Raw genomic sequence first — 128,782 nt, forward strand, 5'->3', positions numbered from 1 at the left:
AAGTGATGTCATACCTCGCTCAAGCGATCCAGTATACCTAAGCTGTGATCGGTTAAGCGATAGACCACGTCGCTTAAGCAATCAGAGCTAATTTCCTTTATACTTAATAATCATTCTAAATTCAGGATCGCTTAAGCGATGTGGGCTCTCACTTAAGCGATCTTGTATACATAAGTTGTGATCGCTTAAGCGATAACCCACGTCGCTTAAGCGATCAAGACAAATTCCCTTTTGTACTCTACATTAATTCATTATCAAATAAAGGATCGCTTAAGCGATTTAAGATCTCGCTTAAGCGACCCAATATACATAAACCGTGATCGCTTAAGTGATATCCTGCGTCGCTTAAGCGATCAGGGCTAATTTCTTTTTGTACTCTACATTAATTCATTCTCAAATATAGGATCACTTAAGCAATGTCATACCTTGCTGAAGCGATCCTATATACATAAGCCGTGATCGCTTAAGCGACAACCTATGTCGCTTAAGCGATCAAGGCAAATTTCCTTTTGTACTTGGAATAATTCATGCTCAAATACAGGATCGCTTAAGCAATGTCTTGTCTTGCTGAAGTGATATCTCACGTCGCTTAAGTGATCATGGCTAATTTCCTTTATATTTAATAATCATTCTAAATTATGGATCACTTAAACGATGTGGCTCTCGCTTAGGTGATTCAGTGTACATAAGCTGTGATCGCTTAAGCGATAACATACGTCGCCTAAGCGATCAAGGTAAATTTTCTTTTGTAGTTGGAATAATTCATTCTCAACTACAGGATTGCTTAAGCGATTTCAGATCTCGCTTAAGCGATCCAGTATGCATAAGCCATGATCGCTTAAGTGATAACCCACGTCGCTTAAGCGATCAAAGCAAATTTCCCTTTGTACTTGGAAAATTCATTCTCAAATACAGGATCGCTTAAGCGATGTCTTGTCTTGCTTAAGCGATCTAGTATACATAAGTCTTGATCGCTTAAGCGATATCCCACGTTGCTTAAGTGATCATGGCTAATTTCCTTTATACTTAATAATCATTCTAAATTAAGGATCACTTAAGCGATGTGGGCTCTCGCTTGAGCGATCTAGTATACATAAGCCGTGATCGCTTAAGCGATCAAGGAAAATTTCCTTTTGTACTTATAATAATTCATTCTCAAACACAGGATCGCTTAAGCGATGTCTTATCTCGCTTAAGCGATCCAATATATATAAGTCATGATCGCTTAAGCGATATCCCGCATTGCTTAAGCGATTAAGGCTTATTTCCTTTGTACTCTACAATAATCATTCTCAAATTCAAGGGTAGAGATTTGGGTAGAAGAAAACTAGATAACCATGCAAACTTAGTGAACATATCTTCTTCTTCTTTCTTCGAAACATGAAGATGTTAAGAGTTCGAGCAAGAAAATGGCTTCAGAGTTGAGATATGGATGAAGAAGAAGACTGTAACGCCCCACTTGAGGTACGTAGTTATTGTTCCTTCGTTTGCTCTTTTTGAGAGGGCGTCGTGGTAATATTGTTTGTTGACATTAGTATGAGTGTTGTGTTGAATAATTGCCTTGAAAGTGGTTAAAAATAGAAGAAGTGTAGTATGCCAAGCTTCGCCGGGGCGAAGAAGAATCTTCGCCGCGGCGAAGAGGTGTTGAAGCCACGGGAAACTTTCTGGACAGTTTCGCCGCGGCGACAGAAGTTTCCTCGCCGCGGCGACGGTNCACCAATCGGTGCACAAGGCGCTCCGGTGATCTCAAGTCTAAGGATCACATGCACCACCATTCGTTAGAGGATTTGTTCCATAGACACTGAGGTTGCCATCCATATGGAATCCTCTGGTGGGTCAGTCCAGTGAACTTGCTGTGGTGTAATTGCCTACAGCAAGCACCCATGTGTTGCACCAGGTTGTCACCAAACAACCTTGACAAGTGAGATCAGTCACTGCCTTTCGACAGGGTCATTCAACACTATGATAGCCTTACCGTATTATCTGTGTCCTTACTTCAGAATAATACTGGGGCTACGGACGTTTCTAGAATGGCCACCACATGTGCTCATAGGGTTCTCACTATCAAGATTTGAAACACTTGATACCCTCATCATGGTTCTACTATTCTAAGGACATATATCAATACATATTGCAATAATAATTATTTACGCAATATAGAATAAAATGTCTTTTATTGATTAATGAACATTATTACAAAGAGTCAATTCTACAATAATTGATTGGCTCTAGGGCATCTACTCTAACACGAAAAGCAAAGTGTTGCATGTAATTTAGTATGCTAGCAAAATACTCACTGATGCACAATTGAATTACATCACCACTGAAAAAGAATTGTTGGATGTGGTTTTTGCTTTTGACAAATTTCATTCGTATTTGTTAGGTGCAAAGGTGATCGTCTACATGGACCATTCAGCACTCAAGCACCTATTGGCAAAGCAAGAAGCAAAACCTTGGCTGATAAGATGGATCCTATTGCTTTAGGAGTTTGAGTTGGAAATTCGAGATAAGAAGGGGTCAGAAAATGTTGTGGCAGATCACTTATCAAGGATTGAAAGACCAATCCAGGGAACTGAGGAGGAAGTCCTAATTAGAGAAACATTTCTGGATGAGACATTGATGAGAGTGGATGAAGCACCATGGTATGCAGATTTTGCAAATTATTTGTCATCAAGGGTGCTCCCAAGTGGTGTGACGTTCCAACAAAAGAGAAAATTCTTCTCAGATTTGAAGTACTACTTTTGGGAAGAGCCATTTCTTTATAGACACTGTGCTGATCAAATGATATAGAGATGTGTCCCAAATGAGGAGATGGAAAACATTCTACGACATTGTCACGAGAGGGAAGTAGGTGGCCATTTTGGAGGAGCTAGGATAGCAGCCAAGGTTCTACAATCGGGGTTTTATTGGCCAACCCTCTTTAAGGATTCTTTTCGGATGATTCAGGAGTGTGACCAATGTTAACGGATGGGTAATATTTCAAAAAGAGATGAGATGCCGTTGAACAACATCTTGGTGGATGAGCTTTTTGATGTGTGGGGGATTGATTTCATGGGTCCATTCCCAAATTCTTTTGAGAACACATATATCTTGGTAGAGGTAGATTACATGTCGAAAACTTCCTAGCATCTGCTAGCTGCAGCTACAAAATCTCTAACCAAATTAAGCTGAATTTCAAGTTAAAAGCTTCATGTGTACAAAATCCATGCAGTGGTCCTGATCTGCCACTACTACATGTATGCTATGGTGTCAATTTTCCAAATCCTTTTAACATACTGTATTAGACCAATACGAATGTTTGATTATTTTCTTTTATGTTATTATCGTGATTAGTAGGGCTATTAAATGATGTGACTTCCTTATATAGTCAATTAAAGATTACATTACTTATCGATTTACATTTGAAAACTTCATTATCAGGGAAGCCCTTGGATCCAAGTAAGGTTTTAGGATACTATCAATTAGCCTACAGCAAAAAGTAGCTCTCAAAAATAAATATCAAATAAACAAGGAGGCAAGAATGCCAATCAAATTAAGAATTGATCCATTGTTGTTTTGCTTGTGCTCGAGCAAAAAAATCTGAGGCTTTCTTGTGAATTTATCACACATATGACTGTGTTTTCTAGAATGATTAACTTCTTATTAATATATCACATTTGAGTGCTCATATGATGTGTTTTAAAATGATTTGTAACATGACATTTCTAGGCTCAATTTTGAAATCATTGACAGGAAAAGAACCTGGTTGTACTTGTCGAAGGTGCCGAAATTGCTTGCAAAGGTCTTTGTAGAGCTTGAAAAAAAATCTCAAAAGATTAAAGAGTGTTGTGTGTTGTTATCTAACTAGTATTTGTATCCACTCGCTTCCATCTGCATCTGATTGGCATCCAACTTGCTATTTTGTTTTAGCTTAGTACGTGTTGTTGCGTCGTCGTCATTGTTTGAAGTCCTCTAGAGCTTCGACGAATGCTTTGTTTTTCTAAATTTTGCTTCACTCAATTACTATACTACATTATGTAGACCTAAAAATCTACTTTTACGGAAGAAGGGACTGATCCCATGAGGTTGAGGCCACTAGTGATCTGTTGCACCTGCACACGTAAGGAAACAAATGTGAAGTGACAGAAAACACTAGGGTGGTGTTTGTCATAAGCACTCCGATGTTCAAGTCAGCAAGGCTGAAAGAGGCTAATTTAGTGAGGGCTAGAGAGAAGTAAGGTTACCAGAAGTCTAGTCAAGGACTGTGACTACGGTTGTAATGCGAAGTTCTCAAGCGGGAACTCCGGGGTCTGAAGGTGTAATGTGATCTCCTTTGTGAGAGGGCTGGCCTCTATTTAAATTGTGACTGTATGGTTTCCAATTCCTGGTGGGATTGGGAGTCCTCATAGTAGTCGTTCCTCCCAAGGGTGTATCCTTTGGCCCCCTTATTCTGGCATGAAAGGGAGTCCGAGCATGACTCGGATATGGACCTTGGAGGAATTAGAGTAGTAGTGGACTGTCTTATCAGAGTTCAAGTAGGAGTGTGATCCGTAGGTGATTGTAGGCTCCGAATTTGACCAGCTCAGAAGGTGTGCTGGGATCAAGAGGCCCGGGTCCAGATGGTATGGACCAACTGTACTTCATACCAAATGGGCCTCATTTGGGGAATTCTAGCTTAGGCCGCATCGGGACTAGTCCTAGGTTTTCCTCTTTGTCAGAAGTGTTCCCCTATTTGGGCCAATGACATATTTTGGCCCTAACAGTTTTCCCCTCACTCTCTGAGTTAAGGGATGCTTAACTTAGAGAGTAGGAATCGCTTGTGGAATCTTTAGTCGGCCTTTGTGGTTGACCGATTACTGGCATGTTCATGCTCGCAGTTGGTGAGGTCTTTGGTGCGACTGACCGGTCAGATGGAGGTGACCGATTGCTTTTGCACCGTTTGTTCGTTGCTTTATTTTCTTTTCCCTTTTTCTTTTGTGTGCATTGAGTTCCGGTAGATTTGGAGTTGGATTCGATGGTGTTTTTCTTTTTGAAAGATTTTGAAAATTCTAGAGAAGAGGTTTTGCTCTAGAGAAGTTTAAAATTTTGGTTGAACGGAGCTTGAAATTCTGATTGAACGGAAAAAGGTCTTGTCAATTCATGATGGTTTGGGGGGAGCACCAATCAGGAAATGGTTGATTCTAAGAAAGCAAGTCGGTCGGTCGTTCAAGGCGAACAGTGATCAATAAGTACTAGGTTTCCAAGGGAGTAGGTCAGCCTAGGTGAGTGGTGATAGGTTTGGACGGCGTTGGTCCATCGGGGTGAGCGGTTATAGGTTTGAATAGAGTCGGTTGGTTAGTGGTGAGGGGCGAGTGGTGATTAAGCAATTGAGTTTGAAGCAGGGGAGTCGGTGAGTCGGTCGGTCGCTCAAGGCGTGTGGTGATAAAGCAGTAAGGTTTTGACGAATTAGGTCGATCGGTCGAGCAGAGTGAATAGATTTAGAGATGTTTGAGTCGGGGTCAAGTGGTTTGAGTAGGGCTGAGCCAAATGTCGGGAATGAGTACGAGGGTGCCCTGACCGTGGTGATGATGATGCCCGAAGGTGGGGTCATTCTGGTCTGTATACTGACTAGTGTGAGCGTTGCCGCCCCAGGACAAGTGGTGCTAACCCGAATGGTTTGGACAAGCAAGAGGGGAGTGGGGAAGACTCCAAAGAGTTGGTAGTCCATCCTCATCTGGTAGTGGCTCCAAGGATGAGCCGAGTCAGCCCAGCAGTGCGATTCTAAGCCGAGATTATCCGTCTGTACTTAAGGATAATGACGTGTGGCGGATTTGGACGATGTATTACATTTTGGATTCAATCGAGATCAGGGCTCCATGGTCATACGAGCGGGTCGACTGGGAGGCAAAAGGTTGGGTGAGTGTGTACGAGAAATGGTTTCACAATGGGCTGAGGTTTCTTATTGTTCGCCTTCTCTGGGAGGTGCTGAACTATTTCATGATTGCCACGTCCTAGATTATGCCGAACGGTTGGAGGTTGTTGATGGCACTAGAGGACCTTCGCGTGCGGAACCAGGTGATGTTTGGGCTACATGAACTGCTGTATTCGTATTTCCTGAAGGAAAACAATGAGGAGAAAGGTCAATATCTGATCAACCTCAGGCATGATCGGTCTCACCTAGTAACCGACCTTCGGTCGAGTGACAAGAACTGGAAGGATCAGTACTTTTTCATGAAGGGTGAGGCAGTCTTCGGAGAGAAAGGCCAGGGTGAGATTCCGAGCACTTGGCGAGCCATTGATAAGAAACTTTGTCTTTGTCTTTGTCTTGTACTTTGATTACTAAATCTTATTGTGTTTCTTCTTTGCAGAGCTTGAATTCAATCAGGCTGGGCAGAGTGGGGACGGCTTGGACGTGCAAACATAGAAGGTTCTAGTCGTTCCCAAAGTGCAGAGGGACTAACGAGTGGTTTTGGAGGAAGCTAACCTTAGGACGAGCCATCTTTGGGCTGGAGTAGGAGCGATTTAGCGAGGTATCCCTTTCCCTTCATTGAAGCAAACTTGGAATGTGCTTCTAACTCGCTACTACAATCATACCACTTACGGTAAGTCGAGGCTAAACCTATTAACCGTTGGAGAGTTTGTGATTGCAAAAAGATTAATGAAGAAGTTGACCATCCCTAGTGTGAGCGAGTCTATCGCTAGGCGTCGAGAAAAGCAAAAGAGGGAATCCTTGGCTAGAGATGAGAGAAGAGCGAAAGATATGGTGGCGTCTCCATGAAGTCGTCAGCCTGCCGTCGGAGCCTGATCATCCGAGACTGCGGTCTTGGATGAGGATACTAAGATGATTACCTTCAAGATTTTGGCTTCCGCATTGACCTATTCTGATGTAGCTTCCATGACCTAGTTAGCTGACTCGTTCTTGTTCCTGGCGGATGAGACTAGTTTGAACCAGATGGGTGCGATCACGGCCACTGATTAGGGGGTATCCTGTGCTTTTCAGGTATGGGCAAGAGTTTTTGCTTTATTGTGTTTATCGTGGTCGTATACTGATCAAATTGTTTTGTTATGCAGGTATTCACGAGTAGCCTGCATCTGAGGAAGTCCATCATGGCGTAGGAGAAGAGGATACAGGATGTGTCCAAAGCGAATACTAGTTTGTGCCAGAGAGAGGCGGCAACCCAGAAGGCCAAACAGGAGAGCCTGCAGCGTCTGAGGGAGGCCGAGGGTGAGCTCGAGTAGCTAAGGAGGGAGCTAGCCAAAAAGACTGTAGAGGTCGAGTCCCTAAAGGAGTAGTGTCTGAAAATTACCAATGATGCTATCATTAGGGCCAGGGGAGAGCTCATGCTTGAGTACAAGGCTGGGAACACCTCTCACAAGAATCCAGATGAAGACACCCAACTCATGCAAGAGATGATAGGGGAGGAGGGTGCCGCTAGGCATACGGAGGAGCAGATTGATGAGCATGTACTCGAGTTTTCTAGCCAGTCGGGGCCATCGACTATTGAGGATGTGAGCAACCAGGCTATAAGGGCGAGTGCGGGGGCTGGTAATAGGGTGATCGAGTCGGAGATGGGTGAGACGACTCGCACCAATGAGACTTTGCTTTTTTTTTTTTTTTGCTCATGTATTTTTTGGGCCTACAATGCCCTTTCCTAGCGTGTGTGCCTCACATTGTACTTGGAACTCAGCCGCTTAAGGCTTTTTCTAAATTATACTTGTGATTCTGTTTTTGATGCTTTCCTTATGGATGAATAAGTTGATTGCTTGTTTGTTCATAGATGCATTAGGAGTTGAACCGCATGCTTGTGTTATTATTTTGGTGCGGCCGAGTGGCTGAGTTTTGTGGACTCTTTATTGGGTTATGTCGATGACTTGTCGATTTTGAGGTGCAAGAACCCTTCAATCGGTCTAGGCCGACTGAATGTGTAGCTTTATGAATCAGGCAAGGCCGATCAAAGGTGTGAAAACTTATGAATCGGGCAGAGCCGATTGAAGGTGCAAACTCGTGAATCAAGCAAGGTCGATTCGAAGGTGTAAATTCGTGAATCGGGCAGGGCTGATTCGAATGTGTAAACTCATGAATCAGGTAGGGCCGATTCGAAGGTGTAAATTCATGAATTAGGCAGGGCCGATTCCAAGGTATAAATTCATGAATCGGGCAGGGTCAATTCCAAGGTGTAAACTCGTGAATCAGATAGGGCTGATCAAAAGTGTAAACTCGTGAATCGGGCAAGGTTGATTCGAAGGTGTAAACTCATGAATCGAGTAAGGCCGATTTGAAGGTGTAAACTCGTGGATCGGGAAGGGCCGATTGAAGGTATAAAAACTCATGAATCAGGTAGGGTCGACCGAAGGTGTAAATTACTGAATAATACTTCATTGAATTTGGGCCATGAGGCCGACTGTCTATGAAGGAGGTGGATAGGCCCACTCATCCCTTTTTTTAAATAAAAACAAAAAGAAAACAAACATGTAGACGAATGAGTTCACCTAAAAGTAGTAGCATTTGAGGTGGATTGCATTCCAACTATTGCTGATGTCTTTACCTTCGGGAGTTTGGAGTCAGTAGGTGCCCTTCCATACTTCTTTGGTGATTTTGTAAGGACCCTCCCAGGTAGGGTCGAGCTTGCCCGAGTTGATCTTGCTAGTGTTTTGAAAGACCTTGCAGAGGACCCAGTCGCCTGTTTTGAAAGTTCTAATCCTGATGTTGCGGTTATAGTGTTGGGCGGCCTGTAGTTGATAGGCTGCATTGCAAATGTTCGTCTGTTTGCGTAGCTCGTGGACGGTGTCTAGGTTCTAGCAAAGGTTCTAGTTGTTGATTTCTTTGTCTGGCCGAAGGAACCGATACTTCGGCTGGAATGACTGCCTCAGATCCATTTGCGAGGGAGAAAGGAGTTTTGCCTGTTGATGAGCGGGTTGTAGTTCGGTAAGACCAAATGACTCTAGGTAGTTCATCTGCCCATGCACCCTTGGCTTTCTACAAACGCTTTTTGAAAGCCTGCATGATGGTTTCATTTGATGATTCGGCCTGGCCATTGGACTGGGGGTTGCAGGGGGTAGAGAAGTTTAGCTTAATCCCCCATATGTTGCAGAAATCCCTGAAGCCTGAACTGATAAATTAGGATCCATTGTCGGTGATGATTTCCTTCGGTATCCCAAACCTGCTTTCCAGATGAAAGCTTTTACCTCTCAGACTTTGACTTGTGCGAATGCTTCGGCTTCGATCCACTTGGTAAAGTAATCAGTCACAGCCAACATGAAGACTCGTTGCCCAGGCGTGGTCGGGAGCTTTCCCACTATATCCATTCCCCAGTTCATGAATGGCCAAGGTGTGAGAGTGGAGTGAAGTCGCTCGGGTGGGAGGTGTGAGACATGTGCGAACCTCTAACAGCTATCACATCTTTTCATATAAGCTGATGAATCAGTGCATATGATTGGCCAATAGTATTCAGTGATGATCACTCGGTGTGCGAGGCTGCGTCCTCCTGCATGGTTTCCACATTCGCCTTTATGGAGTTCGGCAAGAACCCGTTTGGCCTCTTCTGGGGTTATGCTCTTGAGGTAGGGACCAGAGAATGACTTCCTAAGGAGTTGGCCCTCATACATGGTGAACCTAACGACTCTTGTTTTTAGGCAGTGTGCTTCGTTCTTGTCGGCTGGGAGCTCATTGTGTTCCAAGTATTTCACTATCGAGGTCATCCAAGAGTCAGCTAGTTCGATGTCCATTGCTTCTTTGGGCGCCTTGCTTGTTAGTTGTTCCTTCTAGTTGGCTGGCCATTGTAGGAATAAAAATGGGATGGATGGCTGGGAAGAACATTGAAAGGCTAAACCGAGGTCAGTAAGGGTGTCAGCATGAGTATTCTCCACTCTTGGGACTTGGGCGATGGAGAATTCTTAGAATTCGGTCTGCAATTCTTTGACTAGGTTCAAGTAGATTGTCATCTTCGAGTCACGTGCTTGGTAAGTGCCTTGCAGTTGGTTGACCACAAGTTGGGAGTCAGATTTTACCTCCAGCCTCCTTACTCCGATTTCCTTGGCTAGGGAGAGTCCAACGATGAGAGCCTCGTATTCGGCTTCGTTGATGGTACACTTGAATCCACATCGTATGGCCCGCTGAATAACGTCTCCCTCTAGTGTAGTTAATACTAACCCCAGCCTACTTCCATTCACATTGCTTGAGCCATCCACTAAGAGAGTCCACTTTGAAGGTGACCCACTGTTCAAACATAATAACTCTCTTTCTGCTTGGATGATGGTGTTCGAGGTGAAATCAATTATGAAGTCTGCCAGTGCTTGGGACTTGACGGCAGTACGTGGCTAGAAAGATATGTTGAACTCATTAAGCTCTACCATCCATTGCGTGAGTCGGCCTGATAACTCTGGCTTGTATAGTATCTTCTTGAGTGGAAAAAAGGTGAGTACGATTATAGAGTGGCACTGAAAGTATGGCCTGAGCTTCCTGGATGCATGGACGAGGACGAGGACGAGGGCGAGGGCCAGTTTCTCCAGCTGACTGCATCGTGTTTCAGCGTCCAGGAGTGACTTACTTACATAGTAAACCGGCAGCTGCTTCGTATTATCTTCCCAAACTAACACTGCTAAGATTACTGTCTCTGAGATTGCCAGGTAGGTGTAAAGCTTCTCCCCATCTACAGGCTTAGAAAGGAGCGGATGGGAGGTCAAGTATCTCTTCAATTGTTGCAAGGCTTCCTCGCAGGGAGGGCCCATTCAAACTTTTTAGATTTCTTGAGTGTGTGGAAGAAGTGGTGGCACTTGTCAGCGGATTTGGAGATGAAGCGGCTTAAAGTGGCCACTCGTCCTGTAACGCGCTGGACATCTTTGATTCAAGTTAGTGATGGTATATTAAGGATCGCTCTGATCTGGTTGGGGTTGACTTCTATCCCCTACTGAGTTACCATGTATCCCAAGAATTTACCTGACAAGACACCAAACGAGCATTTGGCTAGATTCAGCTTCATGTTATACTTCCTTAGGATGGCGAACGCCTAATTGAGATGGTTAAGGTGTTGCTCGGTCGTTAAGGACTTGATGAGCATGTCGTCGATGTAAACCTCCATGGTGTCCCCGAGGTGTTCGGCAAACATTCTATTGACTAGTTGCTGATAGGTAGCCCTGACGTTCTTGAGACCGAATGGCATCACCTTGTAGTAGGAGGTTCCCCTCTCTGTGATGAAGGCTGTCTTCTCCTGGTCATCGAGGTACATCAAAATCTAGTTGTACCCTGAGAAGTATCCATGAAACTTAGGAGCTCGTGGCCTGCGATCGCATTGACCATCATGTCGATATGTGGGAGCAGGAAGGAGTCCTTAGGGCATGCAGACCCTCCACTTTCCGTTGTTTTTCTTTACAACCATGATGTTTGCCAGCCATTCGGGGTAGTGGACCTCTCTGATCAGATCATTACTTAGTAACTTTTCAATCTCTTCATTAACAATCTGGTTGCACTCTGGTACGAACTTCCTTCGCCTTGCTTGGCGAGTGATCTGGATCTACTTTGAGGTGGTGGACCATTGCCCTTGGGCTGACTCCTATCAAGTTAGCGTGGGACCAGGTGAAGCAGTCCTAGTTTTGTCTAAAGAATTCTATGAGTTTCTCTCTTGTTTCAGGCCTAAGGCGAGAACCTATATGGGTCTTTCTTTTAGGGTCTTCCGAGTGTATCTGCACTTCATCCAACTCTTCGATAGATGGTTGATCTGGCTCGGTCGGAGGGATTGGAGTAGTTGCTATGAAGCATTACCTTTGCTTTTGAAGGCATTCTTGTAACAAACTCTGGAAGCCTTAGAGTTGCCCTTGATTTCCCTTACTCCCCATTTTGTAGGAAACCTGATCGTTTGGTGGAAGGTGGATGGAACAGTTCGCGTGTCGTGGATCCAAGGTCGGTCCAAGATGATGTTGTGTGGTAACGGATAGTCAATCACTTAAAAAACAGTTTGCTTATTTACTTTGCTGGCGTAAACAGGAAGGACGATCCCTCCGATGGTGTATTTTTGCTCGGAGCTGAACCTGACCAATATGGTTGGTCGTTTATTGATGTTTGTTTCTTCCAAACGCATGGCCTTTACTGCTTCAAGGAAAAGAATGTTTGCCGAGGACCCCCTATCTATGAATACTCTCTTGACTAGGATGTTGGCGATCTGGAGGGAGATGATTAGAGAATCGTGATGAGGGGCAGCCAAGGTGACTGGCCCATCATCTTTGAGCTGGATTACCTGGTGGGTGTGTGACCAAGAGGACGGATGGATGGATTGGATTTGATGGTTATTTTTGGCTCTAGCATAGCGTTTGGCTGAGGAATAACTGACCCCACTGATCTCTGACCCTCCTGAGATGATTCAGCAGAATCCTTTTGTCGTAGGTTCCCATAGAGGTGGAGATGTTTCTTTCGTGCTTTCTAGCTAATGGTATTCTTCCCTTTATCTATCAACAGATCTCGGAGATGTCTCCTCTTCAGTAGTGCGACGACCTCCAACTGCAGGGCAATGCAGTCCGCGGTGTTATGTTCATGGTCGCCCTGGAACTTGCACCACTTGGTCATGTCTCTCCTTGCTTCGGCATTGAGCTTTCCTAGCCACTTAATGCTAGACCCCATTCCTTTCATGATTGCCACAACCTAGGCCGGTTTGAGTTGAGGTTGTACTTTGGGATTTTGTATCGGCTCGATCCAGTTGGTCTATTGTTAGTTCTAAGTAGCTGTCGGTCATATGGTTTTCTAACTTCGTTCAAATTGCGTGGAGGGGGTTGGTGACGGGGTTCAATCGATCTGAGCTCTAGCCTCTTATCATTCTGCCTTGGGTCATACCTGGCATGACTTGCCCGATTCATCTCATCTTCCTCCCACCTTATTTGAATCATCGCTCTGGCCAAGGCGTCTTTCATCGTGGTGCAACCAAGCTTCGTCAATTCTTTGTATAATTCACCATCTAGGAGGAGACCCTTCCTGAAGGCGTCTATGGTCGACTTGGGGTTATAGGAAAAGATGGAGATTTTTTCTTTGTTGAATCTACTGACATATTCTCTTAGCGGCTCCCCCATTTTCTGGTATACTTTGTACAGGTTGGTCGATAGTTTCTCAAGTTTCTTGCTGCTGGTGAATTGCTCCACAAAGGTGTTGATAAGCTGTGCAAATGAGTTGATTGAACCGTTTGGGAGGTTAGTGTACCACTGAAGAGCTGGACCAGATAGGCCTGAACCAAAACTCTTACACATGCAAGATTCCCTTAGCGTTTGGGGTATCGAGACAGTGAACATTCGCTGCTTGTACGAGGCTATGTGATCATCTAGGTTGGTTGCACCATCATAGGGTTTCATGCTAGGGATAGTGAATTTGTGGGGCATGTCAGCTGGTGCGATCGCATCCACGAAAGGAGAATCAGCATAGCAGTGAGGCTTGCTTTTTTTGGTGGGGATTGGCATTCCTGGTATGCACCTCATCACTACCTCTACGTCGGCTAGTCTCTTGGCAAATATCTATTCCATGGGAGAGGCAGATACCACTAGGTCATCCTAATTGACTTGGTTGGCTAGAGGATTCGCACTCGGTGCATTTTGTTGGGTTAACCCACATGTTGTAGCCTGGTGGATCATTCATTCGTGTATCGTTTGGTAGCTTGGATCCCCGTTCATTCCCTCCAGTTGGGTGACTCCCATTATAACTGATTGAGTGTTTCATCCTACATGAATGGTTAGGGAGGTTATTTGATACTCGCTTTGTCCGTTGGTATGGATAGACTCAAGTGGGATGGTTTAAAGTGGGTCACCGCTCAACCCGCGAGGATGAACGGAGTCGAATGGGGTTTATGTAGGGATGGTTGACCGAAGGTGAGGTGGGATGGCGAGGATGGGCGGTTTTTGTTGTAGCGGGCTTTCTATCACTTGGACGCCTTGATCTTGGGCCTGAGGCAGATCAACCGAGAGGGGTTCCATTGGCAGATCCCTTTGTCCATGAATCAAGGCTGAATCATCGACCAATGACGAACATAGTTGATGCGACCTTTTATTTGAGGTTGTGGGTCTATGCTCTGGAGTCTGGAGAGGTTGCATAGACGGAACTGAGGCGCGGAACCGATTTGGTGGTACTTGACAAGGTAGAAGCTCAAGATCATAAAACTAACTTACCTTCTCTTTCAGAGACTAGCTTTTGGCCCCGATGGAGCATTTTCGGTCCGGATGGCAATGTTCTCAGCTTCCAGTGCGGCCACCTTGTCTAAGTTCTGTTGCATAAAGGCGGTCAGAGCCTCCAATTTGGCCTCGAGGCCAGGGTTAGTGTTGTCAAAATTGTTAGCCATGGAAAGTTTCTTCACGTAGCAAGGTTCGTTGAGACGAATGATTGCTAGAGGCCCCACAGTGGGCACCAAACTGTAGAAATAAAATCTACTTGTACGGAATGAGCGACTGATCCTGTGAGGTTAAGGCCACTAGCGATCTGCTGCACCTACATGCGTAAGGAAACAAACAAGAAGCGACAGAAAACACTAGGGTCATGTTTTCTACAGGCACTCCAACCCTCAAGTCAGCAAGGCTGAAAGAGGCTAATTTGGTGAGGGCTAGGGAGAAGAAAGGTTACCAGAAGTCTAGTCAGGGACTGTGACTATGGCTGTAATGCGAAGTTCTCAAGCGGGAACTCCAGGGTCTGAAGGTGTAATGTGATCTCCTTTGTGAGAGGGTTGGCCATTGTTTAAATAGTAACTATATGGTTTCCCAATCCTAGTGGGATTGGGAGTCCTCGTAGTAGTCGTTCCTCCTAGGGGTGTATCCTTTGGCCCCCTTATCCTGGCGTGAAAGGGAGTCCGAGCATGACTCGGATATAGACCTTGGAGGAATTAGGGTAGTAGTGGACTGCCTTATCAAAGTTCAAGTAGGAGTGTGATCCGTAGGTGACTGTGAGCTCCGAATTTGACCATAAGCCCAAAAGGTGTGCTGGGATCAGGAGGCCCAGTCCAGATGGTATGGACCGACTGTACTTCATACCGAATGGGCCTCATTTGGGAAATTCTAGCTTGGGGTGCATCGGAACTGGGCCTAGGCTTTCCTCTTTGTCAGAAGTGTTCCCGTATTTGGGCCAAGGACATTTTTTGGCCCTAACACATTATTTTCTTGCATACACAAAACATGCTTGCTAAAAATTGCCAAATTGTTTTTGACATACTACATTATCATATTGGTGAATTTGTGATACGTATGACCTGTTTTCTAAAATATTTCACTTCATAGGCATCTTTCGCAACCATATCTTCTTAGATAACTCAAAAGTTGAGTAGCAACATTCTACTTTATGGAAAAAAATCATTGCATGTTGTTGTTCTATATATAAATTTATATTTTTTTTTTTATGTTTTTTCACTGTCTTGTGTTCGAGATTATTTGTAAAGTTATTTATTATTTTTTTTTTTATCCATCTTAAATTTGTTATGAAATTTCAATTTAATTATCAAAAATTATATTTTAGGAATAGCGATGGTAGGGGTATATAGTATAAGGTAATGAAATGTTAACTCTTTTAATATATCGAAAATGGAAAGAATGGCATTTATGAAATTTATAGGGTGTCATAAATAAAAGTAATTTTAAATTTTGAAATGATGTGTCTAAGAAATGGAGATTATTTATCAATTAATAGGATGCAATTGCTCCACTCTTGTAGAATAATTTCAATATTACCATTGTAATGCCCATATCAAAACAAAATGTTGTAAGTCTTATTCTAACTTGATGCAAAGTACATTCACCCATGTGTTGTATCGGCTCAACATGCTTTACCCTTTTATTTCAGTTTCATACAGAATTAGGTGAGTTTGGAGTTGTAATTTCTCTAATAGCACTTATTTAATAAGCTATGACTCAAATGTCTTTGCTATCTACATTTTAAAATTGATTATAAGAGAAGTTATTATTGAATATTCTATTTCATGAAATGATTCTAGAGGAGATTTTTGTAGCTTTTGAATTTAAAAGTTGCTTTTGAAAAGTCTATTTAAAAAAAAAAAAAAAAAAAAAAAAAACCTTCATATATGTACAAAAAATTAAATAATATTTAATAATTTATTCATAAATTTAAAATTATCGATGGTAGTAGGTTGACAATCAACGGTGGTCAACGTCAATCAACAATACCTGTTAATATATCTTAATAATAACAAAACATATTTTGCTCTTTTTACAGTCAAAGGGAGTTACTCGTAAGATAAAAGTAAGCGGTTGGCGCAAAGAGATTCAGCTGTTACAGTGAATGGTCGTAACATTCTAGTAAAAAGTCTCTAAAGCAGCAAAGTGATTCTTTTACCGGAGCGGGTTTGATTTTAAGAAGGAGTATCCCTCATGGTGTTTTGTGGCTGGAAAGTGAGCCTCATGCTTGGCTGTGGTTGTTGCTTTTGTGGGTTGGCTGGGTGGTTATTTTGGGTGTTGGCTAGAAAGGTGCAAGCAGTAGGGGTTGAGGGTTGCTCTGAGATGGGGTAATTGGTAGCTGTCGAATGCTCCAAATTAATAACCTTACTAACCTAACTACTAAATTGCTAGGGTGAGCAAGGGTCAATCCATAGGGAATGATTCGATTAAATCCTATTCTGACCAATAACCACACGAAAACAATAGAAAATAAAACAAATAAAATCCTAAACAGTAAACATGAAACAAAATAATGAAAGGGGTTGTAGACAATGCAATCTAAAGTGAAACGAATAAATCTCCAATCAGAATTAAAAACAGCCAGTTCTCGGTTCAAGATCCACCTAAACATGCATTGACATGATAACCGTACATTATTCTATCTCGTTTTATGAATTATTGACCCTAGAACAACAGCTCTGTTACCCGAATTTTCTCTTAATTGTCACTACTGAAAGCTCTTCAATTAGATCCTAACCCTGAACAACCTAGAATAACTCTCTAAGTTTAATTCAATGGCAGCCTTAAAAATTAGGAAAATAGATCAATTCAAGCAACAATCACACAAAACAAATTTTCCTAATATTAAGGACAAACCGTTCACATAACCCTCTATGTTTACAATAGGGAACGTATGAAGATCGTGAAAGAGAAAAAGAAAGGGGAGGAATAGAAGTCAGGAGAGAAAATTTGAGGAAGAAAATAAGAAACTTATGAAGATCATGGAATAGAAAAAGCAAGGGGAGGAATTAGAGAAGTGAGAAGAGAAAATTTGAATGGGGAAGTTTTCTTTATTCTCAATAATCAATCAGAGCTAAGGCTAGATAGCAAAAGTGCAAAACAACTAAGACCCTTATATATGGTGGCTATTATCATTGTCAATCAGCTTGTCTCTTTCCATTTAAACCAGATATCTTCAATGTCAGAGAATGCTGGTATAAATCTAGATTCTCTTACTTAATTCCTGCTTTAAATAGAACAAAATGGTTCGTTTTGACTATTTACCATAACCAATCCTCCACAACATTTTCCATTTTCTCAAATACCTCATTTTAATATGGATGAACTAGAACTTGGAAGCCCCTAAATACCAAGCCAACCTTCTCAGCTAGGAAGCTGATGTAGACCATATAGGATGCAAAGGGATATTTAGTTCTTATCTTTCCATATTTTAGGATTGAGTGTCTTAGTTATTTCAGTCTTTTATTTTATTGTTTAATTAGGATTAGAATATTCCATAGTTCATTGCCGTATTAGGATTAGAATCATTAGAATTGGATTTGGTTTCTTTAGCCTATAAATAAGTCTTATTTTTGTTGGAATATAAGAGAGTTGATGATTAATAATAAGATTGATAATTGAGTATTGTTTCCTGGAATCTCTTGATAGTTCTTCTTCTAAATATCTAATTCCTCTCTATCTCATTAATTCTTATATATCTATCTTGTTATTTTTTCTTCTTCCCTTATCAGAAGCTTAATTCCTTTTGCTGGGTCGCATGAATGATTCAATCTCTGTAGTAGTACTTCAATCTACCCTTACGATAAGCTCCTGCCTATTTTCTTTATTTTTTTTGGAAGCATTGATTGATTTGCTTCAGGATTCACGTGCATCCCTTGTTCCCACCTGCATTTGTTGTTTTTAGTTAAACTTTCAAAGCACTTTAATGGGGTTATTAACTGTATAATTGCAAATTTGCAGGTACAAAAAGCAAATATCCAGTGTAGATTTGACCAAAGATTTTTTCTTTAGCTATACATATCCCATCATGCAAAGTTTGCAAAAGAATGTGTTGTCAATGGGTGAGGAAGGTATGCCTTATGATAACATATTTGTGTGGAATGCATATCTAACGCAAGCCATTAGATCAAGGTGCAATAACACTATTTGGACGATAGCATTAGTTCATGGGCATTTTAAGCAGGTATGTAGTTCTTTCAAATGGTTATATTTCTATTGATGTAATTTTAATTTTTCACTTTAGATGATAAAGAAGAAAGTAGATTTATTAGAATTAAAATGAAATTACAAATATAGTGAACCAACAGTCCACTAGATATCTACAATATTTAGAAACTGAATAAAGGACTTCAAATTATTTTCAAGACAGGGTCTCAATCTCTAAGAATAAATAAAAAAAATATATCCTTAAATTGTTTAGACACCAAAGCCCATAAATATCTAAGAATATAATTTTCTCACAAAAAAGGGTTAATGACAATCACACCCATTGTAAATTGAAAAACTGACACTTTCCATGCCATACCCATAACTACAGAAACTACCAAGAGCACCCTCTGTCGTTAAATCTTTCTGTTAAATATGAGAGTTGACTGATTTTGACCGACACAATTTTTCTATTTCTTATTTGTCCATTTTATCCTTAATGAAATTTCTTTTAATTTCTATAAATTTAAAAGTAAAAGAAATAATGCAAAAAATTCAGGAAAAATCCTATAAAATTTATGGATAACCTTAGAAAAAAATGATTAGTTTTACCAAGAATATATATTAACTAATATATTTAAAATTAGATGAAGAATCCAAAAAAAATTTAAAATATTGCAAGAAATTTAAAAACCTTTCAAAACTATTTATCTATTCCAAAAAATATTTAAGTATACTGAAGTTATACAGAAAAATTAACGCCATATGAAATTAGCCTCTTCTTCATTGTTTTAGAGGCAAACATCATTAATCATCCTAGAAGTTTTGGAATGGTCAAGCCAATGGTAAGTTTGCAGTTTTTAATCAATCTGTCTCCCAAAAGTTTCAAAAAATTATTCAGAAACACTCCTTACGAATAGATTCAGTTAATTTAGCATTAGTTGACCTTTAACAAAGCTTAAAATTTCTATTTTACCCTTACTCTTACCTTAGCAAAATAATGAAAAAATAGTAATGTATGACTAAAATACCATATCAACAAGAGATAAATTATAAGAAAGATATTTATGGCACTTAATCTAAAATCATATAACATTTAATCTAAAATCATATAATATATTATTATAATTATTTATTTCAAGTTTTTTTGTGCTATACAAAAAATTATTTAATCAAAAATTTTCTCCAACGTGCTTTCTATCTTTTGTATTGTTGTATCATTTTAAATATATATGCACAATGCAGTTGGCTTCTTGTATTTCTGCTTATGTACTTCCTGTATATGCTTGTTGATTGGTTCAAAGTGTGATAGAATATAGATTGATGATGGCAGACTAGGCTATCCATCTTTGGAAGGGATTTCAGCGTTTCTCTGATTTCTAGACGCTCGCGGCATTTTGCGGGAACACGGTACTCTTTGGTTTGAACTCATGTTCATTTATTCATGAAATTGTGATTGTCATTCACACTATTGGGCTATGTGAAACAAGTCTTCTGATATTGTATGCATGGTACGGAGTTGCTTTAAATTTTCCTGAATTATCTCTGGGAAGCATCACTTTGGAAGAACTTTTAGTAGTAAATCCCGTTCATGATGGCTTAGGATTATTTTAAGTGGTTTAAAAAGGTGACTTCCGACTTTTTTTTGATGCATAATTGTAGGTCGTTCTTTCATGGATTCCAATCGTCATCTAAAAGTGTTTGTTTTCATTTGTATTTTGCCTTACCTAGTACAATTTGAATTTTATGAAAGTTTTTAAGTTACCTAAATATGAAGCCACATGTGTATGGTTGAATGTAATTTCTCTCCTCAACTGAATAAGTAGGCAAGAAAATTTTGGTTATTTCCATTGCCTGAATTGTTCTCTTCATTCTTTATCAAAATTTTCCATCTTCAAAACTTTGAGAAATTAATATATCAATCCTCTTTGTACTTTATTTTAATTTTTTCCCTCGCTGTGCGTCAACAAGTTTTTAGTTGGAGCTTGACTGTGCATCAGCAAAATTCTCTATCAATCCTCTGATAGAGGAGTGTAAGGAATATAGAGAGAATAAGCAAATGATAGAGAGGACAGAAGTCAGGGGCTATGTTTATTTTTTGTTTTTCTCATTTTTCTGTTACTGATAACAACTAGTGATCTGATAACAAAGGATTTTTTTTTCTTATTTATTTCATGAAATCTATCAAATCAACTGTAGGAAATGCTTCAAAGACCATAAAGGCTTCACTTAATAATAAAATTCAGGGAATATTTCCATTTTGGAAATGTTGTATTCATTACATCTTTTATGGTTTTTCATATTTAAAAGTTATTATTGTCTGTAGTTACTTGAAAAGGGGAGTAAATGACCGAGGAAGAGTTGCGAATGATGTTGAAACAGAGCAAATTGTCCTCGATGAGGAAGCTGGGTCATGTAAGGGAAAAATGAGTTCTGTGGTGCAGATGCGTGGTTCAATTCCCCTTTTCTGGTCCCAAGAAGCTTCCAGGTTCAGTCCTAAGCCTGATATTATCTGTAAGAACATTGTTTAATACCTTTATTATTATTATTTTTTTTTGGTTTAAGTATTTTATAAAAACCCTTTCGATGTTTCCTCTTCTTTTTCCTTCTTATTTCAGTACAGAGGTTTGACCCTACATATCAGGCAACTAAACTGCATTTTGAAGACCTGGCAAAGAGATATGGAAATCCAATAATTGTTTTAAATTTAATCAAGGTTACTTTCAGTTACGTTTTGTGCAACTTGCTTTCTTATACTCTTTATATTCTCATTGTACTTGCATGTTTGCTAACAGAATATTTGTTGGTGAATTAATATTTTTCATTTTTGTATTGACCAAAATTTAAGCAACAGTGATGATTGTTTTCTGCCAAACGTTGCGCAAAACTTATAAATTTAATCACATTGCTGAGATTAGTTACTTAAGTCTTTAAATATGCTATTTTCGACCAGATTTCCTTTGTCAATGGATCTTGTAAACAACATGGGTATTTCTGGATTCAATATTATTTTGTCATTGTAATGGTAGATGAGTAATACATGAGGGCTAGTATGCATGAATTGAGTGCGTTTGATGGAACTAAATATAAGGCTGAAAACAGAAAATGACAAAACTGTATAGTATCAAGGTAAATTATCTAGTTCTCTAAGAAACCTGAATGATAGTTTTAGAATCCCATATTGGAAGGGAAAAGGGTGGGCATGTTGGTTATAAAGGGCTTGAGCACCTTCCCTTGGCAAGTTGGTTTTCTAAGGAGAGCTCTACCCAAGCCCATAAAAGACCCACCGCCCAGCCCAATTCCTATCAAAAGCCCAATATCCAGCCAATGCATATCAATTTGGGAGTGGGTTCCTATCAGATAGAGAAGTAGATAATTTATCTTCTTTTTTTTCATCAGTTTTTTTAAAAATTTTTTATTTCAATCAATCAAATGAGGCAGATGGAAGAATATGGAATACGTTTTTTCAGGTGTTCTCTTAGCAAGTTTTTCTTTAAGTGCTTGCGGATTGGTTCTTTGCTTTCTTTTTTTTTTTTTACTTTTTTGTATGACGGTGTGTTGACTAGGGAATCGTGTTGTTACTGTGTATGTAATTATTGACTGTAAAAATCATCAGTGCAATTGTGCATTGTGTGATTTCTTTCCTAAATTAGGTATATAATGATCGGAAAGAAATAGAACTTAGTGATGCTTGAAATCTGGATTTTAACAAGATAAGGTGCCCTTTCTTTGTTGTTGTAGGTTTCAGTTTTCAAAGATATAAACGAAATCTTAGCAAGAAACCTTGACTTATCTCATTAATCCAAGCATCGTGATAAAATCTTTTTATTTCTTTCCAATTAAATATTGGAGAACTTCCAATACACACAATTCTATAATATCACCAGAAACCTTCATATGGAGGTCTTTGTTGAAAAGAATAAAAAAAACTACTTTACAATTGGGCCAAACCTTAGGAAAAGTAAGTGAAAGCTTGACATATATTCTTCATAATTATATTATGTATTCATTTTTGTTTGTTCCAGTTCTCATTTATATCAGTAACTGCAACTTGGCTATGAGGGTTCTCCCCCCATGCGAATATTTGTTTTTAAGAGCACATATAAATGTAGAAAGACATTGTGACATAACATTTTCTCTTTTGTCTTTGTTGGCCTTTATATTTTAGTTACTTATTAAATCATTTCTCCACATTTAAATACGTTTTTGGAGCTCATTTACATATTAAATTGCAGACTGTTGAGAAAAGGCCGCGAGAAATGATGCTAAGGCGTGAGTTTGCAGATGCAGTTGGGTATCTTAACACAATTATCCCAGAAGAAAACCAAGTTCGATTTATACATTGGGACTTCCATAAGTTTGCAAAGAGGTAATTATGTATTTTATCTCACAAAGTAATCATCATCCAATCTAACACAAGAAAGAAGCTGCATTTCATGTCAGTTAACCTTTTTTTCTTTTCTTTGTTTTTCTTTGCTGATTTCTAGCAAGTCAGCCAATGTTTTAGCTGTTTTGGGTGGCGTGGCAAGTGAAGCACTTGACTTGACTGGTTTTTTCTATAGTGGTAAACCAAGCATCGTTAAGAGGAAAACCAACCAACCTAGTCGAACTGGAAGGTATTAAATTGTGCTCTAGTTTTTAGATACTATTGATAAATAGTTTGAACATATGTAGTCTTCTTTGAGAGTATTGGTATATGAATCTTTCCCCATTACCTATTATTTCCTGCAAAACCTTCTATCCTCAAGCAATTTTCCACAAAAAATCCTTTCCATGCATGTAAGCAGAATATATGATTTCAAAGGTAGAATAAACATAGTCCTGACTTCTTGGATAGTAAAGGCAACTCTTTTCTTTATTTGGCACCAAATGAAAGGCAAAAACATAGAAAAACCCACATTCATAGCACTTGTATAAACACCCAAATCAAAATCTGACCCACAAAAATAATTCAAAAAAAAAAAAATTGAAAGGAGGAGATGGTAGTTGTCTGAAATGTGGGCAATGGTGGTGGTTGGGGTGTGCATGAAGTATTGTGGTAGTTGTATACGGTGGTTGTCTTGTTGGAAAGAAGCACCACCTTGTGTTGCTGCTTAAGGTCGTGATGCGGCCCAAGTTGGTTGTAGCTTAAGGTCGTCACATGGTCATCACCAGTAGTTACTTGAGGCTGTGACGAGGCCATTGCAGGCAACAACATGAGGCCATGATGCAACCATATTGGGCGCCGCATAAGGTTGTGCGGCGGTCACACTGAACTACAAATTCGGCCACCATTGGCATGGACACCGTTGGCCTCGTCACCATTTGTGTCGTTTGGAAGGATTTAGGGATTTGAAAAATAGAATTTTTTTTTTGGATATTATGAAAGACACCACAAAGTTTGTGACATTATTAGTAGGGTGTTTTTGGGATTTTTATCTAATTGTTTTTAAGTAAGATATAAAAATAAGGGTATAAGTGATATTTCATAGTTTGTTAATGGTAGACTAAAAGATTCTGTCAATAGGGGTGGTTTTTGAATAATTTTCAAACTTTAAGGGTGATTTTGTATAATACTCCTAAAGTTAGTGTCTAGCTTTCAGTTTGTGAAACTTTAGGTTGGTTGTTTCATTTAATCCATTGTAGGCCACTAATTCTTGTTTCAATTGCCTAATAGACTGAAAGAAAGAAGTGCTAAGCCTCCACTCCACAATGAGCCTTTGCCAAGGGCACACAAATATTTTTATGTTGCGTTGGTGGCCAATGAAGTTGAGTAATGTAGGAAAGAAAAAGCTAGATGGGATGGTGGTTAAATAGATCTTGAAAAGGTTTCTTAGCATTTAGATTGGGGTTCGATGGACTTTGTTCTCTGTGAGGGGGAGCTGGGGAGGTTGGATTATGGCTTTTCTATATCTATAAATGGGAGGCAAGGGGGGAATAAGAGAGTAGATGGCTTTTCTCATTTGTTTTCACATTAGTTGTAGATGGACTGACTACAACTGGGGATGTTGGATTGTGGCTTTTGTATATATATAAATGGGAGACAAAGGGGGAATAATGGGAGGAGATGGCTTTTCTCATTTCTTTTCACATTAGTTGTAGATGGACTGACTACAACCATGGAGAAAACAATTCTAAGTAGCAAGTTTCTAAGTAATATGGGTTGGCAAGGGCAAAATTTTCTTAAAGAAGCTGTATTCTCAAAATCTTGGGAGAAGCAACTTAGCACTCTTGAAGTTTTGATTGAGTACTTCCTCTTGAGAATATATTAAATTCTTTTATGGAAGCCACAAAATTAATTTTATTTCTTTCCTCACAAAATTTTACAAATTCTATATTCACATTCCTTTTTTCTTTCACTTCTACTAGATAATATTGACATGTTGATTAAGTGTAGGTATCGTATGCAGATGACATATTCATTTTCTGCTATTGGCACTCTACTCTTTAAATAACATGATGGCTATATATACTCTTGGAATTCTTTTTTTTTTTTTTTTTTTTAATTCAAAACCGGAGTTAAATATATGGAGACACTATGTTGATTGTTACAGGTGCTTAAATATATGAACATTTTTATTTTCTGTTATTGGCACTCTATTCTGGAGACACTGTGTAGACTGTTACAGGTGCATAAATACATGGTTTTTGGAAGCCCATTCTTTGAGGTTGTGTTTGGTTTTCTATCTCAGCATAAAACTTTATTAGGTGCCAAGACAAGACACGTATTATGATTTTCAAATTTCTAACTGAACAGGGAACGTTGTTTTTCTTTTTGTGTTTGTTTCTTATAGAGATGCTTCTCTTAGAGAGTTGCGTGCCAGTTCAGGGGACCTTGCAAGGCTTGCAAGTAGTGGTGAGAATTTAAGTTCTATAATTAATCGAGAGAGAGATACGGATTTTGGCCAACAAAATAAAAAAGACAACCATGGTGGTGTAGCACCATGTTTTCAAAGTGGAGTTCTGCGCACTAACTGCATTGACTGCTTAGATCGTACTAATGTTGCCCAGTATGCTTATGGGCTTGCTGCTTTGGGCCGCCAACTTCATGCAATGGGTTTGACAGACATGCCAAAAGTTGACCCTAATAGCAGCATAGCTGCAGCTCTTATGGATATGTATCAGAGCATGGGGGATGCTCTTGCACAACAATATGGTGGCTCTGCTGCTCACAATTCTGTATGATTATCTCTGACATGCTATATTTTAGTATGCATTTATTGGTTATTGAATTTGCACTTCTAGTTGTGTGCCTTCTTTTTTGGAGTACCAATACATCCTTCTTCTCAGGTGTTTCCAGAGAGGCAGGGAAGGTGGAAAGCTACTACCCAATCTAGAGAATTTCTTAAGTCTATCAAGCGATACTATAGTAATGCCTACACCGATGGTGAAAAGCAAGATGCAATAAATTTGTACTTATTTCTGCCTGTCATATTTTATTTTTAATTTTACATGTATAAATTGCTTTTTCCTTATCCTTAAAAGTTTTATTCCATAAAGGCTTAATAATATCTCTGAAAAGATAGTGATACAATGCTCTGGCTGTAAATTAAATTGGTTTTAAAGTTTACATCAGCTTGTTTATGTTCTGAAACTAGTATGTTTTGTTGGTTTTACCAGATTTTTGGGTTATTTTAAACCACAGGAAGGGAAACCTGCTCTATGGGAATTGGATTCTGATTATTATCTTCATGTTTCCGGGATTGGTGATGACGTATTCCCTGATAAATGGTAGGTATTTTATCTCTGCTTTGTAAAAGCTATAAGCTTAATTAAATCTTCTTACTCACACACAGAAGCAGATATGTTATCCTATTAGAATTTAGTTTTTTTTTTTCTCTTTCAATTGTCCACTATGCAGTTTGGAAGCTACTGTTAAAGCTGTAGGACAAGGAATGATTCTTGCCCCTGTTCCAGCATGCAGAGAAGATTTTTCTCGGCTGAAATTGACTTCCTTTGAAAAATTGATATCGAAAACATGTAGCTCAATAAAAAATGTTAGACTTTGCAGTGAACCAGATCAAAGACCAGGTGGTGGTGCTGGAAATTCGGGTGTGGCACCTGATGCAGCGTAAATCTTCCTCCCTTTCTCATTCTGCATTTGTGCACAATTTCTATCTCATTTCTTAAAAGATTTTGATTTGTTTACTCTCTTAGTTTTTCTGGTCATGTTTATGACTTCCTCCATCTCTTCTGTTCTGCTGTTGAGGACATACTTTCTCTCTAAGCTTGTGATTTCAGGTTTTTCTACCTTTTTAATACAGCTTCAGATCCTCTTTTAGTCAACTATCTAGGGTCCTATATAGTCTTATTTGTTATATGTATTGTTGTGTAGCTGTGTGGATCACCTTAGATCAAGAGGCTTGCCTGTCCACCAAGTTCATAAGCATGTTTAGTTTCTTCATTTGGTTACTAGTTTTAGAGTACTTGTTTGAACTTATAACTTGCAGAATAAGCTCCTTTTGTTTACCTTGTTTTATGTCCACATTTTTATTTCATCACTCTTAGTTATTTGCATGAAGTATTTTCATTATCTGATTTTTAGTTTGTTTAACACTTTGATCTTGTCAGTGCAAATATGAGAATTTGTGCGGCAATTTATTTTATATTTTTTAACTTGGGCAAGTTTCTTATGCAGTGAAATACAGTTGAAGAGTCCAAATTGGCTCTTTGGCCAGAGAAAGCTTGAAGGAAGTGTGTCTGCTCCCAAAGTTACATCACATGAAATTGTAAATCGGGAAGTTCATAATGAAATCAGAGCCAACAGTTTCTGTGACCTTAATTGGCTTTCTTCGGTTGATGACATAAACGAAGAAGATGTCTTCCAGAGGTAATTTTCTCTGTAAAGCATTCCCATTTTGCATAGGAGGACACTTCAATGCTGTTTCTCAGTGTTATAGCTTAGTTAACCCAACTCAGTTTGTCACTAGCTAGGCTGGCCCTCAAGTTGCTTGTTTTGAGCCAAAGCTTGAACTCCATAATAGCCTTTAAGAACCAAAAGGTGACAATGCATGTATTTTCTACTCTGTTCATGGGCCATGCAGCCATTGGTATGATTTAGGTGAAACCTGGCTAGATTATACGTTATGTAGCAAATATGCATGCTTGGAGTATCCTTTGACATGATTCTATACGCAACTATCAGTTTATTTGTGAAGTTGGAATAGGATTTTGACTTTAATTTGTTCAATTGACGTTGAGGGTTTTAGAAATTNCCTTATCCTTAAAAGTTTTATTCCATAAAGGCTTAGTAATTATCTCTGAAAAGATAGTGATACAATGCTCTGGCTGTAAATTAAATTGGTTTTAAAGTTTACATCAGCTTGTTTATGTTCTGAAACTAGTATGTTTTGTTGGTTTTACCAGATTTTTGGGTTATTTTAAACCACAGGAAGGGAAACCTGCTCTATGGGAATTGGATTCTGATTATTATCTTCATGTTTCCGGGATTGGTGATGACCTATGCCCTGATAAATGGTAGGTATCTTATCTTTGCTTTGGACAAGCTATAAGCTTAATTGACTCTTCTTACTCACACACAGTAGCAGATACGTTATCCTATTAGAATTTAGTTTTTTTTTTTCTCTTTCAATTGTCCACTATGCAGTTTGGAAGCTACTGTTAAAGCTGTAGGACAAGGAATGATTCTTGCCCCTGTTCCAGCATGCAGAGAAGATTTTTCTCGGCTGAAATTGACTTCCTTTGAAAAATTGATATCGAAAACATGTAGCTCAATAAAAAATGTTAGACTTTGCAGTGAACCAGATCAAAGACCAGGTGGTGGTGCTGGAAATTCGGGTGTGGCACCTGATGCAGCGTAAATCTTCCTCCCTTTCTCATTCTGCATTTGTGCACAATTTCTATCTCATTTCTTAAAAGATTTTGATTTGTTTACTCTCTTAGTTTTTCTGGTCATGTTTATGACTTCCTCCATCTCTTCTGTTCTGCTGTTGAGGACATACTTTCTCTCTAAGCTTGTGATTTCAGGTTTTTCTACCTTTTTAATACAGCTTCAGATCCTCTTTTAGTCAACTATCTAGGGTCCTATATAGTCTTATTTGTTATATGTATTGTTGTGTAGCTGTGTGGATCACCTTAGATCAAGAGGCTTGCCTGTCCACCAAGTTCATAAGCATGTTTAGTTTCTTCATTTGGTTACTAGTTTTAGAGTACTTGTTTGAACTTATAACTTGCAGAATAAGCTCCTTTTGTTTACCTTGTTTTATGTCCACATTTTTATTTCATCACTCTTAGTTATTTGCATGAAGTATTTTCATTATCTGATTTTTAGTTTGTTTAACACTTTGATCTTGTCAGTGCAAATATGAGAATTTGTGCGGCAATTTATTTTATATTTTTTAACTTGGGCAAGTTTCTTATGCAGTGAAATACAGTTGAAGAGTCCAAATTGGCTCTTTGGCCAGAGAAAGCTTGAAGGAAGTGTGTCTGCTCCCAAAGTTACATCACATGAAATTGTAAATCGGGAAGTTCATAATGAAATCAGAGCCAACAGTTTCTGTGACCTTAATTGGCTTTCTTCGGTTGATGACATAAACGAAGAAGATGTCTTCCAGAGGTAATTTTCTCTGTAAAGCATTCCCATTTTGCATAGGAGGACACTTCAATGCTGTTTCTCAGTGTTATAGCTTAGTTAACCCAACTCAGTTTGTCACTAGCTAGGCTGGCCCTCAAGTTGCTTGTTTTGAGCCAAAGCTTGAACTCCATAATAGCCTTTAAGAACCAAAAGGTGACAATGCATGTATTTTCTACTCTGTTCATGGGCCATGCAGCCATTGGTATGATTTAGGTGAAACCTGGCTAGATTATACGTTATGTAGCAAATATGCATGCTTGGAGTATCCTTTGACATGATTCTATACGCAACTATCAGTTTATTTGTGAAGTTGGAATAGGATTTTGACTTTAATTTGTTCAATTGACGTTGAGGGTTTTAGAAATTTTCATCCTTTTTAGATATGTAGGTAGCCTTAGATTTATTGATTAGTGTTGTAGTATGTTGATTCAGACACAGCTGTTATGTTTTAATTCAAACACAATCTGTTGGAGATGACCACCATTAAAATCTTTGATACAAGAACATGTTATACATGTGTAGGTTATCTGGATTTATAATCTTAAACACATTAAAATGTTTCTTAAAAGTTTCACTCTAGAATTCACTCATCATCTGTTATCAATTGTCTAGGAAAGTATAATAACTCTAAACCCATGTCATTCCCTTAAAATACAAATAACCCCCGCCTTTTTTTTAAAGGCAAAAAAAAAAAAAAAAAAAATAATAATAATAATAATAATAATAATAAAAAATTTAATCCAATGCTAATGAAATTTCCGTTACAGTTGAGCAGTTGTAGGCTAAAATGGTAATTGATGATGCAAAAGATCAGATAAAATAAAATAAAAAAATAGATAACTTTAAACTCCATGAGATATATTTAAAATACGGATAACACTTGCTTATGTTATGTTTTTCAAAATTATTTTTCAGTGTAAAAATACGTTAGTAAACTTTTTTTTATCATATGTTCTTAGAATATGTCAGAACAAACCTTGAAAGAATTCATAAAAGTTTAATTTATTTCATCCCATGCACCTAAATTAATATAATTTTGATGGAATAGATAAAATATTGTATTAAAGGTAAATTCGAGTTGAAGGGTCAGATTGATTTTTTTCTAGACAAAGTCATTCATGCTGAATTACTATGTTTTCTTAAAAGATAAAAAAAAATTGATTAATTCTTTGAAACTTTGAATCATATAGAAATTACAAATGAGCTTTTCTCAATTATAAATGGATAGGTTGCTAGGTTTCACCTAGTTGCACGTATACACAAGTTATTTTTCAATTTTTCTTCACTCATACCGCCACATTGCCTGGCCTAGCTACGGAGTTTAATTTATAAGTGGTCCCTCTTTTTTGTAAAATTAATTATTACATTTGGATAATGTCACCAAAAAAGTATAGGGTTATTTGTATTGAGGAAATGACAGGGGGTCTCAAGTGTTTGGCCGTTTAATGAAAGCTTTTAAAAATTAGAAGAAAATCCGGGATTTCACTGGTCTGTGTGTGTCAGGTGTCTGTCATGGATAATTAGATTTATGTCAGGGGTTTGTTATTATTTTTGAAAAACTAAAGGGTTATTTGTTCTTTTGAGAAATCACCGAAGGTTTAGAGTTTTTACTCCAATACCAAATTCAGAATGGCGATGGCACTTTAAAATAGGAATGTTTAGTGTTCATTTCTGTGACTGATTTTCTCATCTCTCTTCATTTCTGTTTATAACTTAATTTATTGTCTCGTGGTTATCTAGGTATCTCACAATGACCTCTGCTGATGAAGCCAATGGTTGGTATGGTGGAACACTGCTCGGTGATCAAGATGAAGGCAGTGAGATATATAAACATTATACTGAACTATGCCAGGTAATGTGTTCATGTACTTTGAAGGAAAATGAAATATAGCTGGCTCTAATCATTTTCATAATTGATGCATATGGGCATGTAATAACAATTAATTGGCACTGGAAACGAGCTCTTATGGTCAACTTTTGGAATTGCAGGGCCCAGCAATGGAACCCTTCCAAAATGATCATCAGAGGGAGATGCACTATTCTCATGTTCTAGAAATGAATAGACTTGATGTGGTAGACAAAGATGTGGTCGAAGCAGAGATGGAAGCAGTCCTCAGGGAGTATGATCAAATTGGTGCTGATCTTCGGATCATCCCGACATCATGTAAATTGTTTGCTGAAGATCCGAGTAGGTTGTCGAGATGGATCATTGGGGAGGAGAAGTTGCAGAAAGTGTGAAACCAGTTTGCAGCTGTGTTTCCTGGCACTGTATATGTAACGTCATTGTTATCTTTCTGTAATGTAAATTATTTTGGTTAGTGATTTCGAAGAGTTATGTAAAGTATGCTGAATGGTACACTAATTTCTTGGAGTCAATCACCACAACATGAGTTTTAATATTTCAATGGTTTATTTTTCTGCTTGTCCATAGCCTCGCTTCAGAGAAAGAATAGCTGCTGTCTCTTTTACTGTCCTCAGAATCCATTAGTCTTAAAATTAAGGCCAAAATACCTACAAGGTCAACACGATTACTTCATTTTGCTTTAGTCAAGACAATCTACAGATATATAGTAAAAAATTGTCTTAATTAAGTTTGGATAACCCCATGTCCAACCCAAATAGAGTGGGTCAAGATTGGTGCACCCGTTTTCTAATTGGGTTGGGTTTGAATTGAGGCACTCTAAATACTGATTGAAATTCATAAATAGGGTGTACCCTTTTAGCTCTTGTGAATCATTTATTCCCTAATCTCCATACCCATTTCAATATTATAGCAAACTTTCATTTTCTTCGTTAGTACAATGCCCTGTCACAATAAATAAGCAAAAGTTCTAGAACAATTACAGGCAACCTCCAATCTTCACTAATCTAACATTTTCAGAATTTCGGTGAGAAAACTTCACTCTTTTGAGGAGGTTTACTATAATGGGTGATTGGGTGGAGGTTTACACCTCCCTCTTCTTTATCATTTTACCCTTATATAGAAAATGGAGGTGATAAAGAGTAATACTTCCCGTCCCAAAATTTACATTACAAATGATATGCCATCTTATTTAGTATGGTTATGTTATTTCATTAAATAACCATAGATAATATATCATTTTTTGGGATGAGAATTTTGTGATAATCTTTAGAGTGTTTAGGATTATGATTTTAAGTTATGTATGGATTATGATTTTAATTATACATAACTTAAAATAATAATCATCTCTATTCAATATTTAAAGTTAATGAGATAGTGATACTAATGCTATTCCAGTGTAAAAGAATGTCAGCTCCTCAAATTTAGTGAAATCAACGACTTGGACTCCAATTATTAAGGAAGATGTTTGGACACGTGTTACTGAGTGAGGGTAACGACTACGCTAATGACTGAGCTAGCACAACTGAAAAGATTTAAATGTAAAAGACGTGGTATGAATTTAGTTATCATAATTTTTTATATAAAGTTTAGAAGTACAAGCGTATGACAGACTTAGGAGTGGGCGGGTCTAGGTACCCTTCTAGTTTCAAAGGAATCGAAACCGGAACCATCGGTTCTTATTTCTTAATTCCTGGAATTGGAGCATTCTAGTTTTGGTTCTGGTTTCGAATACTGAAAATATTCGTAACCCCCTTACTAATTAAAAAAATGAGAAACATACCTGTAAAAATTGTAATGCATTCCCAAAATTAAAGTTACATATAATTGTTCTCTCTCTCCTCCCTCGTTCTCCTCATGAGCTCTTCTCTCACTTGGAGTCGCAAGTTTGATTTTGGTTGGATGCAATCTGAAGCTGCAAATTAATGGAGCTCTCAAGTGGAGTGTGGAGAGAATGAGAACAATACTAGTCTTATAGAAAAACCTCAAAAGTAGATTAGAAGGAGCTAGCCATTAACTAAAGGAAAAGTGTCTTCCAAATAGATGATACTTATAATCGTGGGGCTCACTAGCAGCTAGCAAAACAAAGCGAAACACATACTCCTCCTCGAGTCAATACTCAATAGTAACTGCAGCCATTTACTGAGCAAAAGCAAGAATTACAACTCAATACTAACTGCAGCCATTTACTGAGCAAAAGCAACAATTACAACATGTGATTAATGACTGGAGGTGAAGCTATCAACCCAATCTCTTTTTAAGTGTAAGTACTTAATTGGTTGGTAAAAGATAAGGGTTATCTAAAAATCTGCTACAAATGAAGTTGTTGTAGATAATAGACATGGAGGCACAGTCAAACCGGTTGTTTTTCAAAATTGACCAAAATTTTATTTTTCTTGACTATTAATTAGCGTTCATATTTTATTTTTGAATGAAAAAATAGCTTTAGCTCACCACCACCACCGTCTCAAATACCTCCAACGCTTCCTCCTCATTCTCTGTCTCCTTAAACACCTAGATCAGCCGGCTCCCTCTCTCTTCACTTTGCCTTTTCTCCAAAATTAAAATTACATATAATACTCTTTTTTCTCAGGTTGTATGGTTGATTTTGCTGGTTTGGATTTATTTGGGTGCATATGTTTGCAAGTTGATTTTGCTGCTTTGAATGTATTTGGGTGTATTTCTCTGCCGGTTGTATGCTTGATTTGATTTTTTCTCTTTTTGAGTTGGTTTGTGATTAAGAGATTGGATTTTTGGTACTGTCAGTGTGATTTGGTTTGCGATGTTTGATTTCATTTTCAGTCATTCTTTCATGCTTGGTCCCGGTGGCGCTTTCTTTTCTGTTTCTTCTTCTTCTCTTTGTTCCGGTTCTCGGTTCCTACAGGGATGGAACCGGAACCGCAACCGCACAGTTTCGGTTTCAGGTTTTCGGAACCGACCCTGTGGCAGCCGGTTCCGGGTAGGAACCGGAACTGAAACCCGGGTACCCGTCGGTTCCCGTTCTCCCCTATTTTTTTGTTCACCCCTAATTCTTGACAATGAAAAAGCTGTTATTGGTCTAGTTGGAGCTGCTTTGGCCCTCACGGTGGTGGGAGTGGGACCTGCCTCAGCTGCTGAATTGCCGTTGTTGGCCTCATCTTTGCAACTGAGTGAACCATCCAATGCCTTGTCCTTGCCCACCTGGGCCGTGCATGTCTCCAGTGTTGTTGAATGGTGAGGGTTTTCTTCTCTCACAATTGTGGCTATTATAATAACTGTGTTTTATTTATTCTCATTAATGCTAAGTTTGATGAGTGAAATTTTGATAGAAAGCAGGTATCTCCTAGGCATGTTTGTGTGTGTTGTCTCTATGTTTTACTTGGAAAATGAAATGCTAACCACAACTTAGCTAAAAAGATTCATTATTATAATTTTGTTGTATTGTACAGTTGTATGAATTTTCTCTTTATACCGATAATTAACATTCAGTATATTTTGGGGTTTGACTTTTGAGTTCTTCAACCATTTCAACCGAAAAAAGAACAAGTATAATTGACTCTAAATTTTCTGTTCAAAAGGATTACCGCAATGGCTTTAGTGTGGCAATATGGAGAGAAATCTGGTTATAAAGCATGGAAAGGTCTTTCATGGGGAATGGTGAGTTCCTTTTCTCAATCTTTGCTAGTTACATTAAATTCCTTGTATGACTAACCTAAAATTTCGGAATGCGTTATTAATTGGTGTATGCTTGGTAAACATGTTTCGTAGATGAATTTTGTGTTTATTCAAAATTCTAAAGACCTATGAAATATTTTGTTCAATTACTTCGCTAAATTAGAAGCATTAGTAATCAAACTAGGACTGTTCTAGTTTGCTTTAATATGATTTTAAAGGATAAGTTTACTATTTATAATTAAGTCAATACATTGTGAAACGTAGTCACCCCTACAAATTTGGTTTATAGCCTAAACTTACACATTCTAAGTACTAAACTCCACACAACACAAGTCTAAATAGACTTGACCTAGTTATAAGGATTGTAAAACTCGTTCCAACTTCAATGAGAAAATAAATGGACCAAAGCAACTGATACACAAACCATAATAGGATGATTATGACTGCATAAGAACTGTTGCCCCTTTATGTTGCAGTCTTCTTGGAAATAGTTGGAATGATACTGATTCTAGTTTCCTTCTTACTTTAATGGGGACAGTACTTGTCTTTGAATGTCTTATATCTTTTAGGTATTAGCCTTTCAGATTGGCTTGTAGGTTCTGATTTATTTACACAATAAGTGCTGACTCATTTAGATTTACAACTTTCCATAGAGCATACTTTGTTGGTTCGCAATCTTCTAAATGACATTGTTTCTTCGTAAACTCTTCCTTCTTCTCCATTATTGTTTAGGTACCCCTGCTTGGTGGAGCATTTTGTGCATGCACATGGCATTTCTTTTATAATTCTGAGTCTCTTGAGGTGGGCTTTATCCTTTCTAAAGTTATTTATTTACTATACATTTGTTTTGAGTAATAGTATGAATTTATTGAAATGGAGAAGCTGTTGTTAACTGGTTTTAATCAAACGGTTCATTTACCTTACTTTGATGCTTTACACTGTATTCAACTATTAGTTATGGTACTAAGTTAAGTTGGACATGTTTTGTACATTGTTAGTCAAATATTTGTAATTTTCTTCCTGATTTTTGTTCCCATGGAACTGCAATGCCTGTCATTGCTGTGATGTTTCATTCTTCACCCATTACCAAGTGATTGATATTGAAGTAACTAAAGACTTAGAGGTGGAAACACTATTACCTCTTTTGCCATCTTTATATGTTAACAACCCAATAATCAGATGTGTGCCATTTTCCGATAAATGAAAAGCATAATCACAATTATGGAGAACTTGTAAGGATTAGGAGAAAACCCAAGGGAGGTTGTGAGATATTTATTAGAAAAAGAAGGACAATTATTCTACAAGTATATGTGCAACATGGGAGTTATAAAAAAACTGGCATTGTCAGGAATTAATTTGGTTACTCTCTGATAGGCTTGACTGATATAAAAAGAACAAGTGAAATTAGTTAAGCAAATTGAATAAATGCAGGAAATTACTGATTTAACACAATCATTGCTATGTATTTATCCCTGAATAAGGAGTTTAGCAGATGTTACAACTATAGAGTAAAAAATTATGTGCTCCCTGAATTTTGTTATAAAGTTACAAATGTGCTTGAGTAATGATAGGAAATGAAACTGCGTATGATGTTATAGTGTTATTCTTCTGAGATAAAATATCTCGAATGACATGCTTGTTAATCTATGATCTTTAGGTATTGGTGGCTCTTCAAGCTATGCTTACAGTGATAGGTAATGCTACAATGTGTTATGCTGCATTTCGAATATACAAATCGTCAGAGGAACGGTCGTAGAATCTGTAAAATTCCTGTATCATGATATAATCATGTGCTTGAATGCATATCCTTCTTGTTTATCAGACATATCCATAATGAAGGTAAGCAGCTCACCAGCTCTCCGATAGAATGATGAAAAGAAAAAAAAACCACTAGTTTTTTTCCTATGGATTATAGTTGTTTAGCTTTTGCAGGAAAAAAGGAAATGGGATGTTGGAAATGTCCTTGATTGATGACAGCCGATTTTCGTGGGGCTAAAATCTCAAAATTGGAGGTAATTCTTTGCAAAAAAAGTAGTGGATTGTGATCAAGTAGTTGTTGAGGAGGGATTGATGGAGTCAAATGCCATAATGTGTTAAGCAGTATCCGAATGAAGAATTATTTTTTCTCTTTTTGAATAGCTGTAACTTGTCAAGAAACAACTTTACAGTTGAATGGTGTTGATATATAACTATAAGAGACTCTTGTATATTTATGGTCTTATACAGGGTAACATGGTTCCATAATGTTTTTGGTACGTGCAAGCAGAGGGATGGACCCAGAATTTTTCTTCTATGGGATTTAACCACATAATATGATAAATTTAAGAAAAAAAAAAGTTTACAAAAATAATATATATATAAAATTAAAAGATATAATCATATTATTTTTTGCCGCATAAATTTATAATTATTTCATATATTACATAAAGGTTTTAAGTTTCAAAATTAAATTGAATATAATATAATTGTTATTATCTTTGTTTGTTTATCTATTAATCTCTTATCTAATTTCAATTTATTAATAATAAATCAATAAAATCAATAAATATAGACGTATTGGTTATGTAAAGTTTAAAATATTCACACTAAATGAAATTTCTGATTCTTAATTGAAACTTTAATTGTAGTTTTTCTCCATCTATACTATTATTAAAATATTAAATTGATTTTTAATTTTGAATTTGTCTACAGCAGAAACAAACATATCATTTGCACTGTTATGGATTCCTAATTTATAAACATCTGTACTATTCTAAACAATACAAGTTCCACCACTACAAATTATAGCATATTTAATATATAATTTTCTACCAAATAGTACTAAAAAAAAAATTAAAAAAAATAAGATGATATCTAATGATTCTACTATTGCTCCAATATTCATACATCATGATTAGGTTTTGTTGATGCAAAAAATGGCATCAACTAGAATTACACATGATTTTTTATGAATCTGCGCAAGAATCCGTTTGAGATTCGCGAATTTGATGTCGGATTGATAAAAGAACAATAACCGAACACAGTCACATAGATCAATTTTTTTTTTTTTTTTTTTTTTTAAGTGGTTTGGATGTTTATTATGCAAATCTTATATTCACTGTTATGGTATCGAGTGTTTATGAGAACAAAGAGCCAAGTTACAAATAGTTATCTCAAAGAATCCCTTAAGTTGTCTCTCCCCTCAGCCCTTTGCGAATAAATTTCTCTCTATGTGTGTGTTAGGCTTAGTGATTCTTGTGTCCTCTCCCTAAACAAGCTAGGGTTTGGGTATTGTACCCATTATAATAAGTTTGAGTTTAATACAAAATCAATGAAATAGGAAATTAACTTGATCTTCACCCCTTAATTTGCGGAGTCTAATATCTTCTTTGAGAATTATCCTTTCCTAACTTCCTACGCTAGAAGCGAAACCAAACTTTGATAGATTAGGAAAGCGATGTGATCTTTGACATTGATTTTGGAAGGATATCTTTGTGCTAAATTGGGATGTATGCTCTTCGGATTTTCTGCACAACACTAAATGACTTGACACGTGGCAGAAATCTATGCTTCACGATTTGACACACAACAAGTTTCAATATTTTTATTTCGTAATATTACTTAAATGATTATTAGAGATAAAATAGTAGGGTCGAAGGGCCATAAATGAAGAGCTCATAAGAACATTTAAGGTACGTTTGATTCAGGGAATATTGGATTACTGAAAAAATTAGATTATTGAGAATTTTTAGGAAAATGTGTTTGGTTAGTTGGAATAAATTGGTAGATATATTTTATTAATATGTGTGGTTAAGAGGAATAAATTGGTGGGTATGTTATTTAAATTACTAAATTGCCCTCTTTTTAAATATTAATATAATATTATTTGTATTAATTATTTTTTAACATTTTTTTAACCCCCAACATTTCAAAGTTAGCTAAAACATCCCCACTTATATCAAACTTTAAATTATAACAAAATCACCCCCACCACCCCAAGCCACTGCCATTAGTCGCCGTGAGTCGTCGAAAGAAGCTGGAAAATGCACCATTTAGATTGAGCAACCTTGGGCTCTTCGTCAATGGGGGAGATGAGATCAAAGACGAGATCTACGTAAAGGAGACATGATAGAGCGATAACGGAGATGTTGGAAACCAGAATAGATTTGGCCGTTAATGGCCAAATCCATGGCCCTTAATGGCCATATCTCATTCAGATGTGGCCGATAAAGGCCATGGATCAGGCCGTTAACAGCCAGATCCTCGATCTGGCCATAATTAACTAGAATAGATTTGATCATTTCTGGCCAAATCTGCTCTGATATAGCCTTTTCGGCCATCAATATGGCCAAAAAAGGCCATATCGGAGCCTTCCAATGTCTCTCGGCTATTTAAGGCGATTCCAGACGATCTCCGGTGACTTCATGTGGCAGTCGACGGTGGTTTGGTTGGCGGCAGGTGGGTGGGGGTGGTGGCTTGGGTAAGCTGAAATTTGTTTTTATTTCAAGGGTAACTTTGTCCAAAAATTTAATTAATTGGGGTGAAATGGTAAAAGCAAGATTCATGTAAATAAGATGACAACCAAATGTAGTAATCAAGTAATATAAGATAACATAACCTCAGTAATCTTATATCACCCCCAACCAAACGCCTCCTAAGAGTTTTATCTAAGAAATAAAAAAAAAATCAGTCAAAGTTGCTTAAATGAGCCCTACAAGCCCAAATATGGAATCCGAGGCCAAATACTTGGGTAAGGGTTGCACATAAGCTACAACTCCAAATGATAACCTAGTAGCCCAAATATAGGTGGTTCAAGAAATAAGAGGATAATGCTCAAAGAACTTTGATTGCCTACTTGTTTTTGGTTAATTTCAAGTTCAAATTTTATCTCTGAAGACATCCTAAATATTGTCCAATTTCGTGTTCATCATGAGTTGATCATAACTTAGGTTTCCATTTAATATTATGACATGGGGTTTACAATCTCAAACAAGGTTAAACTTAGTATTTATTTTTTTATCATTGATAATGGTCAATTATAAATCTCCCTAATAAAGTAGTGGTGCTCCTTAGGTTTTTATTTATTTATTTTTAACTTATATATCTTCTCTAGAGGCCATTAAATATCTGTTTGATTGATGCTATGATTGGACTCAGTGAGAGGGACGGGTGGGGATGTTATGATTTAAGTTTAATTGATAGGCCGAACGACTTACGCATACCCAAGGTTTGTAGAAACGATAAGTTCGTATCCAAAAAGTTTTGAAACAACAAATAGGTACCTTCCGTTATGTTCTGTTAATGATTTTCGTTTAATAATAGTAAAAAGACTAAAATACCCTTGAAAGTTTAATATTTTAGTTTTTTATAAATTTAAAAATTTCTAAAAAACCCACTAGGTTTGCTAATTTGACTAAATACCCCAATATATAAAAATTTTATAAAATAACAAAAACACCCCCACCACCCGCAGTGCCAGATTCCGGCCACCACCGCCAAAATCTGACCGAGAAATTGCGTTATGACACAAACCCATCAGATCTATGTCGTAACGCATAGATCTGGAATTTTTCGGTAAGATCCGTGGCTGATTTGGCCGGAAAAGGCCACATCTACCGCCAGATCTGGCCGTCGAGGCTGGAATCTTACCGAAAAATTGTGTTACGACACAGACCCGTTGGATCTGTGTCGTAACAGGCAGTCGAGGCCGAAAAAGGCTAGATCGATGCGTTACGACACATATCCGACGGGTCTATGTCATAACATAATTTTTCGGCCAGATTCCGACAGTGGTGGCCGGAATCTGGCACTGCGGGTGTTAGGGGGTTTTTTTGTTATTTTATAAAATTTTTATATATTGGTGTATTTAGTCAAATTAGCAACCCTAGGGGGTTTTTTAGAAATTTTTGAATTTATAAAAAATAAAATATTAAACTTTCAAGGACATTTTAGTCTTTTCACTATTATCAAATGAAAATCACTAACAGAACATGACGGAAGGTATCTATTTGTCGTTTTAAAATCTTTTAGGTATCAACTATCGTTTTGATATACCTTGAGTATGTGTAAGTCGTTTTTCAAAAAAATGTTCAAGAAAGCTCAGAGACTGACTGTCACACGCTTCTAATTCAAACTTTATATAAAAAATTATGGTAACTAAATTCATACGACGTCCTCTACATATAAATCTTTTGAGCTATGCTAGATCAGTCACTAGCGTAGTCGATACCCTCACTCGTTGACATGTGTCCAAACATCTTCCTTAATAATTGGAGTCCAAGTCGTTGTTTTCGCTAAAATTGAGGGGCTAACATTCTTTTAAACTGGAATAGCATTAATGTCACTATCTTATTAACTTTAAAAGTGTGTTTAGTTTAAGTAATATTAGATTATTAGAAATATTATATTACTGGAAAGTTAGATTACCTTGAAGATTCTTAAAACTTTTTAGGAAAATGTATTTGACTAGTTGGAATAAATTGATTATATTAATATGTTTGGTTGGGAGGAATAAATTTGTGGGTATATTATTTAAATTTTTAATTTGCTTTTTTTTTTTTAAATATTAATATAATATTATTTTTATTATTAATTTTTGAATAATTCTTTTAACATCCAACATTTCAGATTTAGCTAAAACACCCCCGTTTATATAAAACTTTTATTTATAACAAAATCAACCCCACCACCCCAAGCCACTACCCGCCACCACCATCCGTAGCCGGAAGTTGCTTGGAGTCGTCCTAAGTAGCCGAGAGACATCGAGAGGTTTCGATATGGCCGTTTTCCGAAAATATCATATCGGAGTAGATTTGGACCAGATCTATGGCCTTTGACGGTCAGATCTATTTCAACCAAAATAGATTTGCTATTAACGGCCATATCTCATTCATATATGACAGATAAAGGCCATGGATCTGGCTGGAAATGGTCAGAATATATATAGCCATTTCTGGCTATATCTACTCCGACATGGCCGTTTTCGGCCATCAATATGACTAGAAACGACCATATCAAAGCCTTTCGATGACGGTGAGCTACTCATGATTATTTCTAGCTTCTTTCGACGTGGGTGAGCGTGGTGGCTTCGTGGGTTGCTATTTGTATTGAATTCAAGGGTAATTTTGTCCAAAAAGTTAATTAATTGGGTTTGAAATAGTAAAAGTCAAATTCATGTAAATTAATTTTAAAATAAGGGTATTATTGTCCTAACATTTTTGTTAATAAGAGATAGAATTGCAACAAAAATAAGATTACCTTGGTAATCTTACAATACTTAAGAAAATGAAGATTACCAGATTACCTCAAATATTACCAACAATAACTACTATTAATATTGGAAGATTATCGGAATCTCATATTACTTGACAACCAAACATGGTAATCAAGTAATATAAGATGACATAACCTCAGTAATCTCACATAAGCCCCAACCAAACGCCCCCTATGAGTAATGCTCAGTTGTGTGATTTGTATGACTTACTTGTAAGCAAAACATTATTGTAACTTTAAATATTGGATAAAGATGATTATTATCTTAAGTTATAGGGTGTTTGGATTATATAATATTTTATTATAGGAGTATATTATATTAACGGAAAGAAATATCACCTTAAAGATTACAGCGAATGTTTAGAAAATGTGTTTGGTTGGTTCAAATAAAGAATAATGTTATGTACATTAACCAAAACCATACTAATCCAAGTACTAACTGACGTGGTAGACCTCTCTTATTGCCACGTCAATTCCCCCCAAAAACTAAAAAAAAAAATTTCAAAATTTCAATTGTTAGTACTTGGATTAGTATAATTTGGTTAGTGTACATAACATTACTTTCGAATAAATTGGTGAATAATATATTTGGTTGGGAGGATAAATAGGTGGGTATGTTATATGAATTACTAAATTGCCCTCCTTTTTAGATATTAATATAATAGTATTTTTTATTATTATTTTTTGAATCATTTCTTTTAACCCCCTATATTTGAAATTTTTCCAAAACGCCCAAACCATATAAAGCTTTAATTTGTAGCAAAATCACCCTCACCCACCCCAAGCCACTGCCGGCAGTCAGCCACCACCACCGACCGCCATCGACAATTGACGAAATGGTACATGACTAGCCGTATATGGCCGGCCATTCGCCGACAAAGCCAAAAGTGGACATGGATCACAAATCCGTGGTAAAAAAAGGCCAGATCTATGGCCATTTCGCGGCCAAAGATCTGGCCGTGAAACGACCATAGAAACGCAGATCTGGTCATGAAACAGCCATAGATCTGTGATTCATGGCTAGAAAAGGCCTTACCAATGTGCGACTAGCCAAATCCTATCGGTTGTGCATCATTATGATGACTGACGCTGGTGGTCGACGACTGTGAGTCACGGTCGGCGGTGGTCTTGGGTGGTTGGGGGTATTTTGTTAACTTTTAAGCTTTTTTGTGGCTGAGGTGTTTTAGGTAATTTCTCAAATATAGGGGGGCTGGGTAATTGTTATTTGATAGATATTTGAGGGCAATTGTGTCAGAAATAGTTTTTAATTAAGGGCAAAATGGGTAGAAAAATCATATTACCCTGCTAATGTTTTAATAACAGCCCTTAACAAGGTAATAAGATTACCCTCCACATTACCAACAGTAACCACTATTTGCAATAAAAGATTACCGTAATATTTTATTACTTGCAAACTAAACACAGAAATCTTGCAAAATAAAAAAAAATTACCCGCGTTATCTTTTATACTCCCAATCCAAACAACCCTATAATTAGAATCATAATCCTAAATACTCTAAGGGGGCGTTTGGTTGGGGTTAATGTGGGATTACTAGAGTTATGTCATCTTATATTATTTGATTACTATGTATAGTTGTCAAGTAATATAAGATTCCGATAATCTTCAAATACCAATAGTAGTTATTGTTAGTAATATTGGAGGTAATCTGATTACCTCAATTTTCTTAGGTATTCTAAGATTATCAGGATAATCTTTTTTTGGGTACAATTCTATCCCTTATTAATAAATTTTTAGGACAATAATGCCCTTATTTTTAAATTTATTTACATAAATATGGTTTTTACTATTTCACCCCAATTAATTAACCTTTTGGACAAAATTACCCTTGAATTCAAGACAAATTGCAGCCCACTCAAGCCACCAACCCCACTCACCTGCCGTCGCCGCCATTGGAATGATGCACAGAAGGTCGAAAATGGCCGTCGTGCTCTGATCTGGCCATTTTCGGCTAGATCTCTGGCCGAAAATGGCCATACGGTGCACGGAGGCCATTTCCTGCCTTCTGTGCACTGTTAGGTTGCTGCCGCAGGCTGCTGACAGTCAGCAGTGCTGGGTTAGTGGGGGTGCTTTGTTGATTTTTCAAACTTTGATTATGAGGTTGTTTTTGCTAAGTTTTTAAATACAGAGGCTTAAAAGAATCCAAATTAAAATCAATATTAAAAAATAATATAATAATAATATTTAACTAGAGGACAATTAAATAATTTAAATAATATGCCTATCAATTTATTTTTCTCAACTAAACATATTAATATAACATATCCACCAACCCACTAAATATATTTTTCAGTAATCTTTAAACTAATCTAACTTTTCAGTAATCTAACATTTCCTAAATCAAATGCACAAAGATTATCACAAAATTCTCATCGCAAATAATGTTGCATCATCTGTGGTGATTTTGTGAAATAACGTGACAATGCTAAATAAAATGACACATCATCTGTGCTGCTTTAGTGAAATAACATCATCTGTGTTGGTTTAGTGAAATAACATTACAAATTAGTAGTTCTAATCAGAATTGAAAATCTTTTCCAAGGTGGTTGAACTTTTATGGCCTTTTCTAGGTAATCTGAGAGTAGTTCATTTCTTTATTGTTGGGAAAGTAGAAACAACATAGATTATTTTGTGAAGGTACTGCTTCCTTGTTGAAATTTCTATTACTCCATTGTCAGTGATCCCCTATGCTTTTGATTACCGTGGCCAATCTTATTCTGATTTATTTATTCACTTGCCCTTTACAGGAAAGGTTTTCTTGGTGTAGCTCTGGTTGCTAGTGTGACTGGGTTAACGAGTGCTTTCTCCCCAAATTATATAACATTAGTGACTCTCCGTGGTTTGGTTGGTTTCGGACTAGGCGGTGGGTCTGTATTTGTATCCTGTTTTCTAGAGTTTGTTCCTGCTTCCAATAGAGGCATGTGGATGATTGTCATGGAACTTTCTTGGACACTTGGAACAATATTTGAGGCTTGACTTGCATGGGTTTGTTCCTTTATCCTTCATCAGTTCTTTTTCTTTTTCAATCTGAGAGCAGCTATTGCTCTAGACATATATAAGTTTTTCCAAAATAGGTTTAGCTTTGTTATCATCAACTCTTGTTGTTTCTTGATTAAAATAGGTTTTTGTTCATCTTCATTAATGATCAGATTGCTTTCAAGTTTGGAAAGTTGGTATATGGACTCTCTGTTTTTCTAGGAGTGACTGTTTCTTTTTATTTTCTTTTTATTTCGAATAGAAACTCTTGATTAATGTGAATTTAATTTTGTCCTGAAGTTGTGTTTTGAAGATGCCATTATGTTCCTTGTTACTTTGAAGCAATTACTTGTGAAGTTATGTACTAATGTGATCTATTTGATATTATTTTTGTTAATTCTTGATCAGTTGCATAGAATCTGATAAATACATTAAGATGTTAATAAAAGATTTTCTTCTTTATGTGGCAAGCATAGGGGTAAACTAGAAAGGAAAATTGCTGCCAAGATGCCTATTAATCATAATGAACTCCTTGTTAATTTAACTAATGTACTGTAAAGAAAATGAATGCTCTTACAATTTTAATATGTGTATAATCTTTCAGTTTGAATTTCGTTTTTCAGAATATGGAACTTCTCTTTCATGTATTGTGGAATTAGTTGAAGTGATATGGCAGTGACAAAGACTGGAATGACTGAGCATAGAACTTCAATTTTTTATTTGTTCTTAATTGCAGATTGTCATGCCAAGATTGAATTGGAGGTGGCCACTGGCCTTGTCCTCCCTGCCATCATTTGCTGCGCTTCTGTTGCATGGTCTTGTTCCACAGTCTCCAAGATATTTATGTATGGCTGGTCAAACTGCTGATGCTCATCGTGCTCTGGAGAAAGTAGCTCCGAAGAATGGGAAAAAACTTCCTTCTGGAATGCTCTTACCTGATAACATTGCTAGACTAGATAATGAATTTTCTGTTCCGGAACATAACCCTCTGCTCTCTTCATCTGCAAACAAAACAACACAATTCAAATCTGGATTCTCTCCAATTTATAGCCTTTTTTCATCAAGATTAATTAGAACTACCTTTCTGCCATGGGTACTATTCTTTGAAGAGACATTCCTATATTATGGGGTTATATTATTGACATCAGAGCTATGTGTCGAGCAAAGTGCATGTGGCTCAGCACTCTCATTGCAAAATGCAAGGGATGCAGGTCTATACATTGAAGTATTTATCACTAGCTTGGCCGGCAATGCATGTGTTATATCCGCTTCTTGTGTAAGTTCCTTGCAGTCAATGACTGGTGGTTTGTTAACAACTAACATTTGACAAAAATTTATTTTCTAGAGCTTCCTGGACTTCTTATATCTGCAGTAATATTGGACAGAGTTGGTCGCAAGATGTCCATGACAATTTTGTCTGTTTGACTTTCATATTCCTTATACCACTGGTTATCCACCAGGAGGTCACTTTAACGACAGGATTATTATTTGGAGCTCGAATGTTTGTCAATGGTTCTTCCACAGTTGCCTGCATCTACGCCCTAGAGGTTTTCCCTTGGTTTCCTTAAACTCTTTATGTGATCCGATCTTTAATTTTCCTACGCTTTAGAGCATCGTTGCACATGTTTAACTATTGACTTCAAATAGAAAGGTTTTCTTCTAGACATCAAAAATGTAACTTGTATAGAAAATGCAAGATTAAAGTAGCAAGCTTTCATGTACATGCACTAATACGATGTTTGAACATATTTATTATTTCGCTTTGTTAATCCTCAGATAAGATTGTTTGAATAGCTTTGCTGTTCCTTTTCTGTTGGGTTTTTATTTTTGTAGGTATATCTAGGGGTGAGCACGGGTAGCGGGTAGAACCGGAACCGGGGGTAAGAACCGGAATCGGAACCGGAACCTACCCAGAACCTGCACTGTACGGGTAGGTTCCGGTTCCAATTTTTTGGAACCGCTACTGTGCGGTTCCGGTTCCGGTTCTTCCCCCCGGAGGAACCGGAACCGGAACCGGAACCTGTAAAAAGGGTACCCTGTTTGGAACCTGTAGGGGGTACCCAGTTTGGAACCTGTTTTGGAACCTATTTGGAACCTGTTTGGGAACCTATTTGGAACCTGCTTTGGAGCCTGTTTTGGAACCTGGTTTTGGAACCTGTTTAGAACCTATTTTGGAACCTAGACTATAATGAAATATTTGTAAAATGTAAATAATGGAGGAGTTTCTATTATTTTACATATAAAAAAATTTAAAATAGAAAAAGTTAAAATTTTAGAATAACCTAATTAAATAAACATACAATTACAATTATACTTATTACATATAAATTACACCATATTAAAAGCTTTAATATATTATAATACATTAATATTAAAGTTTTGATCAATTAAGTGAATAATTGGAATTATGATCTAATTAAAAGTATTTTACATTTTTAATGTTATTAAAAGAATTATTTTTGAATAAAATAGTATATTTGATTGAGTGATAATATATTTAGTTATTTACTTCAATTATCAAGTTCTAAGTATATCTATAATAAATTAGTAATTAATTAATTATATATGATAAATTGATAAACATTAATAAATTTAATTACTAGTTAAATATCATACTTAATCAATTATAACATTACATTATAGTTAAATGATTACTTAATTAATTATAATTTTATAACATTACTTAATTGATTTATAGTATAATTAATTATAGCATTACATTAATTGATTACTACTTAATTAATTGACTTATAAGTTTATAACATAATTAAATAGTTAATTAATTGACTTATAATTAGAAATTTAATTAATTATAGCATTACGTTATAGATTTAAGTATATACTTAATCAGTTATAACATTTTATTATAACATTAGTACAAACTTAATTAAATGATTAAAAATTTAATTAATTATAATATATAAATTTATAGTATGATTACTTAATAGTTAATTCCCTATAACATTACTATTGTATGATTATATAATTAATTATAACATACATAATAAATAATTACTTAATTGACTATGTCATTATATTTAAATATTAGTAATTACTAATTTACTACATAAACTTAGCATAATACTAATTAAATGATAAAAATTATTTTAATTATAATATTGCCTATAAATATTTTATATAAACATTATTAAGCATTACATTATAGTTAATAATTACTCAATTAAATTATAAATTATTATATTACATTATATATTATGATCACTTCTTAATTATAACATTACATAGTTAAATGATTACATAATTACATAATTAGTTATGATTTATAACATTACATTAAAAACATTAATTTACTAATTTACTATATTATTACATACTTAATTAACGATTAAAAATTTAATTAATTATAACATTACCTTATATATTTATAATAATTACTTAATCAATTATAACATTCCATTATAACATTAGTATATTAATCAAATGATTTGAAATTTAATTAATTATAATATTAAATTATAGATTTATAGTATGATTACTTAATTCATTATAACTTACATTATACTATAAAGTATGATCATAATTAATAAACATTACATAATTAAATGATTACTTAATTGATTATGAGTTATGATATTATGTTTTAAACATTAGTAATTCCTAATTTATTACAAAAACAATAGCACAATACTTAATTAAATGATAAGAAATTTAATTATTATAACTTACCTTACATTTAATTATAAACATTATTAAACATTATTATAGTTATATTACTCAAATAAATTATAATTTATATATTATTATATATTATGATCACTTACTTAATTATAGCATTACATAGTTAAATTACATAATTACATAATTAGTTATGATTTATAACATTACATTATAAACATTAGTAATTTACTAATTTACTATATTATTACATTCTTAATTAAACGATTAAAAATTTAATTAATTACATTACCTTATATATTATAATATGATTATTTAATCAATTATAACATTCCATTATAACATTAGTATATTAATCAAATGACTTGAAATTTAATTAATTAAATATTAAATTATAGATTTAGTATGTTACTTAATTCATCATAACATTACATTTACTATTATAGTATGATCATATATTAATATAGCATTACATTTAAATGATTACTTAATGATTATGAGTTATATATTATGTTTTAAACATTAGTAATTACTAATTTATACAAAAACAATGCACAATACTAATTAAAATGAAGAAATTTAATTAATTATAACATTACCTTATAAACATTTCATTATAACATTAATTAAGCATTAAATTATAGTTATAATTACTCAATTAAATTTAATATTATATATTCCATTATTTATGATCCTTACTTAATTATGCATTATATTTAAATGATCACATAATTCCTTAATCAGTTATGAATTTATAATATTATTAAACATTAGTAATTTACTATACTATTACATTACTTAATTAAACGTTAAAATTTAATTAATTATAACATTACCTTATATATTATAATATGTACTTAATCAATTATAACATTCCATTATAAACATTATATATTAATCAAATAATTTGGAATTTATTAATTTAATATTAATTATAGATTTATAGTATGATTATTTAATTCATTATAACATTACATTATACTATTGCAGTATGATCTATAATTAATATAACATTACATAATTAAATGATTACTTAATTGTTATAAGTTATGTTTATGTTTTAAACATTAGTAATTACTAATTTACTACATAAACATTAACACAATACTTAATTAAATGATAAGAAATTTAATTATTATAACATTACCTTATAAACATTTCATTATAAACATTAATTAAGCATTACATTATAGTTAAATAATTACTCAATAAATTTTATTTATATTCTTAATATTATGATCACTTACTTAATTAGCATTACTAGTTAAATGATTACATAATTACATAATTAGTTATGATTTTACATTACATTATAAACATTAGTAATTTACTAATTATTATATTATCACATTACTTAATTAAACGATTAAAAATTTAATTAATTACCATTACCTTACATATTTATAATATGATTACTTATCAATTATAACTCCCATTATAACATTATTATATTAATCAAATGATTTGGATTAATTATTATAATATTAAATTAAGAATTTATTATGATTACTTATTCATTATAATTACATTATACTATTACAGTATGATCATATATTAATATAACATTACATATTAAATGATTACTTAATTGTTATAAGTTATGATATTATGTTTTAAACATTAGTAATTAGTAATTTACTACATAAACATTAGCACAATACTTAATTAAATGATAAGAAATTTAATTAATTATAACATTACCTTATAAACATTTCATTATAAACATTAATTAAGCATTATTATAGTTAAATAATTACTCAATTAAATTATAATATATTATATTACATTATATTATAATCACTTACTATATAGGATTATATAGTTAAATGATCACATATTACTTATAGTTTGAATTTATAACATTACATTATAAACTTAGTAATTTACTATACTATTACATTACTTAATTAAACGATTAAAAATTTAATTAATTATAACTTACTTTATATTTTATAATATGATTACTTAATAATTTAACATTCCATTATAACATTGGTATATTAATTAAATGTTTGAAATTTAATTAATTATAATATTAAATTATAGATTTATAGTATGATTACTTAATTCATTATAACATTACTTTATACTATTATAGTAATTATAAATTATATAACATTACAATTAAATGATTACTTATTGATTATGACATTATATTATAACATTATAATTTACTAATTTACACAATACTTAATCAAATTATTATAATTTTATTAATTATAACATTATATTATAAATTTATGGTATGATTATTTAATTAATTATAACATTCTATTATAAACAATATTACAATACTTAATTAAATGATTAACAATTTAATTAATTATAATATTACATTATAATTAAATAGTATATTACTTAATTAATTATAATATTACAATTTACATTGTAGTATGATCACTTAATTAATTATAATATTACAATTTACATTGTAGTATGATCACTTATTTAATTATAACATTACTAGTTTCTAATATTAAATTTACTAAATTATAGTAACTATATCCAACTTCTGTGAGGGCGACTGGTAGTGGCATTGCTAATGGAGTGGGAATAGTTGGTGGTATGATATGCCCTCTCGTGGCAGTGGCGTTGGTGACTGGTTGCCATCAAACAGCTGCTGTAATTCTCTTGGAGGTTTTAACCGTTCTTTTGATTGTATGTGTACTACTGTTACCATTTGAAACGAAGGGACGCGAATTGGCTGATACTGTGTAACACAGCTTTGATTTGTTGTCATCTCATTTATGTAAGTTTTTACGATTATGTTCATCAATATCTTAGCTGATATTTGCAATTCAAGCTTCATGAAGATTTAATTAGCATATGGGGATATAATCTATAAATTGTCATCTAAAATGAACACGAGAAAGTGGTCGGGTCCTAGGTTGACCGGCGGGTCAAACCGGTGTCTAAAGGTTTGAAATCCGACAAAAACACCCCTAAAAATTGCATGTTATTTTTCAATTTTTCTTCACTCATACTGCCACATTGCCTGGCCTAGCTACGGAGTTTAATTTATAAGTGGTCACTCTTTTTTGTAAAATAAATTATTACATTTGGATAATGTCACCAAAAAAGTATAGGGTTATTTGTTTTGAGGAAATGACTGGGGGTCTCGAGCTTTTGGCTGTTTAATGAAAGCTTTTTAAAATCATAAGAAAATACGGGATTTCACTAGTTTGTGTGTGTCAGGTGTCCGTCATGGATAATTAGACTTATGTCAGGGGTTTGTTATTATTTTGAAAAACTAAAGAGTTATTTGTTCTTTTGAGAAATCACTGAAGGTTTAGAGTTTTTACCAATACCAAATTCAGAATGGCGATGGCACTTTAAAATGGGAATGTTTAGTGTTCATTTCTGTTTATAACTTAATTTATTGTCTCGTGGTTATATAGGTATCTCACAATGACCTCTGCTGATGAAGCCAATGGTTGGTATGGTGGAACACTGCTCGGTGATCAAGATGAAGGCAGTGAGATATATAAACATTATACTGAACTATGCCAGGTAATGTGTTCATGTTCTTTGAAGGAAAATGAAATATAGCTAGCTCTAATCATTTTCATAATTGATGCATATGGGCATGTAATAACAATTAATTGGCACTGGAAACAAGCTCTTATAGTCAACTTTTGGAATTGCAGGGCCCAGAAATGGAACCCTTCCAAAATGATCATCAGAGGGAGATGCACTATTCTCATGTTCTAGAAATGAATAGACTTGATGTGGTAGACAAAGATGTTGTCGAAGCAGAGATGGAAGCAGTCCTCAGGGAGTATGATCAAATTGGTGCTGATCTTTGGATCATCCCGACATCATGTAAATTGTTTGCTGAAGATCCGAGTAGGTTGTCGAGATGGATCATTGGGGAGGAGAAGTTGCAGCAAGCGTGAAACCAGTTTGCAGCTGTGTTTCCTGGCACTGTATATATGATGTCATTGTTATTTTTCTGTAATGTAAATTATTTTGGTTAGTGATTTCGAAGAGTTATGTAAAGTTTGCTGAATGGTACACTAATTTCTGGAAGTCAATCACCACAACATGAGTTTTAATATTTCAATGGTTTATTTTTCTGCTTGTCCATAGCCTCGCTTCAGAGAAACAGTAGCTGCTGTCTCTTTTCCTGTCCTGAGAATCCATTTGTCTTAAAATTAAGGCCAAAATACCTACAAGTTCAACAGGATTACTTCATTTTGGTTTAGTCAAGATAATCTACAGATATATAGTAAAAAATTGTCTTCAATTTATATTTTATAAAATATTTTATTAATTAAGTTTGGATGACCCCATATACCCAAATAGAGTGGGTTAAGATTGGTGCACCCTATTTCCAATTGGGTTGGGTTTTAAGCACTCCTAATAGATTGAAATTCATAAATAGGGTGTACCTTTTTTATCTCTTGTCAATCATTCCTTTCCTAATCTCTCCATACCCATTTCAATATTATAGCAAACTTTCATTTTCTTTGTTAGTACAATGCCCTGTCACAATAAATAAGCAAAAGTTCTAGAACAATTACAGGCAACCTTCAATCTAACATAATATTTTTAGAATTTCGGTGAAAAAACTTCACTGTTTGAGGAGGTTTACTATAATGGGTGATTGGGTGTAATGTGATTGTTTTGAGGTTTACAACTTCCTTTTCTTTATCATTTTACCCTTATATAGAGAATGGAGGTCATAAAGAGTAATACTTCCCATCTTAAAGTATATCCCAAAATTTACATTACAAATTATGTGTTATCTTATTTAGCATTGTCATGTTATTTCACTAAATCACCACATATGATACAACATCATTTGGAATGAGAATTTCGTGATAATTTTTGGAGTGTTTAGGATTATTAATTGATAAAAATGTCCATTGAAATAGCACTTTGCATAATTATAACTGAGAAATCCACTCACATGATATATAATTTGTAAAATTGAATAGAAATCTGTTATTCCTCTTACAGTAAGAGGAAACCCATTGGAAGGCACAAACATTTTACAAGGCCCAAAGTTTTTTCTTTGTAGGGATCAAAATAATTACTTCATGACTACGCTAGTGACAAGTGACTGAGCTAGCACAGCTCAAAAGATTTGTATGTAAAGGACGTGGGCATGAGTTTAGTTACGATAATTTTGGATATAAAGTTTAGAAGTAGAAGCGCGTGACAGTCAGTCTCTAAGCTTTCTTGAACACGATAACATCAATAAAACTTGAACTATAAGTCTATAACAATCCAATCTGTCCCTTTCAATGGGTCCACTCATAGCATCAATCAAACAGATATATAGTATATAGTATATACCACACGAGACGTTTTGTGGTTGGCCTCCTCAGATGTATTGTTAATAATACACTCATAGTGGCGTATTACCCACTATGTATTGTTCTTTTATTTAAACAACATCACAATGATTAAGACTTTTAGCGTAGTGTAGTTTTAGTTAAGTGTTTTAGGTGAAGGAAGGTGGTCTGCTTCTGAAAGGTATATCTGTTCTCTCTTGTTTAACATTCTTGAATGGTTTATTTTGAGATATTAATTGTTAGATAGTGATTGTTGTTACTGTCAGATTATGAGCAATTCTTGTGAAGCTAATTCAAAACTGCTTTCTTTTATTTGGGTATGAGTATTGAAGTGCACTTGTTGTGAATTTAGTTGCCTTACCTGCGTGAAATATAAAATTTTACTCAATTTCCCACAAGGGTTTTGCAAAGATAGAAAAGGGAAGTTACTTTCAAGTGTTCTGAATAGGTTTTGATTTGTTATTGATGAAGAATTTGTTTTCATCCATAGTTACTGTCTCCTGAAACCAAATTCGTCTTCAGGTGGATTGTCTAACTTGTGAAATTGAAATATATCATTTGCTTAAACATATCGAAATGGTTTGTATTTTAAAAAGTATTAATTCTAAAATTCAACATTAACTTCAAATATTCTCTGTCACTTAGATCATATATTAATTTTTGTTTCTAGAGGTATATGATTTTGTTTGAGGTAAGGGACACTCTCATCAAATTAAGTAGAAAAAATAGTTTCTCTGATAACATTTGTAAGAAATATAGCTCTGCCTGCGCATAAAGAGAGAAGTTTCTATTTTTAGAAAGTAAAGCATGGAAGAAGAATTGTTCATCAAAAGTACTTGAATTGATTCGCCATTTATGAAAGTGAAAATCATGTTTGAATTTTTTATGAACATTCTTCAATTCTAAGATAGAACATCTTATTTTGTTTCAATCTGGTTGACAAGATGGAAGATGGAAGGCCTGTGTACACGCTGGATGAGGCGCTTTCTGCTATGAGGTTTGGGAAGTTCCAAGGTCTTGTGCTAGCATATGCTGGACTAGGGTGGGTTTCAGAAGCAATGGAGATTATGATTCTCTCTTTTGTCGGACCAGCAGTCAAGTTGAAGTGGGGACTCTCTTCGAGCGAAGAGAGCTTGTTAACAACTGTTGTTTTTGCTGGTATGCTACTTGGAGCCTATTCTTGGGGCCTAATATCTGATAATTATGGAAGGAGGTAGGCTAGTTTACCCTTTTCTTTTTCCTTATACATAATTTCATTTGCTTCTTTTACATGTAAGTTAGGCATCCTATATATTTGCTTGGATGTGCTCATGTCCTTAATTATGTTCAATGATGTAATTGGAAGTTTAAATTCTCATACCTAGATTTTCATATTCTCTGATGGAGGTCAGTGTTGACATGATTTGATTCTACTTATCTACTTCTGAAAATTAATAAAACGTGCATAATTTCTTGGAAACTTCATCACTTTTTCACTCTAAAATTTGGATGTATGCTTCTGTGCATTTATATTGATCATTTGAACTTAGACATATGTTCTGTTCATATAGGTATCAAAGACTTTTTATCTTTGATTGTATTTTTAAAATGTAAGCTATCAGCATTAATATGTATCCACCCGAAGACAGTTGCACTAACAAAGTAATCTAATTTGCATATTAATAACACCAGGGCCTTAATGTTCCCTGAAAATGTCCATGAATACACAAGGCACGTATGTATGTTCGGTTTTCCAAAACATTTATATAGCCTTTATGTTCTGTCACAGTAAGTATGATTAGAATCTAGAAGGAATACTTTATCCATTGTGAATCTCTCCCTTCAACCGTTTTAATTTGGTTCCTGCCATCTAATGTAGTATTTATATTATATTGTTCTGGTTCTCCTCTGGTTTTATGCATCATGGATTATATTGGTGCTCAGTACAGCAGGATTACTCTGTATCACATAATAGAATAAACAGTTTCTCACACACACATATTAATTATATATATATATATATATGTTTCAATCAAGTTTACCTCTATTTTTTTTTTTCTTGATGTATTTTTAAGTGTATCTGGAAGTTGGTCTTATTATCAAGTCCGAGTGCTTCCTAATTGATGATGATTTTATTTCATATTATACTGTTTAATTACTTGCTTCTGTCTTCTATTTTCAGGAAGTGTTTTCTCAGCATAGCAACTGTAACTAGTGGAGCTGGACTGTTAAGTGCTTTCTCTCCAAATTATTTGTTATTGGTGATATCTCGTTGCCTGGTTGGCTTTGGTTTGGGTGGGGGACCTGTTTTCTTAGCCTATTTTCTAGAGTTCGTCCCTATTTCATATAGAGGCACATGGATGGTAGTCTTTTCTGCTTTTTGGACTGCTGGAACAATTTTTGAAGCTTCACTTGCCTGGGTATGTTTCATTTCCTAACCTCCAGGTATTATCCTAATCACTCTTAGTCCATAGTGCGACTTTTGGAAACTGGATGTTTCGATGATAGTTTCTGATATAGCTCGTAGCTATAAGGTCATTAAATGGTTATTTCTGCATATTGAGCTTTTCTCAAAGCTTGAATTTTTAAAGTCGTAATATAAGAAGCTTAGGAGTCTTTCATAAATAGAATCAAAAACTGATATGGTGGTGAATGAGAACTTGGGGATTGTATAATGTTTCAACATTTTTGTCAATGTGCAGATTGTCATGCCAAAATTGAATTGGAGGTGGCTATTAGCATTGTCTTCTATACCGTCCTTTGCTCTGCTTCTCTTTTATGGTCTTGTACCTGAGTCACCAAGATATTTATGTATGAGAGGTAGAACAACTGATGCACATCAAATTCTTGAGAAGATAGCTCGCTTCAACCGCGCAAAACTCCCTCCAGGCATGCTTATTTCTGATAAAAGTACCCGGCAGAATGAACAATCTGCTTCATCAGTAGATACCCCCCCGCTCTCAACAAGAAGAAAAATGACCAGGAAATTTAAGTCCGGCTTTTCATCATTTTTTATGCTTTTCTCATCAAATATAATTCGGACAACTCTTCTCCTATGGGTGCTATTCTTTTCAACTGCATTCTCATATTATGGTATGGTGTTGTTGACTTCAAAGCTAAGTAGTAGGCAAAGTAAATGTGGCGGCTCAACCATCCTGCATTCGGATAATAGCCTCTATTTGAACGTGTTTATCACTAGTTTGGCAGGTAAGCATGCCCTCCGTGGACTCGCTTGTACTCAAATTGAAAATATTGTTATGCTCTTTTGAATAGAAGCGAGGTTTAACATCTTTCTGGCATTTATCTTACAGAGCTTCCTGGGCTTATCTTGTCAGCAATACTAGTGGACAAAATTGGGCGCAAGTTCTCGATGGCTACTATGTTTCTCTTAGCTTGCATTTTTCTTCTGCCACTGGTCTCCAATCAGTCTGCTATTTTAACGACAGTATTATTATTTGGAGCACGCATGAGTGCCACTGGAACCATAACTGTTGCCAGCATTTATGCCCCTGAGGTAATCGTATACGACTTCATGATTCTAATTTCCAATTATCTTACGCTTTCAAGCCTCACCAAGATTAATGAATTGAAAAATGTTATTTTCCTCTCTCGGTGACTGCTTTCATAGATCGATTACCAATTTATCTGTCACAGCCTAACTTGATTCAATGCACAAAGGATGTCCAAAAAATACTGAAATGCTCTCCTGCATTCCCTCGTCAACCTTGGTAACATATTAGTTGCATATAATTTGATGGGGTTGTACTATATGTAAAATTTTATTCTCTGCAGATATATCCTACTGCGATGAGATCAACTAGCTATGGAGTTGCAAGCGCCGTGGGAAGAGTTGGTGGCATGGTATGCCCGCTTGTAGCGGTCGGACTTGTCACCGGGTGTCACCAAACGGTAGCCGTGATTCTGTTTGAGGTAGTAATAGTTGTTGCAATAGCCTCTGCTCTGCTTTTTCCATTTGAAACCAAGGGAAGGGAATTGAGAGACAGTGTAGATATACCGGATTCGTAATAGGAAATCGCAGGATAGTTTGTAGTGCTGCTACTCTTTGCCATTGTAAAAAGAAAGTAAGGCTTCACCATGCATGAATTTTTACTAATTCATAGATATTACTTATGCACATGATCATGATCTATGTGCTAGTGTAAAAACATGAAACTGTAGATATGTTCTACAACTCTTGTTTTTAATAATATACTTGATTTGGATTTTCCTATATTATGTTAATATTATTTATGTTTAAACAAAATTTTCAAAAAAAAAAAATTGTAAACAATATTCTATTGAGGCACATAGTGGCTTGTGGGTTCAATTGAACTCATTGAACTTTTCAAAAAAGTATTAATAGTTTATAAATTTTACAATTTTAATTTCACTTAACTTCATGTTGAACTCATAAAATAAATTATTAATTAATATTTTTTAAACTTTTTTCTTTTCTTTATTTCCTCTATTTTGCTCTTATATTATATTTTTTCTTTGGTTGGATACTCAAGAAATGCTACTCTTTTTTATTACAAGGTAAGATGATACTAATTTTATTTTTATTTTTTGACTTAAAATTAATTCTTTTCTTTTAGCTCCCTTAATTGATGAAAGATTATGAGTTATGAGTTTTTGTTGAGTTTAATAAATGAGTTTGAAATAATTCCTAAATTTTGATATGAGTTTTGATTTAATCTAGTTTATGTTGAGGTATGAGTTAATTAATTGTTGTTTTAAGTTGGGTTTGATAAATTGTGGCTAGTTATTGAGTTAATTTTGAATATGATTTAAAGAATTGATGAAACCCTAAGTTGTAGAGATTTGGGGATTTTGTGTAATTTCGATATATTGGTTAGTTGCTTGATATTTAGAGTTAGATTTGATGAGTTTTTATGGGTTTATGAGTTAAATTTTATTGGGTTAGTAGAAATCCCTTGAAAAACCTAAGTTATGATTTGAATTTTGATAAATTTGTGTTGTTTTTTTAATTGTAATTGTAATTGCAAATAAATTATATTTCTGATAATAAAAATTCTTTTCTTTTTTTTAGTTATGGACAAGTTTTTTATCAAAAGAAAGTTTTCTAATGAGGACCCATCAATTGAACAAAACATAAGGTATCACAATAGTGTTCACAATGAGCATATGAAATCTAGTTTAAGACAAACATATGTTAAGCTTAACTTGAGTAGTCTTCCAGTAGATCCTGGATTGAGGATTAAAATTTTAGAATATCATCATAATGATAGAGACAAAGTGAGAAAGACATATTTGTAAAAAGGACCTTGCTAACCACACAATCATAATTTTAAAAAGCGAGCAATTGAGAATTTAATGCGTCATTTTAATCCTATTTGGTTTAGAGAATATACAAATTGGTTAGAGTCTAGTGTAGAAAATGAGGCTATTTTTATTTGTGTTGTTATCTTTTTAGACATGAAATTAGTATTGATATTACCTGTTGCAACTGCAAGTATTGAAATAACATTTTCTGCAATGAAGATTGTGAAAAATCGACTATGGAATCGAATGGGAGATTAATTGTTAAATGATTATCTTATTACATATATTGAGAGAGAGATATTTGATGGAACTGTCAATGAAACAATTGTGCAATATTTTCAGAATATGAAAAATTGTCGAGAACAATTATAGAATTGATAATTTCGTATATATAACTTTTAAAAGTACATTTTTTATACTTATTAATTCAGTATATATTTTATTATAAATTTATCAACTTTGATATTTTAAACCCATTGACTCAGAATCCTAGCTACGTCCCTGATTCTATTCCATGATTTTTAATTATTTCTATGTTTTGTAAATTAAGTCAGTTTTAATATATGTTAAAACTAGTACAGTATGGAGTTTGAAAAAATTTATTTAATTAAAAGATATGAATTATACGAATTGTTATGATTTTTATGTAAAACTGTATATTTAGTTTTTCTATAAACCAACCAACTTGCGGAAAATATTTAAATATCTTAGAATATGTATTTTATTTTGAACCTTTTACTGAATGACATGTTTATTTTCTATTAAAAAAATAAAAATAATAATTGTGTATTTTCAATGAGTATAAACTTTATTACGAATTTTTGAAGGCAGTGAGTTCAGTTCTAGGAATTTTCTACAAAACTTAAAACCAAAAAAAAAAAAAAAAAAATATATATATATATATAATTTTTAAAATTGAGGTAATTAAAGTTTTACATGATTTACATTTGTTTTATTTTATATTGTAATGAACTGAAGCTGTAATAAATAGAGAAGAAATTAAATGTCTTTTGTGTTTTCTTAAGACAGTCTTTCATCTAAAGTAGTTTCCACTTTCCAACCTATTTGGGACTTAAAAACATGAAAAATTATTAATTAAATAATACATTTATAATTCTAAAAATGTTTCATGTTCTGAAAAATGGAAATTATTTTTATGACAAAAGATTTATTGTTAAATAATTTTATTAAATGTCCTTTTATCCAAAATTTCTCAAACTAGTTTTCAGTCATCTTATTTAGTGGGAAAAAAAAAAAAAAAAAAAAAAAAAAACAAAAAAAAAAAAAACAAAAAAAAAAAAAAAAAAAAAAAAAAAAAAAAAAAAAAAAAAAAAAAAAAAAAAAAAAAAGACTTGTACAAAGGTGTAACGATTTAGAAAATGTTTTAGCTCAAGTCTATAGTTAATAATAATGAGTAATACGATATGTTATGTGTTGATGCATAATTTTGACACCAACTAAAAGCACATGTGAAATGTTGAGTTGGCCACAAAAGACACACGTGAAAGGTTTTTTAGAAGAAAATGAAAGTAAATGCAGTGAAAAAAGAATTTTAAAGTGGTTCGGATGCTAAGGAAGCAATCCTACGTCCACTGATATTTTTATTTATGATGATAGTCAGGTCGCTTTAGACGACTGACTTTACACTGATGATACAAGGTATCGAGGACTGTCTTTTCTAAAGAGTGAGTTCTTATGAAGAGAAAAATGTGCGAATCCCCTTTAATGAGAGAGGAATTCCCATTTTATAGTGGGATGCCTTGAGGCAATCATCACTGAATCTGAAAGTTGGTGGGATGATCCGTGCAAATCCTTCGTTTGGAGTAATTCATGTGATTTGCTGCAGGGGTTGGACACGCGGGATTATCACAACTCCTTGCTGACCTGACGTGCACCCATTACTCTTAAGAAAGCAAGCTGTGGGTGCCACCGCGATTACACGAAGCAGCTGCGTCAGGATGGCAGTAGGCTCTTCCCGAGGTTTGACCTTGCGCACTTAACAGGACGCCACGTCAGCCCTAAGTTCCCAGGCATATCATTATGAACTGAATGACCGAATTACCCAGGTCAATTAAGGTAACAAATGATTGTCGAACTAAATAATGTGCACACTGTGAAATGGTATGATACGAGGATCTTACCTAGGTTCAAGGCAACATATAAAATGATTGTAAATGGCCACTTGCAGGTGCAATATGGTATTGTTTAATTTCAATTTACTTTACAATTATAATGAAGAATTATATTTTTTTTATGATATTTAAATAAGATAAATGAATTTTAAACCCATTTTTAAAAAAATAATTTTATTTATATCCTTGTTTTAATATGATTAAAATTAATAAAAAGTGAGGAATTTATTTTTTTTCAATTTTCAAATTTTTTATTTAAAGTTTATATTATTTATTAATTTTTTTAAAACTATTTCAATAATCTAATTTTTATTTAAATGATTATTTATACGTTATAGTCCGTCGTCACACCACACATCCAACAGTATATTTCCTATCCAAAGCACTTAAATTCCCTCCAACACAGTATGAAATAATCAATTCAGTCCATTACGGTGTGCTAAACACAATGTTTTAAAGCCTTCAAAGAAACAATTGTCTTGTGTACTCCATTTGGGCATCAATTTTGTTTGTAATTTTATACTTTAAGAAATATTTTCTTTAAACTTTAATTGATGGACATTTTTGTCTATTAAAATTAAGAATGATTATTGGTTTTTTTTTTTTTTAAAATTGTCAATTAATCAATAATATCTCCTATATATCGTCAAAGTTAGTTCAACAATACCTGTTTGAATTTATATTTTGGGTTTCTAAATAAACTAACAAAGTCTTGAGGGTTTTCTTTGAATGTCAATTTTAAAGATTGTTATATATATTGCCAAAGTTGAAAGAAAAGATCTCTCCATTTATTAAATTATTTATTTTACTTGTTCGGTATATTTTCTCCATTGATAGAATTTTAGATAGATCTGACTCCTCACCGAATAAGGCCTTGTTGAATGAGAGGATTACTCATTTTTATAAACCAATAGGCTTGAGCGTGCCTAGTCGGTGTGAGACTTCAACACTCCCTCTCACGGTGTTATTGAAGACAGTTGTCGGCTCTAACTTCTTCCCTCACGGTGTTATTGGAGATAGTTGTTGACTCTAACTTCTCACCTATTGGTCAAACACTCAGCTCAACTGAACCTGACTCTGATACCACGATAGAATTTGAGGTGAGTCTGACACCTCACCCAATAAGACTTTGTTAAATGGGAGGATTACACACTCTTATAAACTAATAGACTTAAGCGTGTCTAGTCGTGTGAGACTTTAAATTATTTATTTTACTTGTTTGGTATACTAATAGACCCCCATCAGTTTGCTTCCTAATTGTTCAAGAATGTATTATATTGTATTAAATTGGATATTACTGGTTTTTATGTATAATTATAATGGCATTAATTTATGATTAAACTAAACTCAAGAAATTTAATTAAATATTTTAAACATTGATTTATTTTTAATTAATTTTTAGAGTTAAAGACAAAAGGGTGAAACAAGAAAGATAAAATCTAATTGGGGCCACCGGCAGTCACGCTATTTAAATTTACTTCTGTCTCCCAAGACCATTATTATTTTATTTTAGTGTTTAAACAAGTTATAACTATTTTTTTATAGAATTTATTTAGTCATTTACTTCAAATATATTTCAACTAAGGGGGCGTTTGGTTCGCGGTAATATCAGATTATTGGGATAATGTCATCTTATATTACTTGATTACCACGTTTCGTTGTCAAGTAATATAAGATTTCGGTAATCTTCAAATACTAATAGTAGTTACTATTGGTAATATTGGAGGTAATCTAATTACCTCCATTTTCTTAGGTATTATGAGATTACCAGCGTTATCCTTTTTTGTTACAATTTTATCCCTTATTAATGAAAATTTTGGACAATAATACCCTCATTTTAAAATAAATTTACGTTAATATCCTATTTCAATTTTACCCTTGTTAAACTAAAATTTTGGACAATAATGTCCTTGTATTTAAAACAATTTATAGACCACTGCCACTCAGCCACCACCACCACTGCCACCCAGCCACCATCGCCTACAGCGGCCAACCACCATGGACCGCCTCGGAAAACTCGCCGGAGTCCCTAAAAAAGAACGAGTTTCGGTGGGAGGCTCCGGGAGTCATCGATATGGTCGTTTTCGACCATATTGATGGCCGAAAACGGCCAGATCTATTTCGGCTAAAATAGATCTGGCCAGAAATGGCCAGAATTCTGGCCAGATCTGGCCGTTTTCGGCCATCAATATGGCCGGAAACGGCCATATTGAAGCCTCTTAGTCACGTTGAGTTGCTGATGGCGGCGGCAGGAGGAGGGGGTGATTTCATAATAAATTAAAGTTTTAGATAAGTAGGGGTGTTTTAACTAAATCTGAAATATTGGGGGTTAAAAAAATTATTCAAAAATTAATAATAAAAATAATATTATATTAATATTTGTAAAGGGGACAATTTGATAATTTAAATAACATACCCACCAATTTATTCCCTACAACCAACCATATTAATATAACATACCCACTAACTAACCAAACACATTTTCTTAAAGATTCCCAGTAATCTTTCAAGGTAATCTATCTTTTCAGTAATCCAATATTCCAAGTAATCTAACATTCCTGAACCAAATGCCCCCTAAGGGTTAAGATTTGATTAATGATTATAACTTCATTTTTATTTAAATAATTTAAGACAACCACATAATTTAAATTTTATAAATAATTAAAAAATATGTTAAGATATTCTAGCTTTTTTTTGTTAATGTTTTTATCTTCAATAGTTATCATGAAAGGAAAAATATCTATAATAGGATTTTTTTTTTTTTTTTTTTGGTAATGGAGTATTCGGACTAATTTATGCATACCTCATCTAATCTCTAAGATCTATTGAATCTCTTACAAGTTTAAAGTATAAGGTAAATTATATTATTATTATAATAAGTAGTATCAATATTTGAATTTAAGAACTAAAAAAATGGAATAAACCTCCTTGATAGTCGATAGGAATATTAAGAGTTAAAAACTAAATGATTTATTACTATACTCCTTCGTTTTTTTATAAAAATCGGTCTGAAGATATTAACTTTTTTCAAAATAAATGACACCCTCTTTTCTCTTTCATGTTTCTCTGACCCACGCCTCCCTTCCCTACTTTGCCCTTCATCTCCTCTCTTTACCTTTTTCTATGCCTAAAGGTGGAAAAGTAACCCGTCCGGCCCGGCCCGCGGCGGGTTACATTCTTTGGTGGGCCGGGCCTAACCCGCCATTTTTTAGAAAATGGCTGGCCTGGCCCGGCCTGCCAACCCTAACCCGCCGGGTTAGGCGCGGTCCCGGCCGGGTTAGCCCGATTTTTTTTTTTGTTTTTTTGTTTTTTTAATTTAACTTTTCAAATAAATAATTATAAATATAATTGTTTTTAGTTAACTTTTCAAATATCAATAATTCAATTCAATTCAATTTTTTTTTTTTTTTGTTAACATTTCAAATATTAATTCAATTTTAATACAATAAAATTGTAATATAAGAAAAATTAGACTTATTCATTTATCAAAAAATAAAATAAGAAATTACAACAATTATTGCCTCGTTAAAAACCTCACCAAGAAAAACCCAATGGGAGAAAAACTTGGTAAAGAAAAAAGAGTGCAATAATTGACAATTAATTTACAAATTACATTTTACAAAACAACTAATTTGGGGGTGGTTCACTAGGACCTCCCTCATCTGTATCATCTATATTACAAAATTGAAATGATTCTACTAAAGTATTGTCGATAACCTCGTATTGATCTTGATGGCGCGATCGTTCCCAATCTCGAAGACATGTGAGGACTTCAATCATTTTTGGAGCAAGTTTAGTCCTCCTTTCATTTAAAATCCTTCCACTTGCACTAAATGTTTGTTCGGATGAGACGGTTGAGACAGGAACAGCGAAAACATCCAAGGCAAGTCTTGATAATACCGGAAAAATACATTTTCTGGCTCTCCAATACTCTAAGAGATCAAAGTGACCTGTTGAAAACATTTCGGGGGTTGCCAAATATTGTTGAAGTTCATTACTCTGCGACTCCATGGAGGACAGCATATTAGTTGTTGTTGTTGTTGGTGGTGGTGCGTCTGAAGAGGAGGCTGTGCTTCGGACTCGGGTCCTCTTCGGCCTATTCAGTGCATTCCAAGAGAATAAGTCTTCATTTGTTTCTTCTGCTACAGCTTCTCTGGATATTTCGCCTCTTTGCGACTGCGGGTTCCCATACCTGTTTTCATATTGGAAATATACTTCGAAAAGACTATTTTTTACCTCTCCTATTTGATTGACATATGATTCGGTTTGTAAATTTTCACTTAAATTGTCAAAACCATTTTCTAAACGTGCTAATTTAATTCTAGGATCAAATATAGCACCTAAACAATAAAGAAAAGGAATGGGTTCCCAATATTTCAAAAAAAAATTTTCCATTGCCTTTATTGGTGCATGTAAAATTTCATTGTCTTTGTTTTTTGTAAATAACTCGGAAATTTTTATAATTGCATGTATTACCAATGGACTAGTAGGATAATACACACCAGAAAGTTGTAAAGTGGCTTGGTAAAAACATTTGAGAAAAGAATGAAATACTTTAGCTATCTTCCAATCATTTTCTACCAAATGATGAGGACCTCTATTATTTGCTACAAAATAACTAATTATATTAGCATAAGGTAAACATGAATCAAGCATTAAATAAGTACTATTCCATCTAACAGGCATATCTAATGCAAAAGTTCTAGGAGACATATTTGATTTTATACAAGCTTCTTGAAATTCAGCATTTCTTTTATTACTACTAGTAATCCAAGCTAAAGATTCCCTAATTCTATCAATATTTTTTTTAATTGTTTTCATACCACTTTTCACAATTAAATTAATAACATGACATGCACAACGTTGGTGAAAAAACTTCAAATTATTATATAAAAGATAATTATTTTGAAAAAATTCTATAGCTTTACTATTAGAACTTGCATTATCTAAAGTTAAACTTATCACTTTATCAATAATATCATAATCTTCTAAAACTTCAATAATTTTATTATAGATTTCTAAACCACTATGATCCACATCCATTAATCTAAATCCTAATAAAGATTTATTTAATTTAAATTCATTATCAAAATAATGACTAGTCACACAAATATAATCTTGTTTAGCTCTACCACTCCAAATATCAGCAGTTAAAGCCACACTAATATGACAAGTATGAAATTTATTTTTTAATTCTAATTTCATTTTTTTAAACAATTTTATTAAATCATTTCTAGTTGCAGTTTTAGAATAACTTTTAAATCCTGGAAAAAATGAATTTTGAACAAATCTTTCAAAATATTTATCTTCTGCCATATTAATAGGTTGATCAGATGCAGCAATATATAAAGCTAACTGTTCCCTATATACATCAGAATTATAACGCCAAGTAGTACCCATATTAGTTATTTGAGTTTGATTGCTTTCTCTATTTCCATGTTGATTAATATGTTTATTAGCATGCCTTTTTAAAGTACTAGTACCATTACCTGAATCAGCTTTATAAACATTTGCACAATATTTGCATCTTGCTTTCTTGACTTGAACGCCATTTTCTGTCTCGTAAAACTTGTCGAAATGCGCCCAAACGTCTGATGTGTGTCTGTCTTCGCTTTCGACGGCAGTTGATGATCCCGCCTCAGCTTGAGATGAAGTTGGACGAGGACGACGATTACGAGGACGACTTCTAGAACCACCGGGAGCTGTTGGAATCGACGGCATATTTTGAGGTGTATCGGATTCTGAGACTGGGATTGGGACAGCGGGACTATTTGAATCTCCTGCATTCATAGTAAAATCAGCGGGACTAGGACTAGGATAGTAGTTTTCTTCATCATTGAAATTGAGGGGAGAAAAATATCTATCCATTGTAGTTGAAAAAAAAATTGATGTAGAAGAAATAAAAATTAAAGAAAGAGAATTGGAATATGGAAATTGGAATTTGGAAAATTGGAAATATGAATTGAAAATTGCAAAAACTAATAAAAATTAAAATAAGAGCAAATTGATAACAAAAAGATTAAGAGAATAAATGAATAATTGAGAGAATAGAGATTAGAGAATATGAGAGAATGAGAGAATTTGAGTTGTGAGAAAAATATGAGAGTTTAGGGCCAATTTATGGAAAAAAATGGGGAAAGAAAATGACGAAAAAGACCCCTCCAACGGCTATATTTCAAGGGTAAAAGTGTAATTTAAAAAAATAAATAAATTTTACATTTTTAAAAAAATTTTTTTTTTGGCCAACCCGACGGGTTGGCCGTCGGCAACAGCCAACCTGGCAGGTTGGCACACCCAACCCACCGGGTTGCGGTCCTCCTGTAGAGAGGACAAAATAGCAACCCGCGGGCCGGCGGGTTGCCATTTTGCAACCCGGCCCGCCTGGGGGTTGCTGGCGGGTTGAACCCTCTTCATTACGGGTCGGGTTAGGGTTGACCCGCCTAACCCGACCCATTTTTTCCACCTCTATCTATGCCCACATCTCTTCTCTCTCTCTCTCTCTCTCTCTCTCTATCTATCTTTTCCATTGCCCATATCTCCATTCTCTACTATGCCTCTTATACTCCTCTCTCTCCACTTTTTCCTATGGCCAACGTCTCGTAAATCTCTTTCAATATTTCACATGTCTGCAGCGGTAAAAAGAAATTTTCCCATATGTAATATGAGTAGACAGTTATATAGAAAGGAGGAAATAATAATTATGGGTGCGTTTGATTTATTATTTTGGATAAGATTTTAGGGATAGTATTGGATAATTGAATATGAGAGTATTACGAGGTAAAATTTAAAAATTTATAAAATAACCGTCTAAGTTTGCTAATTTAATAAATACCCTAACATGTTAAATGACAAAAATACCCCCACCACCTACAGTGCCAGATTCCGGCCACCACCGCTGGAATCTGGCCAGAAAATCGCGTTACGACATAGACCGGTCGGATCTGTGTCGTAACGCGTCGTTATGGCCTTTTTTGGCTAGATCCACCACGGATCTGACAAAAAAAGGCTAGATCTAAGGCCTTTTTCGGCCAGATCCGTGGTGGATCTGGCCGAAAAAGGCCAAATCAGTGAACTTCTGGCCATTTATGGTCGTCAGGTAGGCCGTTGTACAGATTCCGACTACCACCGACGGTGGTTGTCGGAATCTGATAAGTATGGGTTGTGGAGGTGTTTTTGATAATTTTTAAACCTTTTTTCAAGATGTATTTGATGAAATTAATAATCTTACCGGGTTTAAAAGTAATTAAAAAAATAGAGTAATATTTCTGGAATAATATGCTAAACATTATTTAGAGAATAGGATTGAGAATAGGGATAAAAATAATAAGCCAAACATGGCGGCCGGAGGGAGTAATAATTATGATATTGATGGAGTGCAGTCTTATGTCAATTATTAGTCAACCAAATTATCTATGATAAGAAAACTAAATTGGAATATAACGATATGGTAAGGTTATTAATTATGATGGTGATGGGACCTGAATGGATGAAATTATTTGTACTTGATAATGACGGTCAAAATTGAAAACTATTATTGGAGCTTCATTTGGGGTATGTTGCTCTTGCCTACACTTTTAAATCATAGTAAAATTAATCTTTTACAACATAATTTAAGAATTTGAGCGCAAGAGTAACTTGTCTCCTGTATAAAATTCCAATCAAATATGAGAACACAGTTCGTTGGCTTTTGATGATACTCACCTTCAGTTTACAGGTTAAAATTTTAGGACTTTTGCGAAGAACAACTATATATATATAAAATTGAAACAATGACAAACATGAGATCATTTTAACTTATTGTAATAATTATGATTGTTGTTGTACAATTATGTATTTTATTTTAAGATTATAGAGCTGTAAAGATCAGTTATTTTTTTCTTAAATATGAGCCACTGGTTCAAAGAAAAGTACATGACGTCCGTGGATGAAAGACAGAATTATGGTTTGAGAGTTGGCTTGTTCCCTCCGCAACTGTGACTTTTTTGTTGACAAACTCACTCTAGAGCTAGTGATGTTCATAATTTGCGGTCCTGCTTTCATTATCTCCTTGTAGTCTTACTTATTTCTCCATTCATATCCATTGCTTTTTCCTTGGTGGGTTTAGATATCAACTATATTCCTTCTTTTGCCTTTTGGTGCGGTATTTTGTGCTCATGCAAAGAGAATGTATTTTGTTCTTCTTCATTTTATTATTCTTTTCTATACCTCAAGCTTAACTTCATTACGTATTTTCTAATGGGGGTGCAAATGTGTTCGTTATAAAGAGCTCCTTTTTTTTTATAACAAACATTGTCGCAGTTACTACTACCTGCATGTATATAGATAGTTTATGCATGCAAGTTCTATAATTTTTGTCCAAATTTTTGTTTTGTGTTTGAATCTGTTGCTCTATATTGTTTATCAATTTGCAGTTTTGAATTGATTGCATAGATGGATGAGCAGAGGGATGTTTACACAGTGGATGAGGCACTTGCCCATGTGGGGTTTGGAAAATTCCAATATCTTGTGCTGACTTATGCTGGACTGGGTTGGGTTGCAGAAGCTATGGAGATTATGATTCTCTCCTTTGTAGGACCAGCAGTGAAGTCTGAGTGGGGGCTTTCTTCAACTCAAGAGAGCCTCATATCTACTGTTGTTTTTGCTGGATTGGTGGTTGGAGCTTACTCATGGGGTATTATATCAGATAACTTTGGAAGAAGGTCTGCCCTTTTGCTTTATTTGTTATATTTTCTTGATTTCTTTAATAAATTTTAGATTATCTGATGGATGTGGCAGTACTTAAACTTAGCTAACACAAGAATCTTTGCTTTGATTGGTGAATTTTCAATTTTCTTAAAGCCTTTTGAAGTTTTGACTGTTTGAGATAAGAAATTTGTTCAATCTAAGTTTCTAGGTCTGGTAAAAATTTTAGTTTCTTTTGTTAGGTTGTCAGGGTTTTCTTCTGGAAATTGAAGATAAGCACCAATTTTGTTGCTTGAAGTTCACATTTAAATTATGACAAGCTTTCAGGTGAGGATAAGTACAAGATGACCAAAATTTAGTAATCTTAGTACTGTATCATTTTTGTGGCCAATACATTCGTCTGGGAAGGATGATTAACAGAATGATGGTCATGGAAGCTCAAGATGAACAATTGCATCTATATTTTCAATTCTGTCTTGTATGTATATTGTTCCAGTCCAATTATGCCTAGCGTCATTCTGATTTCCGCATTATAATTTTCTCAATTGATGTATATCTTGGGGAAGTTTAAGTTGGTTTTTCTGCTGAGTTTTTCAATGCTTAGTATGACGTAAGTATGTGTTTATTAAACATCTCATGCTGATCCTCTTGTGTTCGGTGTCCCATATGGCATTCAATCATATTCTCATTCATTTACCAACTTGTTTTGGCTGATTTATGAAGCGAAGATCATCCAAAATGTAAAGCCATTCTTCTAAACGAGTCGTTCCTTTCATTAACCACACACCTGAACTTCAACTTAGCCATTTGACTATTACAATTCCCACATATAAATTTTCTGCTTCATACTTTGGTCACATTAATCAAATTGATTTCTCATTACTGTTCTTCTATGTTTCATTACCAGGAAGGGTTTTCTGGGAGTAGCAATTGTAACTGCTGGAGCTGGGCTGTTAAGTTCTTTTTCTCCAAATTATATATCGTTGGTAACTCTTCGTTGTTTGGTTGGTGTTGGCCTTGGCAGTGGGCATGTATTCTTATCCTGGTTTCTAGAGTTTGTTCCAGTTTCGAATAGAGGCAAATGGATGGTTGTCTTTTCAGCTTTCTGGACTCTTGGATCAATTTCTGAGGCAGCACTTGCATGGGTATGTATTTTATCATGGCACTGCACTTTTCAAATTCAATAGCAGGACCCTTTGAACTTATGGACAACAACATATATGACTATCTAGACACCGTACTGGGCTACTAGCTAAACTGGTTGAGATCATTAACATCTCCAATTATTATTTGGTTATTCTTTGTTGATTCTATTCATTTTGAGGGATTGTTTTTTCCCAACTACCCCTCTCCAGTTGAGTCATTAAACTTGAAGCTAAGTATTGAGCTTTGGAAAAATCAGTAAGTTCATTGCAAGTTTATTGTTAAACATATTTCCATATTTACTAGTTTTTGCTCAAACTGTTTTGACATTTGGATTGGTTAATCGCACTCATATATAATTTGTTCCATAATCTGCTGGCTTTGTTGGTCCATTGCTTCCTGAAGTCAACTGATAATTAAATCCTGAAATTCATCACTAGATGTCATTACTCATTGTAGATTCTGCCTACTAATTTCCAACATAATACAACCTTACCTCTGTCACAAAGGAAGTTTGATTCTCTCAACTTTTGCTGTGTAGTGGTTCTTCAAGTTTTTCTTCCCCTAAAATATTGGGAAAGCCTCTCTTTTCTCTTTCTTCCTGGGGAAAGGAAATAGTTTTAAGACTACATGCCATTTCAATATTCTGTCACCTCAATTGCAGATTGTCATGCCAAGATTGAACTGGAGGTGGTTACTTGCACTGTCCTCTGTTCCATCGTTTGTCGTGCTTGTCTTTCTTGGTGTTTCACCGGAATCTCCAAGGTATCTATGTACAAAAGGTAGAACAACCGATGCACTTCATGTTCTGGACAACATGGCGCAACTTAATGGAACAAAGCTCCCAAATGGCATGCTTGTTTCTAATAAAACTGCCTGGGATGAAGAATTTGCTACGCCAGAACATGTTCATCTTCTTACATCCAATATCAACAAAACTGCGGAGGCAAAATCTGGCTTCTCATCATTTCTCTTGCTTTTCTCATCAAGATTAATTAGAACAACCTTTCTCCTGTCCATTTTACTCTTTGGAAATTCATTCGCATATTATGCCATTGTATTGTTTGTCTCCGAGCTAAGCAGTGCAGAGAAAACTTGTAGCTCCACTTTCTTACTTTCAGATAATGTCCAGAATTCAAGCCTCTACATAGATTCATTCATCACTAGCCTGGCAGGTACTTTGTTTCTAATTTATTCCGTATTATGATTTTGTGTTTGTAATTTTCATTTGACTTGAAAATTCTCTTCCAGAGGTTCCTGGACTTCTTTTATCAGCAATACTAGTCGACAGAGCTGGTCGCAAGCTTTCGATTTCAATTATATTCACCCTAGCTTTCATTTTTCTTTTGCCACTGGTTATCAGTCAGTCCAATATTTTAAGAACAAGCTTATTGTTTGGAGCTCGCATGTGTGCCATGGGAACCTTCACAATGTCTTTAATATATGCCTCAGAGGTAAGCCCCTTAGAGATATGTTCTAACTCAATTACTTGGGAACTTTAACTGACTTCCAATGAACTTATTCGCTGCCAATTCTCATTTAATTTTTTTCCTTTTCCCTATAGTTATATCCAACTTCAATGAGGTCAACTGGTACTGGATCTGCAAATGCTATGGGAAGAATTGGCGGCATGGTTTGCCCTTTTGTGGCGATTGCGGTGGTCGAGGGTTGCCATACAAGGGCTGCCATCATAGTCTTAGAGGGTGTGATTGTGGTATCAGTAATAAGTGTTCTACTCATCCCATTTGAAACAAGGGGACAGGAATTGAGTGACATTGTAGAGGCTGTACCAAATTCTAAACAAGTTACTGTTGGTGAGTAATAAGTTTGTATGTATATTATATATCTCACCATTATTAGGGAAGTGTAATTAAATGGTTCACCAATATTATTTTCTATTTATTGTCAAGGTAAATTAATAAACTTTCTTCTTCATTGCAATTGATGAGGCTTCAAAATTAGGTGTGAGTCTTGGCAATGGGAAGATGAGATCTTAGCTTAGTGTTGTTTAATTCTTAATATAATGGTTGATATTTCTGTTTCCACGCAGCTTAATTGGTGATAACAATTTTGCCCAAGAAATTTTGAATTAAAAAAGAAAATAGACATTTGACCATAGCCTCTACAGAAGTTGGTTGTGCTAACAGTATTTATCATGGGATGGCCATTAATAATAGCTAAGCCGAACATGGAGTGTTGAGAAAAAGTAGAAGAGCTAAAATTATTTTTAAATAGTAATTCATAATTTTATTTTTAAAATATAAATTGTTTAATTATATATATTTTAAGTGAAATTCACTTCATTTAATAAAAACATGAGTGGACAAAAAGATTAGAACGATTTCAATTTCATCTAATAAGACGTTTTGGATAAAATATTATTAGATTCTTTTTGTAACATATGTATATATTTATGTAATTAGGTTGGTTTTTTTATTATGATAAGAAACAAAACCTTAATTAATTATATATATTTTGAGTTTGATTCGTCGTCTTTTTCGTACTTACTCCACAGACGGCCAAGCCGTCTCAAATCATGATGAATTCAATCTTTATTTAACTAGGAAGCCTTCAATCCGGGTGATTTTTTTCTTGTTTCTTTCTGTTCAAAATTGTTGTTGAGATGGATGATCAAAGTCCTGTATACACGCTTGATGAAGCACTTAATCATGTAGGGTTTGGGAAGTTTCAAGTTCTCCTTCTCCTTTTTGCTGGAATGGGTTTGGTTGCAGAAGCTATGGAAGTAATGATTCTATCATTCATAGGACCTGCAATTAAGTCAGAGTGGAGACTTTCGTCAGGTCAAGAATCTCTTTTAACCACTGTTGTATTTGGTGGGCTGCTTCTTGGTTCATATTCTTGGGGCTTTATATCTGATAATTATGGTAGAAGGCAGGTTTTTTTTTTTTTTTTTTTCATTTTTATCCTGTATTCCTCTTTGCTGATACTTCTAATCTGCGTCTTATTTTCTTTTTTAAATGTCAACAAGCTTTCAGTGTCAATATTTTGTTGGTTTCTGGTCAATATTCTTATGTATTTTTTCTGATTTTAATTAGAAGTATTTTTAATCTTATTTGGAACTTTCAGGAGCTTTGTTTTGTAATTGAATAGTTTTTTATTTCTGTTTTGTTGTGTAAGTAGAAAAAGCTTTCATTTTTATGTGAAGTTACATATACCATGTAAAGCTTCCATTTAGCATAAGAAATGTACATTTTGAATTCATATGTCATCTTTAGTGAGCAAGAGTGTTTGGATTTTGATTCAGGGATTACTAGCTTAGGGTTAACAAATTTTAGGTAACAGTTATCTTTGTAATCACATATTCCACTCTGGACTGTGATGCTCTGTCCAAGTATGCGTTGTTCTGTTTCATTTTATTTATTATGGATGTGCATGTCTCCAGTTCTTCTAGTTTACTTGTTTACTTTAAAGTTTCTTGTTATCCTTTCAACTGAGGGTATCAATCTTTAGTACAATAGATTACATGTGTGCTTATGTTGAACATAATCTCGGCTTGCATATTGTAACATTCATTCAACTTATTTGGTCCTATCTAATATACATCAAGTTAAGTAGTCACACCAATAAATTTAATGTGAAGCCATCCTATTGAAGATGTAATCTGTAAATCTGATTTCTTTGTTCAAAACTTTATATTTGCTTGATGTTGGAGTCATTTGATGAATGTTACTAATTCCTTTGTGCTTTTGATACATTGGTGAATCTTATTTCTAATTGACTTATTCCATTCCCTTTATAGGAAGGTTTTCTAGGCAAGCTGTGGTGGCTAGTGTGACTGGGTTATTGAGTGCTTTCTCCCCAAACTATATGTTATTGGTGACTCTCCGTGGTTGGTTGGTTTTGGCCTAGGCGCCGGGCCTGTATTCTTAACCTGGTTTTTAGAATTTGCACCTGCTTCCAATAGAGGCATGTGGATGGTTGTCATATCAATTTCTGGACACTAGGAACTATATCTGAGGCTTCACTTGCTTGGGTTTGTCTCTATTTCCTACATCATTTCCTTTTGTTTGGTTGCTTGTGTTTTGAAACCTTATCTTACTTGTAATGAAGCATCTCTATCTCTATCTGTCTATGTACTATCATCAAGGGTATAACTTGTTTGTAGGTATTATTAAGTTTCCAAAATTTTGATCTTTGCTTTTTATTTTATTTAGCTTTGTCAGCAGATTATAATTGGTCTTTTGCTTCCTCTTCATTATCTGTCAGACCATCAGATTGCTTTAAGTTAGGAATTTGGTGTGTGAACTCAACCTGCTTTCCTGGAGGGATCGCTGTTTCTTATTTGTTTGCAAATAGAAACTCTCGATTCATTTGAGTTTGATTTGCCATTGGCATCATTATTGTGTATTAGAAGGAGTCGTTAAAGCAAATTATGTACTTAGCTGTATATAACCCTTTGCATTTATTCATTTTCTTAAAATTCATCCTATATTCTGCTCAATAGCACATAAAATAATTTGATAGTGGTAACCATGCGGGACTGCATTATTTCATATGGAAATATATATTCTTCCTCTCATTATATGACACAGCAGTTGACATCCCTTTCAGTATGAAAAGAAGAAACTAAAGAAAAAATAAATAAGAAAAAGACTCTTTAAGCACAGAACAGAATCACACTGTTGTGTCCCGTCCAAACCCATCAATTGCTTGAAGTACACTTTCTGAAATGCCCTTTCAATGCCGTGGAACCTGTTTTTCTAGAAAAGATTGTGGCTGACAAATGGATAAACTGGTAAACATATTAGCTGCAAATCACGAACTTATCTTCAAGGCGGAAACTAAAGATGCTTAGTATGTTTCAGAAAACCCTCATGAGTAAATTGATATATCTAACATACTATAATGAAAATGCTATTAAATCCTTAATGTATTTATCTTCAGTCATTAATTTGTTGTTCAGAATATGCAAGCTCTCATAAGTTATGGAATTAGTTGAAATGATGTGCTAGTAGTGCATAAGACTCAAAATCTGAAGACTCAGCATAAAACTCAAAATTTGTTTTTATTGCAGTTTATCATGCCAAGATTGAATTGGAGGTGGCTTCTAGCCTTGTCCTCTGTACCCTCATTTGCTGTGCTGCTTTTGTTTGGTCTTGCACCTGAGTCTCCAAGGTATTTATGCTGGCTGGTAGGAGTTCCGATGCTCACCACATTTTGAGAAAGTAGCTCTAAGGAACAGGACAAATCTTCCTTCTGGAATGCTTTTTCCTGATAACATAGACTAGATAATGAATTTGTTATTCCGGAACATAAACCTCTGCTTCCTTCATCTGCAAACAAAATGCCAGAAGTCAATCTGGAGGCTCTCCATTTTTTATGCTTTTATCATCAAGATTAATTAAAACTACCTTACTGCTTTGGGTACTTCTTTGGAAATTCATTCTTATATTTGGGATTGTCTTGCTGACATCGGAGCTAAGTAGCAGGAACTAAATGTGGTTCAACGCTCTTGTTTTTACAAAAAGCCGGATGCAAGTCTATACATTAATGTATTTATCACTACTTGGCAGGTAATGCATCTCTGATATATCTTTTTCTTGTTTTTGTTCCTTATAGTGATCATTGTTAATTACTTTTAACTGTGCGATTGTTATAAAAAATTAACTTAAAAATTCTTTTCCAGAGCTTCCTGGTCTTCTATTATCTGCAGTAATTGTGGACAGATTTGGTCGCAAGATCTCCATGACGATTATGTCTGTTTTGACTTTTATGTTTCTCCTACCGCTGGTTGTCCATCAGCCTGTAACTTTAACAACAGCACTATGTTTGGAGCTCGGATGTTCGCCAATGGAACCTTCACAGTTGCCAGTATCTAGCCCCTGAGGTTTTTTTCCTGGTTTTCTTATTTATGCTCTTCAAGAGGCCCCAGTCTTTTATTTTCTTACTTCTAAGGTCTTGAGATTAATATTGTATCTCCAATTTTTTCTCCAGGTATCAAACTTTTTCACCGTCCCATAAATGAGGATTAGTTTACAACAACATTGCCTGAATAACATTGAAATCCATGTCTTGACATTAATATTGTATGACACCAATATTTTCGCTCCAGTTTCAAACTTTTTACCCCTCCGCCTTTTTTTTGGCAGGTATTCAACATCTGTGAGGGCAAGTGGTTGCGGCATTGCAATGTGCAATGGAAGAATTGGAGGGATGGTATGCCCGCTTGTGGCGGTGGGAATGGTGAGTGGTTGCCATCAAACAGCTGCCATTTTGTGTTGGAGGTTGTAGTTGTTGTTTCAGTAGTATGCATACTGCTCTTCCCATTTGAATCTAGGGACGAGAATTGGCTGACACAGCATAACATGAGGCTTTAATAACATAAATGTAAGTTTTTATGATTATGTTCATCAAACCTGTTCTGCAGTTCAAGCTTCTTAAAGATGTATAACGTGGCTTTATGATGAGCAAATTTGTTTTACAAACCCAATGGTTATATTTGACTTACTGCCAAATTCAATCCATTGAACTTGGAACACACACCCACGCACACATATATATTGAACTAAGAATAAAACAAAAATTTGTATTAAAAATTGTTTCTCTAAATGACGAAAAAATAATATTTAAAGTTTTAAGAGTAAAAGTATATTAATAATATGCTTTCCATTATCTACAAAATATTTTTGTTACTTTAAGTTATTAAAAGAAAATAAAAAAACGATTATGTTGCTTTGCTTGTAAGCAATATATTTTTGGAATGCTTGACAATAAAAAGGTACTAATAAAACTATGTGCACTAACCATGTGTACTAATCTAATGTACTAACATTGGAAATTGAAATTTCCTCCAAAAAAAATTTCAAATTTCCAATGTTAGTACTTGGATTAGTACACATTGGTTAGTGCACATAACATTCTCAAAAGGTATTTTGTTTTAAGTAAACGGCCTTTTTTCACCCCAAGATTTCTTTAATGACACTTTTCAACCCAAAATTTTCAAATATAGTTTTTCCACTCAAAGTTTATATTTTGACTAATCGTCGGCCTATTCTGACTATCTTCACCACTCTACATCATCATCATTTTCTTTCTTGATCATTATTCACAAACCTTTCAAACCTTGCTCTTGTCGACCCTGTCAATCGTCAACACTCGACGATTGTGAACGTGCAACTACTCCTCCTAAGTTAGATTCTGACAAATCTTGACCACTAAAAGACAATCTGCCACCACCAAAAACTCACTGAAATTCTCATTTCAAAAGCTCCAATATCCTATATCAAGTGTTTTCTGTTGGCCACCGAATCAGAAGTGTGTATTATGAACAGTAAACATAATATAGGTTTCGTTTGGTTGCCAATTGGGAATACTACTTTTAGTTTCCCAAAAAGTTAAACATAAAATACCAAAAAACTCATAATATTATTCAACTTTTTTTAACCCCCCTAAATTTGTTAATAATTAAATACTCCTAAATATTTTTTAAAAAATTGTAAAACTCCCAATAATCCACATTTACCAGATTCTGGCCACCACTGTCGAAAAATGACCGATCTGGTAGGATGACGCACTACACTACCGCTAAATCTGGTCAGTAGTGTGCCGATCTAGCCTTTTCCGGCCAGATCTACGGTGGATCTGGCGGAAAAGGCCAGATCTAAGGCCAAAGACTGGCCGTCTGTAACCGTCGGCAACGACGACCATTTGTTGGCCATCGTTGACGAGCAAATACGGCCAGATTTGGCCGTCAATGGCCAAATCTAGCCATAAATCTGGCCTTTGTGCCGATCCACCGTGGATCTGGCCGGAGGAGGCCATATCAAAGCACGACCGCAAGATCCAGCCGGTCGTGCGTCGATACGGTGACTCCGGCCATCTTTCGACAGTGGTGCTACTATCCGATTTGAGGGTGGGTTAGGGTGTTTTTGTTAACTTTTAATGTTTTATTATAGGGGGTATTTTATAAAAAGCCAAATATAGGAGGTATTTTATAATTGTAAATCCTACATCGTAATACCTGTCCAATTTAATTTTTTTTCAAAAGACTTTTCTCAAAAATATAAAATTGTGAACCAAACATGTCATAAACTTTAGGTGAGAAAATGGTATTTTGAAACTTTTTGCATGAGAAAGTGTCTTGAGATAACCTTGGGTGGGAAAAGTTGATTAGTCTTGTTTTTTAATAAAGTGCTACGGCCTATGGCGCATTCAACCAAATCAACATGCACCACATAACCTATACCTATCCACGCAGCGCAGCAACCCATTAAATAATAAATAAAAATCAAAACCCAGATGAGAATTAAACTTCCAGTTCCGACATACCCAGATGGTGTTTTGGGGCACTTAAGTTGGTAGGTAGGGAGTCTTCGGCTTCGTGATTTTTTCTGGTGTTGATGTGATACTATTATTTTGTTTGGATGGGTTATTATATCGAAATATTGAGATGAATTTGTGTAAATTGGATTTCAAATTCAGATTAACTATTACATGTCTCTTAAATTCAGGAAGGATTGCTAGTTTTTTACAATTTAATTTTAACAAGAGTCAAAAGTGTCCTTTGGACAATCATATCATTGACCTGTGGTTGCAATATCTCGTTTTTTAGCCAATAAATGAGTATTAGTATAGCTAAAATACAAACAACAGTCCCCAATGAAGTTTTCTTTTACTATTTTATTTTTACTTATCTATTTCACTATCGCCTTAAAACAAATTCCTTTTCTAAATGCAGGACTGATTCATGAATGTGTTCTCTGTCCATTTGTTTGGTGGTTTCTCACTTTTAATACCTGCAAACCCTCTTGTTTCTTGAAAATTCTATGATTTAGCCATGCTGAATTCAATCTTTATCAACGTGGAAGCCTATAAATGTAGATGTGCTTGTGGGTTTTCATTTTTCAGTGTTGTTGAGATGATGATGAGAGGCTTGTGTCTCGGTTGATGAAGCGTTTACTTATGTGGGGTTTGGAAGTATCAGGTTTGTTGTCTTCTTTATGCCGGGCTTGGATATTTGGCAGAAGCTAGGAAATTATGATTCTGTCTTTCATAGGACCTGCAATTAAGTCAGAGTGGGAACTTTCACCTAGTCAAGAATGACTTTTAACAACTGTTGTATTCGCTGGCTTGCTCTTGGTTCATATTCGTGGGGCTTTATTTCTGATAACTATGGTAGAAGGCATGTTTTTTCACCACATATCCTCTTTGTTCTTTATGCTTGTTGACAATTTAATTGAATTTATATAAGAAGATAAAGGTCATAATCAATCAACTTTTTTTAAATTATTCAGTTATTGCTCTAAACTTATCATTTGTGATGATTATTCAGGTTTTCATTCTTTTGCCTTGGTAAAAGAACATGCTGTGTTCACTTGCTTCTGGAAATTATATCTGCTAATGAATTTTGAAATATTCTTATGGAATGTTTAATCAAATTGAAAATCTTTTCTAAGGTAGTTGAACTTTTAGGGCCTTTTCTAGGTAATCTGAGAGTAGTTCATTTCTTTATTGTTGGAAAGTAGAAGCCATAGATTATTTTGTGAAGGTACTGGTTCCTTGTTGAAATTTCTATTACTCCATTGTCATGATCCCCTATGCTTTTGATTACCTTGGCCAATCTTATTCTGATTTATTTATTCACTTGCCTTTTACGGAAAGGTTTTCTGGTGTAGCTCTGGTGCTAGTGTGACTGGGTTAACGAGTGCTTTCTCCCCAAATTATATAACACTGGTGACTCTTCGTGGTTTGGTTGGTTTCGGACTAGGCGGTGGGTCTGTATTTATCCTGGTTTCTAGAGTTTGTTCCTGCTTCCAATGAGGCATGTGGATGATTGTCATGGAACTTTCTTGGACACTTGGAACAATATTTAGGCTTCACTTGCTTGGGTTTGTTCCTTTATCCTTCATCAGTTCTTTTTCTTTTTCAATCTGAGAGCAGCTTTTGCTCTAGACATATATAAGTTTTTCCAATAGGTTTAGCTTTGTTATCATCATCTGTGTTGTTTCTTGATTAAAATAGGTTTTTGTTCATCTCATTATTGATCAGATTGCTTTCAAGTTTGGAAGTTGGTATATGGACTCTCTGTTTTTCTAGGAGTGACTGTTCTTTCTTTTTTTTTTTTTTTTAATTTCGAATAGAAACTCTTGATTAATATGAATTTAATTTTGTCCTGAGTTGTGTTTTGAAGATCCATTAGTTCCTTGTTACTTTGAGCAATTACTTGTGAAATATGTACTAATGTGATCTATTTGATATTATTTTTGTTAATTCTTGATCAGTTGCAGAGAATCTGATAAATACATTAAGATGTTAATAAAAGATTTTCTTCATGTGGCAAGCATAGGGTAAACTAGAAAGGAAAATTGCTGCCAAGATGCCTATTAATCATAATGAACTCCTTGTGAATTAACTAATCTACTGTAAAGAAATGAATGCTTACAATTTTATATGTGTATAATCTTTCAGTTTGAATTTTGTTTTTCAGAATATGGAACTCTCTTTCATATATGTGTGAATTAGTTGAAGTGATATGGTAGTGACAAAGACTGGAAAGACTGAGCATAAAACTTCAATTTTTTATTTGTTCTTAATTGCAGATTGTCATGCCAAGATTGATTGGAGGTGGCTACTGGCCTTGTCATCCCTGCCATCATTTGCTGTGCTTCTGTTGCATGGTCTTGTTCCAGAGTCTCCAAGTATTTATGTATGCTGTCAAACTGCTGATGCTCATTGTGTTCTGGAGAATATACTCTGAAGATGGGAAAAAACTTCCTTCTGGAATGCTTTTACCTGATAACATTGCTAGACTAGATAATGAATTTCTTTTCCGGAACATAACCCCTGCTCTCTTCATCTGCAAACAAAAACACAATTCAAATCTGGATTCTCTCCAATTTATAGCCTTTTTTCATCAAGATTAATTAGAACTACCTTTCTGCTATGGTACTATTCTTTGCACAGACATTCTTATTATGGGGTTATATTATTGACATCAGAGCTATTTTCAACAAAGTGAATGTGGCTTCAGCACTCTCATTGCAAAATGCAAGGGATGCAGTCTATACATTGAAGTATTTATCACTACTTGGCCGGTAATGCATGTGTATATCCTTCTTGTGTAAGTTCCTTGCAGTCAATGACTGATGATTTTTTAACAACTAACAATTGACATAAATTTCTTTTCTAGAGCTTCCTGGGCTTCTTATACTGCAGTAATATGACAGAGTTGGTCGCAAGATGTCGATGACGTTTTGTCTGTTTTGACTTTCATATTCCTTATACCACTGGTTATCCGCCAGGAGGTCACTTTAACGACTGATTATTATTTGGAGCTCGAATGTTTGTCAATGTTTCTCCCACAGTTGCCTGCATCTACGCCCTAGAGGTTTTCCCTTGGTTTCCTTAAACTCTTTATGTGATCCGATCTTTAATTTTCCTACTCTTTGAGCATCATTGCACATGTTTAACTATTGCTTCAAATAGAAAGGTTTTCTTCTGGACATAAAAATGTAACTTGTATAGAAAATGCAAGATTAAAGTAGCAAGCTTTCATTATATGCACTAATAGATGTTTGAACATATTTATTATTTCGCTTTGTTATCCTCCGTTAAATTGTTTGAATACTTTGCTGTTCCTTTTGCTGTTGGTTTTTATTTTGTAGGTATATCCAACTTCTGTGAGGGCGACTGGTAGTGGCATGCTAATGGAGTGGGAATAGTTGGTGGTTGATTGCCCTCGTGTGCAGTGGCGTTGGTGACTGGTTGCCATCAACCAGCTGCTGTAATTCTCTTGGAGGTTTAACTGTTCTTTCGATTGTATGTGTACTACTGTACCATTTGAAACGAGGGGACGCGAATTGGCTGATACTCTGTAACATAGCTTTGATTTGTTGTCATCTCATTATGTTTAAGTTTTTATGATTATGTTCTCATATCTTAGCTTATATTTGCATTCAAGCTTCATGAAGATTTAATTAGCATATGGGAATGTAATCTATAAATTGTCACCTAAAATGAACCTGGCAAAGTGGTTGGGTCCTAGGTTGACCGGCGGTCAAACCAATGTCTAAAAGTTTGAAATCTACAAAAACACCCCTAATCCATTAGAGTTATAGATTTATGTAAACGTTTAACAACCCCATTTATTTCCAAATTAGCCTTAATGTTCATGTTATCCCTAATTTATTATAGACTAGTTTTACTTCTTCTTTTTCATGAGATCGTTATTATAGCATAAAATCGTACAGGAAGTTTTTACCAATATCAAAGGTGTCACCAAATTTAACGTATTAAATAAACAGAAGATGCTAATACAGTACAACATTTCATCACAAAGAAATTTAAGTGCTAGCAATCAATGAAGCTAGCTTAAAGATACAACCGGATAATATAATATTTATAAAAAGAAAAGAAAAAAACCATAGAATTTAACAGATAGATGTATAGAGTTGTATTATTTTTGTTTTTCATAAATTCCATCTTCATTGTTTAAAAAAGGTAATATATAAACTCATGAAAGGGAGTACGTATATTTTAAATTAAATTTCCATGATGAATATGGGAAATATGAGATTTTCGGAATAATAATACAATGATTTGTCTTGTCAATGAAATTTTTATAATGTGTTAAGGATAAAATTGTTATTATAATAAGAATAACAAGAGGGGTCTAATAAGATTATTTTATGGGGTGCCAATAGTATCATTCTATAAGAAATGAGATATAACTCCCAAACCTGCCCAAAATCAAAGGAATCGGAACCGGAATCGGAATTGGCTGGTTCCTTTGATTTGGAACTAGAACCGTAGGTTCTGGTTCCAGGTACCCTGAAAAATATCAATTACCCACCTTTTTTTTAAATAACAAATAAACCCTTATAAAATTATAATTACACCCCTAACAATTAAGTGCAAAACATTAAATAATTTGTTTATATTTACTTGATGTTCGATACTTGATTATAGTACAGTAAAACCTCTCTATAGTGATACTCTATATAGGAATAAACTCTATATAGTCATAAAAAATTTTATTCCCAATTTGGGATAGTTATAAATAAGAATAAAAACTCTACATTGTAATAAATTATAATTTTTCTAATTCCCGTCTTAAGGAAAGTTACCTTCACATAGTAATAATTATCTGTATATTGGAAAAAAAAAAAATGGTATGTTACATTAAAGGTTTAAGATGAAATAAAATATTTATTTGAAGTTGTTTAAGACAATAATTTATGCTTTAGAGTTGTTATTATATCTTTTAACTTGCGGGTACATTACTCGTTAGCATGAATATTATCTTGTTAAAGCCAAAACATTTCTAGCTTCTCAAGCATGTTTAGAGCTTCTTGACATGAAACTTTTTGTATTTCCGTACTATCATCCTCATAATTATTTCTTTTATCTTCTTGTTTAATTGTAGAAATGATTTCTTTTTTTGTTAAAGCATACATAACTTGTTACTCATTTGGATGATTAAAGAAGACATTAATATTCATTCGATTAATATAGTGAAGTTTTCGAATCTATTCACTCAATTCTACAATGACTCTTTGATTCTCCTCATCCACTTCATTTGTAACTTGCAATTCATCGGCATCGGGGGTCCTAATTTTGTAATGCTTAAAACAATTGATAATTGTCTGTGGCTTCACGTCAATTGCCATACAGTAACTGCATTTACAATTCCATCAAGGATAATTATCTTTGTTGGTTTCAAAATACGATCTTTTATCATTTTCAAAAGTAGGCAATTGAAGCGCTGAATTAAAACTTTAATATTATTAAAACATGAATTGAAATCCTAATATTGTACTACTAAAACATGAATTATGAAATAAGAAATTTTTTTAACTACATCTCTGTTGAGTTATAACTTTCTCATAATAATAAAATTAGGTAGTCCCATCATTATGATTATAGAGAGGTTTTATTGTGTTTAATTGTTTGTTTTCACCGATAATAAATATTTAAAAACTATTATTTAACGTAAATATCTTAATATATATTAATTTCTTAATCAAGTAATAAGTGAAACTTAAATATTAATAAAAGTATTTTTAAAAACTGATTTTTTAATGAAAATTAATAAAACTTTTGATACTAAGATGAAAAAACCAAAATTTTCTTATATATTTAAATAGGTAATACCGACATCTGTGAGGGCAAGTGGTTGCGGCATTGCAAGTGCAATGGGAAGAATTGGGGATGGTATGCCCGCGTGTCGGTGGAATGGTGAGTGTTGCCATCAAACAGCTGCCATATTGTGTTGGAGGTTGTAGTTGTTGTTTCAGTAGTATGCTACTGCTCTTCCCATTTGAATCTAAGGACGAGAATTGGCTGACACAGCATAACATGAGGCTTTAATAACATAAATGTAAGTTTTATGATTTATGTTCATCAAACCTGATTCTGCAGTTCAAGCTTCTAAAGATTAACGTGGCTTTATGATGAGCAAATTTGTTTTACAAACAATGGTTATATTTGACTTACTGCAAATTCAAATCCATTGAACTTGGAACACACACACACGCACACATATATATTGAACTAAGATAAACAAAAATTTGTATTAAAAAATGTTTCTCTAAATGACGAAAAAAAAATATATAAAGTTTTAGAGTAAAAGTATATTAATAATATGCTTTCCATTATCTACAAAATATTTTGTTACTTTAAGTTATTAAAAGAAAAATAAAAAACGATTATGTTGCTTTGCTTGTAAGCAATATATTTTTGGAATGCTTGACAAAAGTAAAAAGGTACTAATAACTATGTCCCTAACCAATGTGTACTAATCTAAGTACTAACATTGGAAATTTGAAATTTCCTCCAAAAAAAATTTCAAATTTCCAATGTTAGTACTTGGATTAGTACACATTGGTTAGTGACATACATTACTCAAAAGGTATTTTGTTTTAGAGTAAACGGCCTTTTTTCACCCAAGATTTGCTTTAATGACCTTTCAACCCAAAAGTTTCAAAATATAGTTTTTCCACTCAAAGTTTATATTTTGACTAATCGTCGGCCTATTCTGACATCTTCACCCACTCACATCATCATCATTTTCTTTCTGATCATTATTCACAAAACCTTTCAAACCTGCTCTTGTCGACCCTGTCAATCGTCAACACTCGAGCGATTTGTGAAACGTGCAACACTCCTCCTAAGTTGATTCTGACAAATCTTGACCACTAAAAGACAATCTGCCACCACCAAAAACTCACTGAAATTCTCATTTCAAAAGCTCCAAATCCATATCAAGTTTTTTTTCTGTTGGCCACCGAATCAGAATGTGTATTATGAACAGTAAACATAATATAGGTTTCGTTTGGTTGCCAATTGGAATACTACTTTTAGTATTCCCAAAAAGTTAACAATAAAATACCAAAAACTCAATATTTATTCAACTTTTTTTAAACCCCCTAAATTGTTAATTTAATTAAATACTCCTAAATATTTTTTAAAAATTGTAAAACATCCCAATAATCCACATTTACCAGATTCTGGCCACCACTGTCGAAAAATGACCGGAATCTGGTAGGATGACGCACTACCGGCTAAATCTGGTCAGTAGTGTGCCGATCTAGCCTTTCCGGCCAGATCTACGTGGATCTGGCTGGAAAGGCCAGATCTAGGCCAAAGATCTGGCCGTCTGTAACCATCGGCAACGACACCATTGTTGCCATCGTTGACAGCAAATACGGCCAGATTTGGCCGTCAATGGCCAAATCTAGCCATAAATCTGGCCTTTGTCGGCCAGATCCACCGTGGATCTGGCCGAGGAGGCCTATCAAAGCACACCGGCGCAAGATCCAGCCGGTCGTGCGTCGATACGGTGACTCCGGCCATCTTTCGACAGTGGTGGCTGACTATCCGTATTTGAGGTGGGTTAAGGGTGTTTTTGTTAACTTTTAATGTTTTATTATAGGGGGTATTTATAAAAAGCCATATAGGAGGTATTTTATAATTTGTAAATCCTACATCGTAATACCTGTCCAATTTAATTTTTTTTCAAAAGACTTTTCTCAAAAATAAAATTGTGAACACACATAGTCATAAACTTTAGGTGAGAAATGGTATTTTGAAACTTTTTGCTGATGAGAAAGTGTCATTGAGATAAACCTTGGGTGGGAAAAGTTGATTAGTCTTTGTTTTTATAATAAAGTGCTACGGCATGGCGCATTCAACCAAATCACATGCACCACATAACCTATACCTATCCACGCAGCGACAGCAACCCTTAAATAATAAAATAAAATCAAAACCCAGATGAGAATTTAAACTTCCGATTCCGACATACCCAGTGGTGTTTTGGGGCACTTAAGTTGGTAGGTAGGGAGTCTTCGGCTTCGTGATTGTTTCTGGTGGTGATGTGATACTTTTTTTGTTTGGATGGGTTATTATATCGAAATATTGAGATGAATTTGTGTAAATTGGATTTCAAATATTCAGATTAACTATTACATGTCTCTTAATTCAAGATGATTGCTAGTTTTTTACAATTTAATTTTAACAGAGTCAAAAGTGTCCATTTGGACAATCATATCATTGACCTGTGGTTGCAATATCTCTGTTTTTTAGCCAATAATGGTATTAGTATAGCTTAATAAAAACAAAACATGTCCCCAATGAAGTTTTCTTTACTATTTTTATTTTACTTATCTATTTCACTATCGCCTTAAAACAAATTCCTTGTCTATAATCAGGACTGATATCATGAATGTTTCTCTGTCCAATTTGTTTGGTGGTTTCTCACTTTTAATACCTGCAAACCCTCTTGTTTCTTGAAAATCTATGATTTAGCCATGCTGAATTCAATCTTTATTCAACGTGGAAGCCTATAAATGTAGATGTGCGTGTGGTATTTTTCATTTTTCAAGTGTTGTTGAGATGGATGATGAGATGCTTGTGTCCTCGGTTGATGAAGCGTTACTTATGTGGGGTTTGGGAAGTCAGGTTGTTGTTCTTCTTTATGCCGGGCTTGGATATTGGCAGAAGCTATGGAAATTATGATCTGTCTTTCATAGACCTGCAATTAAGTCAGAGTGGAGACTTTCACCTAGTCAAGAATGACTTTAACAACTGTTGTATTCGCTGGCTTGCTTCTTGGTTCAATTCGTGGGGCTTTATTTCTGATAACTATGGTAGAAGGCATGTTTTTTCACCCATAATCTCTTTGTTCTTTATGCTTTGTTGACAATTTAATTGATATTTATATAAGAAGATAAAGGTCTAATCAATCAACTTTTTTAAATTATTGTGTATTGCTTCAAACTTATCAGTTTGTATGAGTATTCAGGTTTTCATTCTTTTGCCTTGGTAAAGACCATGCTGTGTTCACTTGCTTCTGGAAATTAAAATCTGCTAATGAATTTTGAAATATTCTTATGGAATTGTTTAATCAGAATTGAAATCTTTTCTAAGGTAGTTGAACTTTTAGGGCCTTTTCTAGGTAATCTGAGAGTAGTTCATTTCTTTATTGTTGGGAAAGTAGAACACCATAGATTATTTTGTGAAGGTACTGGTTCCTTGTTGAAATTTCTATTACTCCATTGTCAGTGATCCCCTATGCTTTTGATTACCTTGGCCAATCTTATTCTGATTTTTATTTCACTTGCCTTTTACAGGAAAGTTTTTCTTGGTGTAGCTCTGGTTGCTATGTGACTGGGTTAACGAGTGCTTTCTCCCCAAATTATAAACACTGTTGACTCTTCGTGGTTTGGTTGGTTTCGGACTAGGCGGTGGGTCTGTATTGTATCCTGGTTTCTAGAGTTTGTTCCTGCTTCCAATAGAGGCATGTGGATGATTGTCATGGAACTTTCTTGGACACTTGGAACAATATTTGAGGCTTCACTGCTTGGTTTGTTCCTTTATCCTTCATCATTTCTTTTTTTTTTTCAATCTGAGAGCAGCTATTGCTCTAGACATATATAAGTTTTTCCAAAATAGGTTTAGCTTTGTTATCATCATCTGTTGTTGTTTCTTGATTAAAATAGGTTTTTGTTCATCTTCATTATTGATCAGATTGCTTTCAAGTTTGGAAAGTTGGTATATGGACTCTCTGTTTTTCTAGGAGTGACTGTTCTTTCTTTTTTTTTTTTTTAATTTCGAATAGAAACCTGGATTAATAGAATTTAATTTTGTCCTGAAGTTGTGTTTTGAAGATGCCATTAGTTTCCTGTTACTTTGAAGCAATTACTTGTGAAATTATGTACTAATGTGATCTATTTGATATTTTTTTGTTAATTCTTGATCAGTTGCGAGATCTGAAAATACTTAAATGTTAAAAAGATTTTCTTCATGTGGCAAGCATAGGGGTAAACTAGAAAGAAAATTGCTGCCAAGGCCTATTAATCATAATGAACCTTGTGAATTTAACTAATTACTGAAAGAAAATGAATGCTTCAATTTTAATATGTGTATATCTTTCAGTTTGAATTTTGTTTTTCAGAATATGGAACTTCTTTCATATATTGTGGAATTAGTTGAAGTGATATGGTAGTGACAAGACTGGAAAGACTGAGCATAAAACTCAATTTTTTATTTGTTCTTAATTGCAGATTGTCATGCCAAGATTGAATTGGAGGTGGCTACTGGCCTTGTCATCCCTGCCATCATTTGCTGTGCTTCTGTTGCATGGTCTTGTTCCAGAGTCTCCAAGTATTTATGTATGGCTGGTCAAACTGCTGATCCTCATGTGTTCTGGAGAATATAGCTCTGAAGAATGGAAAAAACTTCCTTCTGGAATGCTTTTACCTGATAACATTGCTAGACTAGATAATGAATTTTCTTGTTCCGGAACTAAACCCTGCTCTCTTCATCTGCAAACAAAAACACACAATTCAATCTGGATTCTCTCCAATTTATAGCCTTTTTCATCAGATTAATTAGAACTACCTTTCTGCTATGGGTACTATTTTGCAAGACATTCTTATATTATGGGGTTATATTATTGACATCAGAGCTAAGTGTCAGCAAAGTGAATGTGGCTTAGCACTCTCATTGCAAAATGCAAGGGATGCAAGTCTATACATTGAAGTATTTATCACTAGCTTGGCCGGTATGCATGTGTTATATCCGCTTCTTGTGTAAGTTCCTTGCAGTCAATGACTGATGATTTTTTACAACTAACAATTGACATAAATTTCTTTTCTAGAGCTCCTGGCGTCTTATATCTGCGTAATTTGGCCAGAGTTGGTCGCAAGATGTCGATCGTTTTGTCTGTTTTGACTTTCATATTCCTTATACCACTGGTTATCCGCCAAGGTCCCTTTAACGACGGATTATATTGGGAGCTCGAATGTTTGTCAATGGTTCTTCCACAGTTGCCTGCATCTAGCCCTAGAGGTTTTCCCTTGGTTTCCTTAAACTCTTTATGTGATCCGATCTTTAATTTTCCTACTCTTTGAGCATCATTGCACATGTTTACATATTGACTTCAAATAGAAAGGTTTTCTTCTGGACTAAAAAATGTAACTTGTATAGAAAATGCAAGATTAAAGTAGCAAGCTTTCATGTATTGCACTAATAAGATGTTTGAACATATTTATATTTCGCTTTGTTAATCCTCCGTTAAGATTGTTTGAATAGCTTTGCTGTTCCTTTGCTGTTGGGTTTTTATTTTTGTAGGTATATCCACTTCTGTGAGGGCGACTGTGTAGTGGCATTGCTAATGGAGTGGAATAGTTGTGGTGTGATATGCCCTCTCGTGGCAGTGGCGTTGGTGACTGGTTGCCATCAACCAGCTGCTGTATTCTCTTGGAGTTTTAACTGTTCTTTCGATTGTATGTGTACTACTGTTACCATTTGAAACGAGGGGACGCGAATTGGCTGATACTCTGTAACATAGCTTTGATTTTTGTATCTCTTTATGTTAAGTTTTTATGATATGTTCATCAATTAGCTTATATTTGCAATTCAAGCTTCATGAAGATTAATTAGCATAGGGAATGTAATCTATAAATTGTCATCTAAAATGAACCTGGCAAAGTGGTTGGTCCTAGGTTGACCGGCGGGTCAACCAATGTCTAAAAGTTTGAAATCTAACAAAAACACCCCTAATCCATTAGAGTTATAGATTTATGTAAACGTTTAAGCAACCCCTTAGTTCAAAATTAGCCTTATATGCTTGATGTTGGAGTCATTTGATGAATGTTACTAATTCCTTTGTGCTTTTGATACATTGGTGAATCTTATTTCTAATTGACTTATTCCATTTCCCTTTACAGGAAAGGTTTTCTAGGCATAGCTGTGGTGGCTAGTGTGACTGGGTTATTGAGTGCTTTCTCCCCAAACTATATGTTATTGATGACTCTCCGTGGTTTGGTTGGTTTTGGCCTAGGCGCCGGGCCTGTATTCTTAACCTGGTTTTTAGAATTTGCACCTGCTTCCAATAGAGGCATGTGGATGGTTGTCATATCAATTTTCTGGACACTAGGAACTATATCTGAGGCTTCACTTGCTTGGGTTTGTCTCTATTTCCTACATCATTTCCTTTTGTTTGGTTGCTTGTGTTTTGAAACCTTATCTTACTTGTAATGAAGCATCTCTATCTCTATCTGTCTATGTTTACTATCATCAAGGGTATAACTTGTTTGTAGGTATTATTAAGTTTCCAAAATTTTGATCTTTGCTTTTTTATTTTATTTAGCTTTGTCAGCAGATTATAATTGGTCTTTTGCTTCCTCTTCATTATCTGTCAGACCATCAGATTGCTTTAAGTTAGGAATTTGGTGTGTGAACTCAACCTGCTTTCCTGGGAGGGATCGCTGTTTCTTATTTGTTTGCAAATAGAAAACTCTCGATTCATTTGAGTTTGATTTGCCATTGGCATCATTAATTGTGTATTAGAAGGAAGTCGTTAAAGCAAATTATGTACTTAGCTGTATATAACCCTTTGCATTTATTCATTTTCTTAAAATTCATCCTATATTCTGCTCAATAGCACATAAAATATAATTTGATAGTGGTAACCATGCGGGACTGCATTATTTCATATGGAAATATATATTCTTCCTCTCATTATATGACACAGCAGTTGACATCCCTTTCAGTATGAAAAGAAAGAAACTAAAAGAAAAAAATAAATAAGGAAAAAAGACTCTTTAAGCACAGAACAGAATCACACTGTTGTGTCCCGTCCAAACCCATCAAGTTGCTTGAAGTACACTTTCTGAAATGACCTTTCAATGCCGTGGAACCTTGGTTTTCTAGAAAAGATTGTGGCTGACAAATGGATAAACTGGTAAACATATTAGCTGCAAATCACGAACTTATCTTCAAGGCAGGAAACTAAAGATGCTTAGTAGTGTTCAGAAAACCCTCATGAGTAAATTGATAATCTAACATACTATAATGAAATGAATGCTATTAAATCCTTAATGTATGTATCTTCAGTCAGATTAATTTCGTTGTTCAGAATATGCAAGCTCTCATAAGTTATGGAATTAGTTGAAATGATGTGCTAGTAGTGCATAAGACTCAAAATCTTGAAGACTCAGCACAAAACTCAAAATTTTGTTTTTATTGCAGGTTATCATGCCAAGATTGAATTGGAGGTGGCTTCTAGCCTTGTCCTCTGTACCCTCATTTGCTGTGCTGCTTTTGTTTGGTCTTGCACCTGAGTCTCCAAGGTATTTATGCATGGCTGGTAGGAGTTCCGACGCTCACCACATTTTGGAGAAAGTAGCTCTAAGGAACAGGACAAATCTTCCTTCTGGAATGCTTTTTCCTGATAACAATAGACTAGATAATGAATTTGTTATTCCGGAACATAAACCTCTGCTTCCTTCATCTGCAAACAAAATGCCAGAAGTCAAATCTGGAGGCTCTCCATTTTTTATGCTTTTATCATCAAGATTAATTAAAACTACCTTACTGCTTTGGGTACTATTCTTTGGAAATTCATTCTTATATTATGGGATTGTCTTGCTGACATCGGAGCTAAGTAGCAGGGAAACTAAATGTGGTTCAACGCTCTTGTTTTTACAAAAAGCCGAGGATGCAAGTCTATACATTAATGTATTTATCACTAGCTTGGCAGGTAATGCATCTCTGATATATCTTTTTCTTGTTTTTGTTCCTTATAGTGATCATTGTTAATTACTTTTAACTGTGCGATTGTTATAAAAAATTAACTTAAAAATTCTTTTCCAGAGCTTCCTGGTCTTCTATTATCTGCAGTAATTGTGGACAGAGTTGGTCGCAAGATCTCCATGACGATTATGTCTGTTTTGACTTTTATGTTTCTCCTACCGCTGGTTGTCCATCAGCCTGTAACTTTAACAACAGCACTATTGTTTAGAGCTCGGATGTTCGCCAATGGAACCTTCACAGTTGCCAGTATCTATGCCCCTGAGGTTTTTTTCCTGGTTTTCTTATTTATGCTCTTCAAGAGGCCCCAGTCTTTTATTTTCTTACTTCTAATGTCTTGAGATTAATATTGTATGACTCCAATATTTTTTCTCCAGGTATCAAACTTTTTACACCGTCCCATAAATGAGGATTAGTTTACAACAACAGTGCCTGAATAACATTGAAATCCAATGTCTTGACATTAATATTGTATGACACCAATATTTTCGCTCCAGTTATCAAACTTTTTACCCCTCCGCCTTTTTTTTGGCAGGTATATCCAACATCTGTGAGGGCAAGTGGTTGCGGCATTGCAAGTGCAATGGGAAGAATTGGAGGGATGGTATGCCCGCTTGTGGCGGTGGGAATGGTGAGTGGTTGCCATCAAACAGCTGCCATATTTGTGTTGGAGGTTGTAGTTGTTGTTTCAGTAGTATGCATACTGCTCTTCCCATTTGAATCTAAGGGACGAGAATTGGCTGACACAGCATAACATAAGGCTTTAATAACATAAATGTAAGTTTTTATGATTATGTTCATCAAACCTGATCCTGCAATTCAAGCTTCTTAAAGATGTATAACGTGGCTTTATGATGAGCAAATTTGTTTTACAAACCAATGGTTATATTTGACTTACTGCCAAATTCAAATTCATTGAACTTGGAACACACACACACAGACACACACACACACATATATATATTGAACTAAGAATAAAACAAAAATTTGTATTAAAAAATTGTTTCTCTAAATGACGAAAAAAATAATATTTAAAGTTTTAAGAGTAAAAGTATATTAATAATATGCTTTCCATTATCTACAAAATATTTTTGTTACTTTAAGTTATTAAAAAGAAAATAAAAAACGATTATGTTGCTTTGCTTGTAAGCAATATATTTTTGGAATGCTTGACAAGAAGTAAAAAGGTACTAATAAAACTATGTGCACTAACCAATGTGTACTAATCTAAGTACTAACATTGGAAATTTGAAATTTCCTCCAAAAAAAATTTCAAATTTCCAATGTTAGTACTTGGATTAGTACACATTGGTTAGTGCACATAACATTACTCAAAAGGTATTTTGTTTTAGAGTAAACGGCCTTTTTTCACCCAAGATTTGCTTTAATGACACTTTTCAACCCAAAAAGTTTCAAAATATAGTTTTTCCACTCAAAGTTTATATTTTGACTAATCGTCGGCCTATTCTGACATCTTCACCACTCTACATCATCATCATTTTCTTTCTTGATCATTATTCACAAAACCTTTCAAACCTTGCTCTTGTCGACCCTGTCAATCGTCAACACTCGAGCGATTTGTGAAACGTGCAACTACTCCTCCTAAGTTAGATTCTGACAAATCTTGACCACTAAAAGACAATCTGCCACCACCAAAAAACTCACTGAAATTCTCATTTCAAAAGCTCCAATATCCTATATCAAGTTTGTTTTCTGTTGGCCACCGAATCAGAATGTGTATTATGAACAGTAAACATAATATAGGTTTCGTTTGGTTGCCAATTGGGAATACTACTTTTAGTATTCCCAAAAAAGTTAAACAATAAAATACCAAAAAACTCATAATATTATTCAACTTTTTTTAAACCCCCTAAATTTGTTAATTTAATTAAATACTCCTAAATATTTTTTAAAAAATTGTAAAAACATCCCAATAATCCACATTTACCAGATTCTGGCCACCACTGTCGAAAAATGACCGGAATCTGGTAGGATGACGCACTACCGGCTAAATCTGGTCAGTAGTGTGCCGATCTAGCCTTTTCCGGCCAGATCTACGGTGGATCTGGCTGGAAAAGGCCAGATCTAAGGCCAAAGATCTGGCCGTCTGTAACCAGTCGGCAACGACGACCATTTGTTGGCCATCGTTGACGAGCAAATACGGCCAGATTTGGCCGTCAATGGCCAAATCTAGCCATAAATCTGGCCTTTGTCGGCCAGATCCACCGTGGATCTGGCCGGAGGAGGCCATATCAAAGCACGACCGGCAAGATCCAGCCGGTCGTGCGTCGATACGGTGACTCCGGCCATCTTTCGACAGTGGTGGCTGACTATCCGTATTTGAGGGTGGGTTAAGGGTGTTTTTGTTAACTTTTAATGTTTTATTATAGGGGGTATTTTATAAAAAGCCAAATATAGGAGGTATTTTATAATTTGTAAATCCTACATCGTAATACCTGTCCAATTTAATTTTTTTTCAAAAGACTTTTCTCAAAAATATAAAATTGTGAACCAAACATAGTCATAAACTTTAGGTGAGAAAATGGTATTTTGAAACTTTTTGCATGAGAAAGTGTCATTGAGATAAACCTTGGGTGGGAAAAAGTTGATTAGTCTTTGTTTTATTAATAAAGTGCTACGGCCTATGGCGCATTCAACCAAATCAACATGCACCACATAACCATATACCTATCCACGCAGCGCAGCAACCCATTAAATAATAAAATAAAATCAAAACCCAGATGAGAATTTAAACTTCCGAGTTCCGACATACCCAGATGGTGTTTTGGGGCACTTAAGTTGGTAGGTAGGGAGTCTTCGGCTTCGTGATTGTTTCTGGTGGTGATGTGATACTATTATTTTGTTTGGATGGGGTTATTATATCGAAATATTGAGATGAATTTGTGTAAATTGGATTTCAAATATTCAGATTAACTATTACATGTCTCTTAAATTCAAGGAATGATTGCTAGTTTTTTACAATTTAATTTTAACAAGAGTCAAAAGTGTCCATTTGGACAATCATATCATTGACCTGTGGTTGCAATATCTCTGTTTTTTAGCCAATAAATGAGTATTAGTATAGCTTAATACAAACAAAACATGTCCCCAATGAAGTTTTCTTTTACTATTTTATTTTTACTTATCTATTTCACTATCGCCTTAAAACAAATTCCTTGTTCTATAATGCAGGACTGATATCATGAATGTGTTCTCTGTCCAATTTGTTTGGTGGTTTCTCACTTTTAATACCTGCAAACCCTCTTGTTTCTTGAAAATTCTATGATTTAGCCATGCTGAATTCAATCTTTATTCAACGTGGAAGCCTATAAAATGTAGATGTGCTTGTGGGTATTTTCATTTTTCAAGTGTTGTTGAGATGGATGATGAGAGGCTTGTGTACTCGGTTGATGAAGCGTTTACTTATGTGGGGTTTGGGAAGTATCAGGTTGTTGTTCTTCTTTATGCCGGGCTTGGATATTTGGCAGAAGCTATGGAAATTATGATTCTGTCTTTCATAGGACCTGCAATTAAGTCAGAGTGGAGACTTTCACCTAGTCAAGAATGACTTTTAACAACTGTTGTATTCGCTGGCTTGCTTCTTGGTTCATATTCGTGGGGCTTTATTTCTGATAACTATGGTAGAAGGCATGTTTTTTCACCCATAATCCTCTTTGTTCTTTATGCTTTGTTGACAATTTAATTGATATTTATATAAGAAGATAAAGGTCATAATCAATCAACTTTTTTTAAATTATTCAGTGTATTGCTTCTAAACTTATCAGTTGTGATGAGTATTCAGGTTTTCATTCTTTTGCCTTGGTAAAAGAACATGCTGTGTTCACTTGCTTCTGGAAATTAAAATATCTGCATAATGAATTTTGAAATATTCTTATGGAATTGTTTTAATCAGAATTGAAAATCTTTTCTAAGGTAGTTGAACTTTTAGGGCCTTTTCTAGGTAATCTGAGAGTAGTTCATTTCTTTATTGTTGGGAAAGTAGAAGCAACATAGATTATTTTGTGAAGGTACTGGTTCCTTGTTGAAATTTCTATTACTCCATTGTCAGTGATCCCCTATGCTTTTGATTACCTTGGCCAATCTTATTCTGATTTATTTATTCACTTGCCTTTTACAGGAAAGGTTTTCTTGGTGTAGCTCTGGTTGCTAGTGTGACTGGGTTAACGAGTGCTTTCTCCCCAAATTATATAACACTGGTGACTCTTCGTGGTTTGGTTGGTTTCGGACTAGGCGGTGGGTCTGTATTTGTATCCTGGTTTCTAGAGTTTGTTCCTGCTTCCAATAGAGGCATGTGGATGATTGTCATGGAACTTTCTTGGACACTTGGAACAATATTTGAGGCTTCACTTGCTTGGGTTTGTTCCTTTATCCTTCATCAGTTCTTTTTCTTTTTCAATCTGAGAGCAGCTATTGCTCTAGACATATATAAGTTTTTCCAAAATAGGTTTAGCTTTGTTATCATCATCTGTTGTTGTTTCTTGATTAAAATAGGTTTTTGTTCATCTTCATTATTGATCAGATTGCTTTCAAGTTTGGAAAGTTGGTATATGGACTCTCTGTTTTTCTAGGAGTGACTGTTTCTTTCTTTTTTTTTTTTTTTAATTTCGAATAGAAACTCTTGATTAATATGAATTTAATTTTGTCCTGAAGTTGTGTTTTGAAGATGCCATTATGTTCCTTGTTACTTTGAAGCAATTACTTGTGAAATTATGTACTAATGTGATCTATTTGATATTATTTTTGTTAATTCTTGATCAGTTGCAGAGAATCTGATAAATACATTAAGATGTTAATAAAAGATTTTCTTCATGTGGCAAGCATAGGGGTAAACTAGAAAGGAAAATTGCTGCCAAGATGCCTATTAATCATAATGAACTCCTTGTGAATTTAACTAATCTACTGTAAAGAAAATGAATGCTTAACAATTTTAATATGTGTATAATCTTTCAGTTTGAATTTTGTTTTTCAGAATATGGAACTCTCTTTCATATATTGTGGAATTAGTTGAAGTGATATGGTAGTGACAAAGACTGGAAAGACTGAGCATAAAACTTCAATTTTTTATTTGTTCTTAATTGCAGATTGTCATGCCAAGATTGAATTGGAGGTGGCTACTGGCCTTGTCATCCCTGCCATCATTTGCTGTGCTTCTGTTGCATGGTCTTGTTCCAGAGTCTCCAAGGTATTTATGTATGGCTGGTCAAACTGCTGATGCTCATTGTGTTCTGGAGAATATAGCTCTGAAGAATGGGAAAAAACTTCCTTCTGGAATGCTTTTACCTGATAACATTGCTAGACTAGATAATGAATTTTCTTTTCCGGAACATAACCCGCTGCTCTCTTCATCTGCAAACAAAACAACACAATTCAAATCTGGATTCTCTCCAATTTATAGCCTTTTTTCATCAAGATTAATTAGAACTACCTTTCTGCTATGGGTACTATTCTTTGCACAGACATTCTTATATTATGGGGTTATATTATTGACATCAGAGCTAAGTGTCAAGCAAAGTGAATGTGGCTTAGCACTCTCATTGCAAAATGCAAGGGATGCAAGTCTATACATTGAAGTATTTATCACTAGCTTGGCCGGTAATGCATGTGTTATATCCGCTTCTTGTGTAAGTTCCTTGCAGTCAATGACTGATGATTTTTTAACAACTAACAATTGACATAAATTTCTTTTCTAGAGCTTCCTGGGCTTCTTATATCTGCAGTAATATTGGACAGAGTTGGTCGCAAGATGTCGATGACAGTTTTGTCTGTTTTGACTTTCATATTCCTTATACCACTGGTTATCCGCCAGGAGGTCACTTTAACGACTGGATTATTATTTGGAGCTCGAATGTTTGTCAATGGTTCTTCCACAGTTGCCTGCATCTACGCCCTAGAGGTTTTCCCTTGGTTTCCTTAAACTCTTTATGTGATCCGATCTTTAATTTTCCTACTCTTTGGAGCATCATTGCACATGTTTAACTATTGACTTCAAATAGAAAGGTTTTCTTCTAGACATAAAAAATGTAACTTGCATAGAAAATGCAAGATTAAAGTAGCAAGCTTTCATGTATATGCACTAATGAGATGTTTGAACATATTTATTATTTCGCTTTGTTAATCCTCCGTTAAGATTGTTTGAATAGCTTTGCTGTTCCTTTCGCTGTTGGGTTTTTATTTTTGTAGGTATATCCAACTTCTGTGAGGGCGACTGGTAGTGGCATTGCTAATGGAGTGGGAATAGTTGGTGGTATGATATGCCCTCTCGTGGCAGTTGCGTTGGTGACTGGTTGCCATCAAACAGCTGCTGTAATTCTCTTGGAGATTTTAACTGTTCTTTCGATTGTATGTGTACTACTGTTACCATTTGAAACGAGGGGACGCGAATTGGCTGATACTCTGTAACATAGCTTTGATTTGTTATCTCATTTATGTTAAGTTTTTATGATTATGTTCATCAATATCTTAGCTTATATTTGCAATTCAAGCTTCATGAAGATTTAATTAGCATATGGGAATGTAATCTATAAATTGTCATCTAAAATGAACCTGGCAAAGTGGTTGAGTCCTAGGTTGACCGGCGGGTCAAACCAATGTCTAAAAGTTTGAAATCCAACAAAAACACCCCTAAAAACTACATGTAATTCTCTATAAGCTTAAAATCTTACAATACACCTCAAACACCACCGTCGGCGTCGACAATCTAGGACAAATAAGGCCTATTTTCGACGACGACAATACTCTCCATTACCACGAAAACACTCTTCTTAACCTCTTTATCAAAACCTATCTCACCCCTCCCTTGTTTGTCTTGCAAATCATTGGCAACAACCTGCTGTTGTCATTGATTTATTTTGGTGATTTTTTCGATTGATTCACTCACCAAAAATCACCTCCGTCAGTACCTTTTCACTTACTGGCTCTTCCTCTTCAAAACTTCCAACATTTCAACCTTCAGTAGTTCTTCGATTATTGTCCTAATTTTTAGGGTTTTTGATAAATAGTAAAATTGGTAACCCGACCTGGTGAAGCGGGTTCCAATTAAATCGGTTCAATCAGTCGGGTCAGACTGGGTTTTAAAACACCGATTATATGTATCAAACTTACAATTCATGGTCTATCTTGAATTAACGGAGAAAGAATGTCTGTTAGTTAATTATTTATCATAGGATTTCTTGTCTTATCAAGCTATTATCATGAGAGAGCAATCTACTATAACGGGACTATTTAAATCGTTGTATATAAAGGCTCACATTATAGGTTTACTCATTGTCAACTACCACTTTTAGCTTAGACACTCTTTTATATTCTCTTTTATGAATATTTGACCAAGTGTCGAAGTGTCTACGCTTGTATACACCTAATATTAGTTAGTGGTTGGAGATAAGTTAACTTGTAGGTTCAGGCAATAGGTTCGATATTTCTGGGTACCTAGTTCAACGCGTCCTGAAAAGGTCGGCCTTTACTCGATGTTTGCGGGCTTGAGCTTGAGTCTGAGCCTGATTTTAAGGCCCGACTTCTGGTACGGGCCGAGTCTGGGTATGTCTTCTGGCCTGGCCCGGCCCGGCCCGACCCGACCCAATAATTTTAGTATTAATTATACTAAATTATCCTTATACTATATATTTAATTACAAGATTATCTTACATATATATACTCATTTTTCCCAAACCCTACATGGATGGATGGATACACTTTGTAGAAAGTTATTTATATATTTGGTGAGTATTCAAAAATAAATTAATATTTAAAAATTGTTTCTAGAATTAAAAATATAAAAAAATTGAAATTTATTAATATTTAAAAATTCATATTATAAAAATGGGCGGGCTTAGGCCGGGCTGGGCTTGAGCTTTACTTTTCATACCCGTGACGAGTCCGGACTGGGCTTGGGCCTTTGTCATGAGGTTGGGCTTGGACCTGGGTCAAAGGATACCCGGTCCCGACCTAGCCCATTGCCATCACTATTGGACAACTAAGAGGAAATGAGTTCATTGAAGTAGAGAGAAGCAAAAATGGGGAATTTCGACCTTAAATAAAATCATCATTAACAGTATAATTGAAAGAGTCTTTCCTTCTAATATTATTAGATGATAATATAATGCTCTAGTCTCACTACAATAATTGCACATATTCTAAAACCAATGGCACGTTTTTGATCTCTGATTTTATTTTTTTTATTTTTTTTTTGGGAAGAGGGGTGGGGGGGGTGGCCGCGCGGGGCGGGGGCGGTGGTTTATCTAATTGAATCTTTTCAAATCAATTCCTTGAATAAATTGTAGTTTTATTTTAGGATTGTTGTAACTTGTCCCATAATTACTTAAGAATTAAGATTAACATTAGAAATAATAGATTTAAAAAATAATCCATGAGGTGTTTGTTTTGTTAAATTTTAAAATCACTTTCGATTTTAAGAAGGAGTGATGCTATTTGGCCCTTATTTTTTTATCTTATTAAACCCTATTTCTAAATAAACTCCATTAGAGTTATAGATTTATGTAAACGTTTAAGCAAACCCCATTTATTTCAAAATTAGCCTTAATATTCATGTTATCCCTAATTTATTATAGACTAGTTTTACTTCTTCTTTTTCATGAGATCGTTATTATAGCATAAAATCGTACAGGAAGTTTTTACCAATATCAAAGATGTCACCAAATTTAACGTTTTAAATAAACAGAAGATGCTAATACAGTACAACATTTCATCACAAAGAAATTTAAGTGCTAGCAATCAATGAAGCTAGCTTAAAGATACAACCGGATAATATAATATTTATAAAGAGAAAAGAAAAAAACCATAGAATTTAACAGATAGATGTATAGAGTTGTATTATTTTTGTTTTTCATAAATTCCATCTTCATTGTTTAAAAAAGGTAATATATAAACTCATGAAAGGGAGTACGTATATTTTAAATTAAATTTCCATGATGAATATGGGAAATATGAGATTTTCGGAATAATAATACAATGATTTATCTTGTCAATGAGATTTTTATAATGTGTTAAGGATAAAATTGTAATTATAATAAGAATAACAAGAGGGGTCTAATAAGATTATTTTATGGGGTGCCAATAGCATCATTCTATAAGAAATGAGATATAACTAGGGGTGGGCGGGTTTGGGTACCCGCCCAAAATCAAAGGAACCGGAACCGAAACCGGAATCGGCTGGTTCCTTTGATTTGGAACCAGAACCGTCGGTTCTGGTTCCAGGTACCCTGGAAAATATCAATTATCCACTTTTTTTTTTAAAATAACAAATAAACCCATATAAAATTATATTACACCCCTCACAATTAAGTGCAAAACATTAAATAATTTGTTTATATTTGCTTGACTTTTGATACTTGATTATAGTACAGTAAAACCTCTCTATAATAATACTCTATATAGGAATAAACTCTATATAGTCATAAAAAATTTTATTCCCAATTTGGGATAATTATAAATAAGAATAAAAACTCCACATTGTAATAAATTATAATTTTTCTAATTCCCGTCTTAAGGAAAGTTACCTCCACATAGTAATAATTATCTATATATTGGAAAAAAAAATATGGTATGTTACATTAAAGGTTTAAGATGAAATAAAATATTTATCTGAAGTTGTTTAAGACAATAATTTATGCTTTAGAGTTGTTATTACATCTTTTAACTTGGGGATACATTACTCGTTAGTATGAATATTATCTTGTTAAAGCCAAAACATTTCTAGCTTCTCAAGCATGTTTAGAGCTTCTTAACATGAAACTTTTTGTATTTCCGTACTATCATCCTCATAATTATTTCTTTTCTCTTCTTGTTTAATTGTAGAAATGATTTCTTTTTTTGTTAAAACATACATAACTTGTTACTCATTTGGATGATTAAAGAAAACATTAATATTCATTCGATTAATATAGTGAAATTTTCGAATCTGATCACTCAATTCTACAATGACTCTTTGATTCTCCTCATCCACTTCATTTGTAACTTGCAATTCATTGACATCGGGGGTCCTAATTTTGTAATGCTTAAAACAATTGGTAATTGTCTGTGGCTTCACATCAATTGCCATGCAGTAACTGCATTTACAATTCCATCAAGGACAATTATCTTTGTTGGTTTCAAAACACGATCTTTTATCATTTTCAAAAGTAGGCAATTGAAGCGCTGAATTAAAACCTTAATATTATTAAAACATGAATTGAAATCCTATTATTGTACTACTAAAACATGAATTATGAAATAAGAAATTTTTTTAACTATATCTCTATTAAGTTATAACTTCTTCATAGTAATAAAATTAGTTAGTCCCATCATTATGACTATAGAGAGGTTTTATTGTATTTAATTGTTTGTTTTCACCGATAATAAATATTTAAAAACTATTATTTAACGTAAATATCTTAATATATATTAATTTTTTAATCAAGTAATAAGTGAAACTTAAATATTAATAAAAATATTTTTAAAAACTGATTTTTTAATGAAAATTAATAAAACTTTTGATACTAAGATGAAAAAACCAAAATTTTCTTATATATTTATATGATAGGTAAACTATTAAGTAATCATACTATAAATTTTTAATATAATATTATAATTAATTAAATTTTTAATCATTTAATTAAGTTTATATTAATATTTATAATAAAATGTTATAATTGACTAAGTAATTATACTATAAATCTATAATGTAATGCTATAATTAATTAAATTTCTAATTATTTAATTAAGTAATATACTAAATGTTATAACTTATAAGTCAATTAATTAAGTAGTAATCAATTAACGTAATGCTATAATTAATTATACTATAAATCAATTAAGTAATATTATAAATTATAATTAATTAAGTAATCATTTATCTATAATGTAATGTTATAATTGATTAAGTATGCTATTCAACTAATAATTAAATTTATTAATGTTTATCAATTTATCATGTATAATTAATTAATTACTAATTTATTATAGATATACTATGAACTTGATAATTTAAGTAAATAACTAAATATATTATTACTCAATCAAATATACTATTTTATTCAAAAATAATTTTTTTAATAACATTATAAAAAAAAACCCATATGCAAAATATCAAAAAATCATATATTCTTTAACATTATACCAATTTAGTCCTGGTTCCCGATTCCGGTTCTGGTTCCTTTGATTTGGAATAGGAATCAGAACCGCACAGTATCGATTCCACTTTTTTTGGAACTAGAACCTACCCTATTACGGTCTGTTCTGGGTAGGAACTGGAATCAATACTCGGGTACTCGTTAGTTCCGGTTCTACCCTAAAATTTTGCCTAGCCCTAGATATAACCCATGCAAAAAAGACCAAAATAAGTATTTTTTAAATAATTTTTTATATATTATTAATCATATTAAAATTTAATTCTTTAAAATAAAAAAAATTTAAAGTTTTAAAAGTTGAAAACTGGCCATTGGTGGCTGGGACCGATTAATTTGCCGGGGGTGGCTGCCTGTCGTCACTAATGAATTTACCGACAATTGGTGTCGTAAAATACTACGTCAATTTTCCGTAATGGCTCAAGAAACATTCAGCTGAACTTTGCCAATCTGTTACACCAAAATGTCGTCATTTTTTATGACATTGTTGGTACGGTTGCATAGATTGCCGATTGGCGAGTGCAACCATGCCCGTGATATCGACCCAATTGTCACTATTGGTAGCCGACCATCGCCGGCAATAGCTAGCCAACGAGTTCACCAACCAGTTTCTAACTTTTCTCTTTAATTTAGTAAAAAAAATTATAATTTAATTTAATTTTGGGGTATATTTGTAAATAACCCTCCCAAAAGCAGTTTTTGAAATCTAAAATAGATTATGCAACAGTCTATCTACTATGATCACTTTTGAAATATGTTTACCAAACAATTGGGACGGAGCCACTAAGGAGTGAGTGGGGGCTCATGCCCCCATTGACCTGGGAAAAATTTCAATTTGTACCCTTCTACCATGTGTTGTTACGCTAGCACCCGTTTATTTTATTTGGCAAAGTAGCCAGAAATCCCAACATAATCACCACCTTTTATTTTATTTTTCACAAATTTCAAATATATTTTAATTTTCACAAATTTCAAATATATTTTAATTTTCTTTCTTTTAATGTATTAAAAAGTATATTTTTCATGAATAATTTTCTTATATGTAAAATTTTTTTTTTTGCCCCCATTGAAACAAAATCCTCGCTCTGTTCTTGCTAGACACATTTAGAGTATATAATAATCTCAAACTCACCATTAATATTATTCTTTTATCATCCTTAAAATTCATGGATAACACAAATATAGAGATGAATTTGTGTAAATTGGATTGATAACTGCACTCAGTTTATATGGACAATCAAATCATTGACTTTGCTTGTAATACGCCTGTTGTTAACCCCATAAATGAGTAGTTGCACAGCTTTATTAATACAAACAAAACACGGCCCCAATGTCCCAATCCATTATAACCGTTTGAAAAAGTTTTTTTTTTTTTTTTTGTATATTTTAAGATATTTATCCCATCACTTGAAAAGATTCTATTATACAAGTTTGATAACATGAATAAAATGCTCTTTGTCCACTTCGTTTGGTGTTTTCTCACTTTTAACACCTGCAAGCCCTCTTGCTTCTTGAAAATTTCATGGTAAAACCATGGTGATTTCAATCTTTACTCAACTGGGCGCCTATAAAACGTAGATGTGCATGTGGGTGTTTTCATTTTTCCAATTGTTGTTGAGATGGATAATGAAAGGCTTGTATACACGCTTGATGAAGCATTTACTTATGTGGGGTTTGGGAAGTTTCAAGTTCTTCTTCTTCTTTATGCTGGACTTGGATTGTTTCCGGAAGCTATGGAAATTATGATTCAATCTTTCATAGGACCTGCAATTAAATCAGAGTGGAGACTTTCACCTACTCAAGAATCGCTTTTAACAACTGTTGTATTTGTTGGCTTGCTTCTTGGTACATATTCATGGGGCTATATATCTGATAACTATGGTAGTAGGCAGGCTTTTTTACCCTTAATTCTCTTTGTTGTTTATGGTTTGTTGATAGCTTAATGACATCTTATGTTCTTTTCTCATATATAAATGTCCTAATCAATCATTTTCTGTTTGGCTTTTTCGCCCATAACCCTCTTTGCTGTTTATGCTTCTGAACTTATCGATTGTGATGAGTATCCAGGTTTTCATCATTTTGCCTGCGTAAATGAACATGTTCACTTGCTTCTGGGAATTAATTATCTGAATAATAAAATTTTGAAGTATTTTTATGGAACTGTTCAGATTTGAAGTAAAATTATGTTGGGTAATCCGATAGTATTTTATGTTTTTATTGTTGGGAAAGTAGAAAAAACATAGATTTATTTGTGAAGGTACTGGTCTATGTTAAAATTTCTATTACTCCATTGTCACTGCTCCCCTGTGAATTTCATCATGTTGGCCAATCTTATTTCTGATTGATTTATTCACTTTGCCTTTCCAGGAAGGGTTTTTATGGTGTAGCTTTGGTAGCTAGTTTAACTGGGTTAGTCAGTGCTTTCTCCCCAAATTATTTATCATTAGTGACTCTCCGAGGTTTGGTTGGTTTTGGACTAGGCGGCGGATCTGTATTTGTATCCTGGTTTCTAGAGTTTGTTCCTGCTTCCAATAGAGGCCTGTGGATGGTTGTCTTAGAACTTTTCTGGACACTTGGAACAATATTTGAGGCTTCACTTGCATGTGTTTGTTCCCTTATCCTTCATTGTGTTTTGAAGATGCTATTGTGCTCCTTGTTACTTTAAGTAATTATTTGTGAAATTATGTACTTATGTGATCTATTTGATATCATTTTTCTTCTAATTCTTGGTGAGTTGCACAGAATCTGATTGCACTTTCTGTTAAATTTGTTAATAATATGTTTCTTTCTCTTTAAAACTATTGTGGCAAGCAAACAGGTAAACTAGAAAGCAAAATGCTGCAAAGATGCCTGGTGCTCAAAATGAACCCCTTGTGAAATTAACGTACACACTGTAAAGAAAATGGAATTTCTCTTTTAATTTATGGAATTAGTTGCAAGTGATATGTTAGTGATTAAGACTGGAAAGAGTGAGCACAAAACTTCAATTCTTTACTTTTTCTTGATTGCAGATTATCATACCAAGATTGAATTGGAGGTGGCTATTGGCCTTGTCCTTTGTGCCATCATTTGCTGTGTTTCTGTTGCATGGTCTAGCACCAGAGTCTCCAAGGTATCTATGTATGGCTAGTCAAACTGCTGATGCTCATCGTGTTCTGGAGAAAATAGCTCTGAAGAATGGGAGAAATCTTCCTTCTGGATCGCTTTTGCCTGATAATATTGCTAGACTAGATGAGCAATTGGTTGTTCCGGAACATAAACCTCAGCTTTCTTCAACTAGTCCATGTTGACCGGCGGGTCAAACCAATGTCTAAAAGTTTGAAATCCAACAAAACACCCCTAAAAACTACATGTAATTCTCTATAAGCTTAAAATCTTACAATACACCTCAACACCACCGTCGGCGTCGACAATCTAGGACAATAAGGCCTATTTTCGACGACGACAATACTCTCCATTACACGAAAACACTCTTCTTAACCTCTTATATAAACCTATCTCACCCCTCCTTGTTTGTCTTGCAAATCATTGGCAACAACCTGCTGTTGCATTGATTTATTTTGTGATTTTTTCGATTGATTCACTCACCAAAAATCACCTCCGTCAGTACCTTTTCACTTACTGGCTCTTCCTCTTCAAAACTTCCAACTTTCAACCTTCAGTAGTTCTTCATTATTGTCCTAATTTTTGGTTTTTGATAAATAGTAAAATTGGTAACCCGACCTGGTGAAGCGGGTTCCAATTAAATCGGTTCAATCAGTCGGGTCAGACTGGGTTTTAAAACACCGATTATGTATCAAACTTACAATTCATGGTCTATCTTGAATTAACGGAGAAAGAATGTCTGTTAGTTAATTATTTATCTATGGATTTCTTGTCTTATCAAGCTATTATCATGAGAGAGCAATCTACTATAACGGGACTATTTAAATCGTTGTATATAAGGCTCACATTATAGGTTTACTCATGTCAACTACCACTTTTAGCTTAGACACTCTTATATTCTCTTTTATGAATATTTGACCAAGTGTCGAAGTGTCTACGCTTGTATACACCTAATATTTTGTGGTTGGAGATAAGTTAACTTGTAGGTTCAGGCAATAGGTTCGATATTTCTGGGTACCTAGTTCAACGCGTCCTGAAAAGGTCGGCCTTTACTCGATGTTTGCGGGCTTGAGCTTGAGTCGGAGCCTGATTTTAAGGCCCGACTTCTGGTACGGGCCGAGTCTGGGTATGTCTTCTGGCCTGGCCCGGCCCGCCCGACCCGACCAATAATTTTAGTATTAATTATACTAAATTACCTTATACTATATATTTAATTACAAGATTATCTTACATATATATACTCATTTTTCCCAAACCCTACATGGATGGATGGATACACTTGTAGAAAGTTATTTATATTTTGTGAGTATTCAAAAATAATTAATATTTAAATTGTTTCTAGAATTAAAATATAAAAAAATTGAAATTTATAATATTTAAAAATTCATATTATAAAAATGGGCGGGCTTAGGCCGGGGGCTTGAGCTTTACTTTTCATACCCTTGACGATCCGGACTGGCTTGGGCCTTTGTCATGAGGTTGGGCTTGGACCTGGGTCAAAGGATACCCGTCCCGACCTAGCCCATTGCCATCACTATGGACAACTAAGAGGAAATGAGTTCATTGAGTAGAGAGACAAAAATGGGAATTTCGACCTTAAATAAAATCATCATTAACAGTATAATTGAAAGGTCTTTCCTTCTATATTATAGATGATATATAATTGCTCTAGTCTCACTACATAATTGCACCTATTCTAAAACAATGGCACGTTTTTGATCTCTGATTTTATTTTTTTTATTTTTTTTTTGGAAGAGGGTGGGGGGGTGGCCGCGCGGGCGGGGGCGGTGGTTTATCTAATTGAATCTTTTCAAATCATTTCCTTGAATAAATTGTAGTTTTATTTTAGGATTTTGTAACTTGTCCCATAATTACTTAGAATTAAGATTAACATTAGAAATAATAGATTTAAAAAATAATCCATGAGGTGTTTGTTTTGTTAAATTTTAAAATCACTTTCGTTTTAAGGGAGTGATGCTATTTGGCCCTTATTTTTTATCTTATTAAACCCTATTTCTAAATAAACTCCATTAGAGTTATAGATTTATGTAAACGTTTAAGCAAATCCCATTATTTCCAATTAGCCTTAATGTTCATGTTATCCCTAATTTATTATAGACTAGTTTTACTTCTTCTTTTTCATGAGATCGTTATTATAGCATAAATCGTACAGGAAGTTTTTACCAATATCAAAGGTGTCACCAAATTTAACGTATAAAATAAACAGAAGATGCTAATCAATACACATTTCATCACAAAGAAATTTAAGTGCTAGCAATCAATGAAGCTAGCTTAAAGATACACCGGATAATTAATATTTATAAAAGAAAAGAAAAAAACCTAGAATTTAACAGATAGATGTATAGATTTGTATTATTTTTGTTTTTCATAAATTCCATCTTCATTGTTTAAAAAAGGTAATTAATAAACTCAGAAAGGGAGTACGTATATTTTAAATTAAATTTCCATATGATATGGGAAATAGGAGATTTTCGGAATAATAATACAATGATTTATCTTGTCAATGAATTTTTATAATGTGTTAAGGATAAAATTGTAATTATAATAAGAATAACAGAGGGGTCTAATAAGATTATTTTATGGGGTGCCAATAGCATCATTCTATAGAATGAGATATAACTAGGGTGGGCGGGTTTGGTACCCGCCCAAAATCAAAGGAACCGGAACCGAACCGAATCGGCTGGTTCCTTTGATTTGGAACCGAACCGTCGGTTCTGGTTCCAGTACCCTGAAAATATCAATTACCCTTTTTTTTTTAAAATAACAAATAAACCCATATAAAATTTATTACACCCCTCACATTAAGTGCAAAACATTAAATAATTTTGTTTATTCTTGACTTTTGATACTTGATTATAGTACAGTTAAAACCTCTCTATAATATACTCTATATAGGAATAACTCTATAGTCATAAAAATTTTATTCCCAATTTGGGATAATTATAAATAGAAATAAAACTCCACATTGTAATAAATTATAATTTTTCTAATTCCCGTCTTAAGGAAAGTTACTCCACATAGTATAATTATCTATATTGGAAAAAAAAATATGTATGTTCATTAAAGGTTTAGATGAAATAAAATATTTATCTGAAGTTGTTTAAGACAATAATTTATGCTTTAGAGTTGTTATTACATCTTTTACTTGGATACATTACTCGTTAGTATGAATATTATCTTGTTAAAGCCAAACATTTCTAGCTTCTCAAGCATGTTTAGAGCTTCTTACTGAAACTTTTTGTATTTCCGTACTATCATCCTCATAATTATTTCTTTTCTCTTCTTGTTTAATTGTAGAAATGATTTCTTTTTTTGTTAAACATACATAACTTGTTACTCATTTGGATGATTAAAGAAACATTAATATTCATTCGATTAATATAGTAAATTTTCGAATCTGATCACTCAATTCTACAATGACTCTTTGATTCTCCTCATCCACTTCATTTGTAACTTGCAATTCATTGACATCGGGGGTCCTAATTTTGTAATGCTTAAAACAATTGGTAATTGTCTGTGGCTTCACATCAATTGCCATGCAGTAACTGCATTTACAATTCCATCAAGGACATTATCTTTGTTGGTTTCAAACACGATCTTTTATCATTTTCAAAAGTAGGCAATTGAAGCGCTGAATTAAACCTTAATATTATTAAAACATGAATTGAAATCCTATTATTGTACTACTAAAACATGAATTAGAAATAAGAAATTTTTTTAACTATACTCTATTAAGTTATACTTCTTCATAGTAATAAAATTAGTTAGTCCCATCATTATGACTATAGAGAGGTTTTATTGTATTTATTTGTTTGTTTTCACCGATAATAAATATTTAAAAACTATTATTTAACGTAAATATCTTAATATATATTAATTTTTAATCAGTAATAAGTGAAACTTAAATATTAATAAAAATATTTTTAAAAACTGTTTTTTAATGAAATTAATAAAACTTTTGATACTAAAAAAACACCAAAATTTCTTATTATTTATATGATAGGTAAACTATTAAGTAATCATCCTATAAATTTTTAATATAATATTATAATTAATTAATTTTTAATCATTTAATTAAGTTATATTATTTTTTAATAAAATGTTATAATTGACTAAGTATTATACTATAAATCTATAATGAATGCTATAATTTTAAATTTCTAATTATTTAATTAAGTAATATACTAAATGTTATAACTTTAAGTCTTAATTAAGTAGTAATCAATTAACGTAATGCTATAATTAATTATACTATAATCATTAAGTAATATTATAAATTATAATTAATTAAGTAATCATTTATCTAATGTATGTTTATAATTGATTAAGTATGCTATTCAACTATAATTAAATTTATTAATGTTTATCAATTAATCATGTTAATTAATTAATTACTAATTTATTATAGATATACTATGAACTTGATAATTTAGTAATAACTAAATAATTATACTCATCAAATATCCTATTTTATTCAAAAATAATTTTTTTAATAACATTATAAAAAAAAAACCCATATGCAAAATATCAAAAATCATATATTCTTTAACATTATACCAATTTAGTCCTGGTTCCCGATTCCGGTTCTGGTTCCTTTGATTTGGAATAGGAATCAGAACCGCACAGTATCGATTCCACTTTTTTTGGAACTAGAACCTACCCTATTACGGTCTGTTCTGGGTAGGAACTGGAATCAATACTCGGGTACTCGTTAGTTCCGTTTCTACCTCAAATTTTGCCTAGCCCTAGATATAACCCATGCAAAAAGACCAAAATAAGATTTTTTTAATATATTTTTTATATATATTAATCATTTAAAATTTAATTCTTTAAAATAAAAAAATTTAAAGTTTTAAAAGTTGAAAACTGGCCATGGTGGCTGGGACCGATTAATTTGCCGGGGGTGCCTGCCTGTCGTCACTAATGAATTTACCGACAATTGTGTCGTAAAATACTACGTCATTTTCCGTAATGGCTCAAGAAACATTCAGCTGAACTTTGCCAATCTGTTACACCAAAAGTCATCGTTTTTTATGACATTGTTGGTACGGTTGCATAGATTGCCGATTGGCGGTGCAACCATGCCCGTGATTTCGACCCAATTGTCACTATTGGTAGCCGACCATCGCCGGCAATAGCTCCAACGAGTTCACCACCATTTTCTAACTTTTCTCTTTAATTTAGTAAAAAAATTATAATTTAATTTAATTTTGGGGTACATTTGTAAATAACCCCCTCCAAAGCAGTTTTTGAAATCTAAAATAATTATGCAACAGTCTATCTACTATGATCACTTTTGAAATATGTTTACCAACAATTGGGACGGAGCCACTGAGCAGTGAGTGGGGGCTCATGCCCCCATTGACCTTGGAAAATTTTTTCAATCTGAGAGCAGCTATTGCTCTAGACATATATAAGTTTTTCCAAAATAGGTTTAGCTTTGTTATCATCAACTCTTGTTGTTTCTTGATTAAAATAGGTTTTTGTTCATCTTCATTATTGATCAGATTGCTTTCAAGTTTGGAAAGTTGGTATATATGGACTCTCTGTTTTTCTAGGAGTGACTGTTTCTTTTTATTTTTTATTTATTTCGAATAGAAACTCTTGATTAATGTGAATTTAATTTTTTCCTGAAGTTGTGTTTTGAAGATGCCATTATGTTCCTTGTTACTTTGAAGCAATTACTTGTGAAATTATGTACTAATGTGATCTATTTGATATTATTTTTGTTAATTCTTGATCAGTTGCATAGAATCTGATAAATACACTAAGATGTTAATAAAAGATTTTCTTCTTCTTTATGTGGCAAGCATAGGGGTAAACTAGAAAGGAAAATTGCTGCCAAGATGCCTATTAATCATAATGAACTCCTTGTGAATTTAACTAATGTACTGTAAAGAAAATGAATGCTCTTACAATTTTAATATGTGTATGATCTTTCAGTTTGAATTTTGTTTTTCAGAATATGGAACTTCTCTTTCATAAATTGTGGAATTAGCTGAAGTGATGTGGTAGTGACAAAGACTGGAAAGACTGAGCATAAAACTTCAATTTTTTATTTGTTCTTAATTGCAGATTGTCATGCCAAGATTGAATTGGAGGTGGCTACTGGCCTTGTCCTCCCTGCCATCATTTGCTGTGCTTCTGTTGCATGGTCTTGTTCCAGAGTCTCCAAGATATTTATGTATGGCTGGTCAAACTGCTGATGCTCATCGTGTTCTGGAGAAAGTAGCTCTGAAGAATGGGAAAAAACTTCCTTCCAGAATGCTTTTACCTGATAACATTGCTAGACCAGATAATGAATTTTCTGTTCCGGAACATAACCCTCTGCTCTCTTCATCTGCACACAAAACAACACAATTCAAATCTGGATTTTCTCCAATTTATAGCCTTTTTTCATCAAGATTAATTAGAACTACCTTTCTGCTATGGGTACTATTCTTTGCAGAGACATTCCTATATTATGGGGTTATATTATTGACATCAGAGCTAAGTGTTCAGCAAAGTGAATGTGGCTCAGCACTCTCATTGCAAAATGCAAGGGACGCAAGTCTATACATTGAAGTATTTATCACTAGCTTGGCCGGTAATGCATGTGTTATATCTGCTTCTTGTGTAAGTTCCTTGCAGTCAATGACTGATGGTTTTTTAACAACTAACAATTGACATAAATTTCTTTTCTAGAGCTTCCTGGGCTTCTTATATCTGCAGTATTACTGGACAGAGTTGGTCGCAAGATGTCGATGACAATTTTGTCTGTTTTGACTTTCATATTCCTTATACCACTGGTTATCCGCCAGGAGGTCACTTTAACAACAGGATTATTATTTGGAGCTCGAATGTTTGTCAATGGTTCTTCCACAGTTGCCTGCATCTATGCCCTAGAGGTTTTCCCTTGGTTTCCTTAAACTCTTTATGTGATCCGATCTTTAATTTTCCTACTCTTTGGAGCATCATTGCACATGTTTAACTATTGACTTCAAATAGAAAGGTTTTCTTCTAGACATAAAAAATGTAACTTGAATAGAAAATGCAAGATTAAAGTAGCAAGCTTTCATGTATATGCACTAATAAGATGTTTGAACATATTTATTATTTCGCTTTGTTAATCCTCCGTTAAGATTGTTTGAATAGCTTTGCTGTTCCTTTTGCTGTTGGGTTTTTATTTTTGTAGGTATATCCAACTTCTGTGAGGGCGACTGGTAGTGGCATTGCTAATGGAGTGGGAATAGTTGGTGGTGTGATATGCCCTCTCGTGGCAGTGGCGTTGGTGACTGGTTGCCATCAACCAGCTGCTGTAATTCTCTTGGAGGTTTTAACTGTTCTTTCGATTGTATGTGTACTACTGTTACCATTTGAAACGAGGGGACGCGAATTGGCTGATACTCTGTAACATAGCTTTGATTTGTTGTCATCTCATTTATGTTAAGTTTTTATGATTATGTTCATCAATATCTTAGCTTATATTTGCAATTCAAGCTTCATGAAGATTTAATTAGCATATGGGAATGTAATCTATAAATTGTCATCTAAAATGAACCTGGCAAAGTGGTTGGGTCCTAGGTTGCGGCGGGTCAAACCAATGTCTAAAAGTTGAAATCTAACAAAAACACCCCTAATCCATTAGAGTTATAGATTTATGTAAACGTTTAAGCAAACCCATTTATTTCAAAATTAGCCTTATATTCATGTGTATCCTAATTATTATAGACTAGTTTTACTTCTTCTTTTTCATGAGATCGTTATTATAGCATAAAATCGTACAGGAAGTTTTTACCAATATCAAAGATGTCACCAAATTTAACGTTTTAAATAAACAGAAGATGCTAATACAGTACAACATTTCATCAAAAGAAATTTAAGTGCTGCAATCATGAAGCTAGCTTAAAGATACAACCGGATAATTAATATTTATAAAGAGAAAAGAAAAAAACCATAGAATTTAACAGATAGATGTATAGAGTTGTATTATTTGTTTTTTCATAAATTCCATCTTCATTGTTTAAAAAGGTAATATATAAACTCATGAAAGGGAGTACGTATATTTTAAATTAAATTTCCATGATGAATATGGGAAATATGAGATTTTCGGAATAATAATACAATGATTTGTCTTGTCAATGAAATTTTATAATGTGTTAAGGATAAAAATTGTTATATAATAAGAATAACAAGAGGGGTTAATAAGATATTTTATGGGGTGCCAATAGTATCATTCTATAAGAAATGAGATATAACTCCCAAACCTGCCCAAAATCAAAGGAATCGGAACCGAATCGGAATTGGCTGGTTCCTTTGATTTGGAACTAGAACCGTAGGTTCTGGTTCCAGGTACCCTGAAAAATATCAATTACCCACCTTTTTTTTAAATAACAAATAAACCCTTATAAAATTAAATTACCACCCAACAATTAAGTGCAAAACATTAAATAATTTGTTTATATTTACTTGATGTTCGATACTTGATTATAGTACATAGTAAAACCTCTCTAAGTGATACTCTAATAGGAATAAACTTATATAGTCATTAAAAATTTTATTCCCAATTTGGGATAGTTATAAATAAGAATAAAAACTCTACATTGTAATAAATTATAATTTTCTAATTCCCGTCTAAGGAAAGTTACCTTCACATAGTAATAATATCTGTATATTGGAAAAAAAAAAAATGGTAGTTACATTAAAGGTTTAAGATGAAAAAAATATTTATTGAAGTTGTTTAAGACAATTATTTATGCTTAGAGTTGTTATTATATCTTTTAACTTGCGGGTACATTACTCGTTAGCATGAATATTATCTTGTTAAAGCCAAAACATTTCTAGCTTCTCAAGCATGTTTAGAGCTTCTTGACATGAAACTTTTTGTATTTCCGTACTATCATCCTCATAATTATTTTTTTATACTTCTTGTTTAATTGTAGAAATGATTTCTTTTTTTGTTAAAGCATACATAACTTGTACTCATTTGGATGATTAAAGAAGACATTAATATTCATTCGATTAATATAGTGAAGTTTTCGAATCATTCACTCAATTCTACAAGACTCTTGATTCTCCTCATCACATCATTTGTAACTTGCAATTCTACGGCATCGGGGGTCCTAATTTTGTAATGCTTAAAACAATTGATATTGTCTGTGGCTTCACGTCAATTGCCATACAGTAACTGCTTTACAATTCCATCAAGGATAATTATCTTTGTTGGTTTCAAATACGATCTTTTTCATTTCAAAAGTAGGCAATGAAGCGCTGAATTAAAACTTAATATTATTAAAACATGAATTGAAATCCTAATATTGTATACTAAAACATGAATTATGAAATAAGAAATTTTTTAACTACATCTCTGTGAGTTAAACTTCTCATAATAATAAAATTAGGTAGTCCCATCATTATGATTATAGAGAGGTTTTATGTGTTTAATTGTTTGTTTTCACCGATAATAAATATTTAAAAACTATTATTAACGTAATATCTTAATATATATTAATTTCTTAATCAAGTAATAAGTGAAACTTAAATATAATAAAAGTTTTTTAAAAACTGATTTTTTAATGAAAATTAATAAAACTTTTGATAAAAGATGAAAAAAACCAAAATTTTCTTATATATTTAAATGATAGGTAAAACTATTAAGTAATCATACTATAAATTTTATATAATATTATAATAATTAAATTTTTAATCATTTAATTAAGTTTGTATTAATATTTATAATAAAATGTTATAATGGACTAAGTAATTATACTATAATCTATAATGTAATACTATAATTAATTAAATTTCTAATTATTTAATTAAGTAATATATTAAATGTTATAACTTATAAGTCAATTAATTAAGAGTAATCATAACGTAATGCTATAATTAATTATACTATAAATCAATTAAATAATATTATAAAATTATAATTAATTAAGTAATCATTTAATTATAATGTAGTATTATAATTGATTAAGTATGATATCAACTAGTAATTAAATTTATAATGTTATCAATTTATTATAATAATTAATTAATTACGAATTTATTATAGATAAACTTAGAACTGATAATTGAAGTAAATAACTAAATATATTATACTCAATCAAATATACTATTTTATTCAAAAATAATTCTTTTAATAACATTATAAAAAAAACCCATATGCAAAATATCAAAAAACCCTATATTCTTTAATATTATACCAATTTAGTCCTGGTTCCCGATTCCGGTTCTGGTTCTTTTGATTTGGAATCGAACCAGAACGCACAGTATCGATTCCACTTTTTTTGAACTGGAACCTATCTATTACGATCGGTTCTAGGTAGGAACTAGAATCAACACCTGAGTACCCGTTGTTCCGGTTCTACCCTAAAATTTTGCCTACCCCTAGATATAACCCATGCAAAAAAGACCAAAATAAGTATTTTTTAAATAATTTTTATATATTATAATCATATTAAAATTTAATTCTTTTAAATAAGAAAATTTAAAGTTTTAAAAGTTGAAAAATAGCCATGGTGGTTGGGACCGATTAATTTGCCGGGGGTGGCTGCCTGTCGTCACTAATGAATTTGCCGACAATTGGTGTCGTAAAATACTACGTCAATTTTCCGTAATGGTTCAAGAAACTTTCAGCTGAATTTGCCAATCTGTTACACCAAAATGTCGTCATTTTTTTAGACATTGTGGTGCGGTTGCATAGATGCCGATTGGCGAGTGCAACCATGCCCGTGATATCGACCCAATTGTCACTATGGTAGCCGACCATCGCCGGCAATAGCTAGCCAACGAGTTTCTAACTTTTCTCTTAATTAGTAAAAAAAATTAAATTTAATTTAATTTTGGGGTATATTTGTAAATAACCCTCCCAAAAGCAGTTTTTGAAATCTAAAATAGATATGCAACAGTCTATCTCCTATGATCACTTTTGAAATTGTTTACCAAACACTTGGGACGGAGCACTAAGGAGTGAGTGGGGGCTCATGCCCCATGACTTGGAAAAATTTCAATTGTACCCTTCTACCATGTGTTGTTACATTAGCACCGTTATTTTATTTGGCAAAGTAGCCAGAAATCCCAACATAATCACCACCTTTTATTTATTTTCCCAAATTTCAAATTATTTTAATTTTCTTCTTTAATGTATTAAAAAGTCTATTTTTCATGAATAATTTTTTTATATGGTCAAATTTTTTTTTTGCCCCCATTGAAACAAAATCCTCGCTCTGTTCTTGCTAGACACATTTAGAGTATATAATAATCTCAAACTCACCATTAATATTATTCTTTTATCATCCTTAAAATTCATGGATAACACAAATATAGAGATGAATTTGTGTAAATTGGATTGATAACTGCACTCAGTTTATATGGACAATCAAATCATTGACTTTGCTTGTAATACGCCTGTTGTTAACCCCATAAATGAGTAGTTGCACAGCTTTATTAATACAAACAAAACACGGCCCCAATGTCCCAATCCATTATAACCGTTTGATAAAGTTTTTTTTTTTTTTTTTGTATATTTTAAGATATTTATCCCATCACTTGAAAAGATTCTATTATACAAGTTTGATAACATGAATAAAATGCTCTTTGTCCACTTCGTTTGGTGTTTTCTCACTTTTAACACCTGCAAGCCCTCTTGCTTCTTGAAAATTTCATGGTAAAACCATGGTGATTTCAATCTTTACTCAACTGGGCGCCTATAAAACGTAGATGTGCATGTGGGTGTTTTCATTTTTCCAATTGTTGTTGAGATGGATAATGAAAGGCTTGTATACACGCTTGATGAAGCATTTACTTATGTGGGGTTTGGGAAGTTTCAAGTTCTTCTTCTTCTTTATGCTGGACTTGGATTGTTTCCGGAAGCTATGGAAATTATGATTCTATCTTTCATAGGACCTGCAATTAAATCAGAGTGGAGACTTTCACCTACTCAAGAATCACTTTTAACAACTGTTGTATTTGCTGGCTTGCTTCTTGGTACATATTCATGGGGCTATATATCTGATAACTATGGTAGAAGGCAGGCTTTTTTACCCTTAATTCTCTTTGTTGTTTATGGTTTGTTGATAGCTTAATGACATCTTATGTTCTTTTCTCATATATAAATGTCCTAATCAATCATTTTCTGTTTGGCTTTTTCGCCCATAACCCTCTTTGCTGTTTATGCTTCTGAACTTATCGATTGTGATGAGTATCCAGGTTTTCATCATTTTGCCTGCGTAAATGAACATGTTCACTTGCTTCTGGGAATTAATTATCTGAATAATAAAATTTTGAAGTATTTTTATGGAACTGTTCTGATTTGAAGTAAAATTATGTTGGGTAATCCGATAGTATTTTATGTTTTTATTGTTGGGAAAGTAGAAAAAACATAGATTTATTTGTGAAGGTACTGGTCTATGTTAAAATTTCTATTACTCCATTGTCACTGCTCCCCTGTGAATTTCATCATGTTGGCCAATCTTATTTCTGATTGATTTATTCACTTTGCCTTTCCAGGAAGGGTTTTTATGGTGTAGCTTTGGTAGCTAGTTTAACTGGGTTAGTCAGTGCTTTCTCCCCAAATTATTTATCATTAGTGACTCTCCGGAGGTTTGGTTGGTTTTGGTCTAGGCGGCGGATCTGTATTTGTATCCTGGTTTCTAGAGTTTGTTCCTGCTTCCAATAGAGGCCTGTGGATGGTTGTCTTAGAACTTTTCTGGACACTTGGAACAATATTTGAGGCTTCACTTGCATGGGTTTGTTCCCTTATCCTTCATTGTGTTTTGAAGATGCTATTGTGCTCCTTGTTACTTTAAGCAATTATTTGTGAAATTATGTACTTATGTGATCTATTTGATATCATTTTTCTTCTAATTCTTGGTGAGTTGCACTGAATCTGATTGCACTTTCTGTTAAATTTGTTAATAATATGTTTCTTTCTCTTTAAAACTATTGTGGCAAGCAAACAGGTAAACTAGAAAGCAAAATGCTGCAAATATGCCTGGTGATCAAAATGAATCCCTTGTGAAATTAACGAACATACCGTAAAGAAAATGGAATTTCTCTTTTAATTTATGGAATTAGTTGCAAGTGATATGTTAGTGATTAAGACTGGAAAGAGTGAGCACAAAACTTCAATTCTTTATTTTTTCTTAATTGCAGATTATCATACCAAGATTGAATTGGAGGTGGCTACTAGCCTTGTCCTCTGTGCCATCATTTGCTGTGTTTCTGTTGCATGGTCTAGCACCAGAGTCTCCAAGGTATCTATGTATGGCTAGTCAAACTGCTGATGCTCATCGTGTTCTGGAGAAAATAGCTCTAAAGAATGGGAGAAATCTTCCTTCTGGATCGCTTTTGCCTGATAATATTGCTAGACTAGATGAGCAATTGGTTGTTCCGGAACATAAACCTCAGCTTTCTTCATCTTCAAACAAAACAACAAAAGTCAAATCTGGATTCTCTCCAATTTCTAGGCTTTTTTCATCAAGCTTAATTAGAACTACCTTTCTGCTATGGGTACTATTCTTTGCTGATTCATTCTTATCTTATGGGGTTATATTGTTGATATCAGAGTTAAGTATTGAGCAAAGGAAATGTGGCTCAGCATTCTTACTTTTGCAAAATGCAAGGGATGCAAGTCTATATATTAATGTATTTATCACTAGCTTGGCAGGTAATGCATATTGCATAGACACTTCTTGTAAATGTTCCTTGCAATCAAAATAACTGTTGTTACTTTTAACGAACTGATGATTCAGTAACAATTAACTAAAAGTTCTTTCGTAGAGCTTCCTGGACTCCTTTTATCTGCAGTAATTGTTGACAAAATTGGTCGCAAGATGTCCATGACGGCTATGTCTGTTTTGACTTTCATATTCCTTATACCACTGGTTACCCATCCCTGTGTTACTTTAACAACATGATTATTATTTGGAGCTCGAATGTTTGTCAATGGTTCCTTCACAATTGCCAGTCTCTATTGCCGAGAGGTATTCCCTTGGTTTCCCTAAACTCTTTAATAGATCCTATCTTTGATTTTCTTACTCTTTAAGAGCATCATTGCACATGTTTAACTCTTGACTTCAAATATAAAGGTTTTCTTCTAGATAACAAAAAGTGACTAGGATAGAAATTGCATGATCTAAGTAGCAAGCTTTCATGTATATATATGCACTAATAAGATGTGTTTTTTGTCCTGTGATACTTATGGCATTTGAATAAAATAAATTTCAATTTTCATAGCATTTTATATGTTGCCTTTGTCATTTTTTCCCTTGGGGTGTTAAGAGTGCCTCTGCCATTCCATACAAGAGGGCTAGTTTGCATCTATAATGTCTTGACATTAGTATTATATAAAGTTGCCATTCTAAGAAACTAACATTTTTTTCTAGTCGTCTAACATTTTACCCTTTTTTTCATTTTTTTTTATAAGTATATCCAACTTCTTTGAGGGCAACTGGTTTTGGCATCGTACATGGAGTGGGAAAAATTGGTGGCATGGTATGCCCTCTTGTGGCAGTGGGGTTAGTGACTGGTTGCCATCACACTTGCTATAATTCTCTTGGAAGTTGTAACTCTTTTTTCAATACTATGTGTACTATTGTTACCATTTGAAACTACGGGACGAGAATTAGCTGATACTGTATAACATAGCTTTGATTTCATATACGCAAGTTTTTCTGATTATGTTCATCATACTTTGTTGATGCTTGATTTTGATACCAACGATTTGCACGTGCAAAGTGCTAAGCTAGCTTAGAAATTACGTATGAATGGAAAATGCAATGAAGTAAATGGAAGATGATTTTTAAAGTGGTTTGGATGCTTAAATCGAATCTTACTTCCACTGTTCTTTTTATATATATGAGGTTACAGGAGGTCGCATAAAGCGACTAGTGAGCAAGGGTACAAGGGACTAATTATTCAGAGAGAATATCAAGTCAGTTTCTCCTTCGCAGGTTGTCTGTGTTTTGAGAGTAAAAGGTTACAATCAGAATGTGGGTTTCTTATCAGAATCCTGAAAATGAGAGGGGGAACCCTCTATTTATAGTAGAAGGTTTTAGGGTAACGATTACAAGTCTGCAAGTGGGCAGGTGTAGTACAATTCCTACCGCGCTTCCTATTGACTTATTACACGGCAGATATCCTCAAATCGCATAAGGCTTGGACATGTGGGTGACTCCCATCCACTCGTAGATAAACCCTGAGTCTACCAAGTTGATGACAGCTATACTCTTTCTGTCTTCTAACGACGTGGCAGCTTTTAGACGACACAAAGCCTTCCTGAACTCTTATTGGCATTGGCTGACGTAAGCTCGCGTTAGCCCTGATTTTTTAGGCATAACAGAAGCTCCCCAGTTCTTGAGGTTCAAGAATTGAATCATGAGAACTTCATGATTATGCCCTGACTTGACTTGTTTTGAAGAGCACCTGCTCAAACTATCAGTTGGGAACAGTCGAAACAAGGTCGATGACTTCACCCAAATAGCGAACAAAATAGAGGTTGTGACATGTATCTTTGAGAGTTACACAAGTGACTTGACATGATCGTCCCAAAAGGTTCAGCAACCTATGTCGGATCCTACCCAGTGTTATACTGGTGTGTTTTGAACTCTATCCGTCATTTGCGACCTGAAAGTACTTAGAGTATTTTGCTATCGAAAGCTAGAAATCACTCGCTCTGAGCTTGATATATGAGGAAGAATGTTTTTTCGAATGACCTCTTTAGATGTTTATTCATTGCGCTTAACAACTGTCCTGGTCAATAAAATAAGCTTTATCTGATAAATGTGTCTTTGCGCAATAAGTGTTAGCCATGAGCATTAAATGCAAGTCATGCTGAAACGATATTCTCTTTTAAAACATTAAATGCGGATGAGAGTGCATTTAATGTAAAAGAGATAACCATGTTGACGTTTGGCGTCTCCAATGGAGAGAAATGTCGATTGATCTCCATGAAGTGTGAAGGTTACTCTCCACGAAGATTGGCGACACGTGGTTGCATGCAACGGCTAGGAATGCATCCCGCCCAAACGTTGCTTGTAAGGGAAGCCCAAAGTCACCTTCTTCCCTATAAAACCCTAAGCCTATTGCTCATTTTTCATAGAACTTGCGTTTCCAGAAAGAAAAACAATGTTTTCATACTCAAGAAATCAGTTCATCCTCTTCCTGGTTGATGCACACTCGTCTCTACGACAGAACGTTCACTCCTAGTAATCTAGATGTAAAGAAAATTTATTCTCCTTTTCTCTTTTTCATTTCTGTTAAAAAACTTAGTCTTTCATAATAATGGTGGGAGTAGATTTCTGCTAGGATTGCACAATGCACATTCGCGGGCAGTGTTCAAGATGGAACACTTTTAAGAGCTAAAAAAAATAGGGCATAGATATTTGGGAAATCATCCTTTAGGATTTTTAGGGTTATAGGAGAGAAACTAGGGTTTTTTTTTTTGTTCTTATAAGTCGTCGTACGAGACAATGCGTACGGAGATTGAGTCATCTCTACATATTGCACATTTTCAGACTTTAAGAGCAATGGATGTTCTTGAGATAAAAGTAGCCAAAGGGACAAGCTCACAACCATCGGGCACCTTAGTGGGTCCCGGACAGGCGGTACTATTAGCAGCCACTACGAACAAAATTCAAAAGGCGGTAGATCAGTTTGCGATCACATAAATGTCTACCAGCACAAGTTGCACATTGCTCAGGACCTTCTAGAGGGAATGAATGCGATCTCAGAAGCAATTTTCAAATGCAGGGTGACGATACACTTTCACCCCTTCATCAGGTCGATCCTCGACCACTTTGAGGTTGCTCCATTCCTGTTAACACCCAATGCGTATATAATAACGGTCGTTATGTATATCGCATGTAGCGAACATAGACTCAGCGAGCTGATAGTTGTGGAGCTTGGCTGTGCCTACTATTTGAAGAGGAGTAAAGATAAGGATTCATATTACCTCTCGAAATGATCGACGATCGATGGAGGGATATTTAGTTACCCTAGCAACGTTAGGGCTTATGAAACCAAATATTTCTTTTTCGAATATGATGGCGTTTGTAAATTTAGAAAGTCAAGTAGGTTTTCCCTTCAATTTCCAAACTGTTTATTCCTTAACTTTATCCTTTCCTTAATAAGTAAGGCTAACGCACCCTTCGCTTTCTTGCAAGAAACAAAACGACCAGGTTATCGGCTCTAGCAGACTTTAGCCGTATTAAGGCATTCGGTCTACTGCCTGACCAAAGTCACGATGCGAAGCTGCTTATGACCACTGCCAACTTACGAAAGTACGGTTTCTTTAGCCCCGAGGCGTCCTTGGAAGTTCCAATTCGTAATTACCTTCTCATGCAGGAGAACTCTTATCTTTTTGTTAAAGAACTTTCTTTGCTGACACATTTTCATGTCGTGTAGCAACCATGCCACCAAGGGTCTTGAAGATATCGAGGAGGACTGGGGGATTCACATTCCCCAAGATCGACTCGACTGAATTGGTTGGAGTGACTTTCAGTGATGTCCCCATGGGAGGGATACAGATCGGTGCCGAAAGGTAACCAACCACGAAGCGACGCAAAGAAGCTTCTCAGCCCGCTGCCGCTCACTCTTTAAAGAAGAAGATTGTGGGCCAGAAGAGCAGGAAGAGAAAGCAACTACTCACCGAGGAAGAGTCGGAGTCTGAACTAGAGGGCCTCGGGGTGTTGCTAGAGAGAACTCGAGCCTACCACGTCTTTTGCTTTGGAATGACCTCGACACTCTGGCTGCCCCCAAGAGTTTGCGTAGGGGTGAGGGAACGACCACAACCGCCTAGAGGAGAGTGGCAAACAATAGGCCGAAAAGGTGCATACCTCCTCGAGGCTAGACCCGTCTGTGTTGGGTTCACTAAGGCAACTGCCAAAACACTTGCAGTCGGTGGTATACACCCTGTTAGAATGCCAACTCGCTGCAGCCTTTGATGGGTTTGTGGCTTCTCGACCCTCTGACTTGGTGGCCACCGCGTTCCAGTTGCAGAGTCAGGTAAAACAGCCATTTCTCTTCGAGAACTTTTCAATACCAATTAATCTCTTAGTTTTTTTAAGATCTAAAAAAAACTAACTTTTGTCTCTTTTCTCATGTAGTCTTTCCTTGCACTGACCGTGGCCTAACAGAAGAGTGACATGGACTCTGCCGGTAAACTCCACGAGCTGAAGGAGGAGAATGCCAAGCTGAAGCAAGATCTTGCGACTATAGATGTGGAGGCAAAAATGGTTCACATCCAAGCAGATCAGTACCTGACTGAAAGAGACATTACTCTTCGAGCAGTGGACTTTCAGAAGGGGGAGCTCGAGAAGAGAGATGTTGACAATAAAGGGCTCCAACGAACTATGGCAAAGCTCACCAAAGAGTTGGACGAAAGAGAAAATGAGTTGTAGGCGAGCTTTGATAGCGCAAAGGTGGCAGAGGAGAATCGAGCTCGGCTATGGGAAAACACAGAAAAGCGAAAGAGGGTGTTGGAGCGGACCTCGAGCTGTTTTAGGGGCGAGTCGCTTCATTGACTGAACAGATGAAACGGAAAAATCTTGAGCTTGAGAGGAAGGCTACTAATTGGGCAATCCAAGCTGTTTACTGCTTGCGGGCAAGGAATCCTGAAATGGACATCTTAGACCTCCTTGATGATTAGTAGACAACTCTTGTTTCTATGCTCCAAGCCGAAGAGGCTGAATAGCAAGAGGAATAAGAACTTCCCCAGAAAGACGATCAGTTGATCACAAACATTCCTGTAGATCGAACAGATGATCCGAAGGTTGGTGACCAGCCAGAGGATCAAGGGGTCACAGCCAGGGGTCCTGGGAACGAAGACCAATGATTTCTCCCATATGTGCTTTAAGTCTTTCTTGCTCTTTTTTTTTTTGTAATTCTCGGTCGCTCCTTTGTACATATTATTGAACATATATAAATGAACTTTTTGACTACTTGTGATAGTACTTTTATACTTAAGCACTTTACAAAACAAATATAACATATCTGATCATCGAACTTGCAGAAAATAACAAATAACAAGATTATTAAAGACTTGAGATTATGACACAAGTTTCTTTGAAGAAAACTAGAACAATCTTATTCATAAAATTTACAACAACGAGAACTTTACAAGTAAAAATGACCAGAACCATAAGCGAGTTCGGAATCACAGATAATCCGGGCGAAGATGTTCAACATTCCAAGCTCGCGACAGTTCGGAACCATTAAGCCTTTTAAGATGATACACCTTAGGTCATATTACCTTAGCGATGCGATATGGACCTTCCTAGTTAGGCCCCAATACCACCGCACTTGGTTCCTTTGTGCCAAGAAGGACTTCTTTCAAAACCAGGTTGCCAACCTGAAAATCCCTTCTCTTGACTTTAGAGTCGAAGAATCTTTTCGCTCGTTGATGGTAGGAAGCTATCCTTAATCGAGCCTTGTCGCGGTGTTCTTCAACTAAGTCCAAACTCGCACGTAAGAGTGCCTCGTTGTCTGTTTCATTGAAAAATTCCCTTCGAAGTGAACTAGTTCCAACTTCCACTTAACCATCGCCTCGTAGCCATATGCCAATGAGAAGGGCATTTCTGAAGTAGAGGTTCTCAGAGTTATTCTATATGCCCATAGAACTTCTAGGAGGTCATCGGCCCAATTGCCCTTGGCTGCACCAAGCTTGGTCTTCAATGTGTGCTTAATAGTCTTGTTGATAATTTCAACTTGACCATTGGCTTGCGCTCTTGCTACTAAGGCGAATTTCTTATGAATCCCCAACTCGTCGCAAAACTACTTGAATTCCTTGTTGTCTAACTACTTCCCATTATCAGAGATGAGTGCATGAGGAATCCCATAGCGACATATTATATTCTTGAAGACGAAGTCTTTGAGTTTTTTTGTAGTGATTGCAGCCCAAGGCTTTGCTTTGATCTACTTAGTGAAATAATTCACTGCTACCATTACGTACTTGACGCCCCATTTACCGATTAGCATGGGCCCGATGAGATCAATTTCCCACATAAAGAATGGCGAGGAACTGGTCATTGTCGTTAGTTGGAGGAAAGAAGCTTGCGAGATGTTCGTGAACCTCTGGCACTTGTCACAATTCTTCACGAAGTTGAAAGTATCCTCGTGAAGTAGGAACCAATAATATTCCTAACAGACAATCTTATTGGTGAGAGATCGTACAGTAGTATGATTACCACATATCCTTTCTTGTACCTCTCTCATGATGTAGTTCTGCTTCATCGTCAGTTACACATCGGAGGAGGGGAGTGCTAAACCCTCGCTTATACAACCGATCTTCGATAAATGTGTAACGAGCAACTCTAGTTCGTAGGACTCGTCTCTGTTTTACTACTAGGTAGAGACCCATCTCAAACATACTGAATGATCGAGGTCATTCATGATGTAGATTTGGTTGTAGCTACGATCTGCTCAAGTGAGCTGATGCTAGACTGGAATACTGTTCGGAGCATCATAGTCTACCGATGAGGCTATTTTTGCCAAAGCATCTGCAATAAAGTTACTGTCTCTCGGGATTTGCTTGATCGTATAATGGTTGAAAGGCTCTAGTGCGGCCTTAGCTTTCTTTAAATAACTAATCATATTTTCTTATTTGGCTTGATATTTTCCCAAAATCTGGTTGACAACTAGTTGGGAGTCGTTATTGATATCGATTACATCCGACCTCATCTCTCTTACTAGTCGCAGACCAGCAAGCAGCGCTTCATATTCAGCCTCATTATTCATAGCTTTGAACCAAAACCTAAGGATTCCATGAATGCGAGTCCTTTCGGGACTGAGGAACAGAAGACCAACTTTGGCTCTTCTTCTGTTCGAAGACCCATCAACATAGAGGCTTCAGGTTGATAAGTTTCGAATAGTTTCTTGGACAACCCTGCTGGTTGGTTGGCCGTTCGGGTTCCCAATCTGGCTGGTAAGAGAACTTCAAAATAAAATCAGCAACAGTCTGCCCTTTGATTGCTGTCTTTAGTCTGTAATGTAGATTGAACTGACTCAGTTCCATAGCCCACTTGAGCAACTTACGCGAAGCCTCCGGCTTCTAAAGAACTTGCCTGAGTGGATAGTTGGTCAAAATATGGATGGTGTGAGCATGAAAATAAGGTCGCAACTTCCTGGAAACGATTAGCAAGGAATAAGCCAACCGTTCCATCTCTAGATACTGAGTCTCGACATCCAGTAGTCGCTTGCTCGTATAACATATTGGCCACTGAACTCTGCTCTCTTCTCAAATGAGAGCTACGTTGACCGCATACTGAGAGACGGACAGGTACAGAAATAAGATTTCTTTGGGAAGAGGCTTGGGCAAAAGAGGTGGTTTTCCTAGATGCTTTTTTATACTTTGGAAGGCTTGCTCACATTCCGAAGTCCATTCAAACTTCTTGTTAGCCATAAGTATATTGAAGAACGACAAGCAACGATCTGTTGCCCTTGATATGAAGTGATTGAGAGCCGTTATCCTCCCATTCAAGCTTTGAATTTGCTTTCGATTGGCATGACTTTTCATATCTAGGAGAGCTTGAATATTTTCAGGGTTGATTTCAATTCCCCGATAGTTAACCATACACCCCAGGAATTTCCTTGAGGATACTTCAAATGAACAATTAAGAGGATTAAACTTCATTCTGTATCTTCGGAGTACGTCGAACATCTCTACGAAATTGTCTATGTGATTTGAAGTGACACGCGACTTGACAAGCATGTCATCAATATAGACTTCCATTGTTTTCCCGATTTA

General features: G+C 34.6%; 8 protein-coding genes and 2 pseudogenes across 9 annotated transcripts; 9 read left to right on the forward strand and 1 right to left on the reverse strand.

Moving 5' to 3' along the window:
• Positions 1–12,573: 12,573 nt before the first annotated feature.
• Positions 12,574–13,410, reverse strand: LOC116133306. Its single transcript, XM_031419019.1, has one exon. It carries the CDS (start codon positions 13,408–13,410, stop codon positions 12,574–12,576), a length of 837 nt encoding a protein of 278 aa, XP_031274879.1.
• A 4,654-nt stretch (positions 13,411–18,064) lies between these two features.
• Positions 18,065–31,126, forward strand: LOC116133292 (phosphoinositide phosphatase SAC1-like). The gene is made up of 13 exons (XM_031419003.1): positions 18,065–18,283; positions 19,580–19,656; positions 20,573–20,760; positions 20,865–20,962; positions 22,482–22,615; positions 22,734–22,862; positions 25,020–25,404; positions 25,516–25,637; positions 25,846–25,956; positions 26,087–26,296; positions 26,864–27,055; positions 30,560–30,671; positions 30,809–31,126. The coding sequence occupies exons 1-13, from the start codon at positions 18,128–18,130 to the stop codon at positions 31,055–31,057; spliced, it is 2,163 nt and encodes a 720-aa protein (XP_031274863.1). The 5' UTR covers positions 18,065–18,127; the 3' UTR covers positions 31,058–31,126.
• A 2,336-nt stretch (positions 31,127–33,462) lies between these two features.
• Positions 33,463–36,174, forward strand: LOC116133307. The gene is made up of 4 exons (XM_031419020.1): positions 33,463–33,893; positions 34,238–34,316; positions 35,067–35,135; positions 35,992–36,174. The coding sequence occupies exons 1-4, from the start codon at positions 33,463–33,465 to the stop codon at positions 36,088–36,090; spliced, it is 678 nt and encodes a 225-aa protein (XP_031274880.1). The 3' UTR covers positions 36,091–36,174.
• Positions 36,175–44,334: 8,160 nt separating this feature from the next.
• LOC116133308 lies at positions 44,335–50,934 on the forward strand (annotated as a pseudogene).
• A 2,788-nt stretch (positions 50,935–53,722) lies between these two features.
• Positions 53,723–57,521, forward strand: LOC116133295 (organic cation/carnitine transporter 7-like). Its single transcript, XM_031419010.1, has 6 exons — positions 53,723–53,833; positions 54,461–54,729; positions 55,678–55,915; positions 56,198–56,702; positions 56,807–57,009; positions 57,288–57,521. The coding sequence occupies exons 1-6, from the start codon at positions 53,786–53,788 to the stop codon at positions 57,519–57,521; spliced, it is 1,497 nt and encodes a 498-aa protein (XP_031274870.1). The 5' UTR covers positions 53,723–53,785.
• An 11,439-nt stretch (positions 57,522–68,960) lies between these two features.
• Positions 68,961–72,748, forward strand: LOC116133264 (organic cation/carnitine transporter 7-like). 2 transcript variants are annotated; one of them, XM_031418971.1, is made up of 6 exons: positions 68,961–69,076; positions 69,322–69,609; positions 70,500–70,737; positions 71,400–71,910; positions 71,987–72,189; positions 72,300–72,748. In XM_031418971.1, the coding sequence occupies exons 2-6, from the start codon at positions 69,341–69,343 to the stop codon at positions 72,555–72,557; spliced, it is 1,479 nt and encodes a 492-aa protein (XP_031274831.1). In that variant the 5' UTR covers positions 68,961–69,076; positions 69,322–69,340; the 3' UTR covers positions 72,558–72,748. The 2 variants fall into 2 exon arrangements, with proteins under 2 accessions (XP_031274831.1, XP_031274832.1); XM_031418972.1 differs by having other exon boundaries at positions 69,341–69,609.
• Positions 72,749–73,153: 405 nt separating this feature from the next.
• Positions 73,154–93,670, forward strand: LOC116133266 (organic cation/carnitine transporter 7-like). Its single transcript, XM_031418973.1, has 5 exons — positions 73,154–73,627; positions 90,928–91,165; positions 92,231–92,741; positions 92,855–93,057; positions 93,327–93,670. The coding sequence occupies exons 1-5, from the start codon at positions 73,359–73,361 to the stop codon at positions 93,543–93,545; spliced, it is 1,440 nt and encodes a 479-aa protein (XP_031274833.1). The 5' UTR covers positions 73,154–73,358; the 3' UTR covers positions 93,546–93,670.
• A 2,284-nt stretch (positions 93,671–95,954) lies between these two features.
• Positions 95,955–99,263, forward strand: LOC116133268 (organic cation/carnitine transporter 7-like). Its single transcript, XM_031418974.1, is given in 5 exon segments — positions 95,955–96,439; positions 96,930–97,167; positions 97,894–98,404; positions 98,503–98,705; positions 98,993–99,263. Coding segments are annotated over 5 exon segments (1,440 nt in total). The 5' UTR covers positions 95,955–96,170; the 3' UTR covers positions 99,212–99,263.
• A 6,251-nt stretch (positions 99,264–105,514) lies between these two features.
• LOC116133270 (organic cation/carnitine transporter 7-like) lies at positions 105,515–114,480 on the forward strand. The gene is made up of 5 exons (XM_031418975.1): positions 105,515–105,817; positions 106,297–106,534; positions 113,131–113,641; positions 113,740–113,942; positions 114,230–114,480. The coding sequence occupies exons 1-5, from the start codon at positions 105,549–105,551 to the stop codon at positions 114,446–114,448; spliced, it is 1,440 nt and encodes a 479-aa protein (XP_031274835.1). The 5' UTR covers positions 105,515–105,548; the 3' UTR covers positions 114,449–114,480.
• A 4,139-nt stretch (positions 114,481–118,619) lies between these two features.
• Positions 118,620–121,662, forward strand: LOC116133269 (annotated as a pseudogene).
• Positions 121,663–128,782: the final 7,120 nt, after the last annotated feature.

The sequence above is a fragment of the Pistacia vera genome, unplaced genomic scaffold (genome assembly GCF_008641045.1).
Source record: "Pistacia vera cultivar Batoury unplaced genomic scaffold, PisVer_v2 Contig268, whole genome shotgun sequence".
In the NCBI taxonomy this organism is placed as follows: domain Eukaryota; kingdom Viridiplantae; phylum Streptophyta; class Magnoliopsida; order Sapindales; family Anacardiaceae; genus Pistacia; species Pistacia vera.

Excerpts from the sequence above, each read along its gene's own strand:
- LOC116133306 (XM_031419019.1), bottom strand. The coding sequence starts at position 13,410 with ATGAGGTGCATACCAGGAATGCCAATCCCCACCAAAAAAAGCAAGCCT.
- LOC116133266 (XM_031418973.1), top strand. The coding sequence starts at position 73,359 with ATGGATGATCAAAGTCCTGTATACACGCTTGATGAAGCACTTAATCAT. Across the intron at positions 92,742-92,854 it reads ATTTATCACTAGCTTGGCAG|AGCTTCCTGGTCTTCTATTA; the intron begins GTAATGCATCTC and ends ATTCTTTTCCAG. Across the intron at positions 93,058-93,326 it reads CCAGTATCTATGCCCCTGAG|GTATATCCAACATCTGTGAG; the intron begins GTTTTTTTCCTG and ends TTTTTTTGGCAG.
- LOC116133264 (XM_031418971.1), top strand. The coding sequence starts at position 69,341 with ATGGATGAGCAGAGGGATGTTTACACAGTGGATGAGGCACTTGCCCAT. Across the intron at positions 69,610-70,499 it reads TCAGATAACTTTGGAAGAAG|GAAGGGTTTTCTGGGAGTAG; the intron begins GTCTGCCCTTTT and ends TTTCATTACCAG. Across the intron at positions 72,190-72,299 it reads CTTTAATATATGCCTCAGAG|TTATATCCAACTTCAATGAG; the intron begins GTAAGCCCCTTA and ends TTTTCCCTATAG.
- LOC116133292 (XM_031419003.1), top strand. The coding sequence starts at position 18,128 with ATGCAAAGTTTGCAAAAGAATGTGTTGTCAATGGGTGAGGAAGGTATG. Across the intron at positions 22,863-25,019 it reads CAACCTAGTCGAACTGGAAG|AGATGCTTCTCTTAGAGAGT; the intron begins GTATTAAATTGT and ends TGTTTCTTATAG. Across the intron at positions 26,297-26,863 it reads GGTGTGGCACCTGATGCAGC|TGAAATACAGTTGAAGAGTC; the intron begins GTAAATCTTCCT and ends TTTCTTATGCAG.
- LOC116133295 (XM_031419010.1), top strand. The coding sequence starts at position 53,786 with ATGAGCAATTCTTGTGAAGCTAATTCAAAACTGCTTTCTTTTATTTGG. Across the intron at positions 53,834-54,460 it reads AACTGCTTTCTTTTATTTGG|ATGGAAGATGGAAGGCCTGT; the intron begins GTATGAGTATTG and ends CTGGTTGACAAG. Across the intron at positions 55,916-56,197 it reads TTGAAGCTTCACTTGCCTGG|ATTGTCATGCCAAAATTGAA; the intron begins GTATGTTTCATT and ends GTCAATGTGCAG.
- LOC116133307 (XM_031419020.1), top strand. The coding sequence starts at position 33,463 with ATGTTTGATTTCATTTTCAGTCATTCTTTCATGCTTGGTCCCGGTGGC. Across the intron at positions 33,894-34,237 it reads GTCTCCAGTGTTGTTGAATG|GATTACCGCAATGGCTTTAG; the intron begins GTGAGGGTTTTC and ends TCTGTTCAAAAG. Across the intron at positions 35,136-35,991 it reads ATAATTCTGAGTCTCTTGAG|GTATTGGTGGCTCTTCAAGC; the intron begins GTGGGCTTTATC and ends TATGATCTTTAG.
- LOC116133270 (XM_031418975.1), top strand. The coding sequence starts at position 105,549 with ATGGATAATGAAAGGCTTGTATACACGCTTGATGAAGCATTTACTTAT. Across the intron at positions 105,818-106,296 it reads TCTGATAACTATGGTAGTAG|GAAGGGTTTTTATGGTGTAG; the intron begins GCAGGCTTTTTT and ends TTGCCTTTCCAG. Across the intron at positions 113,642-113,739 it reads ATTTATCACTAGCTTGGCCG|AGCTTCCTGGGCTTCTTATA; the intron begins GTAATGCATGTG and ends TTTCTTTTCTAG.